At 66.3% G+C, this 133627-nt stretch overlaps 6 protein-coding genes and 1 long non-coding RNA gene across 31 annotated transcripts; 5 read left to right on the top strand and 2 right to left on the bottom strand.

The window, feature by feature from the left end:
* The first annotated feature begins 6147 nt into the window (after positions 1–6147).
* NUDT14 (nudix hydrolase 14) lies at positions 6148–13295 on the top strand. Of its 11 annotated transcripts, none has more exons than XR_014313435.1 (6): positions 6155–6319; positions 9283–9326; positions 9938–10002; positions 10157–10394; positions 12616–12780; positions 12979–13295. XR_014313435.1 is itself a non-coding variant. In XM_082737352.1 (5 exons), the coding sequence occupies exons 1-5, from the start codon at positions 6239–6241 to the stop codon at positions 13217–13219; spliced, it is 669 nt and encodes a 222-aa protein (XP_082593478.1). In that variant the 5' UTR covers positions 6148–6238; the 3' UTR covers positions 13220–13295. The 11 variants fall into 11 exon arrangements, 8 of the variants coding, with proteins under 8 accessions (XP_082593478.1, XP_082593482.1, XP_082593480.1 ...); XR_014313436.1 differs by having other exon boundaries at positions 13026–13162; XR_014313437.1 differs by having other exon boundaries at positions 13006–13142.
* A 5099-nt stretch (positions 13296–18394) lies between these two features.
* On the top strand, positions 18395–41214 carry JAG2 (jagged canonical Notch ligand 2). Of its 3 annotated transcripts, XM_082736511.1 has the most exons (26): positions 18395–18496; positions 18709–19059; positions 26302–26359; positions 27828–28079; positions 28217–28277; positions 31886–32016; positions 32129–32248; positions 32432–32545; positions 32703–32816; positions 32956–33069; positions 33144–33193; positions 33340–33510; positions 34293–34443; positions 34596–34745; positions 34825–34938; positions 35136–35249; positions 35322–35435; positions 35618–35734; positions 36078–36105; positions 36191–36276; positions 36702–36815; positions 36921–37036; positions 37418–37666; positions 38120–38251; positions 39301–39457; positions 39722–41214. In XM_082736511.1, exons 1-26 carry the CDS (start codon positions 18431–18433, stop codon positions 40207–40209), a joined length of 3732 nt encoding a protein of 1243 aa, XP_082592637.1. In that variant the 5' UTR covers positions 18395–18430; the 3' UTR covers positions 40210–41214. The 3 variants fall into 3 exon arrangements, with proteins under 3 accessions (XP_082592637.1, XP_082592638.1, XP_082592639.1); XM_082736512.1 differs by lacking the exon at positions 32956–33069; XM_082736513.1 differs by lacking the exons at positions 18395–18496; positions 18709–19059; positions 26302–26359 and adding an exon at positions 26386–27063.
* Positions 41215–53952: 12738 nt separating this feature from the next.
* LOC309868131 (uncharacterized protein) lies at positions 53953–57658 on the top strand (the record flags this gene model as incomplete). Its single annotated transcript, XM_082737583.1, has 5 exons — positions 53953–54681; positions 55385–55797; positions 55922–56034; positions 56893–57024; positions 57155–57658. Exons 2-5 carry the CDS (start codon positions 55548–55550, stop codon positions 57656–57658), a joined length of 999 nt encoding a protein of 332 aa, XP_082593709.1. The 5' UTR covers positions 53953–54681; positions 55385–55547.
* A 6577-nt stretch (positions 57659–64235) lies between these two features.
* LOC309868009 lies at positions 64236–78781 on the bottom strand. Its single transcript, XR_014313453.1, has 5 exons — positions 76527–78781; positions 74461–74630; positions 70797–70976; positions 64538–64600; positions 64236–64428 (listed from the first exon to the last, which is right to left on the bottom strand). It is a non-coding gene; the product is annotated as an uncharacterized lncRNA (long non-coding RNA).
* A 4419-nt stretch (positions 78782–83200) lies between these two features.
* On the top strand, positions 83201–106730 carry GPR132 (G protein-coupled receptor 132). Of its 6 annotated transcripts, none has more exons than XR_014313438.1 (3): positions 83201–83618; positions 88047–88155; positions 92742–92752. XR_014313438.1 is itself a non-coding variant. In XM_082737361.1 (3 exons), exon 3 carries the CDS (start codon positions 93200–93202, stop codon positions 93824–93826), a length of 627 nt encoding a protein of 208 aa, XP_082593487.1. In that variant the 5' UTR covers positions 83220–83618; positions 88047–88155; positions 92707–93199; the 3' UTR covers positions 93827–95063. The 6 variants fall into 6 exon arrangements, 2 of the variants coding, with proteins under 2 accessions (XP_082593487.1, XP_082593488.1); XR_014313439.1 differs by lacking the exon at positions 92742–92752 and adding an exon at positions 105649–106730 and having other exon boundaries at positions 83212–83618; XM_082737361.1 differs by having other exon boundaries at positions 83220–83618; positions 92707–95063.
* An 884-nt stretch (positions 106731–107614) lies between these two features.
* CDCA4 (cell division cycle associated 4) lies at positions 107615–117112 on the top strand. 8 transcript variants are annotated; one of them, XM_082737342.1, is made up of 2 exons: positions 107615–107744; positions 114581–117112. In XM_082737342.1, the coding sequence occupies exon 2, from the start codon at positions 114584–114586 to the stop codon at positions 115310–115312; it is 729 nt and encodes a 242-aa protein (XP_082593468.1). In that variant the 5' UTR covers positions 107615–107744; positions 114581–114583; the 3' UTR covers positions 115313–117112. The 8 variants fall into 8 exon arrangements, with proteins under 8 accessions (XP_082593468.1, XP_082593473.1, XP_082593467.1 ...); XM_082737347.1 differs by having other exon boundaries at positions 107692–107756; XM_082737341.1 differs by lacking the exon at positions 107615–107744 and adding an exon at positions 108782–109619.
* Positions 117113–121355: 4243 nt separating this feature from the next.
* Positions 121356–127461, bottom strand: CLBA1 (clathrin binding box of aftiphilin containing 1). Its single transcript, XM_082737340.1, has 5 exons — positions 126886–127461; positions 125514–125644; positions 124047–124176; positions 122998–123111; positions 121356–122082 (listed from the first exon to the last, which is right to left on the bottom strand). The coding sequence occupies exons 1-5, from the start codon at positions 127336–127338 to the stop codon at positions 121921–121923; spliced, it is 990 nt and encodes a 329-aa protein (XP_082593466.1). The 5' UTR covers positions 127339–127461; the 3' UTR covers positions 121356–121920.
* Between the last annotated feature and the right edge of the window lie 6166 nt (positions 127462–133627).

Below are 133627 nucleotides of genomic sequence, written 5' to 3' on the forward strand. Positions count from 1 at the left end.
CAGAAAGCGGCTCTGATGGGGTTCCAGGCGCAGCCCAGCCGTCCCGGGTGCAAAGGGAAAGAAAGAGTCTTCAGACGTGCCAGGGGCCTCACGCTGCCTCCCACGCACCGTCCCCAGCGCCCGGAGAACTGCTCCATTACAACGAGAGCGTGAACCGAGCCAGGGAGCCAGGGGAAGGGAGCTCCCGGGCGAGTGGGGGGAGAGGTGTGCAGGACAGCTGTGCCCCGTGAGGCCTGGCCCGCCGGGGCAGACAGCGGAGGACGCGGGTTCCCAGGAGCCCCCGCTCTGACACGCACCTGACCTATACGGGACCCCAAGGGGCAGAAGCAGAAGCACAGCGCAGCTCATCCTCCGGGTCCTGCCTGATGCCCTGACAGTAGGGCCTGGTGTCCCTAGATCACCCGTGTCCAGGCCCACTGGCGGCGCCCACGGCTCCTGACCTCTCCAGGAGGCTGAGGCCAGACTAGGGCCCTGAGGCCCCACACCCTCCTTTGTCCCGGGGCCGTCAGCGAGCGCTTGGTCAAAACAGAGAGGGTGTAGCTTGGGGACATACACCAGCCGCGAAAGGTGGGGAACAGTCCCGTGTCCAGAGAGGCTACCCGGGGGGCAGCCCCCCAGCAGCAACCAGGCTGCCCAAAACGTGCTTTCTTCACCGGCCTCTGTTTTCTCTTCAAACTGATCTCTTCTGCTCTTCCGCAGACACAGCACACGGCACACGGGACCATCCGGAAAGCGGCGGTCGCTTCCCCATGCCACTCCTGTGGCCGGGTGCTGAGTCGGGGGGCGCCCGCGGCGGCAGGGGCGACGACACAGGATGTGGCGTGCCTGCCCATAGAGAGGCGCACGTGCGGCTCCTCTGGAGGAGACCCGGAGACCGGCGGAGGGGAGTGTGGGCCTCTGCGGCCGAGGTCCTCCCGGGGAGCCGCGCGGCAGACCCAGCCCGCTCCCGTCCAAAGCCCTGCCGGTGCTTTCACCACGGTCGCTCTGACTTGTGTGCGGAGCAGTGCGGTTAATGGTTAAGAGGTCACTGTTGAAGGGTGAGGGAAAAATAGCAAAGAGAGGAATCCGTACGGTCAGGTACGAGGACGTGTGTCCAAGCACCGTGGGGACAGCAGGGGCTGTTGGCACAGGAGTCGCAGAGGCAGGAGAGGAAGCCGGGGTGGCCCGGCCCTCGGCAGCTCTGCGGTTAACTTGAGTGGAGAGCCACAGGCAGGCTCCGATGGTGCAGCTCGGGCCAGAGGCCCGAGGTGTCCCCGATACCAAAATCTACGCCCCCGGAGGCTGGCCGGACAGCTGTACTGCGCCCCCCATGAAGGACACACCTGCCCTGATGCACATGGGGCTCCCATGGCCCTGCGTTAAAGGGAACAGGACGGGGCATGCGGACCACCTTGGAGACACCAGAAGGGGAAGGGGGAGATACTAGACACAGGGACCCACAGACATGTCTACGGACTGGAAGGGTCACTGGCTGAGGATACAGAAACCCAGCCAAGATGGGACATGATGGCATTTCAGGACCCAGACACAGCCAGAGGGACAGAGGCCCCCACAAAGGGTCAGGGACTGGTCCAGCCGTTACCGTGACGCCAGAAGGAACAGGTAGCCCCGTGGCCAAGCCAGGATGGACCACCTGGCCAGAGAGCAATCAGGAGAGGGTCCCAAGCAGTCAGCTTTCATGAGACGGCTCTCGAAGGAGGAAGGCCAGCAAAATGAGGACAAGGACCAGGGAAGACAAAGGCATGGGCCAGTGACGCTGGGACGGAAGAGGAGGCTCCCAGGTCCAGGAGAAGGGGCACCGGCGCAGGGTGGTCACCGCACAAGACCCATCAGACGACGCCCAGGCACGATGACCTGTGTTCTCCGGAGAAGCAGACAGACACACACATGCAGGAATGGGAGTCGCTCTGAGGGACGGGTCACCCCGTGCAGGCTGCGAGGCCACGGCCGGCGGGCGGCGAGCCGCAGACCCAGCAGAGCCCGCCGTGGGCTCCACTCGGATCTCCCAGGCGGAGCAGACCCGCGTCCCCGCGGGACGGCACGGGGAGCGGACTGTCTCTCTGCCCGAGGTCCTGTGTGCACCCCAACTATCGGACGAGGCCCACCCACACCGGGCCGGCGTCTGCTCCACGCGGTTCACAGACCCCAGCACCCGTCTCATCCGGAAACACTGGAATCGTGTTCTACCGAACCCCCGGGCGCCCGCGGCCCAGCACGTGGACGGGGAAAGCGAGCTGTCACGAAAGGAGGGAAGACACACGATGACGAAACCAGAGGGCTAGGTGTGGGGAGAGAGGCAGGCAGGTGAGCTTCTCGGTGTCACGAAGGCGCCCCACACCCAGCAGGGCCGGAGCAGGGCCCCTGAGCCCCACCCCCTGGGAGAGCATGAGGGCGTGTGCATGCGCGCACAGGAGGCCGACCACCGCTGAGCTCTCCAGGCTGCGGGGCGGGGGGCGGGGGGCCGACCCCTGCAGGCCGTCTCAGCTCCTCCTCACCTTCCGCAGTCTGGGCGCGCTCGAGGAAGGCAGCGCGCCGGCCCACACCGTCCAGGGCGCGGTCCCTGGTCCTCCCAATGGCGCCTTCTGGGCAAGGGTTTCCCCCCAGTTGCAAAACCGCACCCTTCCCTGATGCCCCTGCGTCTGGAGGCGACGCCGGGGCCACGAGAGCCACACTGTGACCGTGAGGGTGAGCGAGGCTGACCTGCTGTGTGTGGGGACAGCTCAGGGGACCGCTCGGGGGCCTCCTCCTCCCAGGCTGTTTGGGCCACATGGTCAGCCACGTGCTGTGTGAGCTCCGGGGGGGTCGTTCCTGGCTGCCCCAGCCAAGGCCTTGCACGGCCAGAGGAAGATGCCTTCAAGGGGCATAACCGTAACCAAGGCAGAGTCCTGTAAGCATAGGCACGGGGGTGGGGGGGGCAGAAACATCAGGTCCAGATGTGAGTTCTGCAGCTGCCTCGTACATCCAGCCCTGACACCACCACTGCTGTGGCCGCTGCCTCTGGCCCTCCCTGCAGGCAACACCCTCCATCCCTGGAGTCTCTCAGAGCAGGACCCCCGACCCCTGCCCTCACCTCTCTGGACCCTGACTGCCCACTGCCCCCCCCCCGGGAGGAGGCTGAGCCCTGGGGGAAGCGGGGCCGCATCTCTCTGCCCAGGCTGCTGGGGACTGCTCGAGCGCGCCCTCCAGCCCGGACCGTGGGGAAGCCCTGCCGGCCACCAGGGCTCCCAGCCCCCTGCCCCGCGGGGCTCGGCACACAGACACCCTCCCTCCGGTCCTGGCCTCAGCGGATGAGCCCCAGCTCCTACCCAGAGAAGGGAGGTGGCAACCAGCAGAAGCCACCCAGGGGTCCCGCCAGCGCCTGCCCACCGTGGAGAAGCAGGTCTCTGCCACGCTCTGCAGGCACTGAGCGGCCCTAGGGCCCTCCCGACACAGGCTCCTGCCTGACTGGGGTGCCCCCGGGCCCCGCCCTGACCCCCAGGCCTGCCGCTGTGGAACTTCACAGACACAGATGTGAGATGGGGAGGCAAGCCTGAATTGCTGGGGTGGGCCCGAGGTCCCCACGAGCGTCCTCGGAGGAGGAGGAGGAGAAAGTGACGGCAGTGGCATCAGGGAGAGAGCCCTGGTGCCCATGCGGGAGCTGGCCAAGGCCGGGACGGGGCCCGCCCTGAAGCCTTCAGGAGGCTGCGGTGCCGCTGCCAGCTGGGCCCCGGCCCAGGGCGGCCGGTGTCAGACTCCGGCCCGGAGCGGCAGGATGCAGAGTGCGAGCCGTCCCGGGCCGGCACACCCGTGGTTGTAGGTCCGGGGGGCGGACACGGGGACTCACAGCAGCCCAGCCCACTGGCTCCGGACCTCCCTTTTCCTCCAGGGCTCTGGGACGGTGGCTCCTTGGCTCGAGCACCCGACAGCCTGGGCATGGGATCCTTGTCCCTCCTGCGGGGACCCCCAGTTCCAGGCCGCCTGCCGTGCGGTGGCCATACTCACAGCTCACCCGAGAGACTTGCCCACACCCTTGACCTTGGGATCCTGGCCCAAGGTCCACGGTAAGGCTGCGCCGGCCACATCCTGGACAGAGGGGAATGGGGGGAGAGGGGCTAGTTGGCCACGGTTAGCGCGCAGCATTCCTGTCTTCAAATCATCTGAATCTTGTTCCTTTCTGTGGCTGAGTAGTCCTGTCTTGGGGTCAGCCGCACAGTGGACCCGCTCGCCTGCTGGTGGCAGTGCGGCTGCCCTCCGGGCTGCTGTCCGTAGAGCGGCAGTTGGAGGTTGAGTGCGGGGGTTGGCCGAGTCCACGCTCCAGCCCCGGGCGCACCCCCAGGAGTGTACTGGTGGGTCTCCTGGGGACTTGATGGCTCCCTTTTGCAGAACAGCCAGACTGTTCCCCGAGGGGCAGCACCTCACGGGTGCAGAGACCTCAGTTCTGCCGTCTCCATGACCAGCCACCTCTGCTTGCCTCATGAAACCTCCACTGCAAGATGCATGCTGGGAGCCGAGGCTGCCTCTTGTCCCAGATGCTCCTGGCTCCCTGCTGCTCCTCCTCTGCCTGGGCCAGGGCTGCGTGAGCTCTGCCATCGGTCCTGCAGTGTGGACAGGGAGTGCCCCTGGACCCCAGGTGTGTGGAGGAGAGGCCCACCTGGCTGCTGGGTAGGGCAGGCCCTGGTGTGCGTCTCTCCAGTGCTCAGGACATGGGGTGCCCAGAAAGGCTGGGAAGCACAAACCCCTAGGTTTATGGGGGGTGATGGTGACTCTTTGACAACAGCCCCAGGAACCGTGCCTTCCCGTGGCTCCAGAACCCTGTGAACCTTCCTGCTGGCACGGGATGCCGTGAAGGAGCGCTGCCTTATGTGGGAGCTGAGTTGCAGCAAGCCTGGCCCGGTGACCCTGTGCTGGGGAAGCTGCTGTCGCAGGGGGACCCCATGGCTCTGAGACTGCCATGCTGCACAGGAAGGACCCACGTGGGGAGGTGGCCAGCCGGCCCCCGCTGCTCTGGCCCCCGAGCTGAGCTGCCAGACGCGTTGCCCCACATCTGGCAGCTCAGCGGAGCCGTCTGCATGTGCAAGCCCGCTGAGCCTCCTGAAGGTGCCCGGGTCGCTGTCTCCTGACCACACATGCAGAGAAACCCCATGGCAGAGCTGCCCAGCTGAGCCAGACTCATCCTTACACCGAGACAGTGAGAGGCAGATGGATGCTTCCAGCCACGACATTCTGAAGCCTCGTGTCTCGCTACCCAGCAACAGATAAGAAGACATGGGCATCAGCTTCATGGCCATGTGGTCAGGGCCCTGGCTATTCGCTGTGGGGCCACAGGTCAGAGAGCAGGAGCGGGGCTCAGCCCCCTGCCCCACCATTCTTAGAGGCCCCTGGGGAGCCAACCGCTGCATTTGGAAGAGGTCCCCAGATCCACCCCCAAGAAAGGAGTCCAGCTGCCCGGGCCTTTTCACAGCTGGGGAGGAACGTGGCGGGGCGGCCTTCCTGAGGGTGGGAATAGCCCCAGGCCCTAGAGGGGAAGGAGGCACAGCTCCCCAGGCTGGGAGCGCCAGCTCCTCCCCAGCCGGGCAGGGCAGGTGAGCGGAGGGCCTGTGTCTGCCTCGGCCCTGGTCCCGCCCCCTTCCCGGGCCTCTTCTTCCAGGGCTGCTGTCCTCCTGGCCACCAGGCTCCCCAGAAGGGTCTACACTGTCTCCCAGCGCCGCCCGCTCAGCGGTCCCGCGTGCAGCCGCCGGCCCCGTCCCTCCTCCTCTGGCAGGCTCCACCCGGCAGCTGCGAGCGCTGACCGCTCCCGCCAGGGCCCCCAGCTCTCCTGCCCTGGGGCCTGACCTCGCCCCCGCATCACCCAGTCTCAGGGCCGCGGTCATCCCGCGTGGGGTGGGACAGCTGCTCGGCTCCTCCCGCCAGGGCTGCCCCACGAAGTCCCAAGTCCCCCGAGCACGGGCGATCGCGTGTCCGGTGGGTTCCCTCCAGCCACGCTCGCGGCCGCCAGCCCGCACACCCCGCTGGACGCCGCCCGGCAGCCGGCTCCACGCGCTAGCCCCGCACTCGGCTCCCACGGCGGGCGGATCCGGGAGCGCCCCACCTGCGCGCCAACCAGGCAGGTGCTGCCCGCCCCGCCCCGCGCGCTCCCGCCCCGCCCCGCGCGCTCCGGCCCCGCCCCGCGCGCACTGAGCATGCCCAGGGCCGGTCACGCGCCCGGCAGCCCGAGGCCGGCGTGGACTCTGCCCCTGGCCGGGCTGCTCCGCGCGCTGGCATGGAGCGCATCGAGGGGGCGGCGGTGGGCCGCTGCGCAGCCTCGCCCTACCTGCGGCCGCTCACGCTGCATTACCGCCAGGTGAGCCGCCCGCCCGCGCGCCTTCCGCGCGCCCCCGCCGTCCGGCCCCGCGGAGCCCCGCCCCCGCCCCCCCGTCCGCGGGCCCGCCCCGGCCCCGCCCCGGCCCCGCCCCCGCGGCCCCGCCCCGCCCCTTGTGGAGCGCCCCAGCTCAGCTGGCGGGGTGGTTCGAGCCCGGTTCCCAGACCGGGTCGGGACACCTCTGGGGACGACCCATCCCTCCGAGGAGGCTGTGCGGGGCCCCAGCACTTTTTGCAGCGGGACGTACGGGGCACCTCGGGGGTCAGGGAAAGCTTCCTGGAGGCGGTGGTCTTCATTCTTGGCAGTGGAGGTAGGGTTGTGGCGGGAGGAGGCAGCAGCGGGATCTGGCAGAGCACTGGGGAGCCTCTCCAGCTGGGCTTCCTTCCGAGGGCACCTCCGCTGCCCAGCACGCAGGCAGGCTGTGCCCCCCCAACCCTCTCCTCCCGCCCATCCCCCCGGCCACGGGCGAGAGCAGGACCACGTGACTCCCTGGGCACCGCGCATAGAGCAAGTTCACGAGGAATGTCTGTTGGCCAGAGAGAAGCAGCTCCGTGGTTCGGGCCCCTCGCCTTCTGCGCAGCGGTCTGGCTGCCCCCAGCGCGTTGCCGGGTGCTGGAGTGTCTCCCGGCCTTCCGGAGGAGACTGCCCTCCTGCCTCGCTGACAGCACACGTGGTCCAGATGTTTGATGCTCCCCTTCCCGGCCGCCCCTGGGCTGGCAGCCCCCTGTCCACTCCAAGGCCCTTCCTCTCCTAGCTCTCACTTGCACCGTGGCTCACTGTTGGCTCCAAGGGGACAGGGAATTCATGTCCCTGGGATGGGCCCAGGTTGGCAGTGCTGGCCTGGGACAGAAGCGGGGGTCAGCTGAGGGATGGTTGAGATCGCTGCCCTCCTTGGCATTGACTTTGGGTGGCGATGTCTGATGATGGCTGTGCAGCCCCCAGGGGGCTGGGGCTGGGCTGGGGGCAGTGGATGGGCACGGAGGTTTGGGGCACACAGCGGCCATGTGGCATGTGGCCACCATCCTCTCTCCCCGAGCTTGAGTGCAGTAGCCTGTCAGTGCGGCTCCACCAGTGGGTGGTGGTGGCCCAAGAGAGCCAGGGCAGGCAAGAGGCAGTGGTGGGCCCCGGCTCGGGGAGCCAAGGCAGCGTCCCTTCAGGGGCTGTAGGACACAGGGCTGGGCCATGCGTGATGCAGAAGGACACCCGTAGCCATCCTTGGCCGGGGGAGGCATGGCAGCCAGACAGACCGGAGGCAGGTCACCCCCCCCCCCGCCCAAGAAGGTTAACCAGGCCTCTAGGACCCAACTAGCTGGTCTGGGGCTCCTGGGGGTGGGTCTGGCTGGGCCTCGCTGGGCCTCTCTGGCCCGTCCCTTAGCATCCTGCCTTGGCCGGACCAAAGGGTCTGACAGACATTTTGATCTCGAGCTGGGAAGGTCCCCGAGATTTGCAGGAGGTGACACTTATCCTGAAGGAGGCAGGAGGCACAACGGGCACTTGGCAGGCTGGGGGTGGGGGAGCAGGCCTTCTCTGGAGTGCGTCCTGGGTGGGTGGCCGGCCCTGCGGTGGCCAGACTGCAGGCAGGCCCAGGCTTGCCTCCTGGGGTTGGTGCCTCCCAGCGGCCTCCCAGGCAGCCCTACCTTCCCCTTGGAAACAAAGGCCCCTGCCAGTCTCCAGGGCCTTCTGCTTCCCGCAGAGCTCAGACTGATTTGTCCAGCGCCCCTTGGACCAGCACATGGGCCTCTGGCCGTGAAGCCCCTCTGCTTGGAATGCCCTTCCCTCGGGGGCCTCTGTGGCTGGTAGAGTGTCACCTCTTCCAGGAAGTCCTCCCACTTCTGCGGCCCCAGCTGCACATTCTGTGTGCCTGGCGTTCAGGTCCATGTCTACTTCAAGGCCTGCACAGAGCCCCAAGGGTGGGGCCTGCAGCTCTCCGCGGTCTTATGGCTGACCCAATGGCTGAGAGCAGATGGCCTAAAGGGGCTGGCAGTGGGTGGCCATAGGCAGATCCTCAGGGCCCTGGGTCCAGCCCCACTGGCAGAGACCCCTTGGGGAGGAGGCAGGACCAGGTGGAGTGGCCACTGATCATGTCCACTCGAGCCCCAGGGTGGGAGCCCACCCTGTCTAGTGGTGTCCGGCTGGCAGGATTCTAGGCTTCTCACACACCGTGCGTGCTGGACCCCACAAATGCCCCTCCTGGCTCCCCTGGTGGGCCTGGACCAGCCCGGCCTCGCACTGCCTCCTCCATACACTGACCGCTGCCTGGAGCCCTGGGAGCCCATGGCAGGGTGGTGCCCTGGCTCGGGGAGCAGGATGATGGAGACAAGCCACAGACAACAGGCCGACAGGATGCACGAGAGACAGCCCCAGACAGAAGCTGGGGGGGGGGGCGGGGTCATCCCCTGTCCAGTCACCATCACTGCATCACCATGTCCGGCAGAGCGATGCCCCCCGCCCGGCTGGGGCACTCCCACTCCAGCCGCTCCTGGTGCCTGTGTACTCAGGAGGCTGGCCTGCCCCTCCTGCTTTCTTGTCTGTCTCCACTGGCCTGAGGAAGCTTCAGCATTGAAAGCCTGATCTCTGCTCCCCCTGCCCTGCCCGTCCTGCCCCTCCCCATGCCCCACACGGTGCTGCCTACACTTGGTGACAGCGTACATCTCTTGCAGCTCCTTGAGTCCAGCCTGCCCCAGGCGGCAGCTCACACCGAGCCTCGGATGCTTTTCTACCATGTGCTGTGATTTTCCGCCCCACCCCTGGAGAGGATCAGGCTGTCAGTGACCTCCCTCCCTAACCGGCTGCAGCTCCCCACTCTTGATGGGCTTAAGCCTTGGTGGGCTGCCCGGGTAGGGACTGGTGCAGTGGGTCTGTCTGGCTGGCCCAGGTTCACAGGGCACTTGCACGCATGCTAGAAGCCCTCTGGCCACCCCTGACCACTGCCCCGCATCTTTCAGAATGGCACTCAGAAGTCATGGGACTTCATGAAGACACATGACAGGTGAGAGCCCAGCCTGGCCCTGCTGCTGAGGAAGCCCTAGGCTGGTACCCCTGGGATGCTGGGGCTCAAGGGCCGGGAGTCCCCCCACCCCTGCCTTGCTGCCTTCCTCTGGGTGCACCCATGTTTTTGATGCACCCGTGCTCTCTGGGTGTCCCCTTCTGGCTCCTGGCTCAGGCTGCCTGGACCGTAGTGGCAGCTGGGCCCTCTTGGACCTGGAAGAGGCTGTCTGGGTGCCCTCGTCCTCCCCTGAGCAGCAGGCTGTGGGCTGGACGGCAGGAGGCACGAGGGGTGTGGCCAGGAGGCAGCCAGCCAGCGGGGGCCACATGTCCCGTCAGTCAGCCGGCCTCCGCTGCTGCCACCCCCAACCTGCCTAGCATGTCCTTCCCCACCCCTGTGCCCTCTTCTGCCTGTGTCCTGGCCTGACTGTGGGGCCTTGGCATGCTCTGGCCCTGCCTGGGCCTCAGTGTTCCCATCTGAGTAAGGGACCAATTTCCCCAGACTGCTGGGGGGAGGAGGTGGGCTGGGCATGCTGGGAACAGGCGGCTGGGAGCCAAGGGCCCGGGGAGGTGAGGTGAGGGTGTTGCTTCTGTGTCCCCCCCCCCCCCCCACAGTGTGGCCATTCTCATGTTCAACTCTTCCCAGCAGAGCCTGGTGTTGGTGAAGCAGTTCCGGCCAGGTGAGGCATGCGGGAGTGGGCTCTGGGGGGAGGGGAGAGGCCCCTGGGGCCCTAGGGTCAGAATGTAGATGGGGGAGGGGCAAACTAAAGCCCTTTGGTGGGGGTCTAGCTTCTACTACACAGCTGTGACCGTGGTCTGGCCTTCCCCAACCAGCTGTGTATGCGGGCGAGGTGGAGCGCCACTTCCCAGGGTCCCTGGCAGCGGTGGACCACGATGGAGCCCGGGAGCTGCCTGTGGCTCTGCCTGGCTCAGCGGGGGTCACGTATGAGCTGTGTGCGGGCCTCGTGGACCAGCCTGGGCTGTCGCTGGAGGAAGTGGCCTGCGCAGAGGCTTGGGAGGAGTGTGGCTACCGCCTGTCTCCCTCCGAGCTGCGCCGGGTCGCCACCTACAAGTGAGTGGGGTTGGACGTCTTGTCGGCACCGCCTGCGGGAGGGGATGAGCTGACAGGCAGTGAGCGCCCCGTCCCTGGGGGCATGCAAGCAGGGCTCTTCTTCCTTGTTTTTCAACATGGAGGCAGGGGAAGGTTGGACAGAGAAGGCCCTCAGGTTGGGATCCAGGCTGGAACCCAGGGCTCACGGGGGCAGCTCTGGGGCACATGAACCCCCGCCCTTCGGCCCCTAGCCACTTGGGGCCAGCTCCGGGTGGCAGCTGCTACTGACTGACGCCTCTACTTCCTGTGGTGGGATTAGGCGCCGGTGGGGGGTGGTGGGAGGCGGAGTCACAAATCTGCTGTCAGCGGCTTAGAAATGAGGCTGGGGGGCAGGGGCTCTGGCATGGCTGGGGAGGGAAGGGGCTGTGGCCTGGAGCTGAGACTGCAGGCCTGTCCCCACCAAAGCCCAGGTGTCCCCCACCATGTTTCAGGACGAGACGTTAGGGTGAAGCCTGCCCATGTGCTGCCCCTTGGATGCCCTCACAGGTCCCTGAGCCTGGTAAAACGTGGGAGCAGGAGGACAGCCCCCTGCACGGCACTGAGCATGGTGCCCCGCAGCCTTCTTTCCAGGGGCAGGGGCCTGTGCCCTCGGGGAGGGGGCCGGTGGGGAGCTCTGCTTTGCAGCCTGGTGCAGGGGGGTCTCTCAGTGCTGGGTCCAGGCCCTGTGCCTCAGCTGCCCAAGGGCTTTGTCAGGGTAGCTCCCTGGGCTGGGGGCTGGGGGGCTGGGGCCGGTCTCCAGGCCAAGGAAGGGACGGAGCCAGGGCTTGGAGCCCCCACGTGTGCCACTGGCTGCCAAGTGGTTGAGCTTGGTGGTCTGAGGGCCAGGCCTGCTGTCCACAGGTATCCTTGCTGCTGGTGGCCAGAGCACGGGGCTGGTGGGGTGGGGGACCCGTGGAGGAGCGGCTTTCCCCCGCCTTTCCTCAAGCAGGGTCTCGGGGCTCTAGCCTGATCCCAAGGGTGCTGGGGAGCCCAGGAGGACTCTGGGCAGCAAACAGCCTGGGAAGACTTGCATTTTGCAGACAAGGTGTGCCTGTGGGAGGTAGGGCTGAAGGGGCTGGAGTAGAGGTCGGGGCAGGCGTCCCTGGGGGCAGGACAGACAGCAGATGCTTCCTCTCGGAGCCAAGGAGAGCCGGGGGCTCCCCTGCCCGTCACAGGGGACAAGGCCCAGGCATTCCTCCGTGATCGCCCAGTGGAGGGCGGGGCTGGGTGTGTTCTTCTTGCCCCGGGTCGGCGTCTGTACCGGTCTCCTGCACAGGCCGGCGGAAGCTGTGCCTGGAAGCCCCACAGACTGGTGCTTCCGTCAAAGGTGCAGGCCGCAGCCCCCGCCGGAAACCGGCCATCAGGAGGGACGTGTCAGCGGGTGAGGCCCGACTGGTTGGGGTGCCCCCTCCTGGGCAGGGGGGCGCAGAAGCCCCCCTGCGTGCTGGGCCGCCAGCGGGAGCAGCCCCCACCCTGCAGGTCTCTGGGCGGCCTCAGACACCCTCGGGTCCCGTCTCCCGACGCGCACTCTTGCTTGACTCCCCTGCGGTCCTGGGCTGCAGACCGGCCTGCCCCCTCCCGGCTGCCCACGCTGCCTGCCTCGGCACTGCACCTGGGTGCCTGTCCCCCTCCTGGTGGCTGGCAGCCCCCTCTGGCCACCAGCCACCTAGGGAGGGGCTCCCTCTCACCCCTCCACACCCCTGCTGCCTCCGCAGGAGCCGTCCCCAGCCTGGAACTGGCATCCTAGCGAGGCTGGTGTTGGGGGCCGTCTGAGCCTGGGCCACATGGTTGCCACATGGGTCCTGGCTTCCAGCCAGCCCAGGGCCCTGGGTGCCGACTGGGTCTGTGCTGGGAAGGGAGGCCCTGCACGAGGGAGCTGCAGCCCGCGCTGCAGAGATCTCTGGCTTTACAAGCCCACAGTTGCCGTGGGGGTGCTGTCTGCTTCCTGGGAATGGAGCCTGGTGCTCAGGGGCTGGCCACACGGGTCAGGGTGTGGACTGGGGCCGTGGGCTCATCTGGGGCTCAGGGTCCCCTTCCCAGCTCATGTGATTGTGGCAGAATCCAGCTCCTCGTTGCTGTGTGGCTAAGTGAGGGCCCCGTTTCCCTGCTGGCTGTTGGCCGGGGACCATGGTCCACTCCCTGAGGCCACCTGCAGGCCTGGACCACATGGCCCCCTCATGTGGCAGCTTGCTTGGTTTACAAGGCCCACAGGACAGCGTCTCTGACAACTAAGCCTTCACTGAAGAGCTCACCTAATTAGGTCAGGCCCACCAGGATAATCTCTCAAGCTGGAAGTCAGCTGATGAACGCTCTCAGTTACGTGGGCGGAGTCCTTCCACCTTTGCCACACGACATGAGAGCCACAGAAGTGAGAGTCACCGTGAGGCCGGGGTTCTGCACCCTTGGGGGTGGCAGGAACCGGACGGGGGTGCGGGGGGTACATATCCTGGAGCTCTGCCTCTCAGACGGTCCTCCCGGGCAGGGGCGGCTGGAAGAGGGCCGGGAGGGCCAGGGTGGCCCGTGAGGCCTGTGTGGCTGGTTCCGCAGAGGCCGTCTCAACCCGCAGGTCTGGTGTGGGACTCACTGGCTCCAGCCAGACTATGTTCTACGCAGAGGTGACGGATGCCCAGCGGGACGGCCCGGGCGGGGGCCTGGCGGAGGAGGGTGAACTCATAGAGGTCGTGCACCTGCCCTTGGACGGTGCCCGCTCCTTCGCGGATGACCCAGCTGTCCCCAAGACCCTCGGCGTCATCTTCGGCATCTCGTGGTTCTTCAGCCATGTGGCCCCTGGCTTGCGTCCGCAGTGAGACTCCAGGGGCCCAAGACCAAGGCTAGTTCTGGCCACTTGGCCTGCAAACGAAAATAAAGGCTTGTGTGGCTCTAGCCTGTGTCTGCTGGCTCCGAGCTGTGACCGGGGTGGGCTGGGGTGGGGGGTGGAGGGACAGTGGCTCTTTCCCAGCTGGGCCCTGGGGGTGGGTGTGCGCTCCACGAGAGCCTCTCACTCCACTGAGAAACCTCTGGCTGCGGCGGGGCAGGGGTGGCTGTGGGCGGCTGGTGGTGGGCAGGGTGCTAAGGTCCAGCCTTAGGCGGGGTCCCAGGGAGAGACAGGGAGGGTGGTGCCTGGCCAGGCTACCTGCTGGGGCAGGAGAGGTGGGGCTGGGGGTTCAAACGGGCTAAGCGCTCAGGCAAGACTGCGTGGTGGGCCACGGGGCAGCTGTATAGCTGTAGGGGTGGTGGCCGGGCCGGCCGTCAGGAGGAGGGACAGAAGTGCCTGCTGTGCGTTCTTGAGGGTACACGCTCCCGGCTCCGGGGCTGGGTTCCTTCTCCGGGAGCCCAAAGCCAGAGCCGCTCTGGATCTGGTCTCTTGCCCCCAGCAGCCCTGGCATGCCCTGGACTGTTGGGAGTTAGTGCCCGGATATCGCTCTGTTTGCCAACCAGTGTGGGCCTGTGAGGCCGAAGGACCCCCGCCACGCGTGCCAGCCTGTCTTGCGGGTCAGGCACTACAGGAGCTGCTTCTGTGACCCTTAAACACTTGGGGTCACAGGAGTGCTTGGTGCCCACTCAGCTCCACACCCAGTAAGGCCTCCACAGGCAGTGGGTGGGTTGGAACCATTGCAGAGGGGGTGCGGGGATCTCGGGCATTTGCAGGATGGGGGCCCGCCCTGAGGGCTGTGGAAGCTCCCGGAGAAGGGCCAGCCTGACCTGTCCCCTGAGCCCTCCAAGCTCTCCAGTTAGACCCATGGACAATGCTGTGGGTGAAGAGTTGTGGTGGTTTGGAGAGGGCAAGATGTCCGGGGCTGTGACTGTCATAGGTGGGAACTGGAGTGACCAGGAGCTCGGCTGCAGACCCCACTTAGTGCCCTGAGCTGCTGCGTCCCCTGGGACCGGGCCTCAGTCCGGCATCGAGGCGCATGCTGGGGAGGGCCATGCCTTTGCCTCTCACTGAGACCCCATTGTCAAGTGTGGGCACCTCATGTGGGCTGAGGTCTACTTGCCTCCCTGAAATCCCCCTGCTCTGGCCCCAGGCTGACCCCATGCAGGCAGGTGTTTGCTCCTGAGCATGCTTGGGTGTGGGGGGGGTGTCCCTCCCTTCCTGCTGGCCTGGGGAGGGCTTGGGGCTCAGGCAGGTTGGGACCGGCACAGTGCAGACCGCCCCTGGGCCTGGCGGTGGAGGCTGCCCGCAGAGGCGGTACCCAAGGGGCGCACTCAAGCAGCACCACCTGTATGCAAATGCTGGCTGGGACCCAGGTGGGGCCTCCCGGGAGCCCGGCCAGGTGAGGGACGTGCCACCGAGGAGGGGCCCTCGGGCCTGCGGCCTGTGCCCAAGGGGCTGTCAGGGCTGGGCTGTGGTGGGGTCCCGAGCAGCCCTGCCCCACCCTGTCCAGAGCCGTCCAGAGACCAAGTCACAGGGCCGGGACTCCGCCCAGCCTAGAACCAAGCCACCCCGCCTCCCCTGCTCGCGGCCCGCCTGGTGCCCGCCTCTAGAGCTCTGTCCTTCTTGGCCGACCTGCAGGCATTGCCCACAGCCTCAGAGCGGCCCTGGCAGGTATGGGAGGCTCTGTGTGCCATGGGGAGCAAGCCGGAGGCGCCGAGCCGGCAGGGGGGGGGGGTGAGGGACAGAGCGCCCGGCCCCGGGTGCGGTCCAGCCCCGTCATTCTGCTCTGCAGTCCGACGGGGCAGGTCCACAGGCGCTGCTGCTGGGCCTAATGGAGCTGGCAGCGATTTCCCGGCACTGGGGGCTGGGGGGGGGGGGCTTGTAACCGGAAACTCCCCTCCCTGGCCGCTATATTTAGCACCACAGATCGCAGGCGGGCGGAAGCACAGCTCATTCCAGAGCCAAGCCAGCTCTGTCCAAACCCCAGCAGCCGGCACCCCAGCCTGGTCCTGAAGGGCCCCTGCCAGCTTGGGGGCCTCCACCCTATCTCGGCCTTGTCTAGCGCCCAGCTCGGAACATCCCGAGAGCCCCTCTTACTGGGGAACTCAGAGAGGGAGCCCCCAGGCTAGGGGGCGGGTGGACCTGGGTGGGAGATGGGTGTTGGGATCCAGCGGGCCCCAGAGCAGGGATGGGGGTCTTCCTGGAAGAGGCAGAGCAACCTGGCCCAGCACAGGCAGAATTAGGAGCCCGAGCCCCCATCAGATCCCCAGCCCTCCAGCCCAAGAGCTACAGAAATCCCTATGGGGGGACCCCAAAGGGGAGGACCCAGCTGCTCTGGGCCAGGGGGACCCAGGTCCTGCTCCCAAAAGGCCTGGAGGGAAGCAGATGGGGTCAGGCCACTGTCTCCCTAGCTTTGCAGGGCAGGTGGGGGGCACTCTGTACCCCCAAGCGGGGCTGGCCAGCAGGAAGGGCCCCGGGGGAGGCTGCCTCCTTGGACAGGCTGAGCTTGAATCCTGAGATGGAGTGAGCACCCCTCACCGCTGCCTCCAGGCCGAGGCCGCTCTGAGTGGGCAGAGCCGCTGCTGAAACACGGCAGCTTCTGCAACCCGCGGCACAGCCAGTCTCTGGGCTGTTCTTCCCGCCCACAGCTGGCCACGGCAGGAAGCTTGGGGGTGGCTGAAGGGGGGCACACGGGGAATTGTTCTCTGGACCCCGCCTCTCGCTTCGCTAGGAATTCCCCCTGCTCGGTCCCAGGTCCCCCTGCTGCCAGGCCCTGGCTGGGTCACTGGCCCCTCTCACTTGCACTGTGGTGACCTGTGGCCTCCCTGCCCTGACCTCACCCCCTGCTGCCCCTCTCCCTGCCGCCAGGGAGCTCTGGGAAAATGTAGGTCACTGCTGTGCAGCCCGGCCCGGCCCAGTTGCTCTCTGTGCTTCCCTTGTCTGAGCATGAAGACCCATGGAGAGGCCCCGTGCGGCCCCACACTCATTCCCACCTTAGCCTCGCCTAGGCCTGCCCCTCCCCTGCTCGGCCTCTGCCACTGTGTTTCTCACAGGCCTTCACAGGGGTCAGGCCTCCTCACCCCGGGGGCCTTTGCATGTGCCGTTCCCAGCCCGTCACCTGGCTGACGCTCGCCTGCCCTTGGGTCTTAGCAGGCCCCCGTGCGGTTCGCCCTGCCTGCCTCGCTCTTACAGTTTGTCGTTCTAGCTCTGTTTACCCTTGGACTGGGGGCCCCTCAAGGGTTCACCATTAGGCTGAATGCCGGGCAGAGGCACCCAGGGCTTCCCTGGAGAGTGGGGTCGTGGGCAGGGACAGGGATGAGCCCTGATCCCCTGGAGCTCTGTGTGTGTGTGTGTGTTGGGGGTCTCCTGGCTTGGGGCCTGGAGTACATGGCGGCCTGCTTCTGGGCAGGGGAGAGAAGGAGGCATCCCCACAGTGACACCCCGCGCCCGCGGCCGCGGTCGCGGTCGCATATGGAAGGCTCTGAACACGGCTTGCCTTCTCTTATTTGGCGGCCTTGGCTGGCGTCCTGCCCCTTCACCCCGGCTGACAGAGGGGCTCAGGCAGGGAGGGACGGGTGTCAGGAGCAGAGCCGGGCCCATCTCTTCGTGGCCCTCAGCGGCCCGCCGGTGCCTGGATTCTGGAGGCACTGCTTGCCGGCAGCGGCCTACACCCCGTGTGCGGGTGCACGCTCAGGACAGCCGGGCCCCTTGGCGACTTGGCCGCACAGCCTGGTGAGAAAGAGCTCCTACCCCCTTCTTCGGAGCCGCTTCTCCCAGGAAGCCTTCCGTGCCTCACCCTGCCCCCCGCTGCCGCCAGTCGCGGCAGCTCCGAGCTGCAGGCAGGGACTGCACTCCTAGCACCCAGTCCCCAGCCAAGGGGCCCACGACAGACTCGCCCAGTTGTCGTGGGGGTGGGGCCGGACCCCTGCGGACCTCGGGATCCCTAACTGCCCATGTTTGCAGACGAGGAGCCCTTGGAGTTGACCGCGGGTGGGGGTGGGGGGCGGCGCGAGGTTACCCCGGCAGAGGGCAGCATGGTGATGGGGGGGGGGCGTGGGGACCTGGTGACCGGGACAGCAGGAGGAACCTCTTTGGGGAGCTCCCACCTGGTCCTTTGAGCGAGCACCGCCGCCTTTTATTCTCCGCTCGCTCCCCCGCGTCCCCGCCCAAGCCCCGTCTCCGGCCCGGGCGTTCCGCGAGAGCGTGGCCGGCTCAGCCCCGCGCCAGCGCCGACCCGGCACCCAGCTCGCGCCGCGGAGCATCTGTTGCCGGGCGGCGGGACCCGCGAGCCCTGCGGCGGGCGGGCAGGGGTGTGGGCGCCGAGCAGCGCCCCCTGCGGCCGGCGCGGAGGCCGTGGGGGCGGGGCGGGGCGGGGGGGGGCTTCCCCGGGGAGGGGTCCCAGGCCGCGCCCACCCCGCGTGGGGGCACGGCCCTGATTTGTGCCGGAGGCGGCTTCTCCCCCGGGACTGCGGGGAGCGGCGGCGGCGCACTGATGGGAGGGGACCTCGGCGGTGACCTCAGGGGCGCCCCACCCCCGGCTGCCGACACCCGGCGGGGCGCGCGCGAGGGGAGGCCGCTCGGCCGCGCCGGCCCCCGCACACCGGCTGGGGCGGGGGCGTGGCGGAACCCCCGCCGCCCGGGGCCCCGGCGGAGCGCGCGCCGGGTCCGGGCGCGGGCAGGAGCGCCCTCCGCCGCCTTTAAAGCCCGGCGCCCCCGGCCCCCCCAGCCCCACCCCGCGGCGCGGCCCCGCCCCCTCATGCATATGCAGGTACGCGGGTGACGAATGGGCGAGCGAGCTGTCAGTCTCGTCCCGAACTTGTTGGCTGCGGGCGCCGGGAGCGCGGGCGCGCAGTGCCGAGGCCGGGACCCGCCGCCGCCGCCGGTGCCGCCGCCGCCGCCGCCGCCGCGAGGGAGGGAGCCGGGCCGGAGAGCGGCCGCCTGCGAGCCCGCGCCGCCGCCGCCGCCGCCCCGCGCGCCCGCCGCCCAGGCCCGCGTCCAGGCCGGCGCCCGCATCGCCGCCCCGACCCCGCCCGCCGCCGCCGCCGCCGCCGCCTCTGCTGCCGCCGCCGCTGCCGCCGCTGCCGCCGGCGCTCGGAGGGCGGGCGGGCGGGCGCTGGGGGAGCCGGCGCGGGCCGGGGCGGCGATGCGGGCGCGGGGCCGGGGGCGCCCGCCCCGGAGGCTGCTGCTGCTGCTGGCGCTCTGCGTGCAGGTGAGCGGGGGGCGCGGACGGGGCGCACCGGGCCGCCCCTCGGGGCCGGGCAGCTCCGCCGCGGGCGCCGCCGCTCGCGGCCCTCGAGGCTGCGCGCCGCGGCGGGGGCTGCGGGCGGGTCCCCCCCGCGCCCGCGCCCGCGCCCGCGCCCGCGCCCGGCGGCCCGACCCCGGCCCGCGCCTCCACGCGCTCTCGCTCTGCCTTATTTTTAGGCGGCGCGGCCCATGGGCTATTTCGAGCTGCAGCTGAGCGCGCTGCGGAACGCGAACGGGGAGCTGCTGAGCGGCGCCTGCTGTGACGGCGACGGCCGGACGGCGCGCGCGGGGGGCTGCGGCCGCGACGAGTGCGACACGTACGTGCGCGTGTGCCTCAAGGAGTACCAGGCCAAGGTGACGCCCACGGGGCCCTGCAGCTACGGCCACGGCGCCACGCCCGTGCTGGGCGGCAACTCCTTCTACCTGCCGCCGGCGGGCGCCGCGGGGGACCGGGCGCGGGCGCGGGCCCGGGCCGGAGGCGACCAGGACCCCGGCCTCGTCGTCATCCCCTTCCAGTTCGCCTGGCCGGTACGTGCCCCCTCCTCCCCTCCTCCCCTCCCTCGGCGCCCGCCGCCCCTCCGGCACCTGCGGCGGGGCCCTGCGTGCCGACCGCGCGCGCCCGGGCGGGGCGGGGCCGGCAGGGGGCGCCGCGCGGCGGGGCCGGCCTGGGGCGCGTGCTCCGCGGGGCCCGGTCCGCGCCCGGCCACGTGGGCGCGCGGGGGTCGCGGCAGGGGCGGGGCGGGGCGGGGCGGGGGGTGGTGGTGGCCGCGGCCCGCGTGCGCGGCGGCCTGCGGCGTGTGCCTGCGTCTCGTTGCGCGTGTCTGTCTTGGGGCGGAGGTGGGGGGGAGGCGAGGCGAGGCGAGGCGCGGCGCCCCGGGCCCGGGCAGGCCGCGGAGGCATGTGCGCCGCGCGTGCTGGGGCTGGTCTGGGGCAGGCCCTGGCGGAGCCGCCCCGGGCCCGTGGCCAGGCTTCGCCCGCCCTGCCGTTTCCTGGATGCCCGAGGGTGGAGGTGGGGGGCAGCTCGGGCTGGCGCCCGGGGACCTGGGCCCCCGAGGACCCAAGGTGGAAGCGATGGCTCAGCCCTTGCTGCTGGCCCGGGACCCTCCTCCTCCCCCGCCGCACCCCGGGGAGGAGACGACCCTGGTGTGATCTTCTGTGGCATCATCCGTTCCTGCGCTTTTGGTTTTGTTTGTCATTTTTTTGAAGGGGGGGCTAGAGCATGCCAGGCAGGCAGGAACCATGGGCTTGGGTCTGCTGGGAGGCAAGGGGCTCAGCCCTGTGGACTGCCCTGGGGCAGGCAGGGGATGTGCCCGAGCAGCTGGGCGGGTCTGCCCCGCACCCCCCCTCCCCATGCCTGAGCTGGGCAGCTTTCTGAGCCTGCCCCCTCCCCCACATACAAGGTCTCAGAGGCAGTCCTGGGTGGGGCAGGAATGACAGACGACCTGGAGTGGTAACCCCCCCCCATGCAGGAATTGGCCAGGGACAGCTAGGGTGGGCTTGGGAGAGGATCTGTGAGCAGGGAGAGGCTGGACTAGGGTGCTGGGGTATTGGCCGTCCAGCCTTCTAACCGAGGCCTTCTGGCTGGAGCGGCGGGTGAAGGGCACCAGGAATGTGTCCACCTGGTACCCTGGGCCCAGGAGAGGCTGGGAGTTGAGCTGGCCAAGCTGGCCAGGGTTGGGCCCGGAGGACCGACCCTGTGGAAGGCTGGGCCCCCTGCCCCAACCTGGGCTCTGGGTCTCCTGCTGATGCTTTTTCCTAAGCTCAGACCAGGTGGCCTTGCATGCTACCCCATCCCTGCGCCTTTCGGAGCTCTGAGCTCTAGGAGGATGGCCAGGGTCCCCTTGAGACAGGGCACCGCCCCTGCCTGCCAGCCTGCCTGGCCTCTGGGGTCTCCCTTGACCTCCGGGCCTTGGGTGGGAAAGGCGTCCCTGATGGAGGAGGCAGAGGCAGGCCTGGGAGGGCCCCAGGCAGTTGCGATAAGCTCAGCCCCTCATCCTCACAGTGGGGCAGGCAGGTCTGAGCAGAGCCCGCAGCCTGTCATCTGCACTTGGGCCCGAGCCAGCGCACTCCGGAGCGCTACCTGAGGATGAGTTTTCTGCTTGAGCTGGCACAGGCCGGGGTGGGGGCAGGAAGGCCTGGGAGGAATGCGGCGGGGCCAACGCATGCCCCTCACGGCTCTTGGCCCCATGGGCTGGCCTGGTTTGGAACGGGACAGGGCAGGCCCTCGCTTTCCTGGGAGCCCTGGAGTCTGGGCAGCCGCCCTTGGGACCCCTTCTTGTCCTGCTGTGAGCTGCTTCCCCAGGAGGGGGCTTGGGCTCTGGCGGCCAGGGCGGCCGGGCGGCTGCCTGTTTGGGGGGCAGCTCCTGTCTCTCTGCTGCCCACGGCAGCGCGTCCTTGCCGCTGGTGCCCGGCTGGCCTGTGATGCCAGCGCCCTGGTATTTCCGCTCCCCGCGGCCACGCGGCCTTGGTTTGCTGCAAGTCCAGCTCCGTCCCGTGAGCTGGGGCGCGTTGGAAACTGTGTTTGGGCTTCCTTGGGGAGGGTGGGGGAGGGGAGGGGTGGAGGTGGGTGGGCTCGGGCTAGGGAGCAGCTTGCACTCTGGGGCTCCTGGGAGAAGGTGGTGTGAGGAGGGTCTCGACAGTGGCCAGAGGGGGTAGGGGCGCCGCTGCAGGCAGGTGTGGGCAGTGGCTCCTCTTGTGCCCCGCCTGTGCCCCTGGAGGCAGGAGGCCAGGGAACTAGTCTGGGCTCTGCTCCCCTGCACACCCCTCGAGATGCCGTTGGCCAGTCCCTAAAGCTCCTGCGCCGTGAGCTGTGCTGCCTGCGGTGTGTCCTAAGGGCTGGGGTCAGGCTCTGTATCAGGAGAGGAGCGGGCTCCAGGTTTGGGACGCGGGGAGGTCAGGGTAGAGCTGCTGGTCATCTCCTGACCTGCCTCACAGATGCCCCGTGCCTCCTCCTGGCCCCCCAGGAATTCTGTGACCCCGTCATTGGCCCAGGTGCCTGCCTAGCTGATAGTTGACGGGATGGAGACCACGTCTGGTCATGTGTGTGCACGCCTCTGTGCGTGTGTCTGTCTGTGTGCGTGCTTTCTCTGGGTGTGGTAGGTAGCCGGTGGAGGGTCTGGAGGCGCCTTGTGGGTGCTGGACTCGGCGGGGCTGGCTGACAGAGGGTTCCTGTAGCAGTCAGGGCCCTGTCCGAGGGAGGGGCCAGTGGGAGGTGCTCCCTTGCCTCCTTGGGCCGGGCCGTGGTACCTGGGTACCGGCCGTGGTAGCCCTAGGTGTCCATTGTCGTGCGCACGGTGGGTCCTAGGGGAGGGCTGTGCGTGTGTGCACAGACCCTGACCGGGCCGCCCGCTGAGATCTCAGGCCACACAGCAGGTTCTGGGGCCCCGCTTTCCCATCTGTGAAATAGGGCCATGAGGGGTCTCATGAAGGGAACGGCGCCGCAGGCTGCAGGCTCGGGCTTGGGGGAGCCTGCAGCCTGACTCCCCGGCCTGCGGCATCTCCTCTCCCCGCAGTGCCCCGTGGGAGGCCAGGGTCCCTGAGGGGCTGCAGTGTGCTTCGGGCTGTGTGTGGGGTCGTGGGCCAGTTAGGGAGGATCTGGTGGGTACTGAGCACGGGGCCTGACTCTGTTGTGGCTGGAGGCCGTGGGAGCTTGTCAGCTGCGAGTGTCCCCCCAAGACGGGACGGGCTGGGGTCTGTGGCCAGGGGCGCCTGAGCTGCCCTTGGTGGGGTGAGACACCATCCTGCCTGTGCTCCCCCCCGCCCCTCCTGAGGAGCACAGGGCTGGGGTGGGCCTGGCCCCCACTGGCCCCCACCCCAGCCCACCCCGGAGCACGCTGGGGCTCCCCACGTGTATCCACACCCTGGGAGGGGCCGGGAGTTCTGGCTGGCCACGCGCCGCGCCGCACCTCATCGCCCGCTTGGTGTCAGGAGTCTCGTTCGTGGCTGTGGCGTGGGGACAGCAGGCGGAGCCAGGAGGACGGTCCAGGCCAGGGAGCGCTGGCCTGCGGGCTGGAGGCTTTGTCCTTAGGCTTTGAGGGAGTGGTTTGGGGACGCAGGCTGCAGTGGGACAGCACTGCGGGAGGGGTTGTGCTGGGGGTGTCACAGGACAGACTGCGGATTTTCAGGTCTCCTTCAGCTGTTCTGGGGTCATCTAGATGGGGTTGCCGGGGGGGCAGTCTGGCCCAATGAAGGGCTTCTCAGGGGAGCCGGGCTGGGTGACAAGCCTCTCTAATCTCCAGGTTGAGCTGGGGTCCCCATCCCCAGACCCCCAGGTGAGCAGACCCCGGGTAAGGAAGGTTTGTGTAGTACCAGCGGATTGTGGGCTTTGCTCCAGGGGTCCTACAAGGCCCACGTGACAAGGCATGGGGAGACTCTGGGCTGGGGGTGAACCGCTCGGCAAGGCCCTGGCTGCTCTCTGGTGTGGAGTGTGGGTGTCTGGGGTCCTGTGTGGGGTGGACTTGTGGTCCCGTCCTCCGGCTGAGCCTTGGGGAGAGGTGGCCCCCTCCCCTCTCCCTGGGGACAATGGCAGCCGAGGCCCGGGCTTCTCCAAGGCTCAGGTTTCAGGAAATGTATCTGTGCTTAGAGCTCCTGGCGCCGGCACCGCACTCTGCCCCGCGGGGGGCTGGGCTGCGGACGCGGGGTGCCATGGGAGGAAACCAGGTTGGAGCCCATGGACTCAGGCGGTGGCCCCGGGGGGCTGTGCTGGGTCTCCTTGGCCATGGCAGTTCCCGGGCCCTGGGGCGGGCAGCGTAGCTCCATCCAGGTCTGCCCAGGACCATTTGTGTGTCTTTGGGCTGCTGCCCCGTGTTCCTGTGTCGGATCAGACGAAGCCTGCGGACCTGGCCTGGGGGGGTCTGGGCTGGGGAGAAGGTGGTCAGGTGGTCGGGCTGGGGGGTCTGCCCTCGAGGTGCAGGTGGGTCAGGACGGTCTTTCCGGAAGGGGCGTGGCTGGGCATCCAGGGACTCAGGCCAGTTCGGCAGGGGGGCCCCTCTGCATCAGGCAGGCAGCCCGGGGGAGGCGGGGGACCGGGCCTGCTCCGCGCGCTTGCTGGGGACGTCCTCAGCTGTCCCTGCCGGGCTCTCATTGCCCTGCCCCAGCCCTGGAGCCTCAGGGCACCCAGGAGGCCTCCAGCCCAGACCCCTTGCCTCTCCAGCCCTCCGGGAACCTGGGGTTGACGAAAGCCTGTCCTGGCCAGCGGCTCGCAAGTCAGGAAGCACGGGGAGGAGAGCTCGCTGTAGGGGAAACTGAGTCTGGGGCCTGGCCTGCAGGAGGGGCGGAGGCCCGGTGCCGGGAGAGGACACCTGCCGGCTCAGGTTCTCTCTGGATGATCCCTGTGGTGCGAGTGTGGGGAGCCCAGCTGGCGGGCGCTGGGGCCCTTTTGGGTGGGCGGGTGGGGGCATAGGTAACCGGAGCCCGGGGCGCGGACGGAGGCGGTGGTAACCCTACCTGAGCGGCTGGTGAGGCGCTCCCTGCTCGCCCTGCTCGAGCCCAGGTGCTTGTCTTGCTGGCGTCCTCCGCGCCCGCCCTCGCGGCCCACTCTGCACAGGGGCCGGTCTCCGGTCTCCCGGACCCACCAGCAGCCCCTGCTCAGCTCTGCCTTGGTGACCGCGTGCCGTCCGGTCGACCCCGCTCCCTGTGTCCCCGTGCCATGCTCCTCCGGCCCCGCGGGCCTGCCGTGCTGTTCCGAGTGCTTTCTCCATCTCAGGCTCTTCCTCTCCAAGGCCTGGCCCCACCCCTGTTTAGAGCAGCCCCGCCCCCCCCAGGTCCCTGCTGACCCATCTGCTAGTGACAGAGCCATGCCTGGTGCTTGCTCCACGAGTGGATGGACAGAGTGGGGACTGGGAAGGAGCTGGGCGGGCCCTCCAGCTGTCACCAGGACTAGGAATGACCCGGGGAAGGCTGGCCCGAGAGTAGCATTCTTGGCAGAGGGAGGGAGCCGTGTGTGCAAAGGCCCTGGGGCATGGCGGGCAGGCTGAGATGCGGGCACAGCAGGGGTCGGGGGACTGCAAGGAGGGTGGGAGCCATGGGGAGCCCCGAGGGGGTTCTGAAACTTGGGGAAAACACAGAGCCCTGGGGGTTGTTGGGGCTCCCGTGGGCAGGGGTGTGGAGGCGCCACTGGCTGCAGGGAGCTGGCCAGGCAGTGGCCGTGGCAAGTGCATTTATGGGAGACTCAAGAAGTGGGACTGAGAGCCTGGAGATAGCCCGACATGGCAGGGAGTGTTCTAGCAGGGCTCCTGTCTGTGCTCCGGGGTGGGCATGAGGTCCTGTGGATCTTCCTGGGGCGTCTGGGGGGCTGTGCTCAGGGCAGGGTCAGGAGGGTGTATAAGGCACACAGCCCTGTGGGTGGGCCAGTGTGTCCTGGCGCTGTCTTGCTGCAGCAACAGTCACAGGGCTGTGGAGGGGTCAAGGAGAAGGTCCCTAAAGTAGGGCTGTGCTTGGCATCTGGAGGTGGTGGGTGTGTTGATGCGGCCGGCTGTAGGGGTGGGCCCGGTGTCCAGGGAGGCCGTGGCTGGCCGTGGGAGTGGGGCCGGGGTCCAGGGAGGCCGTGGGAGTGGGGCCGGGGTCCAGGGAGGCTGTGGGAGCGAGGCCGGGGTCAAGGGAGGGCACGGCCTGTCTGCGGCAGCTGTGTACCAAGGGTGGGACCCAAAGGCTGGGGTCCACGTGTCAGGGGAATAGCCCCGTTGCTTGGCTGTGAATCGCGTTCTCCCTGGCATGGCCATACTGCAGGCCCAGGAGACAGGGGCGCCGAGGGCAGGGATGAGGCTGGCCTCGCCAGTGCAGTCCTTCCTTTTGGGGGGAGGCCAGCCAGCCTGGGACCCCAGAGGTGGCCCTGTGCTTTGGGCCCCCAAACTGGGGCATCAGGGTCGGAGGGGTGGCCAGCATGTTCCCGGCTGGGCTGGAAGTATAGAGGGGCTCGCGTCGGGGAGCCCTGGAAGGTCCTGGCTGGGCAGCTGGGCCTCCCCTCCTGCCGGAGCTTGTGGCCCGGGGTAACGGGGTGGGGCTGCTTGCTGGCTCTGGCTACTCTGGGGAGGTGGGTTCTGAGGTTGCCTCATCATCCTGGGAGGAGGGGGTGTGGGGGGCAGCCGTGGGCGGTCCTGGACCTCGGTTTCCCCGTCTGTGCAGCCGGGGCCCCTCCCTGCTCCTTCTGTCCTTAGGAGGAGGTGGGCCTGTGGCCTGTGTGTGTCACACTGGGCACCTGCTCTAGTCTGGGGGCTCTTCGGGGGCTGTGCCCTCCGCCCTCCGTCCCCAGTGCCTGGTGGGGGGAAGCTGGGGTCGTGACAGGCCGTTGTTCCTCTTGGGCCTCTGCTAGCAGCAGGACCTCATGTGTGACAGGCCCCAGCGAGGGGCCTGGGGGTGCTCCCCCCAGACCCTGGGGGGGTACCAAGGGGACCCTGGTCTGGGGCCGCTCACTTGGGCTGTGCCAGGCCTCCGCCCACTGCTCTGCCCGGGTCCCTCTCCCTTTCCTCTGTGCCGATCAAGCCGGTCCGGCCGGCTGGGTGTGGGCTGCTGGGATGGCGGGAGCTTCAGTCCCCAGAGCCTTCGTGAACCTCCTCCGGGTCATTTCGGGGTCTCTTGGGATATGGCATGAGGCTGCTGCTTGGGGCAGAGGGGTGAGGTGGCGGTGGGCGCAGAGGCGGACCCTCCCTGAGCCAGGGGCAGGCTTGGGGCCACGGGTGGGGGTGCAGTGGCCAAGGCTGGGTGCGGTAGGGAGGGGGCAGGGGTGCGGGACAGGGGTGCGGCCGGCCCCTCACTGCCGTTCCGTGTGTGCAGCGCTCCTTCACCCTCATTGTGGAGGCCTGGGACTGGGACAACGACACCACCCCAGACGGTGAGTTTGCAGGGAGCGGAAGGCTGGGCGGGGGGCTGCCTGTGGGGCCCCTCAGGGCACAGGGAGGCTGACCCGCATTAGCCAGAGAGATGCCTGTGGCCAGATTCCTGGTCCTTTGCCTGCTGGCGAGAAGGCCCCTGGTCCCAGGAAGGCTCCCCACCCCCAGGATCTCGTGCGCTGTGTTCCTCTTTGCCCTGGCTGTGAGGGAGCTCTGCCGTGTGTGACCTGCAGAGCTGTGCACATGTCCTCCTCTGTCTTGGTTTTGTCCGTGCTGTTCTCCTGACGAGCTCTCCTGAGGCCACGTCAGGCACCTGGTGGCCTGAGTGCTCCCGAGGGGCTCGCTCTGCCTCCGTGGCCCCTTCTCTGCCTGCCTGTCCTGGATGGGGCTTGAGGGCCCCTCCCTGAGGCTCACGTGCTAGCCGGCCAGCCCGCGCATGGAGTCTTTGGGCCCTGTGGTGACAGGGCAGGGGCTGTGTCCGTGGACAAAGCAGGAGGAGCAGGGCAGCGAGCCATGTGTGCGAGCAGCATGGGCTCGTGTGGTGAGGGAGTGGTGAGGTTCGTGAGGCCAGGTCAGGTGGTGGAAGCTGTGTGGGCCACCGTGAGGACGCTGGCTTTTCCCTGGACGTTGGAGGGTTCGGGCTGCTGCACACAGGATGCACTGGAAGCCTGGGATGGAGGCTGGTGTGGATGCGGCTGTGAATCCCGTAGGTGGTGGGGTGCTGGGCCCAGGGGCGGCCTCGGGGGGAACAGGCCTCTAGCCACAGCGGAGTCCACGTGGAGGCTCAGGGCTTGCTGCTGGGCTAGACCTTGGTTGGGGCGGGGGCTGGCAGCAGAGAGGGCCCCCATGGGGATGGCCGCTCTGGGCAGTGTCACCAGGGTGCCGAGGCAGGCTGAGCCCCGGGCCCCGCTGATGAGGACGCTGGGGCCTGGAGGGGCCGAGCCGGGGGCAGCGCTCAGAGGGCACCAGGCGGGTACAGGGACAGGCTGGCAGGCACTTTGGCCAGACGGGCTCTGGGGAAGGGGGAGGGTGTGAGGCCGTGTCCGGAGAGGCCGGAGCGGGCGATGTCGGAGGCTGCGGAGGCCGATGCACCCGGCATCCCTGGGCCGTGGAGCGGGGAACAGCGCAGACCGGTACGGGGCTGTGGAGCAGGTTTTCATGAGCCGCTGTGCCCAGGGTGGTCAACCTCCCCGCTCGGGCCCTCGGGCCCAGGGGGTTCCTCTGCCTCGAGGCGGGCTGCTCGAGCTCCGGGCCCAGGCGCGTCTCAGGGCGAGAGAAGGCCCGTCCCGGGGCGGGGGGGCCGCGCTCGCCGCTGGGGGCGACCCCGCGGCCGCAGGGAGAGGGAGGGCAGCCTCGCGGAGCTGCGGCCCCGGCCCCCCCGCCCCCCGGCGGCCCGGCCAGTGTCCCTGCTGCCCCCCAGCTCCCCCGGGCAGGCGGCCTCGGCCCGGCTGACTCTGCCGCCCCCCCAAGAGGAGCTGCTGATCGAGCGGGTGTCGCACGCGGGCATGATCAACCCCGAGGACCGCTGGAAGAGCCTGCACTTGCGCGGCCACGTGGCCCACCTGGAGCTGCGCATCCGCGTGCGCTGTGACGAGAACTACTACAGCGCCACGTGCAACAAGTTCTGCCGGCCGCGCCACGACTTCTTCGGCCACTACACCTGCGACCAGTACGGCAACAAGGCCTGCATGGACGGCTGGATGGGCAAGGAGTGCAGAGAGGGTGAGCGGCCGGCGGGCCGGGGGCGCGGGGGGGGGGGTGCGTGGCCGGGCCGGGCGGGGTGAGGGGGCGTGAGGGGGGCGGGGGCCGGCACACCCTCCCCGGGGCTCTGCGGCCTCACGCGCTCCTCCCTGTTCCAGCCGTGTGCAAGCAAGGGTGCAACCTGCTCCACGGGGGCTGTGCCGTGCCCGGCGAGTGCAGGTGAGTAGCCCTCCTGCCCTCGGGGCTCCCCCAGCCGGAGCCTTAGCCGGGCCCTGCGGGCTTCCAGGCCATCCTGCCCTCGGGGGTCCCCCAGACGGCTCCCCTGCACCCCCCACACGCCCTGGGCCTCATGGCTGAGTGGGACGGCAGGGACCCAGGCCTTGCTCTCGTGTCACTTGTAGTCAGCGCAGGGCTGACAACCGTTGTCGTGCCTGGGCGGTGACCGTGCTTCTGCGGGATGGCGGGACAACGGGCCGGGGAGGTGGCCAGGGTGAGCCCACCTCACTCTGGGGCCAGGAGCTGGCCAATGGCCGGTGCCCAGAGCACAGGAGCACCGAGGGCATGGGTGGGCATGGAGAGAGGCCGAGTGGGAGTGGGACATGGGGAAGAAGAGGGGCGCTGGGGGGCCCCAGCGCTGTGTCCCCTGGAGGACACAGGATGGGGTGGGGTGAGGCTGGATAGAAGGTCCAGGGGCCGCTGTGTGGGGAGGGCCAAGTGGGGAGGCTGCTGCAGGGCTGGGAGGTGGTGGGTGAGGACCAGCAGGAGACGGGGAGCTGGGTGGGCCCCACAGGCATCCTGGAGTGGGGTTTTTTAAAGATTTTATGTATTTATTTGACAGACGGAGATCACAAGTAGGCAGAGGGGCAGGCAGAGAGAGGGCGAAGCAGGCTCCCCACAGAGCAGAGAGCCCGATGTGGAGCTCAATCCCAGGACCCTGGGATCATGACCTGAGCTGAAGGCAGAGGCTTTAACCCACTGAGCCCCCCAGGCACCCCGGAGTGGGCTTGAAGAAGGGCTGGGGAGGAGAGCTGGGGGCAGGGAGGAACCCCAGTCTGCTGCGGAACCGCTGGACAGCAGAGCTGCCATCACAGGCCAGACTGCCTGAGGCAGAGCAGGCCGCGGAGGACGGGAGGGGGCGTGGGGGGGTCGCTGACATCTCTCTGGTCCGGGGAGACACCGCCAGAGAAGAGGAGTGGTGTGACCCAAAACACGTGGACCGGGCCGGGGGTCATCCGGTCACGGGAGAGGAGATGGGACGGGCTGGGGGTCATGGGGTCACGGGAGAGGACACAGGATGGGCCAGGGGTCACAGGGTCATGGGGAGAGGACAGGGACCGGCTGGGGGCCGTAGGGATCCAGAGATGAGGAAGATGGATGGGGTGCTGGTCAGGGCACCCTGAGAGGGAGAGGTCTGGGTGTCTTCTATAGGCAGGGAACAACTGCAGACCTCGAGCAGGGCCTGGGTGGGGGGCGGTGGGGGGAGCGGGAGCTGCAGGTGAGCTTGTTGCCCATGTTGGGGACAGGGCAGCAGGGCAGCTGGAGGGGCCGGGCAGTGTGGAAGCCAGGGTGGGCGCCGGTGATGCACCAGGACAGCCTGGGTGCCGGGGGACTTCGGAGTGGCTGTGCCCTGTCGCCGAGCTGGGGGGGGGTGCGAGGGAAGCGCTGCCCCGGCCGGGGGCTCGTGGGCCCCAGAACCTCACCCTGGGAGGCAGGTTGCTGGCCTGAGTGTCCTCCGGCAAGGACAGTGAGCCCAAGTAACTTGTCCGCGGCAGCTCGTGCAGGTTTGGCAGCTGGCCAGCTCAGGAGACAGGAAGGGAGGGGTGGGGACCCCTCTGCGCGTCCTGTGATGGCTCTGGCCGGGAGGTGGCACGAGGAGCCGCCCGGCCAGCCCCAGGGCAGGGAGGCAGAGGCTTCCCTGCGAGGGCAGAGGTTGGACGTGGGGAGGGGGCCCCCGACTCGGCCTTCGTACGTACCTCAGACACGTGGAATAGGCCTCTGGGCGGTGCGGGGAGCTCGGCCGGGGTAAGGGGCCCCTGGTGGGTGGAAACCTGGCCCAGGGCTGCTTCCTGTCTTGGGGGGCACACCAGGCGCCAACCCTGGGTGGCACAGGAGGTACCGGACTGGCCGGCTGCCTGGAGCGGAGCCATGCTTTGCAGCTTCGCTCTCGGATCTGTGTCACAGGCGTGAGCCTGGGGACGCTGGGCAGCTGGGGCCAGGGCTCAGGACCCCCGGCGGTGAGCACCGTGGGGCTGGGTCCCGGGCGGCACACTGTGGCCTGCTGCCCCGGGTGCCTGCACCACCCTCATGCTGGGCCTAAGCGGCCAGGGCGGGAGGGCGGTGGGAGGGAGGCGGCTCTCCTGGCTCCCCTGACCCTGCTGCTCAGAGCCCCAGGAGCCATAGGTGTGCCCCGCCCACTCGGTGGGGGCAGCCCAGCTGCCGCGGGTGGCTCAGGGCTCAGGTTTCAGGACCGGACACCCCCCACCGGATGCTGCTGCGGAGATGGGCCTGCCTTCCTGCCGCCTCCTCCCTGGGCTTCTGGAGCCACAGGCCAGGGAAGCTGGGGGGGGGGGGCGGGGGGGACGGCGGCTGGTGAGGGCTGCCCCACCCAGGGCTGAGAGCACATCCTCAGGGCCCGCAGGGGTCTGGGTGCTGTGCTTGGTGTCCTGGTGGGTGACCCAGCGCGGGTTCCTCACAGCACCTGGAGGGCAGGTTCCCTGGGGGATGTGCAGCTCTTGTGCCCATGGGCCCTCCCGGCACGTCTGGGCGGGATACTGGAGCCCCGTGTTCCAGTCTGGGCTTCCCTGTGGCCTGCCGCCGAGCCTGGCAGCAGCCCTTGGCCGTGGAGCTCGGGGCAGCCCAGGAAGGGGCTGTTGGCTCCCTCCTCACAGAAGGAAGCTCGCGCGGCAGGTGGCGGCACGGAAGGGACTTTGCGAGAGGGGAGTTGCTTTCCTCAGCACCTTCCGGTTCCAGGAAGGGGGTCCCCAGGGGGGTCCTGTCCAGGGCCTGGAGGGCAGCCTCCTGGCCCACAGGGAGTCCGCTGCAGGACGATGGACGGCAGTGCCCCCGAGTCAGGCTGAGCTCTGGGCCCTTGGAAGGCCTGCCCCAGTGGGAGTGGGGCCTGCGTGAGTGGCCTGGTACCCTTGGTGCCCAGCCGCCGGCCTCTCCTCTTGAAGGACTTCCCAGAGAGAGTCTTGGCCCATCGCTGGAGGCAGGGCCAGGCCTTGGGGTCGTGGCTTTGGAGCCAAGAAGCCTGTCTAGGCCATTTGCCAGGGACAGGTGACTCTTCCTGGGTCAGGAGTGGCCCCGTGTGGGGCACGTGCTGGGGCCTCCGTGTCCCCATCTGTGAGGCGGGCCCTGATGGGGCTCCATGGGAAGGCAGTTCCTGTCCTTGAGTTCCAGGTGAGGTCGCACACGGTGCCCGAGGTCTCAAGAGCCGGGGCTGAGCCTAGAGCCCTCTGCTGACGTCCCACCGGCCTGCCTGGCTCTGGGCGTGACCTGGCCGGTGGCACCTGGTGAGCTGGAGCTGGCACGCCTGTTCCTGGGGTCCCGGCAGGGCCTGCCTTTCTCGGCGCTCGCTCTTGGGGCCCTGCTCCAGGGTGAGGCCCAAAATAGCTCAGGGAGGAGTGGCTGGGCAGCTGCGGCCGGCCATCCGAGGCCAGCGGCCGGGAAGTGCCCGTGAGGGTGCCGTCACCCCCGCCTGGCCCGGGGCCAGCTCCGCTTCAAAGGCTGCGGCCGCCAGCCCTGGGCCGGCCCGTGACACTCTGCGCCTGCGTCCGGAGCCAGCCTGGAGCCTCCCCGGCCGGCCTCACGCTCCCGGCCTCCTGCAGGTGCAGCTACGGCTGGCAGGGGCGGTTCTGTGACGAGTGTGTCCCGTACCCCGGCTGTGTGCACGGCAGCTGCGTGGACCCCTGGCAGTGCAACTGTGAGACCAACTGGGGCGGCCTGCTCTGTAACAAAGGTAGCGGCGGCCGGCGGGGCCAGAGCGGGGCGCCCCGTGGGGAAGGCGGGCGGGGGCGGTGCGGGCGGGGGGGGGGGCGGGCGGGCCTCTGAGGACCCTGCGTTGCCCCCAGACCTCAACTACTGTGGCAGCCACCACCCTTGTGTCAACGGGGGCACGTGCATCAACGCCGAGCCCGACCAGTACCACTGCGCCTGCCCTGACGGCTACTCGGGCAAGAACTGCGAGCGGGGTACGTTGGTCGCCGGCGGCTGGCGTTGGGCTGGCGGCTGGCCGGCCTGGCGTGGGGGGACCCGTGCCTCTGGCCTCTCGGTGTGGGAGGCCCTCCCGGACCCACACCCTGGGGCCTCGGGGAAGGTGAGGAGCGGGGGCTGCCACATGCCCAACCCCAGCCCCGCCTCTGGTCCCCGTGCAGCTGAGCACGCCTGCGTCTCCAACCCGTGTGCTAACGGGGGCTCCTGTCACGAGGCGCCCTCCGGGTTCGAGTGCCGCTGCCCGTCAGGCTGGAGCGGGCCCACCTGTGCGCTCGGTGAGTGCCCGCTCGCGCGAGATGGGGGCTCCGGACTGGCCTCGGGGGAGCCGGGATGGGGCAGGGTGGTTGACGCCTGATAGCCTGGGGCGGAGGGCCAGGCCCATGGCCGCCTTCCCCGCAGCCCAACCCCACGCCCCTCCCTGTCCCTGCACAGACATCGACGAGTGCGCCTCCAACCCCTGTGCGGCGGGAGGCACCTGCGTGGACCAGGTGGACGGCTTCGAGTGCGTCTGCCCCGAGCAGTGGGTGGGGGCCACCTGCCAGCTGGGTAAGGGTCCCGTGGGGCTGGCGCGTGCATGGCCTGTGTGCTGCGGGCGTGTGGCGGCTGCTGCTGGGGCTGCGGGGCTGCGGGCGCCAGGTGTGCGAGCAGGGGCCGCTGAGCCCCATGGCCCCCTTCTCCTCCGCAGACGCCAATGAATGTGAAGGGGAGCCGTGCCTTAATGCTTTTTCTTGCAAAAACCTGATTGGTGGCTATTACTGTGACTGCATTCCGGGCTGGAAGGGCGCCAACTGCCACATCCGTCAGTTTGGGGGGCGGTGGCGGGGGCGGGGCCGGCGGCGCAAGGACCCTTGTGACCCCGCCCCTTGTCCCCAGACATCAACGGTAACTGTCGTGGGCAGTGTCAGCATGGTGGCACCTGCAAGGTGAGACGCGGTCCCCCTGCCCTGCGCGCGTCGGGGAGGGCCAGGGGGCGGTGCTGCCCCTGGGGTGGGAGGGGTGGCCTCTGGAAGCTCACCCCCCTGCTCCCCGCCCCCTTCCCCGTCCCCCGCCTTCCCTCCCCCTGCGCCAGGACCTGACCACCGGCTACCAGTGTGTGTGCCCGCGGGGCTTCGCCGGCCGGCACTGCGAGGTGCGGCTCAACGCGTGTGCCAGCGACCCCTGCCACGGAGGCCTCTGCGAGGACCTGGTGGACGGCTTCCGCTGCCACTGCCCCAAGGGCAAGTCCGGGCCCCTGTGCGAGGTGAGGCCCAGGCCGCGGCCCCAGGAGCTGCAGGGCACACCGTCATCCCCAGGCCACCCCCGTGAGCGGGACAGCCCGCAGGCGGGGTTGGCCGTACAGGGCATCCTGGGCTCGGTTCTGGATGGAGACCTGGCCCTAGAGCTAGGGAAGGGCCACAAGGTCACTCTCGTCATGACAAGTGCCTCCTGCTAGGGTGGGCTGGCTGGCCAGTTGGCTGGAACAGTCTTGATGCAGTCGAGCACGGGAGCAGTGTCAAAGAGGGGCCCTGCGGGGGACGGGGTGCCTGAGGGTGCGTGTGTCCCTCCTCCTTAGCGCCTCACAGCCCCACCTTTTCTGACCTGCCCTAGCCTTTGGGGGTACAGGACACCAGGGGCAGGGCTCCTGACCAACAGGCTTTCTGGGGCCCTTGGTAGAAGTTCCTCCCCCAGCCGTGGAGCCGGTGGTGACACTTTTGGGAAAGCCCCGCATGCTGGGCCCGGGGCGGCTGTGCCGGCTGGGGAGGGGGTGAGGAGCCGGCTTTCCTGCCGCAGGAGGGCCGAAGGCCGGACGCTGCCTGGTGAGCCAGAGGAAGCGGCCGCGGCGAAGCGGAGGGTGGTGGGAGGGGCCTGGTGACCTGCAGGTGTTTCCGTCCAGCTGATGGGCCTGGACGGTCTCGGGTGGGCGGTCCTGCAGGCTCTGGCGGCAGAGGCCTGGGTGCGCCGGGGCCCGGGCCTCCGGGAGTCCTCGCAGGGACGGCCGGCGCGGCGGGGGCCTGGGCCCTCACGGCTGCTCCCGCCCCACAGGTAGACGCGGACTTGTGCGAGCCCAGCCCCTGCCAGAACGGGGCCCGCTGCTACAGCCTGGAGGGCGACTATTACTGCGCGTGCCCCGACGACATGGGGGGCAAGAACTGCTCGGTGCCCCGGGAGCCGTGCCCGGGCGGGGCCTGCAGAGGTGGGCGGGGCCCGAGGGAAGTGGGCGGGGCCTGCAGCGTGAGCTGGGGCCCGGGGGCGGGGTCGCGCCCGCGCCCCGACCCCTGCCGTTGGGGTGGGGTTGGGGCGGGTGCGGGGCGACCTGGGCGCCCTGACCGCGCCGCGTGTGCTCAGTGATTGACAGCTGCGGGCTGGAGGCGGGGCCCGGGGCGGCCGGCCTGGCCCCCGGCGTGTGCGGCCCGCACGGGCGCTGCGTGAGCCTGCCCGGGGGCAACTTCTCCTGCGCCTGCGACAGCGGCTTCACGGGCGCCTACTGCCATGAGAGTGAGTAGCCCGGGGCGGGCGGGGCGGGGCGGGGCGGCCCCGGGACCCTCTGCTCACCCTGCCCCGCCCCGTCCCGCAGACATCGACGACTGCCTGGGGCAGCCCTGCCGCAACGGGGGCACGTGCATCGACGAGGTGGACGCCTTCCGCTGCTTCTGCCCCAGCGGCTGGGAGGGCGAGCTCTGCGACACCAGTGAGTGGCCCGCGCCGCCCGGTGGTCCCGTGCCCAGTGGGTCCCGGCTCTGGGTAGTTGGCGCCCCAAAGGGACCTGGATGGGGGGGGGGTGCCCTGCAGGTGTCTCTGGTCCCGCCTCTCTTGCTCTCCCCTGCCCCCCCCCCCAACCGCCCCTGAGCGCCGGCGACCCCCGCTGACCGGCGTCCTCGCCCCCAGATCCCAACGACTGCCTTCCCGATCCCTGCCACAGCCGCGGCCGCTGCTACGACCTGGTCAACGACTTCTACTGCGCGTGCGACGACGGCTGGAAGGGCAAGACCTGCCACTCGCGTGAGTGCCCCTGGGCCCCTGGCGCACGGGCGCCGCCGCGCGCATGCGCACTGAGCAGCCGTGTGCCCACAGGCGAGTTCCAGTGCGACGCCTACACCTGCAGCAGCGGCGGCACGTGCTACGACAGCGGGGACACCTTTCGCTGCGCCTGCCCCCCGGGCTGGACGGGCAGCACTTGCAACATCGGTGGGTGACCAGGCGGGGGAGGCGGGGGTCAGGCACCACACTCCCCCACCCGCGCCCCAGACCACCCGCCGGCCTCCTGCCCCTGGTCTCGTCTGCCCTGGCCCCTCGGGATCTGCAGCAGAGGCTCCGCGCAGGCCCACGGGCAGACAGTACGGCCCTGTTCGCCCCTCTCCCCTTCACAGCCCAGAACAGCAGCTGCCTGCCCAACCCCTGTGAGAACGGGGGCACGTGCGTGGGCAGCGGGGACTCCTTCTCCTGCATCTGCCGGGACGGCTGGGAGGGCCGCACCTGCACGCACAGTGAGCTCGTGGGTTGGGGGCTGCAGAGGGAGGCCCCGGGGGGGGGGTGGGGGGGTGGGGGATGGGGGGGTGGGGGTGGGCCGTAGCCTGGGGGTGGGAACCTGGGCCTCATGACCCGGCCCCTAGACCTGCTCCTCCCCCCTGTCTGCCCGAGTGACAGGTCCTCCTGGAGCTAGCTGCCCTGGGCCCCGCCGCCCTCAGCCTCCCTGTCCGGCGTCAGTGGGCTGGCACAGGCAGTGTGTCCAGGCCTGGCCCTGGGGGTGCGGGCCGGTGTCCAGGCCTGGCCCTGGGGGTGCGGGCCGGTGGAGGTGTTACCGACCTTCCTCTCTCTTCTTGCGCACAGACACGAATGACTGCAACCCCCTGCCTTGGTGAGTGGCAGCCCCGGAGGCCGGCTGACCCCGGGGAGTTCGGCCTGCGGGGGGCCCTCCCTGAGACCTGCTCTCTGCCCCGCAGCTACAACGGCGGCGTCTGCGTCGACGGCATCAACTGGTTTCGCTGCGAGTGTGCCCCCGGCTTCGCGGGTCCCGACTGCCGCATCAGTGAGGCGCCCCGGGGGGGACTGGGCGGGGGGTGGTGTGCCGTGGGTCCCGACTGCCACATCGGTGAGGGGCCCCGGGGGGGGGGTCCTGGGGTGGGAGGGGGGTGCCGCCAGGCCCAGCCCACCTGTATGTCTGGGCCTTGCCAGCAGTGCCCTCTGCTCAGCTGGGGTGACCCTGTGACAGCAGCGGTCCCCAGGGTTTCCTGGCACGTCCCGTGCCAGAGGCGTGTGGAGGACGGGGACAGGCACTCATCCATGCCCTTGACCACTGGCAGAGCCCCCGAGGGGCACACTGGTCAAGACCGGGGCTGGCAGGGTCTCCGCCACTTTGCACGGCCTCCTGTGCTGGCCCGAGCGTCCTTCTGGGCCCCGCGTGAGGGCACTGGCCCCCCTCACGGCCACCTGAGCCGGCCACTTCCTCCGCAGACATCGACGAGTGCCAGTCCTCGCCTTGCGCCTACGGGGCCACGTGCGTGGATGAGATCGACGGCTATCACTGCAGCTGCCCGCCGGGCAGGGCTGGTCCACGGTGCCAGGATGGTAGGCGGGGGGCACCGGCCCCAGGGGGGCCATGCCACCAGGGGCGTGGGGAGGACCTGGCCTCTGGTCCCGGCTGCAGACGCCCCCAACTCCTTCTCCCCACAGTGATTGGATTTGGGAGGCCCTGCTGGTCGCAGGGGGTGCCCTTCGCGCACGGGAGCTCCTGGGTGGAGGACTGTAACGGCTGCCGCTGTGTGGACGGCCGCCAGGACTGCAGCAAGGTGTGGGGGCCGCCTGGGAGCCTCCCCCTGGCCTGGGAGCCCCGAGGGCTGCCGCTGCGGGGCTGTGGGGAGCCGCGTCCACTCCCTCCGCCGGGCCTGCCGGGAGGAATGCTCTGGGGCAGGCCCTTCCTCTCATGCAGCTGGGGAGACGGGGAGACAGAGCTGGGGGCCCTGACTGGCCTCCTCCTTCTTGGGGCACCCCCCTGCTCCAGGGGAGGCCCGTCCTTATTCTGAGTCTGTCCCGGGAGGCTGTGGAGAGGCAGGGCACCCTGGGACTTGCTGACCGCAGCCGTGTCTTTCTCTCCTGCACGGTGTCCGTGTGTGTCTGGGGGTCTTTGTCTGCGTGCGCCTGCGTCCGTCCTGTGTGCGTGCCTGACCCAGGTGTGGTGTGGGCGCAGGCCTTGCCTGCTGGCCGGCCGGCCCGACACCTTGAGTACCCAGTGCCCGCCAGGGCAGCGGTGCCAAGAGAAGGCCCCAGGCCAGTGCCTGCAGCCGCCGTGTGCAGCCTGGGGGGAGTGTGGCACCGAGGAGCCGCTGCTGCCTGGCACCCTGTGCCTGCCGCACTCCAGCCACCTGGACAACAACTGTGCCCGCCTCACGCTGCACTTCAACCGCGACCAAGTGCCCCAGGTGAGTGGTCCCGGGAGGGGCACACTGACCGGCTGCAGCCCCCCAGCGCCGCCAGCCTTTCTCAGAGGGCCCGAGGGGCCGCGCAGGGAGTCGGGCCCTGTGGGGTCCAGAGGAGGGAGAGTTGGGCCCCGTGTGCACTCGGGGTCAGGGGAGGAGGGCTGAGACCAGGTGAGGCCCCCGCCCGCCGCGGGCCTGCAGGTGGCTCCCCTCTGGCAGGGAAGGAAGACGGGGCCGTGGGGGCACCACCAGGCCTCAGCCGCCCTGACTTGGGCTGGCGGTCTGCTTGCTGGGCGGGCGGGGAAGTCCGCTCCCTCCTGGACCCCCGATCCCTGGCCTGCTCCTCATGGGCCCGAAGGTGTGACCTGCCGTGTGCCTGTGGGGCCAGCGGCAGGATGGGCCGCCTCGGGTCTGTGCCCCCGGGACCCCGCTCACGTGCTGCTTGTCCCCACCCAGGGCACCACCGTGGGCGCCATCTGCTCTGGGATCCGTGCCCTGCCAGCCACAAGGGCAGTGGCCCGGGACCGCCTGCTCGTGCTGCTCTGTGACCGGCCGTCCTCGGGGGCCAGCACGGTGGAGGTGGCTGTGGTGAGTACTAGGCGAACGGCTCGTCACTTCTGCCCGCGTCCCTTTTCCAGAGTCCGTTCTGTCTCTCTTCTTGGGAGGTGCTGGGGACAGAGGCCCAGGCCAGGCTTGTCCCCAGGTGGCTGGAGGCAAAAGGTGACTCATGCACTCAGGACTTTATTCCTGTGTGCCTGTGCCTTGGGAGTCCAGGACACTCTGTGCCCTCACTGTGGGCTGGTGGGGCCAGGCTGGGTCGGGTCACCTGTCCCGTCTGCCATAATGAAAGACAGGTCCGGGGCAGCAGGCAGAGAGCAGGGAAAGCTGATCTGCAGGTGAGGGGCGTGGAGGGAAGGTACGGGGAGGCGGGGTCCTCGGAGGCCAGGCTCAGCTGCAGGAGCAGGTGCCGAGTCACCCAGGGCCGGCTCGCAGGCCGGGGATTTCGGAGGCAGTGTCGACAGAGTGGTGGCTGTGACACGGGACTCGGTCTGAGGCCCTGGAGGCCAGGGCTCTGAGCAGGGGTCTCTGGAACTGTGGGGGGCCCCCCAGGGTCTGTGGTTGAGGCTCAGGGGCAGTGCGGAGAGGGAAGACCAGGGCCCGGGGTCCAGGGTGGACGGTAGTAGGGCGTGGCGGGGAGGGGGGGAGAAAAGGCAGGGCGGCTCCTCAGGGCGCTGGCCGCTGGCCGCCACTGGCTTGTTGGGCCATGGAGGCAGAGGCGGGGACTGTGGCCAGGGATGTGTGGACAGAACCCTGGAGCCCTTGGGTGCGGCCAGTGGGGATGGTTGCCTGCCGGGGAAGGAAGGCTGCTTGCCTGTGCTCGTCCCCGATGCAGGTGGTCTGGAGGAAGGGTAGGCGAGGCCACACCCGCCACCTCGGAGCCACGTGGTCGGGGTCGTGCCCGCTGCAGGCCTGTCCTCCGGCCGGTGCCCCCACAAGAAGCCCCGGGGCCCCCAGCCCCCTGCACCCCTCTTGGCAGCTGGCCGCCAGCCTTGGTGTTCCACGGTCTGGGCACGGGGCGGGAAGGCCGTGCTGGCGTCTGTGGCCAGCGGGGCCTCCCTGTGGTGTCCTCCCTGCAGTCCTTCAGCCCTGCGAGGGACCTGCCGGACAGCAGCCTGGTCCAGAGCGCCGCGCACGCCATCGTGGCGGCCATCACCCAGCGGGGCAACAGCTCGTTGTTCTTGGCGGTCACCGAGGTCAAAGTGGAGACGGTCGTCGTGGGCAGCTCTTCCGTGGGTGAGTGAGGGGGCCTGGGCCGAGTGGGACTCGTCCCACACACGTGGCTCAGAGGGACGGGGCCAGGCTGAGCGCAGGTGGCGGGGGGGGGGCGGGGGAGCTGCCAGTTCCCGGGCCCCGCCCCCTCCCCGCGGCTGCCCCTGCACCTGCTGTCCCAGCCCCTCCCCTGGGTCCCTCCCCCTCAGGCAGGAGCCAAAGGACGGGCATCCCAGGCCTGGGCGTGTGCCGGTCCCCGCACCCGGCCACCCTGTTCGTGCCCCCCAGGCCTGCTGGTGCCGGTGCTGTGCGGCGTGTTCAGCGTGCTGTGTCTGGCGTGTGTGGCCGTCTGCGTGTGGTGGACCCGCAAGCGCAGGAAAGAGCGGGAGAGGAGCCGGCTGCCGCGGGAGGGCAGCGCCAACAACCAGTGGGCCCCCCTCAACCCCATCCGCAACCCCATCGAGCGGCGGGGCGGCGGCGGCCTGTGTGGGGGCCACAAAGACGTGCTTTACCCTTGCAAGAACGTCACGCCCCCGCCGCGTAGGGCGGGCGAGGCGCTGCCCGGGCCCGCGGGCCGTGGGGACGTCGGGGAGGAGGACGAGGAGCCCGGGCGCGGCGAGGGCGACTGCCCGGAGGCCGAGAAGTTCCTCTCGCACAGATTCACCAAAGACCCCAGCTGCTCCCCCGCGAGGCCGGCCTCCTGGGCCTCGGGCCCCAAAGTGGACAACCGTGCGGTCAGGGCCGCCAGTGACGCGCGCCGCGCCGGCACGGAGTAGGGCTGCCCGCAGCGGGGCCGGGGCCCAGGGCCGCCCGCAGCCGTAGGAGGCCGAGGCCGTGTGCATAGTTTCTTTATTTTGTGTAAAAAAACACCAAAAACCAAAAACAAATGTTTATTTTCTACGTTTCTTTAACCTTGTATAAATTATTCGGTGACTGTCCGGCGGAGAACAGTGGAGTATTCTCGGATACTTGCTATTTTTGTAACGTTTCCGTGTGTCGCATGCGCTGTGTGGCAGGAGAGCGCAGAGGGTGTCTGTGTCCCCACCAGGTTGTCTGTTACCAGCGGTGGTGCACTGTTTACAGAATCTTCCTTATTATTCCTCATTTGGTGTTCTCAGTGGCTCCAGGCCAAAGAGCCAGTGGGACCCTTGGCTGTTGGCGTGGCCCGTGGCGTAGGTGGGACCCATGGCTGACGGAGTGGCCTGTGGTCGTTGGTGTGGCCGGTGGCGTCGGTGGGACCGGTGGCTGTCCGTGTGGTCCGTGGCGTTTGGTGGGACAACCCAAGGCTACTGGTGTGGCCGGGGGCATCGGTGGGACCGGTGGTTGATAGTGTGGCCTGTGGTCGTCGGTGTGGCCCGAGGCTCTCGGTGGGACCTGTGCCGTGTGGCACGGCCAGTGGCTGTCGGCGGCACTGCAGTGGTCAGTGGGGCTTGAGGTCCTCGCAGGGGCCCACGGCAGACGCCGGCCGGCTCGCTGGCAGCCCCTTCCCCGTGCCGTCCTGGCCCGCTTCCGCCTGGGCCCGTAGAGATCTTTCAACTGTGTTTCCGGAAGTGCCCTTCCCGGCTGCTCTGTTCTCCCCGGCACGGGGGCAGAACCGAAGCTCGCGACAAGTGCCTTCACACAGACCCTCCCCTGGCGGCTGCCAGCGTCCGTGGGCTCCAGGCCGCTGCCCACCTGCCGGCCCCGGCCCCCTCCTCGCGAAAGTGCGTTTTTGTAAATATGTACATATTAAATGAATCACTCTGTATATTTGATTTAATAACTTAAATGTTTTGGCCTTCCTTGTTCTCTTTGGTGCTTGTTTTCTGGACGTGGGCAGGGTGGAGAGCCGGCTCGCGTGTCGGGCACAGGCAGTGGTGGCCACAGGCAGGGAGGTGGTTCCCCCGGGCGCCTGAGGCCGTGAACATGTCGCTGTCCTGTGTGGTTGACTTGGGCTTGGGGGAGCTTCCCGGGAAGCGGAGGAAAGGAGGCGCTCTGCAGTCCCCACTAAAACTGCTAAAAAAAAAAAAAGCTTTATAAAACCATTTTAAGTTGCTTATCCATTAAAAGCTCTTAAAGTTTTAGGAAATTCCCAAGTCAAGCCTCGAGAGAGTGAAAACATGAGGCTGGCAGCCACCGTCGGTCTGCGTCGGCGTGGCTGGCCGGTGGCGTGGCGGCGGCCGTGGGAGACCCACCCAGATGCCACCGTGCACCGAGCTCGCGCTGTTTGCTCTCCCTCGAGGGAGTGGGTGGGCACAAGCCGAGAGGCAGAGCCAAGACCCGGTGTTGGGCCGCAGCGGGGGGACACGACTGGGGACGGCCCGGGAGTGGACTGGGAGGGGCTGCGTGTTTCCTGCTGCACGGGGACGGGTCCCCCAGCCGTCCGGTCCCCGGTTCCCCAGGGGCCACATGAGGAGCAGTCTCTCGAAGACCCAGTCGGCCCGTCTGCTCCTGTGCCGTGTGCGAGGCCAGCTCTGCAGGAGATCCTGCTCTCCGGATGGGGACAGGGCAGTGGCAAGCCCTCATCCCGCTCGCCTCCAGGCGCTCGTCCCGCACGGCTCGGGTGGGATGAGCCGGTGGAACGTGGGCCTCGGAGGAGGCCTGGTTCTGGCCCGACCCCTGCAGACATAGAACTCAGGCCCCTCGGTGCCTGGTCGACGTCAGTGCGAGTGGTTTTGTTCTAGATCTCTAAATGCATCGGAAGTTACATTTCAAGGTCAGGGAGCCCACGGAGCAGACTACGCCCGGGCGCCCGGCACAGCGAGCAGAGCCATTCGAAGGAGCCGCCCGGCGCGTCAGGTGTAGTCAGGGGTCGGCCCAGGCAGGAGCCACACGTGCTCCCGGGGTCAAGAAAGGAACAAAGCACGGCCTGGGCCTGCGGGCGGAGTGTTGAAGGGAAGCAGTCAGTATCGCCGTGTGTGCCAGCAGGGCCACGAGTGGACCACCCGCCACCGAGGTGCTGGGTCCCAACACTACCCCGTGGCCCCAGACGGCTCCTGGAGGGAGCTGGGGCGCATCTACAGCCAGCCACCTGCCCGCTGAGCGGCACCTTCCACGTCCCCAGTGGGCCGTGCTTTGCTGCGGGCAGAGCTGCAGCCAGCCCCCCAGCCTGTGTCCACGGTCTCCACGGGGCGCTAGCCGTGCTGCGCCGGGAGACAGTTGGGCTGTGGCTGCTGGACCTGTCCCTGCCCTCCCTGCTGTCAGGGCAGGACCATGGGCACTTGTGCCAAGACTGGAGCCTGGGCCGGGACCTAGCCCCCCCGCCTCAGCCCCGGCTGCCGCTGGCCTGGCTCCTGACGCACAGAGCCTTCCACACCAGCCTCGGAGGGGCCGGCGGCCAGGGAAGCAGGCACCGGTGCCGAAGCTTGGAAACCCTCCCCGTAGGAGGCACGCAGACTGACGGTGTTGGCTCTCCCCAGGCCACCTGGCCTCACAAGCCGGCAAGGCCTGGGCCCCTCCCCCGACGGGTCAGCGGGCACTGGGGCGGACTGGACCTCCCCATCTCCCACCGGTGCGCACGCCAGCTGGGCCCCCCTTCAGCCTGGTGGCGGGACCCCGGCCGTGGCACCTCTGGGGTCGGGGTGCGCCCGCTTCCCGTCTCCTACCCTTTTGCTGCTCTTGGCGGTTTCCGGCTCTGGGGCGTCCCTGCCCTGGTCCCCTGGTCCCCGGCTCCACGGCTCTAGCGGCCACAGCCAGGAGGGCCAAGGCTCCTTGTTGGTATTTGAGCTTAGGGGCCAGACTCCTGGGAACACAGCGAAACAAATGCTCTCTCAGCATTAAAAGAAAAGAAAAAAGAAAAACACCGAGGAGATCTGAAACAACATGTGGACTTCCAGGAATGACGCCGTCCCTGACGAAGATGCGGACGGCCACCCCGAGCCCTGCAGCGGCCAGAGCTCGTAAACCCGAGCATGGGCCCAGGACCCGGGATGCAGTCCGGAGAGACCGACGGTGGGAAGAGGGTCAGCCGCGGGGCGGGAGGCAGGCCGGGCGGGCTGTTCTGAGCCTGCTTAGAGCCCAGTCGGAGGAGATGGGGACGCAGGAGGACCCCAGAACCTTGAGGGGCGGGCTGGACTCGGGGCCTCGGGGGCTCACGGGACGCTGCGGGCCCAGGGGAGGCGGCTGTCACAGGAGTGAGTGGTCGCGCAGACACACCTGTGCCGCGGGCGTGCACCAGCCCTCCTGAGCCTGCTGCCGGGGTCCTGAGCGCCCCTACCCCAGGCCCTTCCCCGCTGGGCCTGGCTGGGTGACCTGATGCCCAGCAGGGCTCCGCACCTCTCTCCAGGCCTGTTCTTGGTGTGGCTGGAAACGTGGCCGGGAATGTGGCCCGCACCCACCCTGCGGACCCCAGAGCCACGTCTACACCCAGGACGCCACTTACCCGGGCAGCCTCACTCTCTGCTTAGTGCCACCGAACTGAGGCCAAGACCCTCGGGCCGCCTGTCTTGCCCTGGCCTGTACCTTGTGCTCTCCTGAGTGGGGGAAGCTGGGCAGGTGCTCAGCCCCCAGAGGGGTAGCCGCTGTTAGGGGGTGCGCAGAGAGGAAACACACTCCGGATGCCCCGGACGCTGGCACCCGCCGTTACCCGGCCCGGGCTGGGAGCCCAGTGCTGGGACTCTTCCGGCTGAGCAGGAAGAAGCCGTGGGCCCTGTCAGCCATCCTGCCGCTGGAAGGCCCAGCCGCTCGGAAGGAGGTGGAGTGCAGGACCAGTGGGGCCCTCCTGGCCACCGGGCGCCCCGTGCTGCTGCCTTCCCTTGAGCCTGCTGAGCTCTGCTCCTCCCGGCTGCCGGCTCTGGGACAGCCAGGTGGAGAGGCACGAGGCCTTGCCCGAGAGCTCGACTGCGGAAGCCCTCCACCGTCTCTGGGGGCGCCGGTCACTAACAAGAGGTCTGGGCCTTCCCAGACCTGGTGGACAGTGGACTTTGGGGCACAAGGCTCAGAGGCACGGGCACGGGGGACATGACCCACCCTGAGTTGACAACCCAGCCAGGCCCTTTGGACTTGGTCCCAGCCAGGGGCAGGGGAGGTTGCACGGGCCCAGCAGAGTCTTGTATCCCCTCATTTGCACCTAGGATCCAGACATTGTGCGGTGCAGAGGACACAGCGGTAGGACTCAGGAGGCCTCTGGAGGGAAGGGGCTTCCGGTGCACACTGGGGTGGGGTCGGCGTGAGGGCCCAGGTGGTGCCTGGCTAGGCTGTGCAGCTGGGGCAGCCCCGGGTGGCAGGCTCTCTCTCGGAGGGCAGGGGACCCCGAGAGCCCCACTGCCCCCACTGGCTGGAGGGTGGGCTATCCACCGCGGCCACGGATGTGGGTCTGTGGCGTGGGCAGAGCCGGCATCTTTGCTGGCCTCCCATGCTGATGATGCTTCCTCTGGGCCCAACAGTCCTCCCGTCCCCACGGGGTCTGAGCAGGGAGCAGGGCCTGCTCTGAGGGGCACGTCTCACCCCAGCGGGCTGACCCAGGGCCCTGGCAGGAGACCTACTCTGGGCGGTGAGTAGCTTTCAGACCAGAGCCATCACCTCCTGGGCCCGCCGCCCTGGTGCTGCCGGCGGCGTCCTTGGCACTCGGCCCCGGGGACCGCACCAGCTGGCTCTGCCTGGAGACAGCTCTGACAGCCGAGTCTCCGAAGAAACCAGCCCTGGGGAGTCGGGCGGGGGCTGGGGTTCCGCACGTGTCCCTGGGGCGGCTGGGCCCATTAACCCCTGCGGGCCGGGCTACAGGTGGGTGGTGGTGGCCTCGTGGTGGCCCGACTCCAGCCGTCCCAAGACCCTGCCTGGCTGGTCCCTCCCCTGTCCACAGAGGCCATTCAGAGGGGCTTGAGACCGGCAAGGGGGCCGGCGCGGCTGCCAGGCCTCTGGACCGGGTCAGGAGACTGGGTTGGGTCAGGAGCGAGTGTGGGAGTGTGTCCCTGCAGGTGGGACAGCCTCGCCTCCCAGCCCTGGGCTCCCCGTGCCCTCTGGATGCCGTCCGGTGCTGGCCGGGGGAGTGGGGAGGCGGCTGTGCCCTCCACCACCCGCAGGTCTCTGGATGCGGGGCCCAGGAACCAGGAGGCCAGCAACAGCCGCCTGGCCCTGTGGCCGCAAGTGGCTCGGTCGGGACCCCCAGCCCCTGCCCCCCGAGACAGAGGAACAGGAGAGCACGGCCCCAGAGCTGGTTCTCAGGGACAGAGCGTCAGAGGCGGCCAAGGGTGGCACAAAGTGACTTTCTGGGGTGAAAACACGATATCCTAGCAGTCCGGCCGAGGACGGCAGGAGCGGGGGGGTCAGCGCCGCAGCCAGGCTCACAAGGGAAGAGAGACGGATCTCGCGGCGGAGCTGGAGTGTGCGCGGGAGCCCCAGGAGCTCCCGGAGCGCAAGGAGCGGACGGGGCAGCAGTGACCCGGACCCACAGCCCGAGCCCACGGGAGCCGCTCGGCCATAGACACTCTCGGGCGCGTGCGGTGGGGGCGTTCTCGGGATCAGGCGCCGCGCGAGGCTGATAGATAAAGGAAAAGGGGCTTTGCGGTGGGCGTCGTCGGCCGGCAGCTCCTTGCGGGCGGGGGCTGCGGTGGGTGAAGGAGCACAGGGAGGGGCGTCGGCGGGGCGGGGGCTTGTGGAGCCGGGTCTGCTCCCCGCGTCACCTGCTGAGGCTGGCGCGACGCACGGGGTGACCGGGACCGGCCACCTGCCGAGGCCCGGGGCGGGCAGCCACTCCACGGGCACACGGGACCCTCAGACTGGTTGTGAGCGCCAGCACTGGCTACCCGCTGTGGGGTGACACGTGACCCCCCACGCAGGGGTTGGAATGGTGAACCTTGTTCATCTCCTGGCATTTCTCGGGGTCCGCGCCCCGGGAGAGCCAAGTGGGGTGGCTGTGGTCACTCTCTGACTCGGCCACGCCGGGTCCTGCAGGGAGCGGAGGGCCGCCGCCAGGCCCCGGCTGCTGCCAGTGTGGACGGGACACACTTGGGCGGGGGGTGGAAGGGAGATGTCCCCGCAAGGACAGACAGCCGAAGGGGACGGAGCATTGGGACGAGCCCGAGACCGCAGCCACGGCTCTTCTCTCTGGCCGCCTGTGCTGCGCGCCTGCAGAGAGGCCGCGGGCCTCCAGACACAGGGCCCCTGCCCCGCCGACCCCGACAGGCCCCTGTGGGGAGCCGTGGGGAGCAGGAAGAGGAGGCGGTCGTCCCTGCTGGGCCCTGTGCTGGGGGGGGCATCTGGAGGGGAGCCCACCCTCTGGGACCTGGCTGCAGACTTCACAGGCCAGATGCACAGCCCTGAGGCGGGGGACAGGGAAAGGGCACGGGGGTGAACCCACGGTGTGGGGTCAGGTGGGGCACCGGGGAGCGGCTGGGCCACGGGCCGGGGCCAGGGCGGGCAGCAGTAGCCCTGCTGACACCCACAGCGTGATGATGGGGTGGGGGGTGGGCAGGCCTCATGGATGGACGCGTAGCCTGAAGGGGCAGGACTTTGGGGGAGGACCCTGCGTCCCGGTGGCCGGGGGCCAGAGAGAATGGAGAGCTGAGTCAGTGATGTCTGGGGTAGGAGCTCCAAGGAACTCAAATGTGTCCCCCAAGACCCATCATGGTGCAGTGGCCGGCAGGCGCGGTCAGGAGAGGCCCACAGGGCAGCAAGCAAAGGCCTTCCTTTTGGCAGAGGCCCTGGTGTAGGGAACAGGCAGAGGGACCAGCCACCCCCTCTTCCTCCTGCGGCCGTCTGTCCAGCTGCACTGGAGGGAGGGACAGGCTTGGGGCGGGAGTGAGGGCTTTGAGGGCCGGCTGGACGGTCACCAGCAGGAAGGGAGCCGCAGGGAGCAGCGCTGCGGCCTGGAGGCAGGGTCGGGGGAGGGCAGCGCTGTTCAGGGTCCTGAGCAGGACCGGGTCCCCAGGCTCACCGCCCGGAGAGGGGGCACCCCAGGCCCCTGTGTGGCGCGTGCCCAGGACAGCAGGAAAGTCCTGCTCACAGGGCACGAGATGGCGGGCAGAGCTCCCGAGGAGCAGGGACGGAGGCTTTGAAGGCCGTCACTCAGGAGAGCGTGAGGACGGCGCGAGGGCTGACCGCCCGCAGGAAAGGGGACGGAAAGTCCGCACAGCCGCCCTCGGGGCCTTCCGCGGTCCAGCAAGGAGACGACAAACGTCCCACAGAAGCGCCGGGTTAGACGAGGCGCCAGGACTTCTCCAGGGAGCAGCGAAGGAGACAGCGCGGCGGGTCACTCCGCGCTCCACACTCCCGGAGCCCGGCCGGGAGCAGCCTTGTGGGGACCGTGGGGACGGGTGAAGAACCTGGAACCGTGGGCGGGGGGCGCTGAGGAGGAGGTCCTGGGCCGCGCAGTGACCCGTGGGGTCTCGCAAAGCCTTAGAGAAACGTCTCCTGCGTGCGGTGAGGCGGACGCGACGGCCGGCCAGGAAGACGGAGGAGAGCCCGGAGCCTCCGGCGGGACAGAGAGACGGGGCCGGGGTCTCCCAGAGCCTCCGGCGGGACAGAGAGACGGGGCCGGGGTCTCCCAGAGCCTCTGGCCGGGAGCAGCAGCCTGCCTCACCTCCACTGTCACCCGGTGGGACCCGTGCTGGGATCACGCCCTTGGGACAGGGAGAAGGATACATCGTGGCCACGGAGCCTCTGGCTGTTGGCCACCGTGGGGAGCCCCCGGCGCAGGGAGAGCCGACACCTTCCGGGAGCGTCTGACACCTGCTGGTTTAGGCGCCGGTGCCACAGCCCCTTGACTCCCTCAGAACCAGACCCACGGCGGGCGCGGGTGGGGCGGGCGCTGGGCAGGAGGACGCCAGGACATGGGGGCAGGCGAGGCTCCGGGGAGAGCCCCCCGTGTCCGCTGGCATTTCTAGGACATGAGCCCATCGGGGCTGGCGCGTGGGAGCACCCCGCGGACAGTCCTGAGGCCAGAGTGCGCGTGGCCTGTGGGGACGCAGCCGACCCCACCCCCGCCATCGGCGGGCACGCCAGCACCAGGGTCCGCAGACCCACGGAGACGTCCGGACGGCTGGGTTGGAGAGACGCAGGACAGAGGTCGCTACCTCATCCGCTCCTTTGTGGCCGTGGCGCTGCGTAGGTCACTGAGCACCCAAGGGCTGGGGAGCGGGCGGGTCAGGGATGGAGCCCAGTCCCGCTGCCGGCTGGTCTCCTCACTCACTCTTACTTCCGCTGTGGGTAAAACCCACAGAGCGGACAAGCGCATCTCCAGAGCTTCCCCTGCAGCCCGCAGCTTGGTCCATGAAACCACTGCCCGTCGCCCCCGCAGCCCCGGCCCCCAGCCGCCGCCGTCGACATTCTGTTTCTGTCGATGCGGCTGTTGAGTGGGATCCCGCAGCGTGTGTCTTCCCGTGACCGGCCATGTCCTTGGGGTGACGTCGTCAGGGTCCACCCCCGTGGTCGCGGGGTCAGGCCTCCCGTGGGCTGTGCCGTCCCACACGCACGCACCGCGCGGCGTCCGCCCACCAGACGCACATCCAGACGCACGTCGGCTCTTGGCTCGCGGGAGCGACGCGGCTGTGAACGTGGGTAGACAGAGCGTCAAGACACACAGACGTCCTTTTAGATCAATGCCCCACGGACACGTGGTTATTCTATGTCCAGTTTTTTTGAGGAGACCCCGTCCTGGCTTCGGCAGCGGCTGAACCATTTTACGTCCCATCATCAAGGCTTAAGGTTCTGATTTCTCCACGACCTCATCAACGCTGATGGTTCTCTCTCCTACTCGGTGTTTTATGCCCAGCGGCCCCCTCTCGAGTGTGAGTGGTTCTGCTTTCCTTCTCTACTGACCAGTAACGCTGAGACGATCCAGGTTGTTCGAGAGGAATCAGGCTGCGCGAGTCCCACGTGCGCGCACACCCGTGTGTGTTAGCTGGGACCTCACAGTCTCGGACGCAAGACGGAGAAGGGCACCCAGGTTCCAGGGGGAGGACGCAGTGAAGGGGCGGGCGGTGTCCGGGGGGAGGACGAGGTTGGAGGGGAAGCTGGACTGGCCAGGCCGGGGAGAACGACCGGCTTCGAGTGTGCACGGACTTGGACTTTTGCACAGTCGTGGAGCTGGAGAGAAGCAGACACGAAACCACAGAGTCGGGAGTGGTCGGGACAGAATACGAGAGGATTGGGGGTGCCTCACAGACGGAAAACCGACCATTTAAGAAGACCGGTGCCCCCGAGAGAAACTGAAGGTCCTCCGCGGCAGGCACTCTGCGCTCCCGAGCGGGAAGACCTCATGCTTCGGAAGGGACGAGACTCCCCGCGTGGATCTGCAGGTTCAACACAGTCTGCCCAAATCCCAGATGTGCTTTCCCCTCGGACAGGGGCCAGCGGATCCCAAATGTACATGGACTTGCACAGGACCCCCAAGTGGCCAAAAGGAGCCTGAAAAAGAAGAATGAAGGGGCGCCTGGGTGGCTCAGTGGGTAAAGCCTTTGCCTTCGGCTCAGATCATGATGCCAGGGTCCTGGGGTCGAGCCCGCATCGGGCTCTCTGCTCCGCGGGGAGCCTGCTTCCCCCTCTCTCTGTCAAATAAATAAATAAAATTAAAAAAAGAAGAAGAAGAAGAATGATGTGGGGAGACAGACGTGATCATTTCAAGACTCACCACAAAGTGACCGTTATCAGGACTGTGGTGTCGGTGTGAGGACGGACCGCGGGGCTGGGCACCCGCGACACACGCTGACCTTTACCGTCTGCCAGGGTCCGAGGCAGGTGCGGCAGGTGCAGGGGAAAGGAGGGTCCCGGGACCGTGGCCGTCTGCACGTCCGAGAGTGAGGTTGGATCCCTACCTCACACCGTGGACAGAGGCTCGCTCAGAATCGGTGGAAGACGTCAGTGCAATCAGAGGTGACGAGGAGGCAGAACGCCTGGGAGCACAGCCTTGAGAAATGGGCAGAGTGTCTGCGCAGACGTTCCCCCGGGGAGGATGTCCCGGTGGTCAGGAGCACACGGACGGGCGCCAGCAGCCCTCCCCACCGGGCCATGCGCGTCGGAACCGCCCCGGGTGGACTCACGCGCATCAGGATGGACAACAGGGCGCGGTGGGGAAGTGGAGAGACGGGGCCGTGCGCGCCGTTGGTGGGAACAGTCTGGCCGTCTCTCAAAGGGCTGAGCACGGCGTTACTGGTGACCTGAAGGTCCCATCCCTGGTGTCTCCTCAGGAGAAACAGAAACAAAACGCTCCTATGGACACATCGATGGTGGCTCACCTCATCGTCCACGCCGGGAGCTGCGCAGACGTCCATCGGCCGGCAACGGGCTGACACACGCTCCCCAGTGCCCGGGGCTGCTCCTCCCGCCGCAGAAAGGAACGGTGACGCGCATGAACCCTGAGAGGTGGCCGGTGACAGAAGGTACCCACGAAGGGCAGCGTGTCGTACGGCTTCTTCACGGGCGACGTCCAGACGGGCAAGTCCACGGAGACAAGAGACAGAGCCGTGGCCACCAGGGGCCGGGGGACGGAGAGACGAGGACCGACCGCTAACGGGTGTAGATTTCTTTCCGGGGGATGAAACCGTCTGATACTGGAGGTGGTGGCGGTCACAGAGCTCTGAGGACCTGCCCACCGCCCTCCGCTCCGCTCTACGCGGCTGGGCCGAAGGGCATGTGGGGTCCCCCGGCGGCTCATCCTTTCAACAATTCTAATTCCAGTCCCGTTCCCGCACGGTGTGACTCTGGTTTCAGGAGCGGGGTATCGCGGTGGGACAAGTCGCTTGCCCTCTGACCCCGTCCGACTGTGCCGTGGACCCGCACGCCCGGAAGACCGCATTCAGTCCTTCCCTTCCTCAGAGTCCGGGTGTCTTGTCTCTTCCCTTCTGCTGACGAACGCGTGGAGGATCGTAAACCACCCAGCCCCCGAAGGGTGTTTGGACACGCTTCCCTTCTCTCTCGAGCTCACTTTCAGACAGAAGGTGAATGAGCCTCTGCCGACGACCACTGCGGGGCCGCAGGGTGCGGGGCCGCGGGTGTCGCGGGTCGCACGGCAAGGCCCGGCCCCGCCACAGCTGTGGGCCTTCACGAGGCCTGGAGGGGCTGGGGGCTCCGCAGGCTTTGCCGGACGCGGCGGTGCGTCTCCTCCCTCCATGTGCCCCAAACGGAGACGTGGCGCAGAACGGGGCCGTGTTGAGGACGGGCGGAGCGTAGGCTCAGGGTCCGGGGACGCCAACACACCACGCGCTTCGGAGCCACACGATTCTGCCGTCGGAACCGTGTGGGGAACCCTTGGAACAGAAGGGACGAGGACGCGCTCATGTGTGGATGACGTTCGGGGACCACCAGGCACGCCTCGCTCGGACGCACGGCCTCACAGGGCTGCGCTCACCCCGGGCCCAGGGGGCTCCCCCGGCGCCTCCGTCCCCGCAGACGGCGTCCCGCGCTCAGCTTTGATCGCCTCGAGACCCACCTGCGTCTCTCGGGTCGGTCTCTCGTCCTTCTCGTCCCTGACCCGTGTCCCTTCTCGTCGCTGACCCGTGTCCCGGCGCGTGGACGGCCGCCAAAGGGAGTGGGTTCACGGCCCGCGGTGGGCGTGTGCTTCAGCGCCCGTGTGGACGCTCCAGCCGCAGCCGTGGGCGACCGTCACGACGACGTGTCTGTCTCTCCTCGGGGTCTCCCTGCGAGTGTGCCTGTCGGGTCACGCGGGCGTCCTGCCTTTGGCCTCACAGAAACCGCCACACTCTCCCGACGGCCTGAGGGGTCCGACGTCCTCACCGACACCTGCGAGGTCCGCCGGGGTCGAACCACGCTGCGCATCTTGTCGGGAGCCTTCTGCCCGTCGCACGCTTTCTCGGGGGAAATGTCTGTTCAAATCGTTGCCCATTTATTTTATTTATTTTTTTTTTTTAACTGTGACTTTTGAGATACAAGCCCTTTATCGGACACACGATGAGCTGTTGTTTCTTCGTCTGTGGATGCTCTTTCTCCTTGAGGCCCGTTTATTTCTTTAAGTTTAAATTTCTATTTTTGTTTTTAAGATTTTATTTATTTATTTGACAGACACAGATCACAAGTGGGCAGAGAGGCAGGTGGAGGTAGGGGGAGCAGGCTCCCCGCTGAGCCGAGAGCCCGATGCGATGCGGGGCTCGATCCCGGGACCCTGAGATCATGACCTGAGCCGAAGGCAGAGGCTTAACCCACGGAGCCCCCAAGTTTAATTTTTAAAAAATTTAAGTTCAATTCCTTAACACAGAGAAGATCGTTAGTTCTAGAAGTGGAGGTCGGTGGTTCACCCGCGCTGGTCCGGCCGTGCCCTGCCCCTGCCCCCCGCCCCCGCCCCCAGGGCCGGCGCTCAGCCTGTTTGCTGGCGTCTCCATCTCTGGTTTCATCTCATCTTCTTTGTCCTTCCTGTCCCCTATGCTCCTCTGTTTTGTTTCTTAAATTCCACACGGGGGGAGGTCACAGGACACGGGTCTTTCTCTGACGGACGCGTTTCTCTTAGGACAAACCCCTCCAGCTCCAGCCACGTCGCGGCGAATGGCGAGACCCCGTTCCTGGCTTCAGAGATAATCATCCTTTGATGCCGTCAGTGAGGACTCTTCATCTAACCCCACGGCGGAAAGGTCTCCTGTTTGGGGCCAGACCTCGCCTCCGCTGCGCTCCGTTCCAGGTCACTGTCCTACGTGCAAGGACACACGTCGCCTGAGGCTCACTCCCCTGCCCGAGCGCAGCCAGCGGCTCCCGCCCGCGTCCGAGACGAGGCTTTCTCCGCTGCCGCCCCTTTACGCCCTTGTTAGAAATCAGGGGACGTTTTGTCCACTTTTAGGCCGAAACTACATTTTTCTGGGATTCCTGTGGCTTTATGCCGAGGAGTCCTCGAGTCAGGTCGCTGAGTCGCCCCCTCCGTCCTCCTCTTCCGGCGCCGTTGGGCAGTTCTGTGGTCTTCCTGTTTCTGGATGAGTTTTAACATCAGTTTGTCAATTTCTACCAAGAACCCCCCCCCCCAGGCCTGCTGGGATTGGGTTTTGGTTTTTGACTTTTCATTTTGAAATAATTATAAACTCCCAAGAAGTTACTAAAAGCAGGAGAGAGAGGTCTCACGTCCACCTCAGCCATCCTGAGAAAAGCCCAAGTCCTTCCAGGCTCTACACAGCGGCCCAGGTCACCCTCTGCTCTCCTGCTTCTCTCCGCGAAGCCGCACCCGCCGCTGCCCGCAGCCTGCGCAGGGCCTTTGCACTAGCCAACACCCTTCCCCTTCAGGCTTTCATGCAGCCCCAGCACCCCCGACCCTGCCGCTGCTCAGCCCCCGCCACGGCACCCGGCCCCACGAGGCACCCACACGGCATCGTCCATAGTGTCTCGGCCCCTGAGCCCCCGCTCCGGAACAGCGGGCGCCGCGGCTGCTTCTCCAAGCTCTGCCCGCAGTGGGACACGGGCCAGTGTGTCGGACGTCTCGGACGACTGCAGATATCAGGCCCTCTTTAACGGAAGCGTGTTGTGTGGTCCCACTCTGCTGGGCCAGGCCGAGCCCAGTCGGGTGACCCAGGCACCCTGGACGCCTCCAATTCTGCACTTGTTCAATTTCAGCACCACGTGGGTTTTCAGGTTTTTTAAAGAAGATTTTATGTATTTATTTGTCAGCGAGCGAGAGAGTAACTCAAGCAGGGGGAGTGGCAGAGGGAGAAGCAGGCTCCCTGCCGAGCAGAGAGCACGACCCGGGACTCGATCCCAGGACCCCGGGAACATGACCTGAGCCAAAGGTAAAGGCTTCCCTGACGGAGCCGCCCAGGCGCCCCACCAGGTGTTTTTGTAAAACGAGGTCGTGGGAGCTCTCACGCTGCATCCCGCGTCTGCAGAGAGAAGTACAAAACCAAGGGTCGCTGTGCTCCCGCGCAGAAGCTGATGTGGGGACCTCTGGGGTGGCCGCTTCTCTCCTGGGCTGCGTTGGTGTTTCTGCCCGGAGGGCCAGGGGTCGGTGGGGTGGTGGCTCCGGGACCACTCCCCGAGCACAGGGACCAGACGTTGGAGCGCACGCTCCCAGCCCCTTCCCCGGAAGCGGCTCCGGCTGCGGCAGCTGCCGTGCCGGGCGCACTGGCCCTGCAGGGTCCTGGTGGCTCTGTGCTCCGTACACATTGTCTGTGGGAGACATCCAGAGCCCACAGAAGGCCGACTCAGTGTGAAGCCCCCCAAGTTCTTCCAAGAGAAGACCCCCGGCGCTGGGTCAGCCGCATAGGCTGACGGTGGCCAGTTAGGAGTTCAGGCACCAGGGGTACGGGCACGTCTGTGGCTGAGGGCGATGTTTCTCAAGGAGGGTGCGTGGCACAGAGGGACCCAACGGCTGCTGTGCTGGTGACTGGGGTTGGGCCGGGACTGGGGTGAGTACATGGGCTGGAGTGTGCCCGTGTAGGGGGGTCAGAGCAGGAGGTCACAGGCCTGGTCGGGAGCGGGGCTGGAGGGGGGAGGGCAGGAGGGTGCGGGGAGCACAGGGTTGGGGGGAGGAGTCAGCTCCCAGACCCAGGACGGGGAGCCGGGCGCCTCAGCGTGGTCTGGGCCTGGCTCTCCCGCCCGCCGGGGCCGCGGTCCTCACGGCCTCGTGCCAGCGCCGGCAGGATGGGACAGCCCCTCCCTGCGCTCCCCCCGCCGCGGTCGCTGTGTATCCATTGGCTCCGGCCGCGTAACGAGCTGCCGCCCACCGCGGCTCCGGCTCCTGAGGTCAGGGTTCCCCTGGCGGGTCTCCCCAGGGCTGGCTGGTGGGGACGGTCCCATACGCGTCTGGGTGGTGGACCGTCCGCCGCGGCGTTGGGACCGGCTGGGCCGCAGGTCCCGCCCCTGCAGACGCCCCCGACTTATTCCCGCTGCCCCCGAGGGGCGGGATGTGGCCGAGACGCTGGGGCTTCCTGTCCGCGTCTTCCTCATCAGCTTTTCGGAGGTGTCTCTTCCGTTCTCCGTGTGCGGGGAGTCAGTTCTCGCACTTACAGCGGCCGGCGATCACCCCAGAAGGAAAGCTGGTGCCCACTAGCAGTCACGCGCTGTCCCGACTGGCCCCCGGCCGCTGCTGATCTCCCTCTGGGTCTGCAGACTCGCCTTCTCGGGACCTTCCCGTGCCACCCGCGGTCCCTCTGTGCGGCCGCCTCCGCCCCGTCAGGACGTCGTTGCTCAGAAGGCCTCTCACAGCCCGCTGAGACCGGGACGTCACGGGGACGTCTTGGGGACGACGGTGGAGTGTCGCTCCCCTGTGTGGATGAGGGGCTGTTTCCAGGGCGGAGCCAGGGCAGTCGCGCCGCGTCCTCGGGAGGATGCCTGGAGCAGGGCCGGGCGGCCGCGCGGGAAGACACAGCCGTCCTGCGGCCCGTCTCGCGTGTCTGCCGGCAGCTGGCGAGGCTCCCACCCGGGCCGTCCGCGCCTGGCCAGCGCCTGGCGCTCCGCCTTTCTGACCACGGCGGCCCCCAGGAGGCACAGGCATCTGGAGGAGGAATTGGGAGCTCTGCTGGGTGTGTTGGTGCACGTGAGCCTGGGGGCCTGGGGCCGGGGGAGCGTCAGGTGGGCTTGAGGAGATCTGAGCGCCCATCACCAGGCTTCTGGCCGGCTGAGCGGGGCCTCCTCCTGTCTGTGTAGACCCGCCGTCCTTCGACTGGCCTGTGTGTGGGAGACGGTTTAGCGCCGCCTGGGGAAGGTCCAGCCTTGCCCTTGGCCCCTGGTTGGCCTCTAGGAACGTTCTGCCTGATAAGGTGGTCTTTTTCTTATCTGGGGCTTGGGGCCACCCCAGCTGGTCTACCAGTGGGATGCAGGGTGGGGCCTTGGGGAGCGTTCGATCGGCGTGTCCCCAGAGGGTCAGCCGACCTCGGAGCCCCCACAAAGACCCCAGACACCAGCGCTCGGCGGGCCGCCCTTCGAGCAGCACAGCAGACCCGCGCATGTCCGCATCGGGAAAGTGACGCTGTGTCTGACCCCGGCCAGCGGGCCGTGGGACGTGGGTGAGGCCCCATCGGAGCCCTGCCCTGCGCCCCCCTCCCTGCTCCCTGCTCCCCGCTGGCGTGTGCTGGGGTCTGCTCGCGGGCGGAGCGGTAACCCTGATGGCATCCGCTCTCCTGAGCTCCGCCAGCCCTGGAAGTGAGCGATCAAATCCGCATATGGTCTCGGGGACCCCGGGCTGTGTCCAAAGTGGGCAGGGGGAGCCCTGTGTCTGTCCCTCTGCATTCACGACCGTCCTGTGATGACCTGTCCTGAGGCCCCCAGCCCACCTTGTTTGTCTGGACTCAGAACGTAGGCCCCGGCATGCCTGGGGTCACAGTCGAAGGGTGACATTGGCCTGGGGCGCCCATCCATGGAGGGGCACCGGCCGGGTCAGGTTGCTGTCCTCGACGCTCGCTGCCTTGTCAGAGTCCCCTGGCGGCCTGGGCTGCGGGTCTGCGGTGCCCAGCGGGTGCAGAGAGGAGGGCTGGACTGGGGGGCGGGGGCGGTCAGCCCCTCCTGGGCTCCCGCCCCCCCCTCGTGGCCTCGTCCCTCCTCCCAGACGGGGCTGACGCAGAGCCCAGCGCAGAGACGGACACGAGGGGACGGGCCAGCTTTGTTCAGTCACTTCCCAGACGCTCAGTGGAATTCACCGGTCGCAAGTCCTCCTTCCAAACCCTGTACGGAGGGACTCACTCGTGCCCCATCGCCGTCCCCATGACCCTCTACGGCCGCGTGGGCGTGCAGCCACCGTTCCCGTGGCGCAGGTAAGGAACCAGGCCCAGAGCGGTCAGGGAGCGGCCCAGGACCTGGGGCCAGCACGAGCTGTAGGGCAATGGCACTGGCCAGGCCTCCTGTCCCGAGAGGACGGCCCCAGGCTGGCGCTTCTCTCCTCAGCGTGGATCCGGTCTCTACGGGAGTGGCCCCGGGGACAAAACAGGCGCGGGTCCACCGGAGCGACCAGCACCGTCAGGGGTGCGGCTCTCAGTCGGAGGGACCGCTCCTGGCACCCTGCCCCCTCTTAGACCCTCACGGCGGCTGTGGGTCACCACCACCTGGAACCCAGCCCCAGCCCCTGTGGACGTGCTGGGACGTGCGCCAACGGCCGGTGCCTGCGGCTCCAGGCCCACATGTGTGCGGTCACTCCCTCCCTCCCGGCCGAGCCTCCTCGTCGCCCTTCAGGAAGCTCAGCACGTCCACGTGCGGCGGGGACAGAGCCCGCCTGGCGTGGCCGGCGGCCCGGGGCGGGAGAGCACAGCCCCTCGGCGTTCTCTGGGCGCCCCGCCGCTCAGCCGCCTGGCCCGGTGCTGGAGGTCGGCGGTGTCACTGGGGGCATCAGGGCAGGAGTGGACACGCTCCCATGGGAGGTGGCCGGCGCGAGGAGAGCTCTCAACGGTGTGAGTTGGGGGGGCTCCCAGGCGGAGCAGAAATATAGGAGCTCCTGCAGGCCCCAAGGAGCAGGGCAGCTCGCCCTGGTGGGCTTGTCTGTGGAACCTTTCCCTATGAGAGTCTTTTACTTTTACAGGCTTAAATCTGTTGATTCTTTTTTAAAGATTTTATTTATTTGACAGACAGAGATCACAAGTAGGCAGAGAGGCAGGCAGAGAGAGAGAGAGAGGAGGAAGCAGGCTCCCTGCTGAGCAGAGAGCCCAATGCGGGACTCGATCCCAGGACCCCGAGATCATGACCTGAGCTGAAGGCAGCGGCTCAACCCACTGAGCCCCCCAGGCGCCCCAGATTTGTTGATTCTTCCGCAATGTACATTGTGAGTATTTCTGCAGGTTCAGGGCTGACTGTGGTTCCTTTTGCTGGATGTAAGTTTTCATCCTACGTGGTCAGCCCTGTCCATCACCTCGGGCAGGCGTGGCACAGAGCATTTCCGCGTGTGCCTGTGGCTCTTCCGTGGTCAGAGGTTGTGGGGTCTGTTGGCTTTTCTCTCCATGGCCCCGGGGGCTGCCCACTTCGTGCCCTTTCTTCCCTCCAGAGTTGGGAGCAAATGCAACCTGCATGTCCAGCTAGTGGATAAGACAGTGTGTGCTTTGTTGAGTCCGGCTGCATGGAGGGTGGGGTCGGATGCGTGGACCCCACAGGCACCTAGGAATGCGTCCTTCGCCGGAAGGGACACCTCTAGGACCAGGTTCCCCAGGGAGGTGTCTGTGGGACTCGTGGGCCCAGCGGGGGCTGGCGGTTCTGACGCTTCATCCGAGGGCCTGGCAGCCGACAGGTCTTGGGCTCGGGTGTGTGGCTTCTTCTTCGGGCTCCCTAACCTGTGGCGCCCGCTCCCCAAGAGCGTGAGAGCGGATGTCGCACACCGCCTCGACGGCCCGTCAGCCACAGCAGTCTGCAGGCTGGTCTCGACGCCAGGAGCGGGCCCTCCTGCCTGGCGGAGCTGTGAGGGCTGTGGTCTCGAGGTCACCGCCGCGGCCAGGTCCCTGCACCCTTCATGCCTCCCTCCAACCTCTACAGCGACGACGCCCGCCGTGAGTGCAGAAGACACACCTCCGGGGGCCTCTGGGGCGGTCCACAGGACTGCGCTCTGGGAATCCAGGCACGCGGGGTGCTGGGACATCTGGGGCCCAGGCGACGGGCACAAAGGGCGTGCGTGGGCGATGCGAGCCAGCGGCGTGGGCCGGTGGGCCGGGCTCAGGGCCGCACCGCAGGCTGACGGAGGCCACGTGACGCCGTCAGGCTGTTTGAGTTTCGAGCTCAAGGCACGGTCGGAGAGCAAGCGTGAGCAGAGCACCCCAGGGCTCTGACCTCTCCAGGCTGTCGCGTCGATGTGCTCCCGAAGGAGAGGCACCTTCACCTGGAGGGCTGCTGACCTCCCCGCGTCTCTCTGGGAACCTGGGGCCCTCATGGGATGGAGCCGGACCCGGCGCCGGGAGGCGGGCGCAGGGGAAGGAGACTCCGACCGCCACAGCCGCGGAATCGGCGCGCCCCTCCCTGCCCTCGATGGGTCCGGTCCTGCCTCCCCTGGAGACTCCGGAGACCTCGCCTGATGCAGTTCCTTTGCAAGCAGGTGACGGTTCTCATCCGCGCTGCTTCCAAACCTACAGTTAGCATCAGATCCTCCCCGGGGGAGGACTACACACCTGACTTGGGAAAAGAAGGCTGACCCATCAAAAGATTGGCAAGATTTGTCACTTCTGTTGTCAGGTGACTAGGGGCGTGTGAGGTGGCTCCGCGGGTCCCACGCCGGCGAGGCGGGAGCGGCTGACGGGCAGGACGGACTGTTGCGAGCTGTGCGCGTTACAAGAGGTTCGGAACTCAGGAGCGGGAGGTGCGTGCGCGTTCTCCCGGGGTGCGTGACGCAACCTGAGCCCAGCCAGCCCCACCGGCCGAGGCCGTGCAGCTGGAGGGCCGGGCGTGGTGCAGGCCGGAGCCCCCCTAAGGGAGGAAGACGTCACTGGTCTCCCGATGGGGTCCCACGAAGACCCTGAGCTCCCTGCCATTGGCGAGGCCCCGAGGGGCACAGGGGACGAAGGCTGGTGACCTGGGGCGGGGGGCTGTCGTCTGGGGCGGGGCCGACGTCGATGCTGATGCCGGACAGATTTTAAAGAGTCACAAGTAAAGACAAAACGGATTTGAACAGGAGAAGATGGTTGGGACCAAGAAATTATCGTAAGAGCTCATTCTTTGGGGACAAAAATCACAACGAAGTAGAGAAAGAATCAGAAGTCCTCATCAAGAAAAGAAGAAAGTTTAAAATGCACAGGAAGGGGGGAAGAGAAGAGCCAACGCAGAGACGGAGCGGGGTTTGTGTGTTAAGGAGCTGTTCTGATGAGCGCTAAGCCAGCGCATCAAGGTTGGAACACATGATTTTCTAAGAAAATGATTAATCATCATGATTGTAACAGAGACCCAAGGAGATGTCGGTGCACTGGGCGCCCGGCTGGTTCAGTCGGTTCAGTGTTTGACTGGATCTCGGCTCACGTCCTGATCTCAGGGTCCTGAGTTCAAGCCCCTTCCTGGACTTCACGCCGGGTGTAGAGCCTTAAAAATTTTTTTTAAAAAATCTGAGCGCACCATGTAACAGACCATTTTTCAAACAAAGCCATCGGTCCTCCGGTGTCCTGAGCGATCCTTACATTTCGAGGAAAGGGCGGCGCCACTGCTGTGCAAAGTATCGCGGTACGTCGCCTGAGGATGTGAGATCACAGACCAGCCTCGTGAACGTCAGCACCGAAACATTGGTGATCGGGACCAAAAAGCCCCCGAAGGACTCGTGCTCTGGATCCACGTGGGGCTGGCGCGGCATCGTGCGGACCAGTCGGAGACCGCGGTCAGGAGACACCTGCCCGTGTCTGGAGAGGCCTCTGGTGGGATCTGACACGTGTTTTCTTCACTGAAGTCAAGCCCCATACAGCCAACGGGCCGCTCTCGCAAGGGTTTCCAACGATTTCTAATGTATGTATTTGTTTGTTGTAGACTTGTTTGATTTTGCGTGTCGTCTGGCGAGCCCAACGCCGGCGAGCTCCCGGCTGCCCATCGAGAGTCACACGCTCCACCCGCTGGGGCCACTGGGCTCCCTGGGAAACCATTTTTCTCGTTGGAGAGACAGAGTGGCAGAGCCGGAGGGAGCGGGGGAAGTGGCGGGCTCCGCGCTGAGCCCCACGCAGCCCGCGAGGCCCCCGACCCTGCTTTGGCCCTGTCTCTCCGCAGCTCAGAAGGAACTCGAGAAAGAGAAGAGGCAGACACGGGGCTCACCTCACATACCTCCTCTCTCCAGAGGGCACAGACTCACTCTGCCCGTCGACAGGCTCCTGCGAGCCCCTGCGGGACCCGGGGGGGGGCGTCGGCACCTGTCCGGCTCACAGCACGGACGCCACAGCCGCCGCGCGTTCTCAGTGTGAAACCTTCTCAGTGTGAAACCGTCCGTCGTGCAGGACCCAGCCACCCCCAGGTGGGGCGCAGGGCACGGCCCGCCTGTGGAAGTCCGGTCTCAGCGGCCGGGTCTTCTGTTGTCGCTGGCGCCCAGCACTGGAGGAGGAACCAGGTGTAGAAGCCGCAGGGGCACTGGGGGGTTTGGCCTGTGCGACTCCTGACCTCTAGGTTGTAAGCGGGAGCCCCACATTGAGTGTAGACATGACTAAAGATAAAATTAAAAGAAAAAAACCACTGGGGCGCCTGGGTGGCTCAGTGGGTTAAAGCCTCTGCCTTCAGCTCAGGTCATGATCTCAGGGTCCTGGGATCAAGTCCCGCATCGGGCTCTCTGCTCAGCAGGGAGTCTGCTTCCTCCTCTCTCTCTCTGCCTCTCTGCCTACTTGTGATCTCTGTCTGTCAAATAAATAAATAAAAAAAAAGAAAAAGAAAAAGAAAAAAACCACAAAATCTTTTTACAATCGCACAGAAGGAAGTACAGTTTGGTTTTCACAGACGATATGATTAAATCCCGGAACCCCCACCAGGAGGACCGATTCGGATTCTGCTACGAACAGTATCTCAGCCTGTGGCCGGGACAAAACCCGCTTGTTTGCCAGGAGGGTAACGAGAGGGAAGGTCCCACCGACCACAGCTCTCGATGGCGGTCGCCGCGGAACGAAGTTAACAAGAAACTCCCGAGAGGGCGAGCGGGGCAGCCGCAGCCCCAGAGCGCCGTGCGGGGCCTCGGAGGAGCGAGAGACACAGCGCGTTCCGGCATCTCCCGGACACAGCGGCGCCGGCGCCGGGAACTCACCCTACAGGTGGGACTTCACACGCGTGCAATGAGACACGCGAGGCCGGTCATCACGGCTCCGGTCATCACGGCTCCGTCCGTAACGGCCCGACCCTGGCGGCGTCTCCACAGGCCCACGGGGGTGCGGGATCCGGGGGACGTGCACGGGGTGGGGCGCCCCTGCGTGAGCGAGAAGGAGCAAGGTCGCTCCCTGTGACACAGGACCGTCTCCCAGACGGACAGCTGCAGCGGCCGGGGGCTCAGTGCTGGTGAGACGGGGCGTGTGCCGGTGGTGGTGCCGCTCCAGGCAAAAGAAAACCTAATTCTGCGGCACGTCACCGAATGGGGGTTCCTTTCCTCCCAAGAGACCCAAAGGACATGGCCCAGTCCTGGCTCCCCTGGCCTTGTAGACTCAGCATCCAAGATGCCTCCTGGCGCCCAGTCGCGGCGGTGCTCCCGGCAGGAAAGGAGGGAGACCGCGGTCGCAGCTGCCCCGCACTGTATGCAGAAACGGATGTGGTCTCTGCTGCTCTCAGAGGGCCGCTTGCGTCTCCCGGGCAGAGCCGCGGCTCGCAGGGGAGGCAGGCGGCAGGGCCACCAGCCGGCCGGGGGACTCTGTGGAAGGTAAGGGCAGAGCCAGGGAATGCGACTGTGCCGCCACGCTGGCCGCTCCTGGACGATCCCAGCGCACGCAGGAGGCAGGGGGACGCTGGCTGGCGCCGCCCGGGAAGCCGGATGTGTGCCGCGGGGCAGGAGGTGCTGCCCTGTCCTCCAGCTCTAACACCCGGTGCGCCGTTACCGACACGAGGGATCAATCCTGACACAGTTCCCAAGGGGCCCTTGGGTGGCTCAGTGGGTTGAGCGTCAGACTCTTGGTTCCAGCTCAGGTCCTGATCTCCGGGCCTTGAGGCCGAGCCCGTGTCGGGCTCCACGCTGGGCGTGGAAGCGGCTCCAGGTTCTCGGGGCTCCCGCCCGCCCCGCTGTGTACCCACCATTTGCATGTGCACTTTCCTTTCCCAGAAAAGAGACCAGTAACTGACGCGCAGCGAGGACAATGCAGCATTTGGAAACTTTTTAAAAGTACGAAACGGTGTTTGAAGAGGAATTGATAAAGTGAACCACAACCTGCTTAGAATTTGACAATAACAGGCCCTTGGCAAGGGCGGATCTGTGGGACGCGTGTACAGCAGCGTTAGAGACGAGGCCGAGGCTTCGACGGAGATGAAGAAGGAAGGAGAGAAAACAGGCCACCAGGTCGGCGCAGCGGCAAAGGGGCCATGGCGGCGCAGTCCGAGCCGGCTGCGGAGACGCTTCTCTGAAGACTGGTCCGCGGCGCAAAAATCAACATGTAGGATGAAAAGGAGATTAACTATAGCCTTGGTCATTCTTTTTTTTTCTTTTTTTTTTTTTTTTTTTTTTTTTTTTTTTTTTTTTTTTTTTTTTTTAAAAGATTTTATTTATTTATTTGACAGAGAGAAATCACAAGTAGACGGAGATGCAGGCAGAGAGAGAGAGGGAAGCAGGCTCCCTGCTGAGCAGAGAGCCCGATGCGGGCCTCGATCCCAGGACCCGGAGATCACGACCTGAGCCGAAGGCAGCGGCTTAACCCACTGAGCCACCCAGGCGCCCCTTTTTTTTTTCTTTTAAAGATTTTATTTATTTATTTGACAGACAGAGATCACAGGCAGGCAGAGAGAGAGGAGGAAGCAGGCTCCCTGCCGAGCAGAGAGCCTGATGCGGGGCTCGATCCCAGGACCCTGAGATCACGACCTGAGCTGAAGGCAGCGGCTTAAACCCACAGAGCCACCCAGACGCCCCAACCTTGGTTATTCTAAATGTAGGAGACATTTTGAAAAAAGTGCACACCAATAAATCTGCAAACGCAGCGAGCACATAGATTTATGGCAAATTAAACACACTGAAATACACTCCAAAGTCGTAATAGTAATCAAACCTCTCTCCCAGTGGGCTTCCCAAAGCCCCTCAGCCAGTGGGCTTCACGGTGAGACCCGCCGGCCCCCTGGGAGCTGCTAATACATGATGTGTGAGTATTCCGGGAAAGGAGAGCTAGAGGGAGGGAAAGGGGTCCAGCCCACCTCGGGAGGGCAGAACAGAAATAGAATAGGGGGCACGAGATCACGGAATCCTAAACCAGGTTCAGGTGTAGGCACGAGATTTTAAAGTATTCGCTAACCCAAATCCAACGGTGCGTTAAGGTCACACACAGTTTATCTCGGGGGCATGAACATCGTTCACATGAGATCACTCACAGCATTTCACCAGGCTAAAGAAGGAAATTAAGATCTTACACTCATGCAGATTAAAGTATTTGACAAAGTTTAATACGTACCCACGACTTAAAAACAAACACACCAACAAACCGAGCGTAAAAAACAAGAACCAGAGGGAATTTCTTAGCGTGGCGAGTGCCACCTCCTGCAGACCTGCAGCTGTACGAGGGACGCGTCCCCTCGAGCAAAGGTGTTCGTGCTCACAGGCGCCGCTCGGGGTCAGACTGCGCGTGCGATGCAATAAGGCAAGAAAAAGAAACCAGTGGGTTAGGAGCTAGGTGAAGGGAGACCCAACTGCAGTACCTTGTATCCTCAGATAACGCGATAACTTACTCTGAAACGCCACAGTAATCGGCAGACTAGCTACTGGCACTCCTCTGAGTTCAGCACGGTTGCCTGATACAAAAACCAGTAGGGTTTCCCTCAGTCACTGGGGATAAACCCAACCCAACCCAACCCAGGAAAGACGTGACTAAAGAACTATACGTGCGGGGCGCCTGGCTGGCTCCGTCGGTGGAGCAAGCATCTCTCGACCTTGGGGTTCTGAGTTCAAGCCCCGAGCTGGGTGTGGAGACGACTTAAAAACAAACTCCTTAAAAAGATTAATTCAGGACCCACAGTCCTTTATGGGGGAACCCCCAAACCCCTAAAACCGAAAATATCTTTCCAGGCCTTAAGACTGGAAGAGAAGATCTCTTTGTGCCAGGTTTGTGGGTGAGGCCAGGTGGTGAGGGCAAGGCCGGGGCACCCTGGCCCGGTGATGCTTCAGCCGTGCTTGCCGGGTCCGGTGCCCAAATTCCTGTGGGTTTGGAGGCGTGCAGGAGGCTTTGAGCAGTCGAATGACTCTCTGCTCCGCTGGCATCCTGGCCCTGCTGGGTGTGCCTTTGACCCCAGCTGGCCCACGGCAGGTTGAGGTTGCCGTGGCCCCCAGAGCCAGTCCCCCAGGGCTGTCCCCCAGCCCACCCAGCCACGGTGCCGGGACCGGCCTTCCCTAAGGCCACCCCTCCTGTGCTGGGCTCTGTGGCTCCGGGAACAAGCGCCGTGGGCGCTGCCCGCCACGGTGGCTCCCAGGTCGGCGGGCTGTGCCGGCCTTCTCTGCTCAGCACCTTTGTGGCTCCAGCTCCGCCGAGAGACATCCGGATGCCGACCGGGCCCGACGGGGTTCTTCCCGACCTGTGAGGCCGGGAATGCCAGGGCGTGCCGGAGCGCGTCCATCCACGCCTGGCTCAGCCGAGCGTCTGTGTGTGTGTCTGTGTGTCTGCGTGTCTGCGTGTCTGTGTGTGCGCGCGCGCGTTCGTGTGCAGGATGTGCGGGGCCTGGCGCCAACCCCTGCAGGAGAGCCGCAGGCAGCTCCTCCTGACCCTAAATACCGGGGGCAATGGGGGGCTTGAACTTCCAGGGGCATCGGCAGCGGGCGGGCCAGCAGACGCCCCTTTCTGCCGCCTGGACCAGGACTTGCTGCATGACGTCCTGCCTGTGGCCAGGCCTCTCTGGGATGCTGCGTCCTGGCCAAGGGCCTGGGCCAAGGGTGACATTCTGTGGACCCTTCGTGTCTGACCTGGGCTCTGACAGGGGGTGTGGCTGCGGCCCTGGGAAAGCCAGAGGGCTGCCCAGTGATTCAGATGCAGCCCGGGCCAGGGGCATGGAGGAGCTGTGTAGCCGCAGGGGGCGCGGAGGCATACGGGGGACCAGCAGCAGGACCGGCTTTGAAGAAGAGGCCGCACTTGAGTCCCAGCAGGGGAGGAAGGACGGGCCCTGCGTGGGGGTCTGTGCATAGCTGAGCAGAGCGGGGGTGGGGTGGGTGGGGCAGGGGCTCCCGGGGACCAGCATGTAATCTGGGGGCTCTGGAGAGCTGTTGCAGGCTTTCGCTGGGAAGGATCCTGTTGGGTGTCTCCTGGCAGCCCGCCAGGCCCAAAGGGGGAGCAGAAACAGGGCAGGACAGGTGAGGAGAGACTGTCCCTCTTCAGACGGGGGTTTAGGAGCACAGGGGAAGGAGTGGGACGCGGCGTGGGGTGATGGGGCCTCTGTGTGGGACCCTGAGAGCGTCCCGAGGCTGGTGCCATCAGGGATCCAGGCTCCATGAGGGTTCACGAGGAAGTGGGGGACCACCAGGTCCCAGGGAAGGAGGCGGCTGGGGGAGGGCTGGAGGGAGCCCGTGGGCCTGCAGGGGTGCTGCGGGATGAGTGCCAAGCGGGCTCCATTAGCAGGCAATGATCTTGAGGAGCCTTTACTCTCCTCTGGAATCTGCTTTAATGGCTCTGAATGCAAACAGCGATGGACAGTGATTTTCACTGCAGAATTATCTGGAAACCACCTCCGTATCCAACCAAGGAGATTTATTCAGTCAATCCTGGTCCGGTCTGAGGACGGCTTATTCTACGACCCCATGTGCCACGCTTTCTCCCTGCTTGTCGGGCGATCTTTTGACAGCGCCACTCCTCCTTGATCCAACACCTCCTGGGGCTCCCCACTGCCCTCCCGGCCGCCCCCCGGCTCCTCTCTCCAGCAGCTGCCATCTGCACAGGAGACCAGGCCCTTCTCGGGGGTCTGCTGTGCTCCCCGGGGCCCTTCCCCAGCCTTTCCAGCACCCCCTGCCCCCCAGACTCCCCCTGCCCCGGGCACTTCCTGCCTCTCTCTCTCCGTCTCTCACCCCAGCAGCCCTTCTGCTGTCAGGACCCTCTGTGGAATGTGGGTGTGTCCAGTGCCCAGGCTGGGGCTGGGGCTGCGGCTGGGGTCTGGGTGTCAGCCCAGGCGAGCAGAGCACCCGGGAGCGAGCAGGCCCAGAGCGCCGCAGTGGGGGCCTGCCCCGGCCAGCCCTCCGGCCATCCCCAGGCTCAGTCGGCCTGCAGGGCCCCCCCTGACCCTCAGGGCCCCAGCATCTCTCCCAGACTCCGGCTGCCGCAGACCTCTCAGGTTCTGAGCCCCTTGAAGGCAGCCCCCATGCAGCTCACGGCAGGACGGGGCACCCAGGGGTTTGTATTAAAGGAACAGACACCCGGAGGCAGGGCTGAGGAGTGGAGGTGCACCCAGCCCAGACACTGGCTTCTCATCCTCGCAGGCCTTGGAACCCTGGCTGGAGCTCCCACCTCCCCCCTGCAGCCGCGCCTCCTCCAGCACCCACCCTGCCTCTACCACACAGGCCCCTCGGGCCTCCGCCAGCTCCCAGCGCTGCTCCCGCTCGGTCCGGGCTTGGCAGCGCCCACCCCTGCCAGCAGCCGCGGGGCACCCCGCCCCTCCGCGGACTGGGCCCACGGCCTCCCCCCTCCCCCCTGCCCCCTGCCCCGAGCCCGCCCCACCGAGTCACAGCCCCCGCTTGGCCCGCGGGTGCCTCCCCCAGCGCGCGGGTCTGTGCGCAGCGGCCAAGAAGGAGCCTCGACCTTGGGTCACCGCCGTCTGGGGGCGCTGCCGCGGGCAGGCATCACCCCTTCCGGGGCCCTCCATCAGCCCGCCCTAGGCGGCGCGGCCCAAACCCGGCCCGCGGGCCCCTCCGGCCGCTCCCAGCCTCTCCAGGAATGCGCACGGGGCCCGGGGCGGGCGTCGGAGCAGGCCGGGCTCGCCGCGACACGCTTGGGATGGAGCGCGGGGGCGTGGAAGGCCCCGGACTCCCCGTGGGCCCTGCCGCACCCGGGTCTTCCACGTGGGCGGAGACTTCGTCCGGATCGTGGGCCTGTCCCCCAGGGACCAGCCCTGCCCTGCACAGGGACGCAGAGCGGGCTGCTGGGTGGGCGCAGGCCTCCTGCTCTCCCGTGGGTGCACCCGGCCTGGCTCCCCACACCCCACACCCGCAGAGAGGGGCACCCCCGCCCCAGAAGGACACTCCAGGTCTCTGGCAGTTCTGTGGCCAGAGGACTGCCCGGCTGGGGAGCGGCCGCACATCAGTGGGGAATCAGGTAGATCCCGGTCCTGCTGGGACCCGCTGGGGGCCATCTTGGGAAGGCTCCCCAAGGGCCAGGCTGCTCCTGCTCCGGGTCTGGGCCCTCCCCTTCCTCAGTGCTGGGGCCAGCTTGAGTCCCGTGTCCTTGGCTGCGTGGGGCGGATAGAGCAGGTCCCAGACAGGCCTCTGGCACAAGGTGCGGATGGCCGTCATTCCCATCTGGCGGGTGAGGGAGCCCCTGGCAGGACTGGCGGAGGAGGCAAAGCAGTGCCCAGCCGCCCCCCAGGGTCCTTCTGCCTCTCAGGAGCTCCTGAGGACACCCCTGCAGCCCCCAGCTCCGGCTCAGAGGGCAGCCCCTTGTCCCAGGGTCAGGGGTGCCCGGTGGCGTTTGAATACGGGGCACACTGAGTGGGCAGCGGTCGCGGGCTCAGAGGGGCTGCCAGGGGTCGGGGACCCGTCCACCTGAGGGCGAAGGTGAGGGCCTTCAGGTCCGCCTGGTGGGCTGTGGCACACTGGGGTGAGGCCCAGGACATTCTGGGGTCCCTCCTCGTACTGGATGGCTCAGCACCAGGCTGGCCTCAAGAGGGAATGTGGGGGTGGTGGGTGGTGATCATGGCATGGCCTGGCAGGTCGGGAAGAGTCTGGCAGAGAGAGCCAGGGCCGGCCCCCTCCCCCGCCTGGGCAGGCTGGGAGGGGGCCGAGCCGTGTGCCGCTCGGGGGCAAAAGGTGGGGAACGGACCTGGGCCCACAGGTGAGGAGCCAGGACCTCCCCCGCGGGGAAGAGGAGAGTCAGGAGCTCCAAGGGCACCCGCCTGGACCCCCCTCCCCCAGCTTCCCCTGTGGCCTGGCTGGCAAGGCCTGGGCGCGCCCAGCTCCCTGGAGTTGGCAGGGATCAAAGGGCGGAAAGCCGTCCTCCGCCCTCGCCCACTGAGACAGGAATCCGTGGCCCCGGGGGACGGAATCCGCAGCCACATTCCGGGTGCCCTGGTCGCCACAAGGCAAGGGTGGGGCCGGGCTGAGTGCCGAGACTGGCACCACGGAGCGTGGGAACGGTGCCTCTGCCAACTCCCAGGTAGGCGGGCACCCTCTGCCCGGCCTTGGCTGTGGCCTTCACCCTTTCTGCCCTTCCTCGAGGGTCTCAGGAGGACCCAGGAGGGGTCCACATTGCCAGGTGGGGATTCCTATGGAGGGTTGGGACCGAGTGCCCCTCACTTCCCCAGGGGAGACGCAGCCCTGATGGCCACCAGGCACCCTGGGCTGGCAGACCCTGCCCTGTCCCAGCTGGCAAGGGGCAGGGCGAGCCGGGGGGGGGGGTGTGGGCCGTCCCCTGCAAGTGTCACATGTAGCAGCAGGATCCTGGCACACTCGTGTGCACGCACGTGTGTGCAGGCAGCCTGGGGTAGCTAGCTCCCTGGCAGGAAAGCCGCTCTGCCTGTCCTGGCTGTAGCTCCGTAGCTCCCCAGGAGGGTCAGGCCCCCACTGGCCGAAGCAGGGCTGCCTTGGCCCTGCAGACCCTGCCTCCGTGGGAGCCCAGCCAGCCACCATGCTCTGCCCAGGAGTTGGCCCCTTCCACCTCCCACCCCCACCCCAGCTCCCAGGTGGGGAACAGGCCCAGAGAGGTCAGGTGAATTTCCCAAAGTCACACAGCAAGGTAGAGCCAACACAGCAGATTCCAGGTGCACATGGAGAAACCTTGAAGACCTAGAGCTTATGCTCTCGAGAGCCCGGAGCGGGGTGGGACTGCACCCCCTTCTCTGGCCTGTTTCCTCACCTGGGAAGTAAGCTCGCAGTGGCCACCTGGCAGAGCTCTCCAGAAACCTGGAAGGCGCCAGCGGAGGGCCAGTGTCCTGGGCTCAAGCACCCAGCTCCCCCCTCAGCGCCTCCTGATGCACCCTAAGGCCGCGTCCAAGACACGCGCCCCCTGGTGGCTACCGACGGCATGAGGCCCTGTCCCCTGCCCCCTGGTGATGGCGTGGCTTTTACCAGGAGGTCCAGGGGACACGTGAAGAAGGCAAGGGGAGAGGACAGGCCTGGGGGGAGGGGCTGCGGGGCTGGAGCGGCCTCCCGGGGGGTTGGTCCACGCGCAGAGATGGAGGGTCTGGGGAGAACAGGCCTCCTGCCAGGGTCTCCGCTGGGCGGGCCACACATGCCAGGTCAGGAGCCTGGGGCAGATCCCCAGGGCGGCTGAAGGCCATCGGCACTGAGGGACACTGCGCCCCGCAGGGGAAGCAGGGATGGGGTCAGGGACAGGGTCCACCCGCGAGAGGAGGGCAGCCCCCGCTGCAGGACTGGAGAGGCTCCTGGCAGATGACGCAACGGTGCTCAGATGAGGCCAGTCTGTTGCCCTGGGGCCACCAGACTAGGGGACGTGGACGCCAGCCCTCAGGGCCTTCTCAGAGACGGCCTTCACCCTCCTTCAGACCCAAGTGCCAGGTGGCCACCGGAGGCCTCCCCCGCCCCTCCCCACTCAGACCTCCTCCCCCCTGGCCCTATCTTGGCCTCCGTGGGGTCATCACAGCACCGACCCGGGAGGCCCAGAGTCGCTGGAGATATGTGAAGGGAGGGACTTGATGAGCAAGCGAAGGAGGGAGCCTCATGTGGGGGTCCCAGTCCGCCCAGGCCCCCCACTTGTCCTGGCCTGGGGTCCAGCCTCAGGGTCAGAGCCAGTGAGCTGTGGCTGGTCAAACACCAATGGAGTCGGGGCAGGGAGAGACTCACAGTCATCCACTGGCCCCCACAGCGTGGGGGGAGGGAGGCAGGCAGGGGCCACGCAGGCACGTAGGTACACGGCATGGTCACGTAGACACACGGCAGGCAAGGCCAGGCCTTCTCTGGCCTTTGGGTCTGGGACTGAGCGAGGGTTCCGGCTGTGGGGTGGTGGCAATTCCTGCCTGGTCTCTGGGCACAGGGCAAAGGGACAAGTCTTGGCTTGGAGCCCTGTGGCCCCTGCTCCTTCAGCTCCACCATGGTGAGGCCTGTGGGGTGCTGGACAGGGGAGGGCTGAGCGGCAGATGTGGGGTCTGCTGGGGAGGGCACCTGACTTTCCTGCTCACCCCAGGGGCATGCTCAGCGTCCCCTGGGGAAGGGGCTCCCTGCACCCTAGGGCTTGTGGTCTTGGCGGTGACTGCCCCTGTCCACCCCTAAAAGGACACTTCCTCCCTGGAAACAGTGGATCAGAGGAGCCCTCCTTTCTGGGCCCTGCTGTCACCTGGGACCCGTTGGCCACACATCTGTGCATAGGACACCAGCCTGCCTTCCCCTGGCCTGGGGTGCCGTGTAATTCCCCAGAATCCCAGAAGAGCCAGTGAGGGCAGGCCAGGGTAGGGGAGGAGGAGCCCCGCGTCTCCAGGGGCTGGCATCTGAGAAATGTTTACACAGTCCCCACCTAAGGGGTGGGATTGGCAAACACACGCACACACACTCCTGTGGACACACAGACATACGGACGCACCTTCTGTGGGCGCGCGTGCACGCACACGCCCAAGGGCAGACATGCGCCACTTTGGTGAGCACGTGTTCACGCCAGCGCGCACCTCCACACATGCGGGCACACAGGGCACACCAGCACGCGTGGGCGTGAGCGCACTGGTGCTGGAACCCAGGGTGGGGGGCGGGAGAAGTCGGCTCCGTGGCTTTGGGTCCTCCCTGCTCCCTTTTTCTTCCGCGGACCTGCCCCAGAACGGCCTCGCGGAGCAGGTGCCCCGGGTGCCTCTCCAGGGCTCCAGACGGTACCCAATCCTCAGCGACCCGGATTTGATGGGAGCAACGCCCTGGGCGCAGTGGGGAAACGGAGGCACAGACCTTCCGGTCAGGTGTCCCAGGCTGCTGGGAGCCAGGCGCCGGGCCCGGGGCGCCGCGGGCGGCGGAGGAAAGGGCCCGGGCGGCTGGCTCCGGGAGCAGGGGTCGGGGCCCACCCCGAGGGCGTCGCGGATCCGGCCTCCTGCGGCCGGGCCGCGGGCTCCCCAGGGACTTCCAGCCGCGAGCGTCAGCGCGCTCGGCCTCGCCCCCGGCCGCAGCTGGTGGTTTGGCGCCGCGCGCCGCATTCCCGAGGGGGCGGGTGGCCCCGGGGCTTAGAGCGGAGTCGGGGGTCCGCCCCGCACCCCCAGAGCGGCCCTGGGGGGGCGGGTCTCCGCTCAGCCCCTCGGTTTCCGCGCCCTGGGTGGGGGGCTGGGAGGGACGTTCCGGGGGACCCACGCTCACCGCCTTGAGGGCCGGCCCCGCGGGGTCAGGCCTGGAGCCCCGGCTGGCCTGAGACGTCCGAGGGCCCCGCCCCGCCCCGCCCCGCCCCGCCCCGCAGGGCTCTGCCCGCCGCCCCCCAGGTCCCGGCGCGCTTCCGGCGGCCGCGCGTCAGGGTGGGTGTGCGTGCCGCCGCCGGGCTGCCCGCCGGGCCTCTGGGCCGGGGGAGGTCGGGAGGGGAGGGACTGCCTGGCCGGGACCGGAGGCTGGGGCGGTTGGGGCAGGGCCGTAGGCGGCGCGGGACAGGAGGGCTCCGGGCCCTGAAGGGGTGAGGGCAGCGAGCCGGGAATCCCTGAATCCGCTGCAGGGGCAGGTACCGCCCACCCCTGCTCTCTCCCGGGGCAGATGCCTCTCCCTGCACCTCTGAGCGCGGCAGGCCCATTCACTGCCGGGGAAACTGAGGCCCCAGGTCTGCAGCGCCTCTGGCGGGAGTGGGGGGGGGCGGTCCAGCGCAGGGGGCGGGTCCAGCGCAGCGATGCTGAGAGCCCCAGGAGCTCCTGGGGGGCTGCGCCGCACTGGAGGGGAGAAGCGAGCCCTGGGCGCGGGCTGAGCGGGTGGTCCCCTCCCCCGTGGAGGCGCCGGGCTCGGACTGGGGGGTGAGCCCGCCGCTGCGCGGCCAGCGTGGAGTGACCGCCGAGCCAGGCCCGCAGGCGCAGCGCGGGCAGCGGCCACCAGGCGGCAGGGCAGGGCGGGGAGGGACGGTCGTTGGGGCCTGGAGCCGGGAACCCTGTTCCTTAGGTGGGCTGTCTCCGGCCTGAGCACCCCTTCTGGGGAGCTGCCTGGTGGGACCACAGGTGGGGAGCTCGATGCGGACATTAGCTCATCCTGGAGTCCCTGTGGAGGAGCCCAGCAGGGAGGAGGCTCTCTGGGGTCATTGGGGGAAGGAAACTTAAGGCTCCCCCAGCCCCGCCTCTATGGGGCCACCTCTGGCTCCCTGTGCTTTCGCTTCCCCAACAAAGTGGGGTCAGGGACAGGGGAGCTCCTAGGCTGGTGTCCCTCCTGGCTCCTAGGAAAAAGGGGCTGGGGGGGGGGCGGATGACCCCTGCGGAGCTGCAGGAGGGGAAGGTGAGCCCTGGGCTCCACTAGGGCAGTGGCTGAGCCAGCAAAGTGTCCTCTGGGACTAGAGGCTCCTGACCTGACCCTGTGCTTTGGTCAGGCTGAGCCATGGGGCTCTGGGACCCAGCAGCAGGGAGGACACATGTCCACCAGGGCCTGGCCGCTCACAGACGAGATACCATGGAGCACGTCCAGACCCGCTGGCCCCGGGCTGGCCTCACGTTGTCCCTCCTGTCCCAGGCACTGTGGCCTGCCCCTCCATAGACAAGCTGTAAGCCAGGAGGTGGCAGGGATCTGGGGGCCAGAGGCTCTCCACAGCTACGAGAGAGCAGGGGAGGGGCGCACCTCTGTGCTCCGGCCAGCTGACCCTGACCCTGGCGCCCCTCCCTGGTCTGTGGTTTGGGGAAATGTCAATCACTTCGTAGAAATATCTTGTAGACTTTCTGTCTGGAGGCTGCTGGGGGATTCCCCCAGTCACCAAGCAAAGTTCCCAGCAAACTTCCCTGCACCAGCACAGCCTGAGCCATGAGTCACTTACTGTCTGGGGAGCAGGCTGGGAGGTGGGGGGGGGCAGCCTGCAGCAGGGACCCTCCCACCCTGTGTCGAAGCTTTGTCGCAGGCACCATCCTGAGGGCACTGTACCCCGGGGAGGGCTTCTCCCTCCAAGTGGATGTTGCCGGCCCTCTGCCCAGGGACCCCTTCCGCAGACGTGCGCCCCACCAAGGCCCAGCTCCGTGGAGGTGGGAACAGGTGGGGCCGGACTCCCTAGAGCCCTGCTGCCCCTCAGAAGCAGCACAAGGGCATTACAGGAGTTAGGGTTCTGTCTTCAGGCTGCCGGCCACCGCACCATGCCCTGCTTCCTTCTTCCACTGGTGTTTCTCGGGGTTGGGGGGGTCCAGGGCCAGGTGGGAGCAGGGATATGGGGCCTCATTTGCCCATGGCAGGGCCCAGCCGCTGTGGGAAGTGAGGGAGAGGGCAGGTCTGTGTCCCCAGGAGCCCCTAGGCTGCCCCTGACCCCTCTGTGCCCGCCTTGCCCACCCAGACTTTGGGCTGGAAGCCACACAGTGCGGCTGTCCCGGGACTGGCTTACCGAGCACGGTCAGCAGTCAGATGGCTCCTAAGCCCAAGCCGAGCCCTGAGGATCCGGGCCCAGGGCATCCCGGGCTGGGTACACACTCGAACAGCCTCCTGACCTTGAGAAATGCACAAACGCCGGATGGCAGGAAGAGCGTCGTCCCAGAGCCCGGGTGAGCGGAAATGCTATCTATGACCCGGTAACTTCAACGGAGGCATCCAGACTGAAATCTACCCTCCAGTAGAATTCTGGCTTTCCTCAATGCCCAGGATCTGCCCACCGGCCGCCCTACGCCCCAGCCGTCAAGGCCTCTGCCTTTCCCAAGCTCTTCCCTCCACACATCCTACGGTGCCTGGTTTCGACAGCCGAGAACCCAGGGCTAAGCCTGTGCAATATGGGGTTAACTCAGCCTCGGTGGTCCACACCCTGCACGGCTCAGAGAAAGGTTTGGCCCCGGCCTGGCACGTAGGAAGCCACCTCTGAGCCCTCGGAAGGCCGGAGACCGCTGACCCTTCGCTGGTCGGAAACTCGTGCACAGAAAGAAGCAGCACAGTCCTTGGGGGTGGCTGGCGGGTGGCAGCCCCGGGACCCAACTACAGGACCTCTGTCCTTTGGGTTCCCGTTCACCAGGGCACAGGACCCGGAAGCAGCGCTGTCAGTGGGGGTCAGCCCCCCATGGGAGGAAAGGGAGGCTTGTGGGGAAAAGGGATGGGTCGAGTGAACGGACAGAGAGACGGGCAGCGGCAGGCTGGGCAGACGGTTGGACGGACTGGTGGGTAGATGGAAGAGGGAATTTGGGGGATTGGCTAGGGGGAGGGATGGGGCGTGGGGGGTGGATGGGTGTCAAGGGGTTCAGGACGACTCTCCCTAAAATACGTCATTTGGGTATAAAGGCTATTTTGAGCTGGAGGTGATTAAGACCCTGTGGGCTCAGGAGAAACTTTTCTCCCTTCCCTAAATACCTAGAGGAACCTAAATTGGGAGTCTTTGCCAGAATAAGACGTATCATCAGAGAGCGTTGGCGTGAGCGGCCCGTCTGTGCGGCCGGGCGGGCATCTAATTCGCGAACAACTGTCCTCCTTCTCACGGCCCTGTGACTGCCACCTGCACGGTGACCCCAGCCCCAGCCCCGTCCGTGGCTCGGAAGGGCAGCGATGCCTCCTTCCACTGTTCTGTCTTAGAAACTCTCCTGCGGGCGGTGGTCCCTGTATGGACAGGATTCATTTGTTTTTCTTCTGTAGACCTGCTCCGTGTCTGTTTTATTCTTAGACGACCTAGAAGAGCCTTTGAAGGGCGGAGGGGGATATTCCCCCCAGCACGTAGGTGGACGAGGACTGGCTCGGGGCGGTGTGAAGGAGCAGCGGCACCAGTCTCGAGCCGCGGGCTGGTGCGGGAGAGCGTGTGGGGTTTCAGTGCCAACTGCGCGGAGCGTCTGCAAATACAACCTGGCGTCGGGGAAATTTTTACCGACAGACGCTGTAGGACACAGACTCGCGGTGCTGGGTATCTCGTGGGCTCGGGACGAGCCGTGATGGAAATTTTAAAATACCCAGAGCCGTAGCTGCGTGTCCGGACTCAGGGGAGGGCGTCAGAGCGGCGCCTCAGGCAACCAGTACTGACGCTCACTTCGCTCACTTCGGAATAGGAGGAAGCCTCGGGCTTTGTCAGCGGGGCCTGCGCCTTAGGAAGCAGGGGGCCAGCCTGGGGGTGGCTGTAGCTGCAAAGGGGCTGGAAGAGGGAGGGGGTGAGAGAAATATTCCCTGCCTGTGGGGTCAGCAGTTACCCCCTGGACGCCTTTGCCAAAAGTCCGAACCACACGCTGCACCCAAGTTAGCCCCAGCTTTGTAAATCAGATAAAAAAGGAAAGTTGGGGCAGGTGGGGGAACAGAACGAGCCCGAGGGGAAGTGAAAAAGTGGAGATAAAACACAAGTTTGGAGATCAATGGTCTGAAGAAGGAGGCGCGGTCAAGGGCGAGGAGAACGGAGGTCGGTTCTTCCAAAAATGCGGCCCCGCCGCGGGCAGGAAAACGGACGAGCAGGAGCAGACCCCAGCAGAGGGCGTGGGTAATTAGGACTGACACATCCACAGGCGAGATTGACTCTGCAGAGGCCGAAGGAGGCAACAGACCGGGTCTTCTGGAACAGCCATTGCTCCCCACCACAGGAAAGCCTCAGGGCTGGACAGTGGTGCTGGGAACCAGCAAGGACCCCAAGGCTCCAAGAGGGGTGCACAGCCTCCACAAAGAAGCCACAGCTTGCTGGGGAGCAGGGCTGCCGTTTCGCAGAATAAGGCTAATCTGCTGGGCAGGGTCCCGCGCTTGAGCAGGACCGGGGATTCTGCGCAGAACGAGCCGCAGGCCGTCGGAGGCGTCCAGCCTGGAAAGAAGAAGTAAACCTGCGTCTGCATGTGCCGTGGTCCCGCCCGCGGGAAACTCGACGCTGTCCCAAGAAGCAGGAGAAGCGGAGTCGGGGAAGGGGCGGGATTCGGAGTCCGCCCCGGACGCCCCGCGCTCCTCCGCAGACGCAGGAGCAAACCAGGACAAAGCCGAGAAGCGCATTTCCTTGTCTGTGGCCTGGAGGAGAAGGAGGGGCTCACGTCTCCGGGGACGGGGACGCACCAGCTCCGCACAGAGAAGCCGCCCAGGGTGGGGCACGCAATGGAGCCGACCTGAGGCGCGGCTGGTGCTGTCGGATGGAGACCCGCCGGAAGCCACCTCCAGGCTCTCCGCAATCCCAGTGACGTTTCTTGCAGAAATAGAAAAATCGTCCTAAAACTCCCGTGGGGTCTCAGGAGACACCAACAGCGAGGAAACCGATGGTGGCAGGGAGATGGACGTGTCCCGTCCGCCCCAGTGTGGCCGCAGAGACTGAGGTTGGGGCGCGGGGCAGGGACAGGCCCGGGAGACGCAGCGCGGCGTGGAGAGGAATCTAGACGGGGTGCGGCTTGCCGCCGGTGTCCAGCTCAGCGCAGCCCCTGCCCGAGCTCCCGGCCCTGCCCTTCTGTCCCAGAGGGGCAGCTCCGCCCAAGGCCTAGGCATGACAGCCCCGGGGCCCGCCTCCCCTGCTTCTCACCCGGCGGAGCCCACCCAGCCCGGAGGAGCCCGGCAGCCCCCTGGGGCCCCGGAGCAGGAAGGCGGGCCCCGCAGTCCGAGCGCTGCCCGCGCAGGGCTCCTGTGTGTGCGCGTGAGCACGCAGGAGTGTCAGTGCGCGGGGGCTGAGAGGAGCGAGGCTCGCTCTCCAGGTGCTCGCCGGCAGGGGAGGGAGGAAGGTGCCTGTGCCCGTCCAGGGGGGTACTCCCACTGCACCCCGGAAGGAAGCCCCAGCCCCAGGTGGCGGTGGTGGGCGGCCGTGCAGTCTGCAGGTGAAGGGCAGGAAGTGGAGGCCGCTCCCGCCTCTGACCTGGATTCTGGGGGGGAGGGGCAGGGCGTCCGGAGCCCATGATGGGGGCACCTGCGAGGTAGGGCTTCACACCCACACGCGCCCCCTCCCTCCACCCTCCAGCCCCGACCATGACCCCTTGGGTAGGTCAGCGGTACCCCCTTGCCCTCTGCCCTGCCCCCATCTCACTGTGGGCAGGTGACCGGCAGTGTCAGCCTTGCTGGGTCCCGAGCGTCCTCTGTGGCCCCCGTGTAACCATCCCCTGGGCAGTGCCCAGCCCCTACCCCTCCGGGCCCTGGGCAGTGGGTCCCCTGCTCCTGCCCCCTCTCTGTCCTGGCCCCGGGTTCTCAGGCCTGGCCACTGCCCAGCCTCCCCGCTGCCCTCTGGCCCTGTCCTCACCGTGACCTGGCAGAGCGGTGTGGGACGCGACCTCACAGCCTTCACTGACAGGTTCTCCTGGGCAGCCCCGGGACGAGCTGCCCAGCCCAGCACTCTTGCCTTCCCCGCCAGCTCCAGGGACACCCGCCCCTCCTGGCCTCCCTCGATCGGTCCCTGTGCCCCCACATCCTTGCAGACCCCAGCCCCCTGCAGGGCTTCTGGTCACCCTCCAGGACTCTGGCCGTCCTCTCAGGCACCCCCGCAGCCCCCAGCAGCTCTCCCTGGCGCCGCTGACGTGAGGGGCCTCGCCCTGGGCTGCGGGCTGCCGGAGGGCCCGGCGGAGGTCCCGGCGGAGGTCCCCTGCCCTTTGGAACCTGCCCAGGGTGGTGCACACAGCAGGTGCTCTGGAAGCGCCTCGGCCCGCGGCCTGGCCCCCGCCCTGGGTGTTACCAAGCTGTTGAGAACCGAGGACGGCTGGAGGCCTGTTACCTACAGAGGAAACCAAGTTGTTTCCGCTGTGAATGGCGGGTTCAGTCAGGCACCACCAGTGTGTCTCAGAGCCGCTGCTGTCTAGGAGGGATCGGCCTGGGGGGGTGCGGGAGGGCGGGAGGGAGGGGCCCCACCCTGGTACTCCCCGGCCCAGTTCACTTCTGCTTTTTCCTGTGTTGCAGCAGCAGGAGGACGGCCCAGGGTCCCGAAGTCGGGGGGTGAAGACCTCGCAGCTGGGGCTCCCCCAGGCCCCGTGGGCCGCCGCTGAAGGCCTCCGTCCCCAGCACCAGGTTTTCCCCAGGACAGGGCACGAGGCCAAGCGTGGGGGCTCCAAGCTGCAGCCTCCGCCTTGGAGGGAGGCGCGCAAAGTGATCGCAAGCCCTCCCCCGTGACTGCTCTCCACCAGGGCTCCCCCAGCACGGTGATGCATGCGGGGCGGGGGTGGCCTGTGCCTTACGGGGTGCAGGGTCGTGGGTAGATGTCCCCGTAGACGTCAGGAGTATCCGTCCCAGCTGTGAAACCCAAGAATGTCTCCAGGAAGGCCAGATGCGCCCCTGGGGGAGATATTGCCCTGGTCGGGGACCATCGGGCAGGGCCCTGGCCCGGCCGTGCTGCGTGGGGGTGGGGGTGGGGGTGGGGGTGGCTGGGGGTCTCCTTGACGCAGGAGGAATCCAGCGGGAAGGACCGAGTTTTCATTTCGCATCTGCTGCTGACCTTGGCAGGGGGACCTGGGGGAATGAGCCAGAGAAGGAGGTGCGCGCTGGGCCACCCCGTTCTGTGAGCCTTGCTGGCCGCCCGGCCACGCGGTGCTCCACGCGGAGTCTCCGTGGCCGCCTGCCTTCCGCGGGGCGTCTGCAGCGCCAGGGGAGAAGGGGCCTGGGTGCTCTGGGGGATTCGTAGGTCCTTCTGTGTCCGGGGCAGCCGGGAGGTCCTCCAGCAGTGTTCCGTGAACTTCCTGGGTCTGTGGCTTCACGCGCAGCCCACGGGTGTGCTCATCCGCCGTCTGTCCCTCCAGAGCCCGCTGCCCCCTGCTGCCCCGGCCGTCCTCTGCCCCCGGACGGCACCCACACCGTGAAAACCCCAGCTTTCTTCCATAGCTTTGTTGTCCTGTTTCCCGCCTGCTCCGTGACCCCCTGGTGCGGGCCTTTCTGTGTGCGGGGAGCCTTGTTGTGTCCCAAACGCCCACCCGGCAGTGGCCCTGAGGGGCAGGCCGCTGGGTCTCTTCTGAGAGCGGTTCCCTCTGACGGGGTCTGCCCAGAGGACGCTGGGCTTGGGAGCACCAAAGTAAATGGGCTGTGGACCCCGCCACCCGCGGGCCTAACCCACCGAAGGGAGGAACAGATGGGCCCGCAGCAGGTCACTCCAGCAGGACCCGGCGTGGCTGTGACCCCTCTGCTGGGCTCTGGGGTCCTCGGTGCCCCCAGTAGATACCCATGAACGAGCATCCCCAAAATGTCAGCGTGTCACTTGGCACCTGCTGCCGTGAGCACTTCCTCCAGCCGCGTTCGGCATCACCACCTCCCCTGGAGGCTGGAGTCCTGTCCAGGGGTGCAGAGGCCGCAGCTGCCGCTCATGCTGGTGGGCCTGGAGTCACACGGTGACGGCTTCAGTCCTCTGCCGCCATCTTGCTTCCAGGATGAGGCCCGACGGCAGGGGCTTTCCTGTGGTGTCCACGGGGCCCCTCCTCGTCCATCAACCCTTCAAGGGTCTCCCCCAGCCCCTCTGGACCCTTTCCTCATCCGGGGGCGCTTTCATCCCTGGGCCGGGCTGTGTGCCCCCCACCCACCTGCCCCCCGGGGCCAGTCTGCGCCAAAGCAAAGGTCAAAGCAAAGCCGGCGACCCCACAGCCAGGCATGGCCCCAGCCCCGCATTCCCAAGGTCGCAGGACCAGGAGTCCGGGCGGGAGTTCTGGGATGTCTCCCCAAAGCAGAGGGGCTCTGCCACTGTCCGCTCTCTTCCTTCCCGACCCCTGAGGCACAGAGGGGGAGGCTGCCGGTCGTGAGGAGGACGGCCCGTCCTGGGCTGAGTCAGGACGCTCGGTTCCCACTCAGCAGGCGCCTGGTCAGAGGAACAGGGCCCGAGAAAGAGACTTTCAGAATCACTGAGCGCTCGGGGTGGTCCCTCTCAAAAGCCCCGTTCCGCCCCCCCGCCTCTTCCCTCTCACGGCGGCTCTCTTCGGAGCTGCCCCGAAAACCCCTTCCGTGCTGGTGCTGGGGGAACTCCTGCCCTCATCTGCGGGCCACGGGTCGCCCGGAAACCCCGGCAGCCCCCTGCCTTCCTCTCCTCCGGCCCCCGAGTCTGAAGAGCCCCAGGGAGCGGGGAGACGGCGGGAGCAGTCAGGGCCGCCGGTGAACGCAGAGGTGGGGGGACCTGGGTCCTGGGACAGCTTCCGTGTCTTCCAGAATGATGCCTGTGGTCCACTGAGACCCACGGAGGGCCTGGAGCCTGGTGCTTCCGCCTCCCCAGCAGCCGACAGGACACGACAGCCCGGGACCCACTGACGAGCACGGACGGGGAGCCGTGGTCTGTCCGCACGAGTGAGGCTGCTTCTCTCTCTGCCCCTCCCCCGGCTTGGGCTTGCTTGGCTCTCAGGTGAATAAATCGAATCTCAAAGAACAAAACAAAAACAAAAATCTCTAAGTCTTTATTTTTTTTTAAGATTTTATTTATTTATTTATTTGACAGACAGAGATCACAGGTAGGCAGAGAGGCAGGCAGAGAGAGAGGAGGAAGCAGGCTCCCCGCTGAGCAGAGAGCCCGATGCGGGGCTCAATCCCAGGACCCTGAGATCATGACCTGAGCCGAAGGCAGAGGCTTAACCCACTGAGCCACCCCAGTGCCCCAAAAGTCTGTAAGTCTTTAGGGTCACTCAGAGACTCGAAGTCCGTAGCTGCCCGTGGAGGACGTCCCCGCTGGCTGTGCGTGTCGTCTGCCTCTGGTCGACGGGAGAGCTCTTGGAGGCTGGGTCTGGGTGAAGCCCGTCCGCGGTCTTCACACCGGCTGAGTCTAGGCGGCGGCTACAGGAGGGCTCGTTCCGTTCCCTCCTCCTCATTAGGAAGACTTCACAGGCTGGGAGAAGGAACACCTCCGTCTGGGTGTGCAGACGCCCCGAGACAGCCAGGAGCAGGGTGGCAGGAGAGAGCTGTCACCGCACACCCGTTCGCACCCTCTGAAATTCAAACCCGTGGGACCCGTTTGACACGGAGAGAGGAGGCGCTGGCGTCGGGGTAAATGAAGAGCCCTCCAGCTCTCCTCGGCCTGCCCGGCAGAAGTCAGGAAGTAAGTGACCCGCCCCAGGGTATCGTCGGGAGGCTGTGGGTCCCCCTTCCGCCTGCCTGGAGCACGGTCAGCCGTCAGGCGTAGGGCCCAGACCCCTGGAGCTCATCCCCGGTTCTCCGCCGCGTCCTCCCCCCAGGAACTCGTGCCCTAGAAGAGATAATGCAAACCCTCGGGCTGGAGGCCCCGCTTGAATCCGTGGCCACCCTTGACCGTCCAGCCGTGGCTCGGAGGGGACACGGGTCCGGGTTGTGCTCCACACCTGAGCGGGGGTCCCGAGAGGAGCAGGTCCCAGAGGAGGGCCTGGGCCACGAGCACAGACACCCAGTGTCCCTGGAGACCCCTGGCCCAGCTGGCCTGGTGTGGGCTCTGATTCTGCTGAGGCTCTGCCTCCCACGGGTCCCCGGGCCTCTGGTGGCTGCTGCCAAGGGACGGCGGGTCTGGGGCCCGCCCACAGCCTTCACGCGGCCCGCTGCCGCCCTTCGAGGAAGAGCCGTCCCGGGCCCGAGGGAGGACAGTGGCCAGACCCGGGCGGGGGGTTCTGGGAGGCCGAGGGAGGCCCCACGTTCCCACCTATACCCACTCTGTGCCCAGCTTTCCAGGCACACGGCGGCCGCCCACACCTGTGAGAAGCCGCTGGTCGGGGCGGTGCTGAGTGGGAGAGCCGCCCGGAGCCGCAGGACCCCGCAGCCGGCGGGGGCAGTGACCTGAACGTGTCTGGGAGACAGTGCGGAGTGGGGGCGCACCCTCCTGGGGGTGTGTACGTGCCCGGGGTGGGCCACCGCCGACCATCCCTGCAGCGGGCACAGATCACCTCGGAGCTGTGGGGGGTCCAAGAGCCAGGACGGCGGTGGGAGACGTGGTTTTGTCGCCCCCCAAAGCCCAGAAGCAGCTCACCGGACAGAGGGTGGTTGGTAAGGCAGGGAGCCGCCTGCAGCCCAGGGCATTTTCTAAGGAGAATGGGGTAGGGTGTTTGGATCCAAGATGCTTTTGCCGGGGAGTCGGACAAGCAGCCGTGCCTGCCAGGACTGGGCAGGGCCTTGGTGAGGGGCGCTGTGTCCCGGGGAGTCCATGCGGCCCCTCCCAGAGAAACCCCCCTCAGAGGCCCTGCAGAGTCCCTGGGCACGGCTGCGATCAGCTCTAGGGGGCCAGGGCTGGAGCCAAGGACAGAATGTGCCGGCCCCTTTCCGCGGGTGGGACCCCACGCCAGGACGGGAAGCGGGGCGGGCAGGCACCACGTGACGCGGCTGGGGCTGTCCCGGGGCAGGACCAACAGGGGTGCTGGGGCAGGAGTTGTCTTGGGGCCACCGTGAGCAGAGCCCAAGCTGGAGCTCCTCTCCGAGGGTCCCTCCCCAAGCCCCACCCCGCCGTGTCTGGGGAACTTGGCAGCGGCAGCTCCCTTGAGCCGGCCGCCCCGCCCCAGCTGGGAGGAGTGGTTCCGCGTGTGGGCACAGCCCCGAGGAGGAGCGCGTCTGCACCGGTGTTTCCTGCATCTGCCCGGGAAAGTTCCGAGGCATCAGCTAGGTGACACCTCGGCCAAACCCACGGCGGTTTACGGTGGGGGAGTTGAAAAGGAAGCAGTAGGACCCTGCTACTTCCGGAAAGTTCTCAGCTGGGCCTACAGAGCGTGAGTGTGAGGTTTGCCTCCCCGAGTAAGTCATGGGCTCCACGTGCTGGGGGGCAGTGGGGTGGGGGAGGCAGTGTGGTGACAGGTGGGGTCTAAAAGCAAAGGCGATTGGTTGGCGTAAAGGTGGGGCTTGATTGGGGTCTCAGCCTGGGGTCCTTCCCCAGGAGAGAAGCCAGGAGCACCAGTGTGCCGCGACGGGGGAGGGCAGAAGGGAGTGGGGCTGACAGGGTCGGCAGCTTCTGTCTGCACCCTGAGGTCTCTGCCAGCCTGAGGTCCCCGTCCGTGACGGTCTCACCATGGCCGTGGCCCACAGGGCCAGAGAGAGTTCAGGGGCCCGTTTGTCCCTGGAGCCTTCCTGGCGCGGCAGGGTTGTGGCTGGTTCCCGGGGTGGGTGGTGCGGGGGATGTACGAGGCTCCCTGGCCTCCAGGGGCTGCCTGGCCCTGGGGCACGTGGCCAAGAGGCAGGACAGGAGGGACAGGGAGGTTCCTGCCGGGGGCACGGCCGGCCTGGTCCCAGGGCAGGGTCCTGGGCTGGGCAGCTGGCAGGCCTCTCAGCACGACTTCCGGTGCAGGGCATGGCCCGGCGGGGTGTTCCCGCGTCTGCCGAGAAGGGTGGGCCAGCCACCAAGGGCAGGAGTCGGGCTGCACTTTCCGGCATGTCTGTGCTCAGGAGGGTGACGAGGTGATGTTTCAGGGAACCGGCCAGGTGGACGCAGAGTCACCTCAGGCGGGGGAGGCAGGACAGGGTGCGGGTGTCAGCCTCATCGCCAACAGAAGAAACACAGAAGAGACTTTAAGCCGTGCTTTTAGAGATCTCTGGGGCGGGATCAAGCCCCATGCTGGGCGCGGAGGTTACGGAAAAAATCTACCCGAATGGGAAGAAGAGAAGCAGGAGCCCACGCGCTTGGTGTGCCTTTGGGGCTCCAGCGTTTACCCCAAACACGAGCACAGACCTGGGGCTCCTCGGTGAAGCGTCTGCCTCGGGTCAAGATCCCGGAGTCCTGGGATCGAGTCCCACGTCGGGCTCCCTGCTCGGCGGGGGCCTGCTTGCCCCTCCGCTGCTCCCGCTGCTTGTGCTCCGTCCCTCCCCTGACGGAAGGAGGGACAGAAGGACTGGGCGTAGGACGTGGGGAACTTGGAAGAACCAGAACGTCCCGCCGGGGTACGTGGGGCAGACGGTCCCGGCCCTGGGGTTTCAACAGCGGTCAGGAGGGCCGCCGCTGGCACAAACGTCAGGGCAGCTGAAGCAGGTGAGAATCCCGGGCCTCTGGCTCTGCTTGAGAAGCCGCACAGCACAAGGTAAAGAATGTGTCTTGAAAGGCTTGAGGGCCGGGGTGCAAATCCAGGGCGTGGCGCGGGGGACAGAGGCCTCGAAGGCAGGGCTCCTCTCCGGGGACAGTGGGCAGAGCCAGCAGCACTGTGAGCCGGCCCTGGGCAGGTGGGCTCACAGGGGGAGGCACACTGGGACCCACAGGGGCACCTGGTGCAGCTGGAGGCAGAGAGATCTGGTCTGGCCAGGAGGACGCAGGGTGCACGGGCTCCTGGGGATGTCGAGGCACGCGTGTCCAGGGCTGGCAAAGGACCGGGGGCAGGGGTAGGGAGGCCTCGGGCTGACCTGGGCCCATCCACCCCATCACTCTGTGGCTACCGCAGTTGCCACCGAGCACAGACCGAGCACAGGGACCCCTGGGGGGCAGGCCCAGGCTGGCGCTGCAGCTGTGGTTGGCTTGTCCCTCCCTTGGCCCCGGGCTTGGGAGCAGCCAACCGCTGAGTTGGGCCATCCCACAGGGTCTGTCATTCTACCTGCCCTGCCGCGGAGACCCGTCTCTGTGGATCCCCAGGATGGCCCGCCGCTGGCCCCAGCACAGGGGCTGCGCCCCACAGCCCTTGTCCGCCGACTCACCATCAGGACTGGTCCAGAGAAGAGCCAAGCTGCTTTGGGGCGGGGACTCTGGGAGGGAACAGAGAACCGCCACCCCAACCGTTCTGGGCACGGAGGTCAGCTCCTGGGCCTGGGCGCCCCGCATTCTAGCCGCAGGATGGCGCAAGGGCCCTTAGCCTAACCCTGGGCCGCTCTGGGGCCTGCTCGTCTCGGAGGGCTGGGAACACAGGAAAGTATGAGAAGGTAGGGGCAGTCGGGCGGTGGGCAGGGGAGACAGGAAACAGGTCCAGGAAGGGGCCCCGTGGGCGGAGGCCAGAAGCTGCGCATCCCTCGGGCGGGGAACAGCACAGGCTCTGGGGAGCAAGGCACGTGCAGCTAGACAGTCAGGCGGCGGGTCAGCGGTGCTCGAAGTCAGAGCATCCGGCAGGGCTGGGACCCCTCTCTTGGGCCACCCCCACACCCAGCTGTCGGCCAGGGCCTGGTGCCGGCCCGAAGGCTCTTTCAGGGTCCTCCCTCCCCATCCCTGTCCCCTCTGTCCAGCCAGGCTGTCCCCAGACCTGGACACTGGCACCTGGCACGTGAGCCGGTCCCGCAGACCCTCCAGGAGCCCCACTCGGCCCTGACCTGTGTGTGCCCCCAGAGTGCGGGCCCCTGGGGCCTCGGGCAGCCCGTGAGAGGGCCCGTCTGCCCGCGGGCCTCGCGCGGGAGCAGAACACACATTTTCTGTTGCGCCACCGCTTCCTCTGCCGCGTGCAGAAGTGGCTTCCAGAGGCACCAAGCCGTCTCTGCTCCCGTGTGCGTGGGCAGCACAGCCCCCGGGGCAGGGCAGCCCCCTGCTTCCAGAACACGGCCGACCTCCCCGCGCCCCTGGCCCAGGCAGCTCACCCGTCTGAGGTAGGAAATCCGGCCCTGGGGCGAGCTTGGTATGTCCGTCCCCGGCTCCTGGGCTCACAGGCCCCCGGGTCCTTCCCAGCCACACCTCCCTGGGGGGCCCCTCGCAGTGGCTGCCCGCCACTGGGTCTCTGCTGTGGGGCAGGTGCTCGCAGGTGCTGCTGCCTGACAGCTGGGAGCATCGGGCCCATCTCTTCGAAGGGCAGACTCCCGCCCGTGGTCCTCCGGGGCCAGGCCACAGACCTCAGGCAGAGAGCCCCCAGGGGCCGCCCCACTTCCCAGTGCAGGTGATTGGGGGGCCGATCTGAGACCTGGGGCAGGACAGGCAAGGCCCAGCGACCCTCCGGGCCCGGTCCTGCCGGCCTATCTGGGACCATCAGCCTGAGAAGGTTAAGACCACTTGGGGAACAACTGTTGCTAGTCTCCCTTTGTCTAGGTTCCCTGCTAAGTCACCAGGCTTTCTGTGGCTTTAGACACTCATCCCGGCCACGGTAGTTGCCAGAAAAACCGGCACAAGGGGGGCTCGGTGGCTCATCCACTCTTGGTGCGCAGCTGTCGGCTCCCCATGGGCGTCGCCCCCTGAGCAGGCCGCCCGGGGCGGGGAGGAACCAGCACGGGAGCCCCTTGGGCCCAGCCCGGGCTCGCAGAGCAGGAGCCAGTGGCCCTGGGGCTCCGCGTGAGCTGTCTGGCCGGTCAGAGGAACGGTGTAGAGTGCGTGCCTCCTGCCGGACTCTCGGGCTGACGAGGACAGAGCTGGTTTAGAGACGACTCTGAGGGGACGGTGGCCGGCACCCTGGACGCCGCCCCCGCCCACCAGGGCCCGCGGCGCCTGAAGACCGGCCCCCACTCCGTGCTCTGCAGACACCGGGCGCTGCCTGGGGGTCCTAGTCCTGTCTCCACGGGCGATGTGCTCCGATGCACTTCCAGGTCACACGCACGTCGTGTCTGGGCTCATTATGTCACCAGGAAAAATTCCTGGAGAGGATTTTATGTGATCAAAGTTAAAACCATTGAGGATTTGGGAAGCACATTGCAAAATTGGGCCCCGACATGTTTGTGCCCGTTGAGGGTCCCATCCACACAGGAAAGGGCACCCACTTCCTCACTTTCACCAACACTAAGAATCAAGGTTCTTTATTTTTGCCAACCTCACAGGCAAGATAAGATGACCGTTTTGATGTCTATGTGCATGCTTCTTTGATTATAAGTGGTGTTGATCTTTTTTTTATTTTTGGAGTTGTTTTTATTTCTTTTGTGAATTATCTGCTTATTGGCTTTGAAACTTTCTATTTTTATTGATTTGTAAATGTTCTTTACATATTAAGGACCAGCTGTTGTATCCTACAGGATAAATACAAGATTTGGCATAGAGTGATTGCTCACTAAGCATCTGCTGAATGACTTAATTTGTGGCTTTTGTTTTTTTTTTAAACATTTTATTTATTTATCAGAGAGGGGGGGGGAGAGCAAGCACAGGCAGACAAAGAGGCAGGCAGAGGCAGAGGGAGAAGCAGGTTCCCTGCCGAGCAAGGAGCCCGATGTGGGACTCGACCCCAGGACGCTGGGACCACGACCCGAGCCGAAGGCAGCTGCTCAACCAACTGAGCCCCCCAGGCGTCCCGACTTAATTTGTGGTTTAATCTGATTTCCCCAAAGTCACGTTTCCTCCTCTTTCTCCAGATCATTTTGAACTCTCGGAGCAAACTTCTCAGTAGGCTCGACGAGATGCACGACGGGCGCTAGGGAGCTGCGGGAGCCACCATGACTCCGGGGCCCTCACACACGCCAGGTGAGAGCCTTCCGTCGCGTCTCCTTCGACTTTAAACGTCCGGAAGGGAGCCTGTGAGAGTTTCCGTGCTTTGCCTCAAACGGGGATACTTACTTCAAAGCGTAGCGTGCAAAAACAGGTCTACTGAAGTAAAAGCTACCTCCTAACCGGGGACGGGGGGGGGCCTCCATCGGGACATCGGGAGGCGTCTGGTTTTTATTCTTCCGAGGTGCCAGGAAAACACCAGGACCAGGACTGAGGGCCACGGGGCCTCCTAGCATGCCCATTTCTGGGGCAGAGCGGAGCCCCAGGGCTGGCTCACCCCACCTCCTGGGGCTTCATCCGCCCCCACCAGGGAGCTCTTTCCCCCCGAGGTCAGTGTCCCCGGTGTGGACCTGCAGAGGAGCCCCAGCAAAGATGGGGCGCCCTCTCTCTCCAGCCTGAGAACCGTGGCGCCGCCTTCTCCCTGTGCCAGTCCACCCGCCGGCCGCCACGGCCCCAGTCTTGGGGGAAGAAGGCACAAGCTGGCCTGACCGCGCTCACGCCCCCGAGCGCCAGCGCCTCACCTGCACGCGGGGACGTGGGGGTGGCTTCACCTGTCCAGGGCCTTAGGCAGGGAGGGCCCAGGGAGGTCGGCCACAGGGCTACCCTGCCCACATCACCCGGTGACTCCTACAAACCCAAACGTTGTGCTGTGCGCTGGGGAGGCTGGGGAGGAACTGGAACCTGAGCGCTGCTGGCGGGAGCGCAGGGCCAGCGGCCGCTGGGGAAGGCCACTCGGCGGTTCCTCAAAAAGCCGAAAATAGAACTTCCCTGTGATATGGCAATTTCACTTCTGGGCGTTTACCCGAAAGAAGTGAAAGCAGGGTGTCGAGGCGGCGCTCCACGCCCACGTCCAGGGCAGCGGGCCGGCCAGCCCGAAGCACGGCTCGTGGGGACCGGCCGGTGCCCCTCTGCGGACCGACGCAGGCGCGGATGGCTCCAGCCCACACGCGGCTGTGACTTGCCTGCCGCCAGCTGGGGCGTGGGAGGCCCTTGAGGACGAGGTCTGAGGGAGAGAATCCGGGCCCAAGAACACCCACGTAGGGCACATCTGGAGCGCAAGGGGCAGGCGGCAGCGCGGCAGAGAGGAGCCCCCACCTCATGGGGACGGGGCGTCGGTCTCACCAGAGACAAGCGTCCTGTGCAGGGACAGCAGGGGCAGCTGCTCGGCAACAGGAATGTCAGGACGGCCCTGAGCTGCCTGCGTGAAAACGCAGACGGTAACTTTTCCATCGTGTGTGTTTTACCAGAAAGAGAGCACCGGAGAGACGAGTGGGTGGAGGGCCGGGGCGCTGGGGCCCGCCGCGAGGCTGACCGACCCCGTCGCTCAGGGGTGCACCGTGGGAGGCCTGAGGACAAAGCCCCAGCAGGGAAAACGCTGCACCCTGCCTCAGTGGCCCTGCCCGGCCAGGCCGCAGAGGCCCCTTGAGGCATGTACGCGCCCGCAGGAGCCCCGGCCGGACACCCGTGGCCAGGTCAGCATTTGGGATGTGCTGCTTTCCTCACTGTCGGGACGTCTGCAGGGAGAGGCCACGGTGCGGCCACCAGGCGAGAGAAGCACCAGCCACCTTCTGCGCCATCCCCGAGGAGGGGGCTGCCGCAGCCACAGAAGCCAGCGGCCCGAGTCGGCGTTGGGCTGGCGGCTGTCCACGGCTCCCCGCCGACCTCAGGAGCAGGGGGGAAGGTGGGGTCCAGGAGCCCAGACTCTGGGAAGCATGTGTGGGCACGAAGGACACAGATGTTCATCTCCATGATGGGTTCCCGAGGAGGGCAGGGCGGGGAGGAGAGGGTCCAGGGAGGCTCTGGGTGCAGGTCAGGCGGTCAGGGAACCAGGAGGGCAGGCTGGGCAGGAGGGGGAGGTGGCTGGGATGTGACAGCTTCGTTCCCCGTGGCGGGTCCCCAGAGAGCGTGTGAGTCATGGCCATGTCCCGACCCTTAGTGTCGCGGTCACTCCCCAGCACAGTACTCATCCACCCACCCTGTCCCCTGCCCCTCCGGGGCACCTGTGAGGGAGGGTAGGGGAGGACCGACCTTGGGCTCTGGCAGCGCGACCGTGGGGTTGGGCCTCCTTGCCGTTGGATGGGGTGGTGATTGGCAGGAGGGTCTCGGGTCGTACCTTCCTCCAGGGTCCTCCATGACAAAGGAGCACTAGAGCGGGGCCTGGAGGAGCCCCTGTGACCGGGCCTGGACGGGACACTGGGGCCCTCCCCTGGGGCACCCATTTAGCCCATCAGCCAGCTTCAACACGCTCCTGCTACGAAGGACCTTGAAGCCCAGGCCACCTAGCGGCAGGGCTCCGTGACAGCCGGTCTCCCCCGTGGGTGCTGGGCTGGGTTTGTGCTCGAGACGGTGCTCGAGATGGTGCACGGACAGGGCCCCTCGGGTCCCCGGGGTGTCGGGGTTGCTGGGACTGCAGAGTGCCAACCGTATCTGGGCCCTGGACTCCTCGCGGCATCGCATGGTGACTCCCAGCGAGAATGAACAGATGGAGGACAGGCCGGAGGCCACGAGCGCCGACGGCGGGACCTGGAGCCTGGGGCGGCTGGCACAGGGAGCAGAGCCCTGAGGGACCAAACGGGGGGTCTGTGTGCAACGGTGGCATTTATGTGCTCTGAGACGCAAAGGCTCCGAGGTCAGACCAAGGGGCGACGGCTCCTCACGGCCTTAGAGGCTGCAGGACAGGCGTCCGTGTGCTGAAGCTAAAGCAGACCCTTGGGGACCCGCCGCAGGAGCTGGGTGAAGAGGTGTCCTGCCTCCTTCTCTGTGGGCGGAGGAGGTCCTGAGGCCGGAGGGGGCGAGCGGAGCCGGCGGAGCCGGCGGAGCCCCGCCACGTGGCCTGTCCCACGCAGGGTGGACAATGGCGTCCACGCAAGAGGCTACAAACTTGGGAGCTGCCGTGCCCAGGCTGGAGGGGCGCGCGGGCCAGTCGGGGCACTGGAGGGACCCTGCCCAGGGCTCCCGCACGCTCGGAAGGCTGCAGGCTCTGACGAGCTCCAGACGCTGCCAAGGCGCACGGTCTCTTTCCGCCGTGGTCCCTGCGAGACGACAGACAGACCGAAGGGTCGTTCCCGCCAGCAGAGGCGGGAGTCAGGATTCAAGACCTGAGCAAACCCAGAGGGAGGGTGTGCCTGCTCGTCCGGAAGAGGCTCGGTTCCAGCCGCCCTGTCCCTGTCCCTCCCAGGGTCTGCCCGGTGTGCGTCCCCGTGCGTGAATGGCCCCGGCTTCGGGCCGTCCCGCATGACCTCCTGGTAACCCCACGGCGTCTGCAAAGACTGGCTCCACACCCGGCGGCGCTCTGAGCTGCCGGGAGCAGGTCTTCACCGCGTCCTTCCCAGGGGTGGGAGCACCGCTCAGCCAGCAGAAGAGGGAAGGGGAAGAGAAACAGAAAGGGCAGACGGGGCCACACAGCGGCGCGGGGGTGTGTGTGTACAAAACCGTGTCGGTGTGCACGACCGCAGCGGAACGGAGCGCAGACCGTCCGGTTTCCGAATCCAGCGGGAGCTTCTCGCAAGCGTGGGGATGCCGACGTGTGGAGGTAGAAGCCTGGGAAAAAACACCCCAGATGCACAGTCGTCAAAGAGAGCTCGTTTATCTCCAGCAGAACGGACTTCCCACTCACAGCATTATTAGAAACGAGGCTCCTTCCTACGGCTGCTGCTGCAAATTCCTACTAGTGTACAGGCTACAAAGTGCAAACTCACTATCGTCATTGTCCTGGTGGGAGCCACGGGCTCCATCGGAGTGCCGGCGGAGAAGCCGCTCCCCTGACTGTTTGGGCTCCGGAAGCCGCTGCATCCCGGGGCTCGCGGCGCCTTCCTCCCTCTTCCAAGCCGCAGTGGCTGCCGGAGCCGACCAGTCCCTCCACACCCGTCTCCTGGACGCAAGGACCCCGTGCCTACCTCGGGCCCCCGGGTCATCTGAGACCGCCCCCCTCTTGTTCTGTGAGCTGCGTCCTCACCCCCGTTGGCCGAGTAGCCGGACCTGCACAGAAGCTGGCGAGGCGACCCCGTTCACGGGCTCTGGGTTGAGGATGGGCAGCTCTCGGGGGAGGCGGTCATCCCGCCCGCCGTGGAGATGAAAAGCATCAGGATATGATGACCCGGGGCCGATTCCTCTGCAGCCACAACCAGGGCTCGGGACCCTTACCCATGGGTCACGACAGAGAAAGCCAACCTTGCGAGAACCTCAAGGAAAAGTGGGTGCGACGGGCGCTTCGTCATTTCCTCCCTAACGGCAGCCGAGGCCGGCTTTGGTCAGCACGGCGCTGTGCCAGGCAGGGCCGGGGTGGGTGGAGTGTCAACACGGGGTGCCAACCCTCGCTCGGCAGGGGACCTCGGGGCGCTGCAAGGACCAGGTCTGGCCCCAGCCCGTGCATCCGTTCATGATGCTGTCCAGTTGGAGACCAGAGATGGGAGAGGCCTTTTAAGGAGCCCACTCGGAGCAGTGCCTGCCCCTGGTGTGTCCGGCTCGGAGCCGGTTCGAGTCTTGCCCTTTCTTAGTGCCACGACGTCTCTCCGGGGGGGTTCCCAGGGACACCCGTCCTCACACTTGTCTCTGTCCCGCAGGAAACGCCAGCGCCTTGAGCTGCAACGCGTCCTTCGAGGACACCAGAGTGTTCCTGGTGAGCGTGTACAGCGCCGTGTTTGCCGTGGGGTTGCCGGCCAACTGCGTGACGGCCGGGCTCACGCTGCTGCAGGCGCTGCAGGGCAACGTGCTGGCCGTCTACCTATTCAGCCTGGCGCTGTGCGAGCTGCTGTACATCGGCACGCTGCCGCTCTGGGCCGTCTACATCCAGAACCAGCACCGCTGGACGCTGGGCGTCTGGGCCTGTAGGGTGACCGGCTACATCTTCTTCTGCAACCTGTACGTGAGCATCCTGTTCCTGTGCTGCATCTCCTGCGACCGCTTCCTGGCGGTGGTGTATGCGCTGGAGAGCCGCGGCCGCCGCCAGCCGCGCACCGCCGTCCTCGTGTCTGCGTCCGTCTTTGTGCTGGTCGGGCTGGCCCACAGCCCGGTGTTCAGAATGGGAGGGGAGCCGACGTGCTTCGAGGCGCCGATGGACACGGAGGTCGTGGCGTACTACTACCTGCGCTTCAGCCTGGGCTTCGCCGGCCCGCTCGCCGTCATCGCCTTCACCAACCGGCGCATCTTCAGGAGCATCAAGCGGAGCGCGGGCCTGAGCGACGCCCAGAAGGCGAAGGTGAAACGCTCGGCCGTCGCGGTCGTGACCATTTTCCTGGTCTGCTTCGCTCCGTACCACCTGGTGCTCCTCACCAAAGCCGTGGCCCATTCCTACTACAGGGGCCAGCCGGACGTCGCGCACGACTTCGAAGCCAAGCTCTGCCGGCTCTCCGCGGTGTTCCTGTGCCTGTCCACGGTGAACAGCGTGGCCGACCCCATCATCTACGTGCTGGCCACGGACTGCTCACGGCAAGAAGTGTCCAGAATCCACAGGGGGTGGAAAAAGTGCTCCGCGAACGCCGACGTCCCCAAGCACACATGTTCGAGGGGCTCAGAGGAGCTGTCACTACCCACGCTGCCCACAAATGACTCCACGTGCCCCGGGGCCGCCCACCCCCTGCCGTCTGGGCCGGCCACATGGAGCTCATCGCTGGACACCTTGGAGAGGCTGGATGAAGAGTCCCGCTGAGCCCGGTGTCCTGCAAGGCAGGGTGTCCGGCACGGGAGCCGGGGGGCCTGGGGTGTGGTTTCCCCACCCACTGAACTTGCCGACCAGGGTCCACGGTGCTGGCTGTGAAGTCCCCTCTGGAAAACACGCCACCGCTTTCCCACTCCTGGAGCCATGCCCTCCATGAGCCCTAACCCTCGGGATCCCAGCACGCCTAGGCTGTCCCACTGGGCCCCACAAAGAAGGTGGCCGCATGCGGGTACCTGATGGTGCAGGGCAGGCAGGACGGCCTCTTCCTCAGCTCTCAAGCTCGCTGGCTCACCCAGCTATTAGCAAACAGCAGAGCCACCCGGGGCTGCCAGCAGCTGGCCCGTGCCACGCCCCGGGCATGGCACCGTGATACCCTCCTTTTCCGTGCTCTTCCACAAGCACCACTTGGATGACTATGGTTGTACAACATGGGACCTTTGTGTTCTGCCTCAAGATGGCCCTGGGCCAACTGGGCCGTCCACATGGTGCCTGCTCGTGGGGGCACCACCGAGGTCTGCGAGTGGGGGCAGCAGCCCAGCTCCGGGGGCCCCAGGCTGCTCTGTGCCGAGCTGGTCAGAGGACGCAGGCTGCTGTGGACCCCACAGGCGAGCTCCCAGCAGGGCGGCCAATGTATTTCCTGGAGGGTGCCCAGGTCGGAGATGCTGGTGGACACCCCGGTAGGGGATGACAGGGCCGGCAAAGGGTCTCAGAGAAGAGTTAGAAATCCTCCGCATGGAGGCTCCCTGGCCTTACTGTCAGGGAAGCGGACGCTGAGGACTCAGACAGGGGCATCAGGAGGGAGCAGGTGACGCCCCGGGCCTCCAGCCCTGCGGCAAGATGAGGAGTGCAGGTGGGGCATGGAGCCAGGCCCACCACGAGGCCCGGACTCGGGTCCCGCCCCTCCCCGGCCAGCCTCGTCACGGCCAGGTCACAGGGCGGCGTAGCTTTCCTGCCTGTACAGGGTCAATGACACCTACCTCACCAGTCAGCTTCAGGGGCTGACCACTACCTCCACTCAGGCCCTCTGAAGCAGGGGCCCGGCAGGCTGCACGCCCCACGGAGGGCCCAGGCACCCCCAGGCACCTGCCCTTACAGGTATGGGGCCGTGGTGCCAAGTTACATTCTCGTGTCTGTAAGGCAGCTAGCTGTCCGCTGTCCTTTCTTGCTGCGAGAGACGCCGACCAGATACATTTAGAAAATAAGCCTGGAAATAAAGATGCAAAATGCACGCCAGTCCCAGGTTCCTTTCTTACTTATCTGTTGGACGGAGATCACAAGCAGGCAGAGAGGCAGGCAGAGAGAGAGGGGGGGAAGCAGGCTCCCCGCTGAGCAGAGAGCCCGATGCGGGGCTCCATCCCAGGACCCTGGGACCATGACCTGAACTGAAGGCAGAGGCTTAACCCACTGAGCCACCCAGGCGCCCCAAGTTCCTTTCTGATGAAATGATATCCTTTACCTCTTTGGGCACACGCTTTCCTCCAGGGCTCTCGTGCAGGGGTGTGCGCCCCTGGGCTCTCCGAGTGATGGGCCGTGGCTTCCGGGAACCGTCTGGAGTGCTCTGCGCTGGGCAGAGAGCTGCGTGCTGGCGGCAGGCACTATGAGCCTTCCACGGTGTGCCGTGCGCTGCTTTGCAGGGGCTGCTGTAACCAGTTAGCACAGGCCGGGGGGCTCGAAATGGGACGTGTTCTCTCCCAGCTCTGGGGCTGGAAGTCCAAGATCAAGGTGTGGGCAGTGCTGGCTCCTCTGGGGGGCTTGGGGAGGACCTGTCCCAGCCTCGGTGGTGCTGGCCGTCCCCAGCCTTCCTCCAGTCTCTGCCTCCCTTACACGGCCCTTCTGGGGGAGCCTGTCTGCATCTCCTCTCTGTCTCACGGCCACAGGTGGGCTCCAGTGGCCATCTGGACGCACAGGTGCTGCCGGTCCAGTGTGCCCTGCCGGGGCGACCACTCTCTGTCCTCTTTCCTCGGGGAGCTCAGAGCCTGCCCCTTGGGCACCAGGGTGACCAGGCTGTCTGAGGGCCCCTGGCAGGTGCACAAGTGTCCCACCTGGGGGGGGGGTCTTCCTGGGTCTTTCCATGCTTCAGCCTGAGAAGCTGCCACAAGCCGCCCGGTCGTGGAGCCTCGGTACTGCCCTGGGACCAGTGTTTTCAAGACGGGAGGGAAGGACAGCAGGTGGGCCGGGGTTCGCTGGCACGAGTGGCCCCAGCTCTGGCACAATCCGGTGGATGTCTCCTCAGGTGGCCAGTGGCCCGGTGCTGGGGCAGCCTCCACCCTGGTGATGGAGAGGTCCCAGGTCGGCAGCTGCGTGGGCGGGGCCCGCGTGGGCGGGGATATGGGGGCGGAGCCGGTTGTGGGCGGGGCCCTGGCAGGGCGGGGTCTGGAGGCTGCAGCCAGGGCAGGCAGGGCTCCCGGTCCAGGGTCAGAAGGGGTGTCCTGGAGGGTCTCCTTCCCTAGGGTGGGGGGTCTGGGGGGGCATCTGCAGTGACGGCATGGGACACGTGAAATTAGAACATGTGTATGAGGAGGGACAGTGACCAATGGGGACAAGGAGAAGCTCTGTGCTAAGGGCCCAGCCCCCTCTGGTGTCCGCACTCCAACACCAACCAATCCGCTGTCCACGGTGGGCAGGCTGCGTCCACCTTAGCTGGGGGGCTGCCTGGGGGCCCCGATGCCGTGGATCAGGTACCTGCTGGATGCGGGGGCACCCAGGGCAAGTCCTGGGGGCAGCAGGCAGAGGGCAGCGGGCCCAGATCCCAGCTGGGGAGGATGTGGGCAAGGGCTAGCCTGGGGACCAGGGACCAGGGCCCAGCCTGCGTCAGCCCGCCCGCCGGCCGTGCTCCCTCCTCGATGCGAACGCTGGCATTGTCTTCACTCACTGACCGCAGACCCTTCACCTTTCCATCCGACTCCTGTTGTTCACGGAAACTTCTCGGGGGAGCCGTGCTTGCCCTGGGTCACCTAGTGGCCAGACCAGGTGTCTGCGCACGAGACCTTTCCTGGCCCAGCCACCTGCTCCCTCTGACGCACACTCAACTCTGAGCCTCGCTCCTCCCCCGCTCATCAGTCCCTGCCACAAAACGCTGCCTGGGGCGCTGCAGGAAGGTCCCCTCGCCGTCCCGCGGTCAGTGCTGGAGGTGGAGCCCAGAGGCCCCCGCAGCATGGCCCCCACCACCTGGGGCGCACGCCTACACCCTACCCTCCTGGGCTCTCTCCTCAGGTGTGTGCAGACGGGGTGGGCTCCCCGGGATGGGGAGCGTCCTGCCATCAGCTCCCGGGACAGGGCCTTGCCTGAGTCGTCCCCTTCCTGCTCCTCAAGGAGCCGTGGGGGACAGGCGGCCACATGTGTGGGTGAGCTCGGTGCTGGCCGGGAACGCAGCCGGGCTCACCCCACATTTCAGCACCCACACGGACCAGACGTCCTCCTGCTTCCTGCCCTGACAGATGCACCTGGACCCTCCTCAGCCCACCCCAGTCTCCTGGCCCTGCTGGTGGCACCCTGGGTGCGTCCCTCAGGAGAGGCCAAACAGCGGGGGACGTGGCCTGGGCGTTCTGGGGTGCTGTGGTTCAAAGTTGGTCTAGAAAGGCTGCAGTTCCCCCAGCCTGAAGCCTTCTGACCTCGGAAGGGAGGCTGCAGGGAAGGGCCTTGGGGCAGCCACATGCAGGCCCTCCTGGGTGACGGCCAGGGAGTGCGGAGCACTGGCCATGGAATGTCCCAACAGAAGCCTGAGCGCTGGACGCAGGTCTGCTCGCACACCCTCCGAAGCAGGGCCCGCGGGACAGCTCCGTGGAGACGTCTCTTCACCGTTTCCCGGAAGGGCTACAGTACCTGCCCGGGCTGCTGGGGACACTGAGATCATGCATGTCCCTGGCCCAAGCTGGCCTGACACGAGGGTGTGCCCCGAGTCAGTTAGACGCTGGTCTTGGGGTCTGGGGAGGATGCCAGGTCCATTCCTGACAAAGGCCACATGTTCCGGGGGCGGCCCCGGAGGTGCAGCGCGCAGACACCAGGGGGCAGCACTGCCGACGCGGCCCCGAGCCGAGCCGGGCCTCCAGGAGGAAGGCCTGGGGACCACAGACAGGACAGGCGGAGACCAGCCACCTTGGGGCTGACGCCAAAAGCCCCCTTCGGCCCAGAGCTGGGTCTGAGAAGAAGAGGAACAGGGGGTGGCCTTGAGCCGTAGTGACAAGGGACAGCCACAGTATTGTGGTCAGTGACATCGCCCCCCCTGCCCCCCACCAGTGAGACGCAGGGGCAGGGGTACGGCGAGGGGGTGGAGGCCACCGGGCAGAGACTCCGCTCCCGGGCAGGGCAGCGTGGCGGCAGCCAGGCGAGCGGTGGCGGAGGAAGCCCTCCCAGGACGCGTCTGGCACAACTCCTTCAGGACAGGCCCCCTTGCTCCCGAGAGTTGGTGTGGCCAGGCCCGAGCTCCCACCCAGAGCTGGCGGTAACCCAGCGGGTGCGGCTCCTCGGTCAGCTCCCCAGGAGCCACCCCGCCCAGCAGTTCCGCCCCCCAGGCCGCCGGTGGCTGGAAGCACGCAGACACTCGCAATGGCCAGAGGCTGGACACAGGCTGGACACGGGCGGCCTTCCCCATGGTGGGACACAGGCGGCATCGCGGAGGGACCGAGAACACCGCTGAGTGACAGGAGCAGCCACGAGAGGTCACAGCCAGTGGGTTCCAGCTCTGTGAAATGCCCCAGAGCCGGGGCCTCTGTAAGGACAGAGCCAAGGAGGGCTTGCCAGGGGCTGGGAGGGGGGCAGGTGGCCGCCACAGCGTCCAGGGCCCCTCCGGAGGTGATGTCCCAAAGGGGCAGTCCGGGGCCACCGTGGCTCAAAGGAGGGCGGGCTGAGAACCCCGGCCCGGACCAGGAGAGGCCCGGACCCAGCCCCGTGCGGTTTGAGACAACACGGAGGAGAGCGGGCAGGGCGGCCGAGGGTCCACCTTCCAGCAGCCTCAGCCCCCGCAGTCAGCAGGGGAGGTCAGCAGGGCTCACTCAGGAGAAGTCACTGTCCTCTGTCACAGTCATGCCTGACGGGCCTGGGGAGGAGCAGCCCTGCCCCTTCTGCCCTGCGGGTGGACCCCGGGGTGGGCTCGGAGGGCAGCCTGCTTCCAGGTCACCCAGGGGGCCTGGTAAAGCAGGGATGCGACCCAGCCCCACACTTTCTGAGTCAGAGAATTTGCCTCTGTAACAAGTTCCCAGGAGGACCTTAAGTCCACACACGAGAACCTCTGGTCTCAGCCCAGTGCCATCAGAAAGGCTCGTATTCCATTCCGGTCAGTGAGAGGTGGGCCGGGGAGTCCGCTGGCTTCCTGGAGGAAAGGCTGTCCCTTCCCCTGGACCAGCTGTGAGGCCAGGTGCAAGGCCCGGAGCCGCAGCAGCCACTCGGAGACTGTGGGCAAAGCCATCGAAGCAGAACGCGCAGAGGCGAGGCCCTGCCATCCCACTCCTTGGCCTCATCAGGGCTAGGGACGCTCCCCCCAGTCCGCCACTGCTCCTGTGCCCGGGCCTGCTCCGCTCCAAGGAGGGGCAGCCGCCCCCACCCAGTCTCCTCCTTCCTCCTCCCCCACGGGCACTCCCCGCTGTGTCCCGTGTCGCTCTCTCCCTGCTCTGCTCACACAGCTGCCACGTTCCTCCTTGCAGACGGCAGCCCTGACGCTCTCCCGCCGCGGCCTGCAATCCTGCTCTCCTCGACGTCAGAGGTTACATGCTTTTGCACAACCGTCCAGACTATTCCTAAACATTTACTTGCCTACGTAGGCCCCTGTGGAAACTATGTGGAACTGTTTTGCTTTTATCCAACTTTTTATTTCAAAATAATTTCCAATTGATAGAAAAGTGGTACACTTCGTACAAAAACACTCTGGGTTCTCTCTCTTTCTGAAGATTCCCTGAGTGTCGTGTTTTCTTCAGTATAATTATTTATTTCAGACACGACGCCCGTTGCCCTGATCACCCGAGAATGTTTCCAGAGCCACGGGACTGTCTCCTGCGTAACTGTGTGCGGCTTTAACGGTCAGGAAACCGATCGCCGCCGATGGAACCCGCGCGCTGTCTCGGTGACGTCCCCGGGGGTCTCTGCGGAGCACCCCTGCCTGGGCTTGCTCTGTCTCCTGTGCTGCCGCCCGTCTGCAGGCCGCCGGGGAGGGAGTCCCCGTGCTCCCCATCACCCACTGCCCGTGGAGCCCCGCACGGCTCCTGTGGTGGCCTGTCGCTGGGGTAGGACGGCACCTGCCAGCACCCCCAGCATGGAGGGAGCTGCTGAGCCCACGGTGCTCAGTAGTTCATAAGCAGTTTGTGGGGAGAGTGCGCGAGCTGCTCGAGGAGGCTGGTGTCTTCCGTCTGAATGTGTGTCGGCGTGGACGCTGGACCGCTGCTTTGCTCGAGGCACTACCCTCCGTAACTTCCGGCGGGTTCCTGAGTCCTCCTGACACATCGCGCTTTGTGTGGACGCGTCCTGACCTTCTGGGACCAGGTGCTGAGCTGACTCGGCTCAGCCTTTGCTCCGCGGAGAGGGCGAGAGCAAGAGCTGGGCCGGGGATGCGCTCTGGGGCCCGGCGGCCGGTTCCAGCCTGGACGGTGTGTGCGGCTCCACAAACACACGCGCGCGTCCGCATCTCTCCACGTCTGCGTGCGTGAGACTCTGTGTGCTCTGTGACGTCCAGCTGCAGCCCGGTCCGGCCCCGGCCTGACCTGCGTCAGCCTGTCCTCAAGCCCCTTCCCCTGCCTCTGGCACTCGGGATTTACCTGCTGGCTCTGGGGCTGGAGGCTGGTTTCCGAGGACGGAAGGGGAAGGAGGGAGCGGAGCTGAGTGTGAAGCCGGAAGGGCTGAGGTTTCACCTGTTTGCAAGTGGTAGGGGCGCTCCGTGTCATGCTGGCCGATGCTCCGGATGCCGGCCGAAGACCTGGGACACGGGAGAGGGTCACTGGCGGGGCAGCGGGTCCGTTTCAGGCCGCATCCCTCGGCCCGGGCGGGTGTGGTGCGCACAGGGGGGGAGCCTGTGTCCGGACACCACCAGGCTTCCAGGGCGCTGGGGCAAGCCTGCTCATCCCGGTCCCGGGCCGAGGCACCAGCAGGATCCCGGACAGCAGGTCTGTCCTCCTCCTTGAGGGAGAGTCGATGCTCCTGTCCTTCCCGGTGATCTCACAGCGACCCTGGGAAGAGCCGCCAAGGCCTCTGCTCAGGAGACGGCAGAACGCGGGAGCCCAGAGAGCCGTCCGCCGTGCAGGTGTGCGCTGTTTCATTGTCGTGGAGAATGACATACCCCGCGTGCGGCTGCGGGTCCGTCTTCCTCGTGGACCTGGCTCATGGGCCGGGCACCACGGTGGTGGGGGTGGCCTGCGGCTGAACATGCATCGTTACTCAGCAGCCGGCCTTCCGAGCCCGCCGAGCTCTGCACCCCAGTCCCTGCCGCAGTGCCTGTCCCCACGGAGGAGCCTGTCCCGGCGGCCTGCAGCCACACTCCCCGGCCTCACAGCCCAGCACTGCCCCTTACTCTCCAGGACCTCCAGCTAGTAGCCTGCGTCATGCACCCACCGGAGCCGCTGGCCCGCGAGGCCGACAGTCCGGCCGGCATGTGGGAGCTCTGCCGCGGAAGGACAGTCCCGGCGCAGGTCCGAGCGAGGCGGCGGCCGGTGGGCTGGCGTGAGCGCGCTGGTTCTTGCTCTGCTCGGAGGCTGGCAGATGGGAGGTGGATGTGAGCAGAAGAGGGGTGTTGGGAGGACCTCCAGGTCTTTGGCCGAGCGCAGGTGGCTGACCGGACTGGCGATGGAGACGTGACATCTCTGTTTCAGACGTGTGACTTTGCCGGCGTCCGTGAGGCGTGGAGGGAAGCGAGACAGGAGGGGTGGCTCTGGGGGACCGTCCGCAGGTCAGACGTGCGACACGGATCAGGCCCGAGCATGCGGCCCGAGCATCCTCGGCTGGAGCTGGGGTCCTGCACGCTGAAGCGGGTGCCGGGCTCCATTCCTGCTGTTGTGGGTCGCCCGGTGGAGTGCCCCACTTCCTGCGGCTGCTGGCCTGCCGGGGGCTGCCCTCTGCGGTGCGGGGTGCCCACACACCGTCTCCCGCGGCCCCTCCCTCCTCAGAAGCAGCAGAGGCGGGTGCCCCAGTCCTTGTCTTGCTTGGGCCTCTGTGGCCTCCCCTTCTGCCACGGGGCTCTTTCAGGGGCTCATGTGACCGGGTCAGGCCCTTGCAGACATCTGGGTGTGTGGGTCACCCTGCCACAGAACAACACAGCCACAGACCGGCAAGGTGCCATAGTCACGGTCCCCGGTTCTGGGTTGGTGCAGGGAGTCCTGGGGACCCCTGGTAGAGCCCCGTCTGCCCCGGTGGTGGGTGAACGTGATGGGAAACGGGACCACTGGGCACCGTCTGCTCTTTGCTGTGGGGTAGACGGCGCTTCCCTGGGGGACTGTGAGGCAGCCCAGGAAGTGGGTGTGCACAGACGTGGCTGGAGGCCCGGGCCCCGGAGCACCCCAACATCTGCAGGGAGAGGAGGAGGAACCAGCGAGAGGGGCTGGAGGAAGGGCAGGCAGGCGGCCCCAGGCGTCCGGGGACTCTGGACATGGGGCCACCCAGCGGCCGATGCGGATGGTGACGGTGACCGTGGAAATCGCTAGTGGCTGCCCGCGTAAGGAAGCCCAGGCCCCTTCAATATAACTCCTCCCAGCCCTCCGGGGCACCCACCTACAGGACTCCCCCGGGGAGGTCGTGCGGGGAAGCAAGTCCCAGAAGTGTGGGGAGGGAGGTCTGAGGGGACCCCGAGGGCGATCCCTCGGCTGCCCACCCAGGTCTGGTGGCATCTGTGTGTTCAGGGACCATGGGCTCCCCAAGGATGTGCTGGGGGGATGGGCTGCCATGGGTCCCATGCCCTTCTGCCTGCCCCTGAGGCCTGGACCCACACGGCGGGTGGGGCCCCCTGCTTGGCTGGGACTGGCGGCGCCAAAGGCCAACGCCTGGCCCTGGGAGAGCGTTTCTTGGGGCACCGAGAGGGTCTGGGCTGTTCACCTGGGCAGGACACAGAAGCTGGGGAACTACGGGGCGGTTTGCACAGGAGAGGACAACAGGGTCCCTGGATAGAGCCCCAGGCAGTGGAGCTGTGCAGAGGCCCGCAGGGGCCGGGGGTGCCGGGAGGAGGCCAGACTCCCTGCCCCCCAGACCTGGCCCACCCTCCCTTCCTGGGAGTGCGGCAGGTTTCCGTCGCCGCGGCCCTTCCCGACGCAGCGGCAGGAGCTCTTCCAGATACAGCTCCTCTCTGCGCCATGCTGGGGTTTTTGTAGACAACACAGAGTCCAATGGGGAACCTTCCGGGATTCTAGCTACGAAGGGTGTGTCGTGGGGAGAGCTCCCCCAAACGGGGCACACAGTGACGCTCACAACAGTGAGGAGGTCACTCGTCAGAGCACAGTTCCGACTCTGGCCACATCTGAAGGACTCGGGGAGGACTCCGGACGGGTGAGGTCATAGGCCGATTGGTGATAGACCCTCTGACCTATTTTCTTTGGCAGCAAACATGTCCCCTGCCCAGGGCATCCCCTCCAGGAATGGGCAGGAGATGCCGGGAAAAGTGGCAGGGCCTCAGGGCTGGGGTCTGGCGAGGGTCCCTGCCAGCGGGCAGGCCTGGAGCATCTCTGGGACAGGGTCACCTGGCCCACGGCCTCGGAGTCTCCTCTGTGCCTGTGCCTGTCGCCACCCCACGACCTCCCCTCTACCCATGAGACCGGGGCAGACAGATGGACCTCCAAGGCGTAGTCCCAGGAGAGCCCCCGTGTCAGCCCGGCGGGGTACGTGGGACAGTGGCTGCCTCCTCCTGCCTCGAGGGGGCTGGGCACGTGCTCCCCTAGGAAAGGGCTCTGCTAGGAGGCCGGACAGCCACAGTATGGTCTTATTATAGGAAAGACTGGACTCTTGGACCGGGTCATAGACACGTAATTCCGAGGGTCTGCGTCTGTGCATGGCCGGAGACTGAGGGCCTGAGGGCCAGCCTTCTGTGGACGCCGCCTTCGAGAGAGAGAATGCTCCCAGCGGGAAACCCCTGCCCTGAGATCAAGTATGCACAATCATGGGGTCCCAGAAATCTCGCTGGGCCACCCTCCACCCCACCGTGCCCCTTGCACAGGTCGGCGCCCCCCGCTCAGACCTTCGCACCTGTGGGACGGGCCTCTTCCTCCGTGTGTGGCCATGGCCTGCCCTCAGCCGGTGCCGGGCGTGCGCATCCGGCCGGCTCGCTCTCCAGCGGGGGCGCGGGGCTGCTCTCCGCTTGTCCGTTGGAGGCTATAATGGAGGAAGCCTTTTTTTTTTTTTTTTTTAAGATTTTCAAAATTTATTTGACAGAGAGAGGGAGAGAGAGCATAAGCAGGGGGAGCAGGAGAGGGAGAAGCAGGCTCCCCACTGATGTGGGGCTCGATCCCAGGACTCCGGGATTATGACCAGAGCAGAAGGCAGACGCTTCACCCATTGAGCTCCCTGGGTGCCCCAAGGGTCCTTTCTATCAACATTCCTACGCCAGCGTTTTTGTGAACACGTGTCCGTGCCTCTGCTGGGCACGGCCCTGGCCGCTGGGCCATGTGCACTCCTGCCCTGCGGTTCTCCAGAGTGGCTGTCCCAGCTCAAGGGCCGGGATGCCCTTCAGGACAGTGTCCACTCGCCCCCGGCCCCGGGCCTTTCCCTGCAGATTTTAGAGCGGACTTGTCAGTCCCCAGGAAGACAAGTTAGGGTTTCGGCAGGGATCGCACGGACTCTACAGCTAGGCTGGAGCGAACCGCTGTCCTTGCAGTGGGGGTCTTCCAGCGGGGGGCCTGCTGTTTCCCCAGCTTCGTCCCGGACCGCTCCCCTCCGTGTTTCCCGCTCTTCCCGGACAGCCGCGTGCGTCTAGCTACATACAGCTGGTGCTGATGTTCTTGGTGCTTTGCAAACGGTATCATTAAACCATTTTTAAAAATTCTATATTGACTTGTTACTTGTATATGGAAATAGGATTATCTGATGGTCATGCCTAATTTTTCACTCATTTGACCTCTTTATGTGCAGATTTGCTATGGGTGGAAGGGTGTCCCCCTCCCATTGCTATGTGACAACCCATCTGTGGGTGACCAACCATGCTGGCTAGGACGAGATTCTTTGGATTTTCTATACCCCAACACTCATCTTCTGGGAATAATGATCCCAATTCCTTTCAGGGCCTCGTACCTTCTAATTCTTCTGCCTGCTTGCCCCCCAGACCTCCGCTCAATGCGGGCAGAAACCTGCCCTAATTCCTGGTCACGGGAGGCAGCTCATGATTTCGCTACAGCACCACAGGGTCACATGTAGATGGGTTGTAAATAGGCTTCATTCAGGCAAGGGGAGTCCCTTTGAACCTTGCCCAAGGTGGTCTGGTCATTGCCCCTGGGCCCTGACAGGGATCCCCAGCCCCCTGCGATGTCCTGCCTGCCCGTGGTGACTGCTGTCAGGGGGGTTGGAAGGAGCTTGGGCCATTTGGTGTGGAAGCCCTGGGCAGGGGGCACGGGGGGTTGCCTGGACCCTGCCCCTGCAGGACTTTGGCAGTAATAAACCATGACTGCGAGTGTGAGTTTTGGCAAGTTTAGGGAGTCTTTGTAGTGAATTATTGAACCGAGGGTGGTCGTGGTGGCCCCAAACTTGCAGTGGGCGTTGGAGCAGGGGGGTGTCGTGGGCCGTTCCTAACCTACACTCGCGCATTCGGTTTGCCGAGTACTTTTGTCGTGAACGGGGTTGAGTGTCGTCGAGGGGTTCTTTCCACCTGTTGAGATTTCCAGCTCTACCTTCATTTTGTTAACATTTGTTTGGTTTGGAAGGTCGACCTTCTGTGTCCCGGAGCAGCCCTGCCTTGGCTGTGCTTTCCCTTCTTTTCTGCATATCGTGGGACTTGGAGTCGCTGATACTGTCTGGAAGCTTCAAGGGTGGCTGTGAGAGCCCACAGCCTGGGATCCCCCCTTCCGCCGTCCTTTCTGGGTGTTGTCGTCACGGGTTACGCCGTCCCCTTTGTTGAGAAGAGTTCCTTCTGCTACCCAGAGATCTTTGTGTAGGGTCGCTGCTATTTCCCCCGAGTCGTTTTAATACATTCCCACTCTCCTTGTCATTTATTTCATGAATAAAATGATTGCTGTTTTTAGAGTCCAAGAACTCCGATATCAGGATCACTTGTGAGCCCATTTTCTGTATGTTGTTTTTTTTTGGGGGGGGTGCCTTGTTTTTTCCCTTACTTTAGGTTCCATGCCCTGGTATGTCTGTTAATTTTTCTTTCTTCTTCTTTTTTAAAAGAGATTATTTATTTACTTGACAGAGAAAGAGACAGCGAGAGAGGGAACACAAGCAGGGGCAGTGGGAGAATTTTTTTTTTTAGGATCTTACTTTTATTTATTTCAGATTTATTTATTTAACAGGGAGACAGAGAGAGCACAAGTAGGCAGAGCAGCAGGCAGAGGGAGAGGGAGAAGCAGGCTGCCCGCCAAGCAGGGAGCCTGACCCGAGGCTTGATCCCGATCCACCGGGCGCCCTTCATTTTTCATTTTCTGGACATTTTGGGTAAAGGACACTGGCGGCCCGGAAGGCTGACCCACACAGTATTTCTGACTCCGAGCGCAGGACGGCAGGAGCCCCCGTCCTGCGCAGCCCGACCCGCAAAGTCCTTCTCTCCTCTAGGAAAGGGCCTGTTCTCCCCTCCGCTCTGAGCCCCCCAGTACCGTGTCCAGCTCCCACCGTGTGCTCATCTTGATGTCACGTGACCCTCTGTGCACTACGGAATTCTGTGTGGCCTGGGGCTAGGGACGACCATCGGCCAACATTGACATTTGTGCGAGTCACAGACCGCGGGCGCCCACGCCCAGCACTGCAGGAGCCAAGGGGCCCTGCCACGTTCCCCCTCTCCACCCCTACCTGTCCCCTGCCACGTTCCCCACCTCCACCCCTACCTGTCCCCTGCCACGTTCCCCCTCTCCACCCCTACCTGTCCCCTGCCACGTTCCCCACCTCCGCCGCGGCCGGCCCGCCTCACCCGAGGGCTCCCGACGCCACATCCCACCGCCCTGCGGGCCCCCGGCCGCGCCGCCCCAGCGAGCCGAGTCGGGACTGCGCTGACGACCTCCTTCCGCGGGAAACTCGTCCGGGAGACCCGGCGCCGGGGGGCTCGGCCGCTTGAGCGTCTGCCGTCGGTCAGGCCGTGATCCCAGGACCCTGGGCCGAGCCCCGCCTCGCTCCCCGCCCCGGGCAGGGCCGGCCGCCCCCAAACAAACAAGCGATCCCCCAGACTTCCGTGCACGTCTATGGCTTCGTGTCCTGCGTGCCGGCCGGGGCCGCCCCTGTCCCGACCGCCGGCTGTGCGGGAGCTGCGGGCCCTCCCCTCCCCTGCAGCCCACCGACCCGATCCCCCTCCGCTCCCCTCCTACCGCCCCTGCCCCGCCCCCCAGCTCCCTTCCACCCCCAGGGTCCCTCTGTCCTCCCCTCCCCTCCGGCACCCCGGTCCCCCACCCCAACGCCCCTCCGCGCCTCCCCCTCCCCTCCCCTTCCTTCCTCCCCCGCCGCCGCCTCCCCCCGCGCACGGCTCCGAGGCCCCGCGCTCCCGCCCCGCTTCCCAACCCTCTGCCGCCACGCCCCGCCCCCTGGCCCTGCGCAGGCGCGCTGCAGCCGCGCGCGGAGACCTGGGAGCGGGAGGGGGCGGGGCGGCCAGGGCGCGGGACCCAACGGCCAACGCGGCCGCGCGGGAACCGCGCGCCCGGCCCCGCCCGCGGTTTGAACCGGAGGCCCCGCCCCCGCGCTCGGCCAATCGGCGGGCGGGGCGGCCGGCGCCAGGACGACCCTTTGTGGGCGCGGAGCCGCCCCGCCCCGCCCCGCCCCGCGCGGCCCCGCCCCTCCCTCGGCGGCGGGCTCGGGCGCAGACGGCGGCGGCGGCCAGGTGAGCGCCCCGGTGCGCGGCCGGCTTTGTGCGGCGGCGGGCGGGCCTGGGCGCGCGGGGACCGGGGGCCGGGGCGCGGCGGGGCGGGGCGCGGGGCGGGCGGCGCGGGGCGGGCGGCGCGGCGGGGGCTCGGGCGGCCGGGGCGAACCGGGCTGCGGGGCGCCGAGTGCAGCGCGCAGCGGGGCCTGGCCGGGGGCTGCGGGCTCCGTGGGGCGGGGCCGCGGCTGCGGGCGGCGCCCCCGTCTGCGGCCCGGGTCGGCGCCGGCCCAGCCCGCGGGGTGTGCGGCGCGGCCCGGACGGCCCCGCACTGCCCCCCGCGGGGACCTGGTCTGCCTTCCGGACGCCGGACCCCGGGTGCTCCGGAGAAGCGCGTGTCGCCGGCAGCGGAGCCTTCCCCGGCGGCCGCCCGGGGCACCTTGCTCGGGCACCCGGGGGGCGGCTTCACTCTGGCTCCGTCCCTTTGTGTCGGGGCTTCCGCTGCGTCGGGGGGAAGGGTACGGGCGCTCTGCGGTGCCCCCCGGGCGGGCGGCCCGGCTTCCCTGCAGCTGGCCCGGGAGCCCCGGGGAGCGCACGGTGGCGGCCCTGGGTGGTCTCCCCCCGCCCGCCGGCCGTGCAGTCCAGCTGCAGCTGCCCCGGGCCGCGGAGGCGGACATGGGGCGGTGCGGGCGGGAGGATCGCCAGAGCTGGCCGCTGAACGGCCTCCCGCGGCGTCCTGTGCCCCGCCGCCCCGACAGTCCGCCGCGCGGGACGGGACCGGCTGGGCCAGCTTCGCTGCCCGTCGTCTGCAGAGCGCGGTCCCGGGAAGAGAGCTGCCGGTCACAGCGTGCTGGGGTCGCCGGGTCCAAGTGCAGCGGGTCCCAGCCCTGGTCCCTCTTGCGGGGGCCCTGGCCTTGCCTGCGCAGGACGTTAACTGTCGATTGAACGGAAGAGGAGAAAAGAAGTTCTGCTGCAAGATGAGGCTTGAAGTCCCTGACTCGTCCGTGCGGGACGCCCTTTTCCAGTCCTGCCTCTTTTACAACTGCCGCGGAAGCTCAGGGACGTCGGATGACCGCCTGGAAAGGGCCGGCTGGATCTTGGCGAGAGGGCTACCCGGTTTTTCCAGCTTCCTGAGGGAAGGGGTTTCCAGGCAGAGGAAGTTTGTGGATTCCACTCCAAGTAACAAAAGGACCTGGAATGTTTTTTCAAAATTGCTTTTTCAGTAATCGCCTAAGGGAAAGTTCAGACAGTGAAGGGGAGGCCACCCCGGTGGGCTGCGGAGCACCCTCAGGGCTTCGGCAGCCTTGCTCCGTCTTCCTGCTTTCCTTTGATGGGTATTTCAAAGACAGTCTGAGCGTGTGACAGGAACTGAGAGTTCACGTTGATTTGCCTGAAAACCAGTCACCAGCATGCTTGGTGGCGGCCGAAGATCGCGGTGACGGGTCGGCTCCGAGCTGAGTCCGTCTCCCGCTCTTCAAGCTCTTCTGCTGGAGTCGGGGTTGCTGGCCAGAGCCCGTGAGAGCAGCTACAGGAAAGGGAGAGGCCGCTTGCCATGAACTACGGGGAGTCTGCCAGGCCAGGGTCCCCTTTGTTTGGGGGGCACCCTGATGGGGAACCGGCACACTGCCCTTGCCTGGCTCCACCCACCGCATGGGACCCTCAGTCCTTCTGTCTTCTCCAGTTTCTCTGTATGGTCAGCCGGTGGTCTGGAGGCTGCTGTGCTCGGACCCGGGGCTGAACCCTGCATGGCCTGCTTGTCCGCTAACGTCGGGGGGTTTTGAGCAAAATGCCATGACCCGTGAGGAGCGGATGGGACTGAGCTCAGCAGGCCCTTCTGGCTGGCTGTGGAGCAGATGGAGCTGTGTAATACCTGACGCTTTCTTTACCCAGAACTGCGTGGTGAGTCAGCCTCTGCAGTTAGGACAGCCTGGGAAGTGGGACGTCCTGTGTGCTGTGTTCGAAGGGTCGAGCGCCCAGGCCACCGTCCCGGGCTGCCCGAGAAGCGGTGCTTGGAGGGGTCTGTGTGCCCACTTCCGCCGCCTTCAGAACCGTCTGTACTCTGTGCTGACTTTGTCCCAAACACAAATGTCTGAGGAGGGTGATCCTCATCGGCCACCGTGATCCTTCCTCAGCCTGACCCATCATCCCAACATGGCTCTGGTGACGGCTTGTCGGCTTGTGTCATTGGATGTGCTGCCCTTGAGCTACCCCTCCTCAGGTCCTAAGTCGGCCAGCATTTTCTTGCACGGAGTGCAGCATAAATTATCAGTTGCTCAGGGACATTTGAAGGGAGTAATTAGAGTGGCTTTCAGCACATACTTGTGCTGACGTGCTGAATGCGATCCAGGCACGTGGCAGCGTGTGGGAGGCAACATCTAAAATGGTTCAGACTTAAACTAGTGTGGTAGCCTCCCCCACACCAACTTCTTCATGTATTTTTCTTTATAATGAAGGTGTCACCTCATACCGTGCAGTGAGCACTTAGTAGTGGTGCAGTCTGGGGGCTCTGAGCGCCGTGCTCCTGTCGGGACAGGTGAATTTCCGTCATCCTGCAGAGTTCTTGCCGCCCTGCTCCTCTGCTGCTGACATTCTGCTATTTTAGGACTTAGGTTAGCTGCACCTCTTCCAGCAGTGGATGTCAGTGGAAGCCTGCGGTACCTGTTTCTTCATGCTTGCTTCATACGAAGGCTTGTCTGTGTTGTCGCACAGCTCCCTGTGGGTTTTGTTGCTGGCTAGTGTTCCACTGTCAGACACACCACAGTTTACCTGTTTGACTTGCTTATTTTGAATCTGAAAATAATGTTTACATCCGGGGTGGTCAGACAGGTTCATGGCAGGGAACTGGAGGATGGAGCTGGGATAATGGCTAACGTGGAGGGGAACTTACCCGCAAATGTGAAAAAATCCATACAGAGAAACCTGGTGCAGGGTGAACTGATGGCGCCTTGTAGAAAGCGGCTTGATGTGTCTCACTCACGTGCCTTACAGATGCTCGTGCCTCTGCCCTGGTCGAAACTGGTAGAAAGGAGCCAAGTACTGCCAGTATCAGCACGCAGAGTCCGAAGCCAGCCTCACTGTACGTGGGGGAATCATGAGTGGTGTGTATGCGCGGAATGAGGCTCAGTCCTTGCAGTGTCTTTATAGCTGAGGGTCACCGTGAGGCTGTCGGAGTGATGGTCAGCCCTTGCGTGTCCTAGGAGATGTGGTAAGACCAGCAGAGCCGGCAGCGAGCTCTCACGCACAGAGAAGGAGCTTAGGGAGATGCTCGGAAGAACCTGCGTCATAACTGCTTCTCCGTGGGGTGGCCCTGGTGATTTTTGTCTTGCACTTTTGGTGCTCTCCCCCGTTAGGTACAGTAAGCTGCGGAAACAGGCAACCGCGGGAGAAGAGCAAAGGCCGTTTATTGGAAGCAGCTGCTGCCGCAGAGTGGGCCACCTCCTGGCTTGCAGAGTGACACCTGGGGACAGGCGCGCGGCAGCACTGCCGATGGCACCGGCTTTCAGGGCCCCCGGTGGGGGCTGCGGGCTGGAGGAGCGAGCAGCCCTTGTGGTTTTGTGGGCAGCACGTTTGCGTTTTCCTAGGAAGTGGGGACAAGGATTAGGGTGGCCGTTGGTTATTGAGACCCTGTCCCTTGGGGATGACTGTTACCGACGTCATCGACTCCTGGGGCTGTCATGGAGATAGAAGCCTGACCTCCTCCTCTGTGGTCACCTTAACAATGAAGGTCAGTTGTTTTACTGGCAAAAATGGATTTGGGAATAACAGGTGTAAAAAATGAGTAAAAGGACACCGTTTAGAACGGCGTCAGGAGACTGGCAGGGGCAGTGCCCAGGCCACGCCACGCGCTGACCACTGCAGATCCGCCAGGAAGACACATCCTTTGCGGGTGGACACTGGTACCCTCCCGGCGGGAGGAGGGAAGGTTTCCTCCTGCCCGGCAACAGCTCGGCCAATGGGAGGCCGTCCCTGCCCAGCCAAAGGGAGGAGTCTCAGCTCAGCCAATGGGAAGCCTCTATACTTTGAGCTTCTAGTTTAGTCCAATGGACGTTGCGTTTACGGAAGTCCCCGGCCCCCTGTCCCCGAAGCTCCGCCTCTGCGTCGCGGCGGGCGGCTCCGTTAGTCCCGGAGCGCGGGTGTTCCGGGGGGCCGGGCCGGGCACGCTGCGGCCGGAGCGGGCGGGGGCGGGGCGGTTCCCACGGGAGGTCGCGCGGCGGGCGGCGGGCGCTCGGCTCCGCGAGGCCGTTTCGGGCCGTGGCCGGTGGCCGCCCCCTCGGGCCTGCGCGTCCCCCGCGGTGTGGCCGCCGCTGCCGTGCGCTCCGCGGGCTGTGGCTGTCCCGGAGTCAGCGTCGCTGCCGGCGGCCCCCACGGACCGGCCACTCACAGACCCCGGTCCTGGGTCTCCCGAGAAGGGGCGAGCCGGGGCCGGGGGTCTCGCTGCGCCCGGTGGCTCCGGCGCTGCGGACCGCCCTGGCCACGCAGGGCTCGCAGGGCGCGGCTCGGCGGCTCCGGTCGGCGCCGGTCGCCAGAGCTGGAGTTTGAGATGTGGTTGGAAGAGGAGCCCCCGAGCCGACTCTGTCCCCAGCGCGGGTCCCTGCCGTGCGACGGGACCTCACGGTGACCCTCAGCAGAGCTCTCGGCCCCGGGCTCACGCGCGCATGGACAGAACGGGCTGCTGCAGAAGTCGCATTTGCAGCCGGAACCAAACCTTGGACCCTTGGGTGCCAGTAGCGAGAGAAGTCTTCCCCGGGTCCGGGCGGTGAGCCCTTCCGGTCACTTACTCAGCAACAGTCCCCGCGCCCGTGGCCGGTCCCGGGCGGAGCGCCGGGGTCTCGGGCTGCAGAGTGGCCGAGTCAGACCTGGGTGCTGTCCTGGGGGAGGCTGTCCGGGAGGGAGTCCGCTCCCGCCGCTGATTTCACAGAGGCACAGGCCACCGCGCGGGGACCGTCCGGGGGTGCACGTGCCTGCCTGGTGTCGGCGTGGGAGTCCGGTGCACAGAAGCTCGCGTCCTCTGTGCGACTCCCAGCTGGGTGCGACCCCGTGTGCCTGCGGGCTCTGTGCGGTCCAGCACTGTGTAGCTTCCTGGACGCACGCACCACGTCCGATCTAGGTCATCTTACAATGTTCCAGAAATGCAGTGTGTACCTTGTGCAACCGTTTGGGATCGGCTTGCTCACTCAGCATAATTCCTCTGAGACCCCTCCCGGTGTGGGTCTCTGGGGCGCGCTGCCCTCCCACTGCTGCGGGGCCTTCTGCGGCTGCAGCCCCACGTGTGCCCGACGTGGTGCTGTGCTGTTTCCCCGGTGTCAGAGCCGCTGTGAACGTTCTTGTGCAGGTTTTGGTATGAATGTTGGTTTTCTTTTCATTTCTTTAGGATAAATGTCCCCAAAGTCCCTTAATTTTTAAAATTTCTAAAAAAGTTAAATGTATGGGGGTGAGGTCTATGACATCAAAAGGATACCCTGGGGACAGGGGCTGGCAGGGGTGAGTCCTCAGAGGGGCTTCTGGAAGGGGTGCAGAACTCTGGGGCCCTGAGTGCAGAAAGCGTGGGCGCCCCCCCTGCACCCCCCACCCCCACTCTCTGGGAGCCCCTGCAGCAGTCGCAGAGAGCCACTGGACTGCTTTTTCTAAAAAAAGGGGGGGGGGTCTAAAAATTTGCAAATTTAAAAGACCTAATCCTCTTTATGAATAACTCAGATTAAGTATTTGAAATAAGGGCACCTGGGTAGCTGAACCGTCTGCCTTTGGCTCAGGTCGTGATCTCGGGTCCTGGGATGGGGTCACACATCGGCCTCCCTGCTCGTTGGGGAGTCTGCTGCTCCCTCTGTGCATGCGAACTCTCTCTGTGTCAAATACATAAAATCTCTAAAAGAAAGTCACTTGAAATAAAAACATTTAGCTACTTTATGAGAAGAGAGAGACTTGAGCGTATGACTTATCTTTGTTTTAGAAGGGGTGGTCCTCACACGCTGCTGGTGCTGTGCCCTGAGAGCCGGCTCCATAGCCCTCCGGGTGCCTGGCCAGGTGGTGCAGATACCGAGTTGGGGCCCTAGACCCTTCCTGCTCTGCTTTGTGATTCTCTTAGATCTCTCAACCTAGGATCAGTTCAGAAGAACAGTTGCTCATACTTTGGCTTCTGAGAGCAGAGTTCTGGTGAGCTGCTATGTGGTATGAGACCGGTGCCCACCCAGAGCCTCTAGGAGCGTCCTAACCTGCCCCGAGGTGTCTGGTCCTCCAGGCTGGAATGGTGGCTGGCTTTGGAGGCCCCACCTGTGCCCAGTGAGGCCGAGTTCCAGCTGTACTTGGAGGAAGGAGGGACACGGTTGTCCAGGGAATCAGTCCTGGTGGTGTTCCTCCCCCAGCCCTCTCTAGCTGAGGGTGCTGCCAGGGCCCAGAGCTGAGGGGCTGAGGGTTGAGTCCTCTGGACTCAAGGGGCCCATTTCAGCAGGGCTGTGAAAGCCCTGAGGGGACAGGGGCTGCCTGTGGCTGGGACCCACCATCGTCAGCTTGGGCACAGGTGGGTGGCAGCAGGCAGGCCAGCAACTGCCCCGCTTCCCCCACACCCCCCTCCCCTGTGGGCGCCAATGCCCAGAATTTGGGGGTATCACGAGTGTATTTCCCGTATTTGTAGCCTACTTCTTTTTATCGATGGAGACGGGGCGGGGGGGGTGGGGTGTTGTGTGGTGGTTTAGAGCTCCTTTGTGAATCAGAGCCCTCCCTCCGGAAGCTGGGGCCTCATGTCCCCAGGGGCCAGACTGTCCCTGTCCCAAGCCCATCTTTGACAGTTGCAGACTGAGTCTCGGGGCAGGGTCTTCTGGGCACTCTGGAATGTGCTAAATGGCATCCTCCTTGCTTTCCAACAGGGCATGATGTTTGCACGAGGGCTAAAGAGAAAAAATGCCGAGGAGCCGGAGGACGTGGAAGGCTGCTCGGCAGGTGCCCAGGCCATGCCCTCCTACAGCCTACAGCGCCAGTCACTCTTGGACATGTCCCTGGTCAAACTGCAGTTGTGCCACATGCTGGTGGAACCCAACCTCTGCCGCTCGGTGCTCATAGCCAACACGGTGCGGCAGATCCAGGAGGAGATGACCCGGGACGGGACCTGGCGTGCGGCGGCACCACAGGCAGCAGGGCGGGCGCCGCTGGACCGCCTCGTCGCCACTGACATCCTGTGCCGCTCTGTGCGGGAGCAGGAGGGGGAGTGCCCTGCCCCTGACATGGGAGATGGCCAACCAGACCTGGTTCCAGGACTGGCCGTGGCGCCCGGGGCACAGGCGCCAAGGAGCCCGCAGAGCAGCCTCTGGGAAGGGGACGGCTCTCGAGAGAGCAGAGGGGGCTTTCAGAAGTCCCTGGATCAGATCTTTGAAACGCTGGAGAGCAAAACCTCGGGTTCTGTGGAAGAGCTGTTTGCAGATGTGGACAGCTCCTACTACGACCTGGATGCCGTGCTGACGGGGATGGTGGGCAGCACCTCGTCGGGCCCTGGCAGTGGGCTCCAGGCCTTCGCCTCCGCTGCCACCTCGCCTCCCAGTTCCAGCTGCAGGTCGGATCTGGGCGAGCTGGACCACGCCGTGGAGATACTGGTGGAGACCTGAGCGGGCAGCTGTGCCCTCATGGGACACGTCATGGATGGGTTCCTAAGGCATCCAGAGTGCTTGGCCTGGGATGCTCGCTGCCCTGCATCTGCTGGCTCAGCGCCTGGCTTGTCTGTGATGAGGAGAACGTTCCAGAACAGCATCCGGTTGGCCTGTCCCCTTTCTCCCTGAGGGGGCTGGGAAGTTTTCTTTCAGGCTGGTCGTCACCTTCCGCTGGCTCTGGGCATCTGCCTCCTCTGTCCTGCTGCCGCTCTGTGGAGAGCTTGAGTCACCAGCTCTGTATCCAGCCTGGTTTTAACTTTAGATAGGTGAACTTTTTTAAATTAAGTTTTATATGTTTGGGGCAATATTTTGTTGTAAGATATATTTTTTAAACTTTTTATACTTTTATCTTTTTAGATTTTTTCAGCTATTTTCTTAAAAGTCTATTTTTTCTATAAACGTTTTCTGCTGCTACATTAGAAACTTACAACCTAAACAGTTGCAGTTGGTGTATTTCTTTTTTTAAGGTTTAAATAAGGACTTTTTTTTACAGGAAGCTTCACTCCATGTGGTGTACTTAGATCATGAATTTCCACGTGACGCTGGTGTGAACCTTCTGTCCTGTGACAGTCAGGGCACCTTGCACAGCCCCATCTTCTATTCTTGGGTGTCATGACCAGATCTGCTGTGCCAGTCCTGTCTTTGTCTGGGTTATATGGGGATTTCTGAAGGTTTTATTTATGCCTATTTATATGCATATGTTGGAGGTGAAGGTCAGATCCTGTCTACCGGAAGATGGGAAGATCACAGCCACCCCAAGTGTCTCCGACGGTGCCTTCAGAGGATCTGACTCTCTGGGCCCCTCGTGTAGTTTTCCCAGCACAAGGGGCCTCTCCCTGGAAGACGCTGCCCTCCAGTGTCCCTGACCACTGTAGAGGGTCCCCGGCTTGTATGGACATTAATCAAGGGAAACTTCAGTAAAATGGAGTGCGGAGGCCCGAACTGGGGGCCCTCGCTTTGTCCCACTGGACATCAAGAGTTGTCAGTCACAGACCCAGCAGAAGACTCCTTAACAGGAAAGACTCTGTTTCGGGCCCCACCAGAAAAGGTGCACATGGCCTCCCCGCCCCAGGAAGTACCAGCCCCAGTGCCGCAAGCCCGAGACAAGCCTCGTCATCAAGGACTCCTGGTTCTCTCCAGTGGGCTTCCATTCCAAACAGGCCTTCCAGCTTCCTCCTTTCTCCATAAATAATGTTCCTCTTGTTTGTTTGTTGGACTTGCCTATGGTTCTGCCCTAGCACGTTGCAATTCTGTCATTACTGAATAAACCCATTTCACTGGTGAAAAGGTCAACACTAACGTGGCCACTGGGCAGGCGTGCTCGGAGGCTGCCGTATGCCGGTGTGTGCAGATAGGGCACTGGCCTGGAGAAGGCCCACACTTGCCCTGTGACACTGGTGCTGGGACAGAACCAAGAGGTTAAGTCTAGGATTAAATCTGGACACTTGTCCCATATGACTTCTCAATCCTGAAGGTGTTTGATGGTGGGGTTGGTGGAGCAGTGCCGCTGAAGTGAGCTTTGGGGTACCTGCCGTGCTCCCTGTGACCCTGCCCCGGACGCTGGGAACACCCACACCTTTTTTTATTTTTTTCACAGGTTTATAAGTGAGCCGGCCGGCCCTGCCCAGCTCCTGCTTCTGCATTTTCTTCTTTACCCAGCCCTTAGCCAAAACGGTCTGTTTTCTTTCCTGCATAAGACCTTTCTCTTGTATCAGCCATGTACACATTACTTAATTAAAAATTACCCAGCGAACAAAACGGACATGTGTTCGTTATCAGCTACAGCGGAGCCCTCGAGCCTTCTGCTTCCCTGGGTCAGTTCAGCTTCCCCGTTGCCCTTGGACCCCCACACTGGCTTCAACCTTCAGCCCTCGCTCCCTGCCCCAGTCCTGGGGCTGCAGGGAGGGATGGTGCCCTCGGAGGAGCCCGCGGCAGGCTGAGCCTTGCACCGCCTGCCTCTTCGGGTTCTGAGCGCCCTTTCTCGCGGGAGGTAAGGTCCACCTGCTCCAGTAAGCAAGAGCCCTGAAGCCGTGTGCAAGTCCACTGGAAGGACTGACTCCTCGTTTGGAACGGCGCCAGGAGGCCGGCGGGGCCAGTGCTCACGCCACGCCACTCGCTGACCACTGCAGATCCACCAGGAAGCCACATGCCCTGCCCCTGGGCCCTGTTACCATCCCCCGGGAGGAAGGAAGGTTTCCTCCTGCCCCGGCAACAGCTCGGCCAATGAGGGGCCGTCCCGGCCCAGCCAGTGAGAGGCCCCTGTACTTTGAGCCTCGTTCGCTCCCATAGGCTCTCCGTGCCCCGCCCCGCCCCGCCCCGCCCCGCCCCTCCGTCGGGCGGCCGGCCGCGAGCCCGGGAGAGGCGCGAGCCCCGCGGCGGCTCGTTCCGGGCTGGGCCGTGGTGCCGGCGCGGTTCGGGGCTCGCGGCCGCCGGGGATAGGGCGGGTGGGCGGACCGCCGCTCCGGACCGCTGCCCGCTCGGTTCCGGGCGCTCCGTCCTGGCTTCCACGGACCCTCGGAGCGAGGCCTCGGGCGGGCCGGAGGGGGGGGCGCCGGCGGCCGGGGCTGGGTCTGACCTGGCGGCGCCGGACTCCGCCGTCCGGGCCGCTGCCCTCCCCTGCGGGCCCCGCTCTGCGCAGGGGAGCGGCCGGAGGGCGGCGGTCCGGGCCGCGCGTGCGCAGTTCCCGCCGGCGCTCTGCAGCCGCGGGGACCCGGGTGCGCCCGCGCCTCGGCCGGCCGCGCGCAGGGCACGCGGGGCTCCACGCCGCTGCCCCCGAGCCTGGGGGAAGGGGAGGCAGCCTGGCGGGGTGGAGCGGACCGCCGGCCGGTGGACCCCGGGCCCCGCCGGCCTGGCAGCCCCGAAGGCCGCACAGCGTGGCCTCGACCCCTCGACGGGCTCGCGGGCTGGGGCGGGTTGTCCCTCGGACGGCGCGGAGGCCGGTGAGGCGGCGGCTCGCGGGCGGCCGTCCTGGAGCCTGTGGCATCCGCCTTCCTCAGTCCTTGGAAACGGTTTCTTTTCTCATTCCGTTCTGCTTTTGTGGGTAATTTTGTACTTGCAGGTTTGCAGTCTCTTGGGGAAAAAGCCCCCAGATGTCTACAGGCTGCGGGCCAGCCCCACACAAGAGCACGAGAGCCGCCTGCTGCCCGCGGGCGGCCAGGGCTTGCCCGACAGAGCAGTGTGGCCTCCACCTGCACAGGCCTTGTCCTCCCTGGAGCCCCGCGCCTACAGGGAGGCCACCATCCACAGGCCCATGCCCTCCTGGCCCCGCCTGTGCCCTCCTGGTCCCTGCTGGGCATGTGAGCGCTGCCGAGCTGAGCCCAGCCGGGGAGCCGGGGTCTGAGGAAGGCCGCAGCTGCTGGCCAGGCACTGGGCCCAAGGAGGTGCTGCTCCATGGTGGTCTCACCTATTGGACGGCAATGGCCCGGGGCCGGGAGCAGGGCAGAGGCCAGGCTTTGCTTCCCACCCTGCCCCGGTGGGGCTTCTGTCCTGGAAGACGGCCTCCGGGAGGCCCCTGGCCGGGATCTTGCTCTTTCCCTCCTAGGCTACTGGCCTGAGCGCATCATCAGCACTAGGTTAGCAGAGACAGGACAGCCCCCTCCTGGGGAGGGCAAACCAAGGAGGGGAGCCTGGGTCCACAGTGGCCCTGAGCAGCTGCTGGGCACCCGGTCAGTGACCTGTGCCCTGTTGCACCCTTGTTCTTGGTTGGGGTGCCTCTCTGCCTGCATCCCGGGATCCACCTGCCTCAGGGCCAGGGGTGGGGCGAGGCCAGGGCCCGGCCCGGTTCTTCAGCCAGCACCAGCCTGCCCGAAGCCCAGGCCTCGCAGTGAAGACCAGGTTCAAAGTGAGCTCCCCGCCCTGTGGCTCTGCAGTGGGGGCCCACCCAGCGGGATGTGGAAGGCTCCCCGGGAGTCTTTGGTTGGCATGTGCGCGCACGTGTGTGTGGCTCTTGGACGAGGCACATAGAGGGTGATTTCCCGGGGGTGGTTTAGGGTTTGCTTGTGTGTTACTGGACTGCTATTCATGTCTCCCAAATCCACATGCTGGAACCTGACTTCAGGTGTGCTGGTGTGAGGAGGGGGCCCCTGGGAGGTGTCCTCGTGATGGGCTCGGGCCCCTGTCAGAGGAGATGGGACGACTTGCTTCCCGGCTGCCCTCTGCCCTCTAGGCGCACAGTGAGCCAGGAGAGACCCACGGGGACTCCCAGGCTCCATCACTGTGGGAAGGAGCTTGTCCGAGCCTCCCGCGAGGGGGTGTGCTATGCCGGCTGCTGAGACACAGCGTCCCCTCCGGCACCCGCCGCCTCTCGTGGGCCGCCCCACTCGCACCTGGTCCCGGCCATCCGTGTCCGTGCCAGGCCGGGCTCCCGCGGGGTCAGGGCACAGGTCTGCTCCTCGGGTCTTCTTCCCACGGATCCTGGTGCTGTCCCCGGGACCTGGGCACTCTGTCCTGTGTCTGCTCCCTCTGTCCGTCTGTCTGCGTCCGGCTCGGATGGTTTCCGTGGACCCGTGGGCGCTCACGAACTGCTCCCCTGCTGGCCGGGTCTGCCATCAGGCCCTTCTCCAGAAAGGCTCGCATTTGGGGTGGCGGGGCCCGCTTTGTGTGTTGCCGTTTTGTTCTTTTGTGTAACTTCCGAGTCTCCCACGCATGTGCCGCTTGCCCACCGGACCCTCCCCAGCTGTACCCGCACCCTTTCACGGTCTGGGACCTGCACCGTTGGGGCCACCTCTGCCTCTGCTCCTGGGGTTCTCGCATTTTCATGGACCTGTGCTGTCTCGCTGTCTGCTAAGTACCCGCCGGCCATGGGGCTGAGGCTCGGTCCTACTGCCACTCCCAGAGGCCTCCCGTGTCTGCGGGAGCACTGGCCGGGCTCTGGACACGAGCCCGGCCGCCAGGTTCATAGACCACTGGAGGCTCCCCTTGCCCCATTCTAGGCCCCTGCACCATGCCTCGGCCTTGCTGCCCTGTGGAGCCTCTAGAGTGGGCAGCCGGAACCCCGAGCAGAGTGGTGGGGGGTCTCTCACTTCTCCAGCCCTCTTCTGAGAGAGGCCGGCTCTACTTGGGGATTTTCTGTCAGCCTTCCCTCCTTACAGCCCATTTTGAGCACTCAGGGAGGACCCAGAGCTGGACAAGGGGTCCCTGGGGCCCCGCCCCTCCCGCTCTGCGCCGGGGGGCACTGAGTTCAACTACTGTAGGTTCCTTGGCGTCCTCAGCTCCGAGATGGCTCTGAATCCCGATGTCGTAGTGGACGGGCTGCGTTCCGGCGGGCGCAGTCGGAGAGGGCTGGCCAGCGCTCACTCTCCCCATTTGGAAGGCCCCTCCTTGAGCACCTGGCCAGACACCGGACACAGCATCTGAGCCAGACTTGATGTCTGCTTGGACACGGACTGAGGGACAGGGACAGCCCTAGCCTCTGGCTTGGGGAACAGAGCTGGAGCGCTGCGCTGGCCAGGGTTCAGGAGAGGGGTCAGCCGCGCAGGGGAGTTCCGTGCATGTCCCAGAGGGAATCTGGGGGAGGAGGCCGAGCACAGAACAGTCCGTGGGTTCTAGTCTGACTTTAAGTACAGGCCCGGAAATGATAGCACGACCCAGTGCGTCTCTGCTTGTGGGGCCCCGGAGACCCTGGGCGGAGGCTGCCTTCTGGGGAAAGCAGGTGGCGGAACAGCAGTTTCCAAATTTTCTCTCTCTCTAGCTGGAAATGAAAAATGAGGGCAGGTTTCCCGAACCTGCAGCACGAAAGAAACGTGATCGCGCCTTCCCATAAGCCTCAGAGACCACTGCAGCCTGGAGAGGCAGGGACACCCCTCTCCCCGGGACAGGCGACATCTGCTGGTCACTGTGTCCCCACCGCGGTCACTGTTTGGGTCTGACTCCAGGGTGGATGGAGCTGGCCTGAGGCAGGACAGACGCTCCGGCAGAGGGACGGGGCGGGGGCAGCATCGGGCATGGGAGCCCGCGCCGCCGCGCTTCTGACAGCGGCCCCCACGAAGCAGATGAGCCAGCGAGAACGCGGCCTTGTCCAGGCCATTTTATTTAATAAAATTTTACAAAAGTCAGTGCCTTCGCCAGAACCAGAGAAAGCCTGCTGGGAGTCAGAGGGGAGGGCCGCACACAGAGAGAGGCCACCGGATGGGTGCTGGCGCAGGGAAGGGCTCCCAGGGCCTTGGCGTCCCCCTGCCCCAGGTGTGACAGTAACATGCTCCGGACCCCGAGTGTGTGGACGCTGCCCCTGGTGACCACACAGGCAGCCAGGCCTGGGGTCCCTCCCCAGGCGGCCACAGGGGCCAGCAGCACCTGCACCGGGTGGAGGCCACCAGAGCCACCTTGGTTCACATCAAGCTGGGGCAGAGCTCCTGGGGACCTGGAGCACCCCCTTCCTATTGAGACCGGCTCTGCCGAAGGACCCACTCTTCTAAAGGGGCCAGACCCCAAGGTGCACCAGCGGGCACGCACGGCTTCCCGCACGGCGTCCCCAGAAACACGCCCATGGAATAGTTCTGGTTTCCAGCACCAAACCAAGCCGGTAAAAAAACGTATAATTCCTCATAAAAATACAAAGTTCTCCTGTTTTAGCAAACGTCACTATTAAACAAGGTCATTTTTAGTTTACGTGGATTGAACATCTTTTTCCACGGAATTGTGATGTACTGCCCGTTTCTGGGTAAGGGGGTCTTCAGAAAGACGCTGCAGGCAAGCAGGCCCCCCTGTCTGCTGCCAGACGTCCCGGGGAGCTGAAGGGAAAGGAAGGGCATGGCACGGTCAGGGTCTCCTGAGGCTGGCTTGCTGGCCCTGCCGCTCGGGCCTGTGCAGCTTCCTCCCCTCCCACGGTCGTGCGGTCAACACAGAGATGCACGGGACAGAGCGGACAGCTCTGTGGCCTCTCCCAGGGCTAAGCGGGCTCCACGCTGGCAGGACGGCTGTGCCGTGTGCCCAGGGCCATGCAGGCCTCCCCATCCCTAAGTAACCCTATGACACTGGCCTGAGGGCCTAGGTGGGGTCCCAGGACCCGTCCTGCTCTTGTCTGCAGTGTCCACGGATGTCCACTACCAGTGCCACGCACATTTCAGTGTCTTGCTGATCTAAGATGGTCCCTGCCTGCACTTCTAGAAGTTCCCACGTCCTGCTGTGGGGTTTCCCGTGGAGCAGAGGGACCAGCATGCCTGGAGATGGCCCTGGCCCCGGCCGGATGACAGGGGCCCATACTGTCCACACCAACCATCAGAGCACACCTTGGTAGTGGACGCCCCCCGGTGCCACTGCGTTCCTGGGGCAGGGGTACAGGCAGAGCGAACCCCCCCTGTGCTCCAGGTCCTGGGCAGAACAGGCCCCTCCAGACTGGGCACTGCTGGCCACGAGGGGCAGGTGCCTCCACTCCCAGGAAACACTGTGCCCTGGCCTCAGAAGAGGACACCTGCCCCTCACGTGCGCCTCTCTGCCGCTGCCCCCGCCCGCCTGCTTCCCACCGGCCCCGCGGGGGCCCTGACAGCTGCTCACATCCCAGCGCCTGGTGCTGCCCGGCCTGCCCCGGACGGCGGCCGCGCTCCTTTCCCCCGAGTCTGTGGGACTCAGGGAGCAGGTGTCGGCACGCAGACCCGCGCGGCCCCCACAGCCCAGGCGTCTCCCGGGGGTGGGCGGCGATGACTCACCTTGGTCTGGATCACGGCTCTGCAGGGCTGCAGAGAGAAGGCAGGCGCGCCCAGGTCGTCAGACTGTTTGAGGTCAGAACATTCCAGAATGTGACCCAGGTCTCCAGAAGGGTTCTAGTGAGACAAGCCACTGTCACCCGCCGGGAAGGACGATAAAGGACGGCTTTCTCTGCGTCTGCCTCGTGAACCCGGACCCCTCCGGCACATCCTACTGCTCAACGGCCACGTGCCATGACTCGGTGTCCGCAGGGTCGGGCAGCCGGCTGGCCCCCGCCCTCCGCTCACCCGGCTCCCGGCCATCCCTGCCCTCCAGACCCGCAGGGCCCTCCACCTCCTCAAGTCTGCCCCCACCTCAGGGTGAGCCGTGCTCCCCAGCCTGGCTGAGCCGAGCTGGCCCACCTTCCGCCTCCTGTCCAAGCTGCCCGTCCCCTTCCCCACCCTCCTGGCTGCTTTTCTGGCACAAACACAAAGGCAGGGCGGCTGCGTCAGGCCCCTCTGGCCCCTCCCACCCCTCCCGTCTCTCCCGGCGGGCCCCGGGTGCCCCCTCGGCCCAGCGGCCATCCCAAGACCGGCCATCAGGAAGGCCTGCCAGCCCCTTCTGGGTTTTCCGTGTTTGAGAATTTCCACGACAGCAACAAACAGGAAAGGATCTTTGTGGACTTGACAGCCAGCTCCGCATACAACCTGCATTTTCTCTTGTAACCCCTGCCACGCCTCTCGCCGACGCCTCCCTGGGCCCACTCTGCCGCTTCCAGCCTCAAGCGCAGGGGACCCACCTGGTGGCTGGCCTCACGCCCCGCCCGCACCTGCAGGGCCCCCTCCTCCTCCCTCCCCTCCCCTCCCCCGGGAGCCCGAGCTGCCTCAGCCCCTCCCTCACCAGGCGCAGAGGGCGGCGCTGCACTGGACGTCTGCACGGCCTGCCCCGACCAGACCCCGCCTGCGACGCCTCATCCCCGCAGCACCCCCGCAATGCGGTCCATGTAGGCGGCTCCCGTGGCCCTGGGGTGCCGGCAAAGTCTGTGTGGAGCCCCCAGGGGCGCCCGGCTCACCTTCTGAGCAGCATCTATTCCGAGAACGAGGAACAGGTTCTCCTGGCAGCGGGACCCGCTCCAGGGGCAGCGAGAGGCCGACGCGCCGTCTGGGCTCTGCAGGGCTCTCCAGAGTCTGCGGGACTCAGGGCTGAACAGAGACCCATTCGTTAACGGCTGAGCGGGAAGCCTTCCAGACGGACGCCGAGGGACCTGCCCCAGGGGCTGTGAGGACAGAGTCCTCCCTTCCAGGCCGGCTCACGTGTTGCTGCCCCGAGTACCCCTGCACCCCCGTCCTCCTCCCCGGGGAACCGGAGCGGCGGAGCGGCTCCGCAGGGGGCAGACCCTCCCCGAGGCCCCGTACTTTGCGGTTCTGTTCCTGATGGTCTTGGGGACCACGAGCTGCACCGGGGGCCGCAGGGACACTCGGAAACTAGAAGCGGGGCAATGCTTAGGGGGTGACCACTGGGTGTCCGTCGTGCACCGTCCATAGCTGCGAGCCACTCCCCAGCGGCCACGTGCCACCAGGGCGGCTAGCGCGGCTCCTACCACGGAACGGAGGGTGTGCACAGGAGGGGCCACACTAAGTGCCCACAGCATTTGCAAGTCGTCTTCCTGTTTTCACGCCTTGAAGTCACAGCCACCTCCTGTCACACCACAGTGTCCAGCCCTGCTGGACCTGACGGCCAGGACCACCTGTGTCTCCGCGTGTCTGCGGCTCCTGCTCCCACCAGAGGCCCTTCTGCCTGCTGGTCCGGGCCACACCCTGGGGAAGCGCTGTATCCAGAGAGCCCTCTGGGCCACGGTGGTGACAGCCTTCCGGGGTTTAGGCCTCTGTCCCCCCAGGCCCCTGCTGGGGGAGGTTCCCTGGCTTGGATCCCAGCAGTAGCCCTGCCTGGACCCAAGGCCAGAGCCCAGAAGGGCAGTCTGCAGAACTCCCTGACAAAGAGAACACGGGTCAGGGAGGCCAGCTCAGCCCCTCCTCCTGTGGCCTGGGCCCCGCGGACAAGCCGACCACGCCGGCCCCCCCAGCTGAGCTGCGCCTGTTCTGCCAGCGCCCAGTGAAGGCGCGTCAGAGAACGCAGCATCCGCGGGCCTGCGTCTGTGGTTTCCCAGACAACGAGCCCCGGGGACCATCAGCCTTGCCGGCAGCAGCAGATGCGCTCGGGCGGGCTGGCCCTGTGGGTTCAGACTGTCCCTCGGGGGCACTGGTATGTTTCTCTGTGGCTGAGGATCAGGCAGTCCAGTCCTCCGGGACCAGCACTGACATGGAGACACCAGGAGCTGGCGCCCCTGGTCTCCCTTGATCCAGGTGAACACAGCTCTGAGGGCGACCGTGGCCAGAGCATCAACCCATGCTGCCCGGTCCTTGAGGACCCCACGACACCAAGGTTGTGGGGTCTTTGGGACAGACAGGCTCTCTCTAAAAGGCCTCTTGGTCAACCGAAGTACAAACTCGGACTCACTCTAAGAACCCAAGTTCATTACCACAGCTGCTGTCCAGATTCCCAGCCGGGCGCTTCTAAGATGCGGTTCAAGGGGGTGACGCCGTCGGTCGCCTGGGGGACTGGTGCGTCTTGAAAAACACACGGGAACACATCCTCGGAGCTGTGTGGAGGCTGGAGGGCGAGAGAAACGCACGTCAGGTCACCTTGCTGCCGGCAAGGGGCAGATGACACATGCAGACGATCGTGCCCTCACAGCTGCTGTAGCGTGGCCCACTCGCCCCCCGAAGTCTCTGCTCTGCACGCTCCTGTGGGAAGCCCAGAGCGTGGCGGGCGGGCTTCGGGCACGGCACCCACAAGCTTTGTCGGGGACACACGAGACAGCGGCACCTGATAAACACATTAGTGTTTCCCGTGTGTCAGCCGGTTGGGAAGGCTGTCCACACGGCGGTCAAGGCGGCCTTTCCTGGGCGGAGACCTGAGGTCGGAAGGTCGGGAGTTAACTTGAAGGGCCGGAGTGAGGGCTGTCCGAAGTCTGGCAGGAAGTGACAGGAGTGCAAACCAGGAGGGGAGGGCGGGCGTGCACAGGGGGCAGGCTGGAGGGGAGGATGGGTGTGCAAGCTGGGAGTGCGGGGAGCCCCGAGAGCTGCTGGAGGCACGCGTGTGTGTGCGGCATATATGCATGTCCGTGCGGGGCTATTTTCTGTCGTCACCTAGTGTCTCTTGCGAAGTTCACATCATGGTCAGATTGTTCCCTGATCCGTTAGCCCCACAGTCCTGTTTTCACAAGCGCACTTGCGGAGTGGACGGCGCGGAGAGCGCCTCCGGCCAGAGGTCCAGGGCACACGGATGGGCTCAGGAAGCAAACGTTCATCCCCAGAACCAGTTAACCCTTTCCTCTCATCCCTTCCTCTGACTCCTTCTGTTCTTATGGTGTTTGGGGGCTTGGGGGTGAGCCCTTGGGAAGAGACGGCAGAGAAACAGGAGCAAGAAAAGGAAGAGGAAGAAAAGAGGCGTCAGATGCGTCACTGCGCGTCTGTGCAAGAGGCGGTCGGGCCAAGAAGCGCCGTGCGGAGACGACGGGCGGACGGACTCTCCTGGCCAAGTCCAGGGCCCGGTCGCCACACACAGGCTGGAAGGGACTCTAGAGGGTGAGGCTTTCTGAGTAAGGAACGTGACAGTTTGGACCAAAAGCTCCTTCCCGGTGTGCCCTGAAGGGAGCCGGGAAAGTGGGCTGGCGCGGGGAGCGCTGCGCACACCAGCACCCGCTCCTGAGTGGCCCCCCCGCGTGGTCCAGCCTCCCTCCCTGGCTCAGGAGGACAGCACAGCCAGCCGCACAGGCGGGCCGGGGCCAGGACAGCAGCAGACCCCCTCCCGGGCCGGCCCAGCGAAGCGGAGGTCCGCTGCGGAAATACCTCACGAGGTGCGCTGCCCGCGGCTCCTGGCACCCCAGGCCCGCGCTGGGCAGGCTGGCGAGCACCGCGCTCCTTTTGGGTAGAAGCCACTGTCTGCCGCCGAGGACGCGGGGGTCGCTCCGGGCGCTCCAAGTTTGGGGAGAACTGCTCAGACTGGGCCGAAGCGTCCCGAAAGCCTTCAAACTCCCCCCAGGCGCTGCCGGGCTCCGCGGGGTCCGGGCCTCGGGCCGGGCAGGGGGAAGGGCCCTCGCGCGCCCCGGAGAGGCGCTCCCCGCAGCGCCGCTGCGCGCCTGCCCCTGCCCGCCCCCCGGGCGCCCTGCTCGCGCCGCGCCCCTCAGAAGCGGGGCGCAGGGAGACGGGAGCGGCGCCTGCTCCCGCGGCGGGGTCGCTCGGACTCCCGCGGGGAGGGGGCGCCTGGCCGGGCGCGGCGTCCCGCTGCCGCTGGCCCTGCATGTCGGAGCCGCGCGGGGCTGCACGGGGCGCGGGCGCGGGGCTGACGGCAGCCCGGGGCGGGGGTCCCCGCGAGGGCCCGGCCTGCGCCCCCGGCCCGCACCCACCGCGGCTCGCTGGAGCAGCGCGCGCCGCTGTCCCCACGCCCGCCCGTTGCCCGGCAACGGGGCTTGCCGGCCCCCGCGCCCCGCGACCGACGCCATGACGTCAGCGCGCCGGCCCGCCCCGCCGTGCGCCTGCGTGCCCCGCCGCACCCCCACCCCGGCCCTCCCCCTCCCCCTCCTGCGAGCCGGGTCGCGGGTTCCTTGGAGCCCGGACAGCCCTCCCCGCTGCCCCCCGCTGCCGCCCGCGGGCAAGGCCACTGCCCGGCGCCCCCAGCTCGCTCCCGGCCCCCGCGGACCCTTCCCCGCGCGCCCCCAGCCGTCCGGCGGACCCCCCGGGAGGCGTGCGCCAGACTCCAGCGTCGCAGAAGTGCCCGCAACCCCGGTCCGCACCCCGGTCCCGGCCCCTCCGTGCGCCCACCCCTCCACCCTGTGACCTCCTCGGGCCCCTCCTGTGGGCACGAATCACCCGCTCTCCTTGGTCCTCGCCAGCCCAGCTGCCGAAAATCTTAATTTTGAGAATTACCAGATGAGATCATCCCTGACCCCGGACAGCAGGCTCCTGTCCCTCCTGGGCTTCCTGAGGGTACATCGGCCAACACCACAGTGCGCAAGCAATGCAGTCCGACTGCCCAGCTCTGGGCGGACACCCGGGTGACCCTGCGGGGAGGGCGCCGCCTCTCCCGCCTGCATGTCATCCCAGGGACAGTGCCGGCATCCCAGGGACAGTGTCCGCATCCCAGGGACAGTGTCGGCGCTCGGACCCCCCTCCTCCATTGTGCCTGCTGTCCTCCTAGTCCAGGGAGCAGGACAGGGGTAGAAGCGTTGTCCTCGTGTACAGGTGGGGAAACTGAGGCCCAGGCCCAAAGGCCGCGTGAGAAGTGTTGCTGGGGCTGGAGCCAGCTCTGGGGAGCTCCGGAGTTCCCCACACCCAGTCTGGACGGGCCTCAGCAGACAGTGGCTCTGTGACCTTCAGGGTGCGGGTGGGCTGACCTGTCTTACTAGCTGTGGTGGCTGAGTAATGCTGCCCAGAAATGGCCACATCCTGTCTTCAGAATCCGTGAATATGGGACCCTATGTGTTCTACGAGGCATTTTACAGACATGATTATGTTAAGGCTTTTGGGGTGGGGACAAAGTCCTGGGTAAGGCGGTTGAGCCCGATGCCCTGAGGAGGAGGAAGCAGGGGACAGGATCTGGGGAGCCGGAGAGACTGAACCAGAGGCCCCAGTGATGCGGGGCTCCCAACAAAGGGATGCAGGACCCCCCAAGAACCTGAAAAGGGCAAGGACGTACACCTGGCCAGAAACCCCGGAAGGAATACAGCCCCATTGAGGCCGGGAACCACAAGGGAATGGGCGCGCCGGGGCGAGCCACTGTGCAGTTATGTTACCGCCCTCACGGGGAACACACAGACTTGGGTGCCCTCTGGCTGCTGAAAACGTGCTGCCTCGGGGGGGCCAAGACCCCGAGGAGGTGGCAGAGGTGATCTGATGTAGGGTGCTCAGCCCCGGCTGCAGTGTGGGGGGTGGGAGCTGGGGACCGGATGGGCGGCCCCTGGCTCCTCCTGCCGGCCACTGGGCAAACTGGGCACAAGACGCAGGGCACCAGCCGAGGGTCAGGCCTCCCGGGTGGGGGGTGCAGGGGAGGTACCTGTTCAGGTTGAAAAGGCCTCACCTGCTGAGGGAGACTGGTCAGAGGGGAGCATGGTGCCCTTCAGGTGGGGATTCAGGGGACACAAGCGCGAGTGTCCGAGGGGCCGTGGAGGGGGTGGGTGCAGTGGAGTCAGGAGGAAGAGCCCATGGGGCCCTCCAGGCTCCTCTCGGGACACCTCAGTCCATCCCTGACCTCGGCCCTACCGAACAGGGGTGGGAGGCGGCTTCTCTGCCATCAAGCTAAGCCTCCCCCGTCCCAGCCCCCAGAAGCACCCTGCTTGCCTGGGGTTCTCAGACCCAGACCACTGGGATGAGTCTGGGAGCCCACCTTCCCCAGGCTGGAGCAGGCCCTCAGCCTGGGGGAGACAGAAGCAGTTAGAGGCCGGGGGTCAGCAGACTCGAAGCCCACTTCCTCCTCACCGTGTAGGGCTAAAGGGGAGGGCAGGGGGTCACCGATGGGGTCCTACAGGGCCCCCCACTCTGCTGTGATTCTTGGGCCGGGCCGGGCTGGGGCAGGGACAATGCAGAGCTATTTTTGCTCCTGGTGCAGCGGCTGCTGCACAGAGATCTCAATCATTGATGCTCTGGGTGTCCCTGCTGGGGAGGGGCAAGAGGGACAAGGATGGGCTTTACAGCTTTTCTGCTGGGGCCGACCCTGTAACCCTGGGGCCATCCTGGGGCGTCGAGACCCCTTGCAGGAGGGGAGGGATTGAGCACAAAGAGGCAGGGCCGAGTCTGGTGGGCCTGTTGGGGGTGGGGGTTGGGGGCCAACATGGGGGACATCGCTCCTGCCCCATACACAACAGCATACACTGCTGAGGCGCCAGGCCCTCCAAGAGATAAAATGGGTCCCCCAGGGACCCCTGAGGCTGTAGGGGTGAGCACAACAGGTGAGGCCAGCCTTTTGCCTGAGAGCAGGCAGGAGAGGGGACGGGGCAGTCTCTGGGACAGGAGTGTCCTGATCTGGGCCATGAGCCAATGCCGAGACAACTGCCTTGCTGCAGAGGGAGCAAGGCCCCAGCAGGGCAGTGTAAGCCCACCCAGCCTTCAGCAAGGCCAAGTGCAGGAGTGGCCCCAGAGAGGGTCCCTGGCCAACCAGGGGTCCCAGGGACCACCCAGCGGCACAGGGGCTGGCTGAGGGCTGTTCCTGCAGTAACTGTGTGAGACCTCTGCTCAGGAGGGGCAGCTCCCTGGCCTTCCCCCCAGGCCCCATCATCCCCCTCCCCGCAGAGCTGGGAGGAGCCAGCCTAGCCCCAGGGGCATCATGGTGGACAAACAGAATATGTCGCACGGAATGAGGCCATTTCACTTGGACAGGGAGAAAGGGTCCACACAACTTGGCCAAGGTCACTCACCTAGTGGCGCAGGGGGACACAGAACTGGGTCTGTGTCCTAAGGTCCCCGATTATAAAAGTGGCGCTTGTTCCCAGGCCCCCGCTTCCAGACTCACATACACAGATGGGCAGGCCGAGATCCCAACAGATCTGGACAGATGTGGGACACAGCCGGGGACACAAAGAATGCCCCCTGCCTGCACCCATGAGCGACGGACTCCCAGATGGACAGAGCGGGGCTCAGGATCTCCATCTCCAGGGCAATGCTGCCCAGCCTGCAGAAAAACCCCAGGGCAGGAGGGACAGGACTGTGCCCTGTTGTGCCACGGGCGCAGTGGGGGACAGGCTGCCAGAGGATCTTCCGAGCACTGATGTGCGTGTCTGTCCGACCTGCTGCTGGCGCGCTGCCCGGCTGCAGCCCAGCTAACGGGAACTGGCATGCATGAGTCATCCTGCCGGGCAGGCTCACCTGGGCCCGGCTGGCCATGCACGTCCCCGCGGAAGCCTGGGAGCAGAGGGTGCCAGTGTGTGCCCCTGGGCGTGTCTGTGTCCTCTTGTGCATCTCTGGGCACACGGACAAACCTGTGTAGTACGTGTGGGCCTGTGTGTGCACGGAGACATATCTCAGTCCATCTGTGTCTGTGTGCAGTGTGAGTGTGCACGTCGTCTTGTGTCACGTGTGCGTCCGATGCGCTTCCCTGTGTCTAGTCTGTGTGTCTCCGTGCCCCCCTGTTGCAGCCTGTCTCTTTCTGCCCCAGGAACAGGAGCGTGTGGTGTGTGTGTCTGTCTGTCCGTCCCAGCAGCACTGACACCAGTCCTAGAAAGCCCCCAGGAATGGTTCCCCCCAGAAGCTGGGCTTTTCTGGGTCTGTTCTGGCCCAGGTCCCCCCACCCCCAGCCCCAGCAGGACCCACAGCTCCAAGGTCCCCTTCCTCAAATTTGCATCAGGCTGGACTTCAGCTAACTCCCTGCTTCGGTGGAAACAGAGTTCTCCTGGGCCTTGCCACTCCTTGCCCATTCCCTAAGGAGGCCATCTTCTGCATGCTCCCCAGGCCAGAGCCCAGGGGCCCCCCAGCATCCCACTACAGCCCTTACCAAGGCCCTCTGGCAGCTTCTGGAACATCCTGGGTCCTTGGCTCCCTCCTCATACTGCTGCCCTGCCCAGCCCCACACACCCTCTTGCAGGCTCCTGACTTCCAGCAGCAATCCCCAGGCCACGTGCCTGGACCCCGCTCCGACCACCGGGGTGGTCATTCCTCTGTTCCCACTGCCCATGCTCGCTGCCCTGGCCTCACTGCGCCTAATCCTCAGCCTGGGCTGTCTTACCCTGTGCTGGGCACACACGCCACTCTGGCCTCTGCACCCAGCACTCCTCCCGCACCCCTGAAGTCCCAGCTCACCCTGTCCCTTGGGAGCCTGCCAGGACCCCCGCCCCACGCATCCCCACCGCGGTGCCGCGCGGGCCGGCAGAGCGCGCCTCTAGCCTGGGAGCCCCCGGGGCAGGGCAGGGCCGGCGGGGTCGGACCACAGGCCCCGCGCCCCCACGGGCTCCCGCTGCCTTGTGGCCCCCAGAGGGCCTCGCACCCCATCTTGTCACTAAAACGTCCGTCTCTGGGCTGGGGGGTAAGACCGCGGAGCGCGGGTCCGGCCGGGGGCCCGACCCCTCCCCTGCGGCCGCCCGGAGTCACACGCGGGATCCCAGAAAGGCCGGCGGAGGGCGCAGGGCGGGGGCCTGTAGCGAGGGTCGGGCCGGGGTCGGGCCCGGGGTTGGGCCCGGGGGCGGTCCCGGGGGCGTGGCCGGCCGGGCGGCAACCAATGGGCTGAATGAGGCCGGTCGGGGCGGGGCGGGGCGGGGTCCGGGCGGCGGCGGGGTCCCGGGCGCGCCGGCGGGGTCCGCAGTCCGAGGCGGGCGGCCCGCGGCAGCACGAGCCGGCGGAGGCTCCCCGGCCGCCCGCGCGCCGCAGCCGAGACCCGCGACTGGACGCGACGGGCCGCCGCCGGCCCGCACCGCCCGGCCGCCGCGATGTGCGACTGTTTCCACATGGTGCTGCCCACCTGGCCCGGAGCCCCCGGCAGCGGTGCGCCTCCTCCCCGCCTGCCGCCCGCGCCCCTCGGGAGGGTGGGCTCTGCGCGGGGGCGCGCGCCGGGCGGGTCGCGGTGCGCAGTGCGGGCAGGGGTGGGGCGCCTGGGGACCGGCCCGGGGCGTCGCGCGCGGGGTGCGCCTCGGGGCTGCGCGGGGCTGCCTCCCTCCTGCCGCGCCTGGACCTGGCTCCGCTGTCTCCGTCTCTCTGGGTCGCTGACTCATCTCTACCGCTCCCTCTCGCTCCCCACCTCTGTCCCTCACGCTCCTTGCCTGTCTCCCCCTCTGTCACTGTCCCCCTGCTCTAGCCCTCTGGGACGTTGTCTTGTCCCTAGAGGCGGCCGCGTGGGGAGGGCTGCACGTGCGAGTGGGGCGTGAGGGCTGTGGGTCACCTGGCGTGGGGACCTGCTACCAGGCTCGCCCTCTGCCCTGCCTTGGGGGAGAGCAGCCTGGCCAGAATAGGACTTAGGGCTGTTGGCCTTGGTGCAGAGTCCGAGGAGGGGATGGGTGCACAGTGTGGCCACTGTGTGGCTGGGTCACTGGCTAGGTGGTGGCTACGGCAGGCCGAGACCTGAAGTCTGGGGCTTGGTGAGGGGCCCGAATGGGGTCAGAGCTCAGGCCACAGAGTACCCAGTGCTGGGCAAGGGAGGGGAAGGTGGGTGTTGCCCTCTCTCCACACCTCCGGCCGCAGAATGGGAGCCAGGTGCTTTGTTATCCGTGTGTCCCTGCACGAGGTCTGGTTCCAAAGCCTGGGTGTTTCTGCACCCCGGGGGGCAGGGTGGCGTGAGGCAGGGGCCACTCTCCCAGCGCTGGGTCAGTGATGCGGCAGCCACACCCAGGGCATCGGGCCAGTTGCCAGCGAGGGGGGCTGGGCCTTGCTGCAGTGGCGCAGACCGGACCCCACTCCTTGGGGAACTGAGAGGGAAGATGGTGATGCCGAGGGGGAGGGGCGCCCCGTGGCCTGGGCCCGCCCCTACAGCTGCAGCAGGAGCCCCCATGGTCCCTTCTGCTGCCCATTTGTCTGGTGAACACTGAGGCCTAGCTGGCCTCCTGTTTGGGCCTCCCTTGTCCCGGGGATTTTCCCTGGCCAAGCATGTGAGGATGGTGGCTGCAGTGGGCCTCCA

This window comes from Mustela nivalis (genome assembly GCF_964662115.1).
Source record: "Mustela nivalis genome assembly, chromosome: 6".
NCBI lineage: Eukaryota > Metazoa > Chordata > Mammalia > Carnivora > Mustelidae > Mustela > Mustela nivalis.

Coding starts and splice junctions, on each gene's coding strand:
- NUDT14 (XM_082737352.1), top strand. CDS start 6,239: ATGGAGCGCATCGAGGGGGCGGCGGTGGGCCGCTGCGCAGCCTCGCCC. Junction 6,320..9,282: donor TCACGCTGCATTACCGCCAG/GTGAGCCGCCCG, acceptor CGCATCTTTCAG/AATGGCACTCAGAAGTCATG. Junction 9,327..9,937: donor TTCATGAAGACACATGACAG/GTGAGAGCCCAG, acceptor CCCCCCCCACAG/TGTGGCCATTCTCATGTTCA.
- CDCA4 (XM_082737341.1), top strand. CDS start 109,371: ATGGGACCCTCAGTCCTTCTGTCTTCTCCAGTTTCTCTGTATGGTCAG. Junction 109,620..114,580: donor TCTTTACCCAGAACTGCGTG/GTGAGTCAGCCT, acceptor GCTTTCCAACAG/GGCATGATGTTTGCACGAGG.
- GPR132 (XM_082737361.1), top strand. CDS start 93,200: ATGGGAGGGGAGCCGACGTGCTTCGAGGCGCCGATGGACACGGAGGTC.
- CLBA1 (XM_082737340.1), bottom strand. CDS start 127,338: ATGCAGGGCCAGCGGCAGCGGGACGCCGCGCCCGGCCAGGCGCCCCCT. Junction 124,177..125,513: donor GAATCTGGACAGCAGCTGTG/GTAATGAACTTG, acceptor GTCTCTGTTCAG/CCCTGAGTCCCGCAGACTCT. Junction 123,112..124,046: donor GAATAGATGCTGCTCAGAAG/GTGAGCCGGGCG, acceptor TTGTCTCACTAG/AACCCTTCTGGAGACCTGGG.
- JAG2 (XM_082736511.1), top strand. CDS start 18,431: ATGCGGGCGCGGGGCCGGGGGCGCCCGCCCCGGAGGCTGCTGCTGCTG. Junction 37,037..37,417: donor GCCGCCAGGACTGCAGCAAG/GTGTGGGGGCCG, acceptor TGCCTGACCCAG/GTGTGGTGTGGGCGCAGGCC. Junction 37,667..38,119: donor ACCGCGACCAAGTGCCCCAG/GTGAGTGGTCCC, acceptor GTCCCCACCCAG/GGCACCACCGTGGGCGCCAT.